The sequence below is a fragment of the Leptonotus elevatus genome, chromosome 16 (genome assembly GCF_054856555.1).
Source record: "Leptonotus elevatus isolate MCC_2025b chromosome 16, RoL_Lele_1.0, whole genome shotgun sequence".
In the NCBI taxonomy this organism is placed as follows: Eukaryota; Metazoa; Chordata; class Actinopteri; order Syngnathiformes; family Syngnathidae; genus Leptonotus; species Leptonotus elevatus.
The window spans coordinates 13809173-13949483 of NC_141254.1; the positions used below are offsets into that span (position 1 = coordinate 13809173).

The 140311-nt window shown below is 38.7% G+C and overlaps 7 protein-coding genes across 13 annotated transcripts; 3 read left to right on the plus strand and 4 right to left on the minus strand.

Annotated features, from left to right (window-relative positions):
- Positions 1-2815: 2815 nt before the first annotated feature.
- On the plus strand, positions 2816-18963 carry mpp1 (MAGUK p55 scaffold protein 1). 5 transcript variants are annotated; one of them, XM_086057597.1, is made up of 12 exons: positions 2816-2976; positions 13009-13140; positions 13260-13338; positions 13527-13612; positions 13707-13775; positions 14975-15171; positions 15508-15608; positions 15681-15761; positions 16960-17040; positions 17125-17327; positions 17410-17484; positions 17564-18963. In XM_086057597.1, exons 2-12 carry the CDS (start codon positions 13018-13020, stop codon positions 17738-17740), a joined length of 1272 nt encoding a protein of 423 aa, XP_085913723.1. In that variant the 5' UTR covers positions 2816-2976; positions 13009-13017; the 3' UTR covers positions 17741-18963. The 5 variants fall into 5 exon arrangements, with proteins under 5 accessions (XP_085913723.1, XP_085913725.1, XP_085913722.1 ...); XM_086057599.1 differs by having other exon boundaries at positions 2818-2976; positions 13012-13140; XM_086057596.1 differs by lacking the exon at positions 2816-2976 and adding an exon at positions 9693-10649 and having other exon boundaries at positions 13012-13140.
- Positions 4093-9211, minus strand: tmlhe (trimethyllysine hydroxylase, epsilon). The gene is made up of 8 exons (XM_086057600.1): positions 9094-9211; positions 8207-8365; positions 7948-8124; positions 5629-5908; positions 5416-5535; positions 5079-5315; positions 4800-4938; positions 4093-4727 (listed from the first exon to the last, which is right to left on the minus strand). The coding sequence occupies exons 2-8, from the start codon at positions 8355-8357 to the stop codon at positions 4596-4598; spliced, it is 1236 nt and encodes a 411-aa protein (XP_085913726.1). The 5' UTR covers positions 8358-8365; positions 9094-9211; the 3' UTR covers positions 4093-4595.
- Positions 18964-19896: 933 nt separating the features above from the next.
- Positions 19897-28307, plus strand: LOC147160884 (vesicle-associated membrane protein 2). Of its 2 annotated transcripts, XM_086057602.1 has the most exons (5): positions 19935-20371; positions 22911-23013; positions 23122-23280; positions 23369-23420; positions 24510-28307. In XM_086057602.1, coding segments are annotated over exons 1-5 (333 nt in total). In that variant the 5' UTR covers positions 19935-20369; the 3' UTR covers positions 24527-28307. The 2 variants fall into 2 exon arrangements, with proteins under 2 accessions (XP_085913727.1, XP_085913728.1); XM_086057601.1 differs by lacking the exon at positions 24510-28307 and having other exon boundaries at positions 19897-20371; positions 23369-23458.
- A 3184-nt stretch (positions 28308-31491) lies between these two features.
- Positions 31492-37147, plus strand: pcolcea (procollagen C-endopeptidase enhancer a). Its single transcript, XM_086099090.1, has 9 exons — positions 31492-31664; positions 33331-33439; positions 33526-33784; positions 34920-35044; positions 35121-35257; positions 35343-35683; positions 35786-35863; positions 36632-36802; positions 36876-37147. The coding sequence occupies exons 1-9, from the start codon at positions 31576-31578 to the stop codon at positions 37004-37006; spliced, it is 1440 nt and encodes a 479-aa protein (XP_085955216.1). The 5' UTR covers positions 31492-31575; the 3' UTR covers positions 37007-37147.
- Positions 37148-37318: 171 nt separating this feature from the next.
- Positions 37319-41521, minus strand: tmem88a (transmembrane protein 88 a). The gene is made up of 3 exons (XM_086099091.1): positions 41109-41521; positions 39844-40161; positions 37319-37838 (listed from the first exon to the last, which is right to left on the minus strand). Exons 2-3 carry the CDS (start codon positions 40144-40146, stop codon positions 37551-37553), a joined length of 591 nt encoding a protein of 196 aa, XP_085955217.1. The 5' UTR covers positions 40147-40161; positions 41109-41521; the 3' UTR covers positions 37319-37550.
- A 4178-nt stretch (positions 41522-45699) lies between these two features.
- kdm6bb (lysine (K)-specific demethylase 6B, b) lies at positions 45700-65175 on the minus strand. Of its 2 annotated transcripts, none has more exons than XM_086098998.1 (22): positions 65062-65175; positions 63299-63413; positions 59905-59941; positions 59416-59539; positions 58859-58921; positions 58461-58680; positions 58117-58362; positions 56936-57085; positions 56592-56873; positions 53749-55856; positions 53530-53656; positions 52672-52777; positions 51381-51586; positions 50557-50723; positions 50399-50467; positions 50175-50323; positions 49396-49510; positions 49128-49315; positions 48865-49006; positions 48566-48692; positions 48315-48485; positions 45700-46347 (listed from the first exon to the last, which is right to left on the minus strand). In XM_086098998.1, exons 4-22 carry the CDS (start codon positions 59532-59534, stop codon positions 46324-46326), a joined length of 4779 nt encoding a protein of 1592 aa, XP_085955124.1. In that variant the 5' UTR covers positions 59535-59539; positions 59905-59941; positions 63299-63413; positions 65062-65175; the 3' UTR covers positions 45700-46323. The 2 variants fall into 2 exon arrangements, with proteins under 2 accessions (XP_085955124.1, XP_085955125.1); XM_086098999.1 differs by lacking the exon at positions 65062-65175 and adding an exon at positions 63892-64005.
- Positions 65176-72882: 7707 nt separating this feature from the next.
- Positions 72883-133986, minus strand: LOC147160888 (neuroligin-2-like). The gene is made up of 9 exons (XM_086098331.1): positions 133413-133986; positions 112150-112883; positions 96928-96981; positions 92363-92512; positions 82896-83081; positions 80197-80462; positions 78763-78916; positions 76629-76995; positions 72883-74851 (listed from the first exon to the last, which is right to left on the minus strand). The coding sequence occupies exons 2-9, from the start codon at positions 112661-112663 to the stop codon at positions 73912-73914; spliced, it is 2631 nt and encodes an 876-aa protein (XP_085954457.1). The 5' UTR covers positions 112664-112883; positions 133413-133986; the 3' UTR covers positions 72883-73911.
- Between the last annotated feature and the right edge of the window lie 6325 nt (positions 133987-140311).

The window sequence follows — 140311 nt, forward strand, 5'->3', positions numbered from 1 at the left end:
TTTTTGACCCGGCATTCATAAGAGTGCACCCTTAAAACTGCTGTGTCAAAAATTAAACTGACCCACTAACAAATTGACCCAAGTTAGCCAATCCGCCCAATTTTGGACCCAAATTGGCTGTTTTTGATCCAGCGGTCAAGCTACTATCTAACTATTGCCTCATCATTTTAGTGTGCTGCATGCAACAACATAGTTAGCACAGAAGTCAGCTAAATCGACCACTTGGAAATGTTCAGCATGTGCCATTGAGGGACAATTATTTTGCGCTTTTATGCTTTATAACAGCAAGCAGTATAGGAAAGTTACAAATGCAATACTGATGCAACACAAAAGAACGTCCACTGTTCCTCCGCTCTCCTCCATACAATCCACTCTCTGTCACCTATAGCAACAGTGAACTGAATTTCTCACTTGACAAAAGAATCAGGAGATCTTGCGCTTAATTGCCAGTGTTCCACTTTTTTTTTTTAATGCGATTGAGTTGCACAATCGTGTCAGTCGTCAAGGAAGCAGCACTGCCTGCTTACGTTTTGACGCCGATGCAAGATGATAGTTCAGTGTCACTGTATTTGCTCACAGTAGGCAACCTTGCATCTGCGCAAGTCAGATGATGTCTCACGCCACCGCGTGCGGCTTTGTGATTTGCGCTTGAGGATTTGTGAAAGCTTTTTTTGCAGCTGTAGGAGTCACGCGGTCTTGTTCAGGGGGGCGACCTGTGTTTTCGGGGATCAGGAGTTTCAGCGTTTGTTCGTCAGCTGCCATCAGCACCCTCGCCTTATGTCTGACACTCGTGCACAGCCACGCGCACACTTCTCTAAATCTAAAAGCCTCTTCTGACATCTTCTGGCTTTCTTGTGAACTGCATCCTTTGTTCCTTAAAAGCATCTGTTTTACAGTCCAGCATCTGCCCAGAAAGGAGAAATTAGTAACTTACTTGACCATCAGCTATTGTGGAAGTTTATATTACAAATATTCTTTGTGAAATTGTATAAAGTAACCACCATGTGTCATCGCTCCTGCAGTGCCAACCAAAGTGCTGATTCACTCCTCCTCACAGGCTGCTGACTGGGAAACAACGCATGTGGTGGGTGGATGACTGAGTCTGTGTGGAGGAATTGCACTGAAAGCAGCACTCAGGGTTGAGAGGGAGACGGCTGCAGGCCCACCAGCTCTCACAGTCCACGTAGCAGACAGCCGAGCACACGCTGCAGGCCCAATTTATCATCGGCTCTCAACTCTGCCCGACAGTAGTAAGCCGAGAGACTGCTGTGGTCCAGCAGGGCATGCTGGGAGGCTTGAGGAAATCATTCATGCATGTATTCATTATTAACTCATTCACTGCTATTGACGGCTGTAGATGGCAAAAATTCATTTGAACTATTTCTATTAGTTTGACATTTGTTTCCAGTTTTGCTAACAAGAGTATGAAAACCTAGATTTTTTTATTGTACATTTAGACCAGATATAAAATGTGTGATTAATCGTGAGTTAACTATTGAAGTCATGCGATTAATTACAATTTAAAAAATTAATTGCCTGATCCCCCTAATTTTTAATAATCTTTTCTTTTTCTTTTTCTTTAATTTTTTTAAATTGTAATTATTCACATGACTTCACTAGTTAACCCATAATTAATCACACATTTTATATCTGTTCTAAATGTACAATAAAAAAAAATCTAGGTTTTCATACTCTTGTTAACAAAAGTGGAAAAAATTGTGAAACTTATAGAAATAGTTCAAATGAATTGTTGACGTCGATAGCCATCAATGGCAGTGAATGAGTTAAAGCTATCCATTGCACTGTATCGGTTAGTAGAAAACACAGCGATTCCAGTAACGTGTTTTCTCCGTCAAGTGTGCTTGCTGCTGAACCAAGGACACTGTCAGCCTTGCTCACCTATAATGCAGGTGAAGTGGTAACAAGCTATACAAGCCTCCCTGACACTTGTCCAGTCTCCCACTCTAGCCCCCCCCACTCACCTCTGATCAACATTTTTCACACCATTAATCACCTTTGTTACCCTTCTGCTAACTATAGACGATTCATCTTGTAGTGATTCGCCCCCTCCCACCCTCCATCAGCAGGCTTCGATGTGTGGTGAGTGAAAATGACAAAGGTGAAACTTAATTTATAAAGTATGCATCAACGGGGAGTGATTCCCTCCCTCGGCAGTAAGCGGCACGATGCAGTGCTTTAACTTTCAGGAGCTTGAGGCAAACTAATAAAGGCCAGGTGGAGATTAAATGACATTAATTCCTTTACCACCGGCCATGACCCGGACTGACAAGCAAGGTAGATTTATGAGCTGTTACTAAACAAAAATAGATTACATCTAAAGGTAATCAGTTTCAAAATGTTGTGGCCTTCACTTGCTGTGTTACATCTAAATTTACGTAAAAAATAAATAAAAATAAAATGAAATCATACCTTACCACTCACCATTGGTGGCTCTTGAACATGTTTCCATTTTCATTTGTCAGTGGACAATCTGTTAGATATTTAATGCAGGCTTTAATGTGTTTAAATTAAATGTACTTGCATGAAATAAATACATTGGAATGGAATGGACCTTTAAGGGGTGTATGCCACGGAGGAGGCGGGACTTCCGACTTCCTGGTTTTCCCACAGCAGCTTTGTTTCCGTTTCCTGTTTGCGACGTGTGGGCCGCGTCCCAGTTCTTGCGCTTCCGCCTTTGTGCACCTCAGTTGCGCGTTCCCGTCGACGGGTGCGAGTGTGTCTGTCTCAGTTGTCCTAAGCATTTCAGAGAGTTGAGACGCATCGGCGGGATCGCGCGGTTGGGGGGCGCAGGGGTGGGGGTGCGAGTGTTGGAACGCTGAAACGACGCTAATGTGTGAAACCCGGAAGTCGGAAGTCCGTGGCATCTACCCCATTGTCATTGCACGTGAAAGAACCGGGCTGAACGAGAAGTGTTGAACTGCAGACCATGGGCGAGTGGAGCTCTACCGGAAACACGTGAGCTCCATTTCTGTCTTTTTTTTTTTTTTTTAATTAAGCCTTAACGTAACTATAACACTAAGCTTAACCATAATAATTTTTTCGTCTGTAGAGTAATACCGACATACATATTTAAAATGAATGTTGAAAGCTCATGTATATTATTTGACAAAGATGAAAACGAAGGATATTTTCGCTGTAATTATAGTTTGTTTTTGTTTTTTAAATTTCATTAGTGAAACTTTTTTTTTTCAATTTCAGTTTTGGTTATTTGGCTAGTTTTACTATAAAAACAATGTTCTAGTGTTTGACTTGTTTTAGTAGTTTTAACAATGTTTTTGTTGTTTAATGGATATGTACAATTAATATTTATATGCATCAGCTGTTGTTTTTAGTGCTCTGTCAAGTTCAGTTAAGATGCTGAAACTACTCATAATTTACACGATAAATGTTATTCTATTATACTTTTGTATGAATGAACAAAATGACGCGACACCCATCATAATTGTGTTTTGAAGACCAAAAGTGAAGCATCCTGGAAATAGGAATTTGAAGCAATAAGTAAATCATTGTTCAGTCTATTTGAAATCTGAGTTGAATATTTACATATCTTGTCACTGTCAGTATTGTATTGTGTTTCCTCATTTACCCTTTCCACCTGACCCCAGTCATTGTGTGTGAAGTATTTTGAATTCCTTTGAATACCTTCTCTCACCAAAAGGCAACGTCATCACATGCAATTCTTATTGATCAAAATGGTCACCTTGTATGGCCTGAATATAGAAGTACATCCAGTCTGAATGCTTTCATTCACTGAGTTACCAGGACAACAATGCGGGCCTCAGTAGGCTCGGCTGTTTCCATGGTTACTGCAGCAGTCTCCTCATAGCCAATGATGGAAATAAGAGTTGGACTGTGACTGCATCTTTGTGCTCTCTTCTGCATGCAAATGGCTCATATGTCAATTGAAACGGTTTGTTAGTGGCAACACAAACATACACATCGGACACACATTTAGATTATATAACAGTATGTATATAAAAAATGTAATAATTATCAAAAAGTCAGTTTTCACAATATATAAATTATTAACATATGAATGTCAGGAAGGATTGCCCCCCCCCCCCCCCCTTAGACTTTGCAGATACAACAAATATTGTACAATAAAACGAGGAATATATATGACTGTTATTAAGAAGATTTTTCACTCCCTTACTTTCAAAAGGACACTTGTACGTTATAGGCCCCGATTAAAACCAGCAGGGGGCATCATTCGCCAACTCCATTCAGCTACCAACACATTATCTTCTACCAAGGCATCATGCAAAGAAAACAATCATGTAACAATCGATTCACCTTGTTTAAATCAAAATCAATTTTCACATTCAAATCATTTTTTGTTACAACCCTCTTATACAGCATACAAACCTACTGTATGTTACTGTATATCCTATCCATTATATATTGATCTCTAGTAATTTAGTGTTACATGTAACTATCAAATGTGTACAAATCAATTAGTTAATCAACATAAATGACTAAATGGAGTGGAATTAACTGATTTAACCCTAACCCAAGTTTTAAACCTAGTTTATGGGATGAAAAGTTCTTAAGTAAAAGGGCTCTCTTAGACAGGTTTATGCCTGAAGTCCAAAACCACGTGCATTGCTGAGAACATCATCTCTGCTCAGATAGCACCCACAGAGTTGCCTCGCGCCAGTGAAAGCCTCCCTGCCATGCATGACCCGCCAGTTGTCAATAAAGATGACCTGTAGTGAAAGGGATGAAAAAGTGACGATTGCGAAATATGTGAAACTGATGTTACTGGACAAATGATTTACTTTTCCTGGCGTGAGTTTGACCCACAGCTCGTTCTCTGGTCGTCTCAGTTCTTTGGTCAACTCTCGATGAGCCACATACCAGCGGCGGACAACATCGTGAGGGATTGTGTTTATCACTGATCGGTCGTAGTTGTTGTACCTGTTGTGAGGGAAAGCAACTTTTCAAATACAATTACATTTGTGTTTTAAAAAAAAAAAAAAGAGCATTCTGACTACCTTCATCTGACAATACATGGATCCATGATCAATTATATAACCAAAATGACATTGAAAACATACCGAATCAAGTAAACTTCATTATTCCAAGGATAGATATTCAGAATAGGGCCAATTCCTATCATGTGGTTTTGGTGTTTTCCAGAACTTTCAACATATTCGTGCCTGAGTGCAACACGCGAAAGCAGTTCAAAATGTTCTGGGAACTGCAGACGAACAGTTTCAGCTGCATAGAAACCATCCACAAGCAGATTCTTTCCTCCAGTACCCTCATGCTTGAGACAGTGAAAAACCTGAATTCTGTTGAGGAAAAAAAAAAAAAAAAAGATGTGACAAGCAGCACAAATTGACAATGTCACATAACTGCGCCTTTGGGAAGACATTTTCCCCTCCCACTTACCCACATGGTTCGTGAAAATAAGATGTGTCTGTGTGGCGGTCAAGAGCCAGTTGGCTGTAAGCAGTGTCTCCTCGAGAAAAATCTGAAGTGAAGCACCACATTCTTCCGTATGTCGTCTCCCTTTCGGATCAAGACAACAGATGCACCATATCGAGTGAAATTCCCGGGAGGAAACAGATGAAAGTTTAAAAAAAAAAATACAAGTTATTATACCTGATAAGACTAACTCTCTGAGTCACGGCTTCTGTGGCTTCAACTGTAGCAGGGACATCGTCTACAAAAGCGATGCCGTAGAGAAGATAGTTCTGCAGAAACTTCTTGAGTTCCTCGTCGCTGCTCATGAATGTGTCCCATTTGGAGGAGGGAACATGCGCGTTATTATAGGTATCTGCATTCCAAAGGATGCGTGGCTGTATGGTGCTCTGCTCCTTCCCCTCGTAGCTGTTGTCAGCTAGCCAGCTAAGGCTGTATTTAGATGTGTGACCACCAGGCCCTATAGGATTAAAAACAAAAAAGCAGAGGACATACCTGCTAATGCTGTGTAAAACAGACAGATGCTTTGAGACACTTAAAATTTTCACTTTCAAATTGTTCTGACTATTTTGAAGATGTAGCTCTGCTATAAGGTTTAAAGGAATTTCTCAAATGTACTGTGTATGTGTTGAAATTGCCTGTGCTAAATTGGCCAAAATCAGCATTTTATTTAAACTATTTCTATTAGTTTAAAATTGTTCCCACTTTTGTTACCAAGAATATGAAAACCTAGATTTTTTTTTATTGTACATTTAGAACAGATATAAAATTTGTGATTAATCGTGAGCTAACTAGTGAAGTCATGCGATTAATAACGATTACAAACTAATCGCCTGATGCCCCGATTTTTTTATATATATTTTTTTTTTAATTCATCCATTGCCATTGACGGCTATAAACGTAAAAAATCCCATTTAACTATTTCAATTAGTTGAAATTTTTTTCCCACTTTTGTTAACAAAAGTATGAAAACCTAGATTTTTTTATTGTACATTTAGAACAGATATAAAATTTGTGATTAATCTTGAGCTAACTAGTGAAGTCAGGCAATTAATTACAATAAAAAATTGTAATCGCCTCTTGCCCCTAATTTTTAAGATGTTTTTTTTAATGAATTTATGGCAGTGAATGAGTTAAAAACACAAAAAGTCAGAAAACTGATTGCCCCACCATTTTTAAGTCAAAGCACTGAGTTATAGATATACTTACATTTACCAATCTACACTTTTGATCTGTTACTTTTTAACAGTCATACATGTTTAGTATAATGGTATACAGTTTACACAATAAAGAGCAATACACCATTACGTAACAAAGGAGAAAGTCCACCTCACCTCATGAATAGTTAGTGAACTTGTAACAATCCATAGAATGGCACCGCGCCACATGGTGGTGCCGCTTACTCGTTTTGCCCAAAGCCATATTGTTTTGCCTGTTAGGTTATTTATGGACATGAGCAGTTGTATACAGAGCTGTTACCCATTATCGTGACGCGCAGCCATTTTGGCAGCATAGACAACTCCCCACAGGATTGGTGGAAGAAGACGGGCAGGGGTTTGTAGAGTCACGGAAGGATACTAGTGACTTGCTCGGGGGAAGGGCGTCACAGATGAGGGAGATCATGGCGGCGTTTGGCTGCGACCTCATGTGTCCATAAACTTATGAAAATAAATCCTAATTTCACCAATCTCATTGTCTTATTTTGATAATCAACATTATGAACACGGGAAAACAAAGAACGATTTTCCAACAGATGGCATTCTGACCACACATAAAGGGGAAATAAATCCGGATCCCTTTGTATGATCACATTTGAAAGCACTCACCGGTGTAAGAGAGGGGGTAATCAATATGTCCACCTCGCACATGTATATCATGTCCTTTTCATCAAAGTGATTGTCAATGCTCTTGGACGGAAAGTTGACCGATAATGCTAGTTTTAGCCCCCCTCGTCATTCTAGTCCATTAACACTGCTCCGCTACTTTCCTGCCACGCGGGCGTGTTCAGAGAAATAGTCACGTGACGTCCAGATCTCTATTAGCCATGATGCGGTTACACGAAAGTGGAGGCACATCAATTACCATGGAGGTTTATTTTGTGCAGCTAGCCTGCTCCCGGCTAGGCTAACAGGCAGGTTTTAGTAATCCTGCTGTTTAGTCAACAGACACGCGCTACTGAAACCAGAGTGTTTCCTCCAGTTATAATACATTTCAATTAAAAAACAACAACACTTTTCTAAGAACTCAAAGACACTTTACAATGAGAAAAATATAATCAAAACCATAAACCAAAAAGTCTGTATGGACTGGCTATACAGCTCAAAGCCTCGCTTTTGTCGCTTATCCTGGATGTCTCATTTGCACTTTTGTGAAATGTTCTTTTATACATCATCTGTTGTGATTTGACACTATGTTCATAAAGTTTAATTTATTGAATTATCTTTTATTTTTTTAATGCAGTTTGAATGCACTTGTTGCTTTATGTTTTAAGTGACTTACAAGTGATGATGAGGTGCTCATCTTCCACTTGGATGTGATCAGGGCGAATGTTGAGGTCAATACTTGCGGTGTCCAAGTTCCTCTGGTTTGTTTTGAAGTTAAACGACGAGCCAGAGCGGCAGTGATCCCTCAGCCACACGTAGTCCAAATGCATCTGAGTCCCTCTGTAATGGAGCTCTGGTAGACATGCATATGGAACAAGCGCATTAACAGCAGGTTTCGTCTATTCAAACGAGTGTTCCGATATCCCGCAACTCACCCAGACAGTTTTCAAGTAAGTGTAGAGTTGCTGGCGGATGAGCGTACCCGCGGACGTGCTTCCTGTGTCTCCACGCAATCCCATTTATAGCGGAGAGGCGCTGTGTGTGTGTGGCAACAGCTCGCACGTACCTGCTAAGCGTCCCGATCATGTCCAATGCTGTACCTCGCAAAAAACAAAACAAAAAAAAAGGACCTCTCTAGCTTTAAAGACAGCTAACTTTCAGGATTTCAGATGCGAGCGAAGCACTGTGGACAGCGCGGATTCACCAAGCAACGCTGATTACGTAACAGCATGTCTCCTCTCGTCGTTTATTATTCACGAGTGGATCTGCGTGTGACAGTGAAAGGATGAGCTAATTTAATTATTAACCACTTTTTCTTTTTACCTGTGAAGCGATAACTAGCGTTTCTCGTCGTGAATAGTAGCAGTGCGCATAAACACTAAACGGGAGTAAGTTGCGTAAATCAGTCGTCAGGGCAGAATTTAAACACACATATCTAATCTACTTTTTAAACGTTTTTTTACGACATAAAACAGTAGACTTTATGTTTATTCATTTTGCAAAGTAAACAGAGGCATATTTAATTTGACAACGTTGCAGTAGTTGTAATAATAATGCAGTAGTGCTCATGTTGACCACAAGATGTCCCTGTTTTGTATCAGTACTTAGGCCATTTTACTGTTTTTCCAATTACGTCCCCAATAGTGAAGTTTTTTTTCTTTTTTTCAACAAACAGTACCAAACGTCACATTTCGTACGTTCTATCAAATCAGCCTTTACTGTTGTTAATCCAAATCAATAGCGCATTCACGTCATTTTGATTTTTTTTAAATCAACCCCATCCGTGTTTGTATACATTCTGCAATATTGTTTGCTGTCGTACTGTATATCCTCGTCTTTGAAGTAGCATCCAGACAACGTTCCAAAATGGCCTGTCTTTGAGACTTTGTTGAACGTGATCACCGCCTGCATGTGTTCCCTTCCTGAAAAGGACCGCAGCGGCGTGCTGCCTTCAGGTTCTTTCCGATATTTGATATTCCTGTGTCGTGAGCGAAGATGGTGATGGGATCCCCACTCATTGGCCATTTCACTATGGAGGCCTACCCCTTTCAAGTTTTAGGAAATCGAATGCAGATTGTGTTTGTTTATGGTGGTGCAGGCTTGCACTGTATTAGGACTATATAGAATGCTCTGTTATAATGAAAATAATAATAATGATATAGACGCCACTCACTAGATTTTTTTTAATGGACTCTCACTATATGAAATGTATCACAGCAGCAAAATTCACACATCGTTTGGATTAGAAGTGTGTGCGTGTGTATATATATATATATATATATATATATATATATATATATATATCATACGGTGTAGTTAAAGCGCTATATAAAAAGCAGTCCATTTACCATTCTTTATTTTTTAATATGGAAAATTTACATTTTATGTTCATTATTATTAGTAGTAGTATTATTAATACTATTTTTTGCGGATATGAAATTACATACGTCACATAGTACCTCAATAATATACAAATTTAGAGTGTGTTGATTTTTGTGAAAAAAACGCACAAAATTCGTTCTGCTGTTCAGCAGCTTTGTTTTGTACCATTCTTTTATGATTTTTTTTTATGAAAGAGCCCTTTGCACCGGGTTATTTTGTTTAGTTTTTTCATTTTGATCTTTTATACATGTATTGACAAATGTATGTTGAAAATTTAAATACATTAAGGATATGTAAATGAACGAATATTGTCGATATTTCAAGTGGCGTGTTTGTTATACATCTATTCAAGACGTGTGTGGTGATCTGTGGCTCCAATTGCACTGAGGAAAAATGGTGCAATTATTCAAGTTTCCGATTCCTGTTCTCGATAAGATAAGATAAGAACATGACTAATACAAGCATGTGTAGCTATATATGCAAACACAGAACAGCCTTAATATGAAACATTAAAACACACTACCACAGATAAACGACTGTATAAGGACCATTTAACTTCAATTTCTTGAAATAAACCATTTTACGAGGGGTTTGAGTGAACACTCATATTTTGGATCTTGTGGTAGGCACGTGAAGGCAGCATGAGCCTGCCCCTGTTTACTTGCTCAGTCAGCGGTGTCCCCGCAGTGGATCTCATTTAGATCACCTGCAGCTGACCAGAACCTTGGACTTTTATCTCAGTGTCATTTTATCATCAGCACTTGTTATCAACAGTTTACTATCTTACAGCATTTTCTTTTTTCGAGTCAGCCTCTCGCGGACCTTGCACAGGGGGGCAAATCGGGTTCACTGTTTTTTTTTTCCACCGGAAAGATGACGCTAAAATCCAATAAAAATGAACCTGGTGTCATATTGGAGCCTGTGGACTCTGCCCGGACAGCCCTCTCCGATCTTTACCTAGAGCAGCTTCTCCAAAACAAACCAAAGCCTGACAAGGTAAGTTGTTGTTTTAATCTTTACATACTCGGATTTTTCCATTTGCTTCCGGGTACGCGAGGTAGCACATGACCGTTGTTTTGTCTTGAGGGGGGGAAAGGAGAGGAAACGGTTTTGTTTTCATGTATTTATTAGAAATGCAATAGTGTTATGTGCAGTAGAATTTAATCCTTAATGGCTCATTAAAGCCAAAGGGGACAATCCTGTTGTTGAAAGCTGAGTCACCTCATCGTGTTGCCCACTCAGCCTTGAATGGATCACATGGCTCAGGCTTTTCCGCTTCTGCATTCACTTCCCTAAAATATACATGGAAATCATGTGACAGCTGATGGGTAAACAAGATTCTTCCATGCGTAATTTGTTTTTATTTATTTGTGTGATCACATCACCTATTGCTTTTGTTGTTTGTTAAACGAAGTTTAGAATACAGCATTGCAGTGTTTTTGCACAGGAGTTTCTTGAGACTATTCTGGTTGTTACTGCATCACATAGTAGCTTTCTGTCCAAGACATGCTCCAACTTGATTTAAAAATAGATTATGTTGAAAAGTCTTGGAAGACTGGGAAATATTGTGATCAAATAGTTGAAAGATGTGTTAAAACTGATAGATTGAAACTGTCAAGTCAGCAGCGAAGGACGTGACAGAAACTGTCAACTCAGCAGCGAAGGACGTGACAAAGAAAGGAAACTTTTTTTTTTCCTGACCTCAGCACTTTGGCTGATTTAGTGAGTGAGGACTTCGCAGTGGAGACTGCTGAGTTTAATGTTGATCAAGGGTCACATTGGGAAAAACAGCAAAAAGTCAACTAAGCAATATTTCAAGACTTTGGCAAGTACATCTGAATGTAGGGAGATTAGTTGGAACATTAGGAGTACTGTTTTTCACAGGCACCACAAGTGCCCCCTTTAATGTGTAATTAAGGGGAAAGGTCATGCCATCTTAAATCTTAAAAGACCCAACCGCCCAAATATTGATTCTCAACTAGAAATCTGTAAAAAGACATGATTGAAAATGAGTTGGATCAATTTCAGAGATACCGCAGGCTCCCTATTCAGATGGGTAGTTGTTTGTCCTAAAGCTTTTTGCCACGCCCAACACCAAGACCTCTCTCACCCCACTCATAGCGCATTATCACATAACTGTGGATTGTGAGGGGCAGTTTCAATTTTGCTAAACCACACGTGGAGGAAAACAGTCACGTTTTTCTGGCTTCCGCGTGTTCTTGCGTATTCACACCACAGAAGTTGAGGATCAGTATCACGTTTGAGAACTCAACAGAGTGTCATTTAATCTCTTGGTGTGCTCAAATATTTTCCCTTGACGCCCTTCTGTTAAACCCAAATAGCACAAGGCTGGTAAATAAGTATCACGTTGCATGGAAGTACACTTCCACAACTCCCAACTCTCAAGTCAACTCTTGACTACCGGATTTAAGACAAAATATAAATGAGATCCCAGGCGTGGAGTTTGTCTGTATTTTTGTTTTGACTCAATAGCTCTTATGTAATCCCCTGTTCTGCTCAGCACCCCTCGGGGGCGTACTTGCATGGCAGGAAAAAGATGCATTTCTGTTCTTAAATAATAGATGATCATCATCTCAGTTATCTATTAACTCATTCACTGCCATAAATTCATAAAAAAAAAAAGGTTATTAAAAATTAGGGGGGAGAGGCGATGAATATTTTTAATTGTAATTAATCGCATGACCACTAGTTAACTCACGATAATCACAAATTTTATATCTGTTCTAAATGTACAATAAAAAAAATTGTAGGTTTTCATACTCTTGTTAACAAAAGTGGGGACAATTTTTTTGGTTAAACTAATAGAAATAATTTAAATGAATTTTTGACATCTATAGCAGTGAATGAGTTAACATACACAACTAATCTAGTTAGTGGAGATGTTTTTGGCCTTCATGTTTATCCTTTAAAAAAAAAAAAGGAATTTCCTGTTTGTAGTCCTCTTGACTTCCCTTTATTTCCTTGTCAAGCGCAGGTCATGAATTCATGTCTGCCCTCACTTTTGCAACCCACAATAGAAAGATGCCTTAAAGATGACTTATTTGAAATAGTCGTCCAAGACAGTTAATGTAATCTGGCTTTACTGCTGTTGCCTGACGGGATCCCTTGATGACATTGGTGGTATCCATGACCACACGAATCTGTTGGACCACATCGTTGGATGTGTTTAATGAGGTGTTATAATGCCGGGTTAATTTTTAACCGAGAGCATGTGTTGAAACCGCAAATGCAACGCTAGCAATTAGCAAAAGGCTTTTCCTGGCTATACATGTCACACGTGTCCTTAAATTGTGTTGACAATCAATAATATATTTCTCTCTTATTTTTGTTTTAGCAGGCAGCTATGCAAACGTTTGAGAATAAAGGTGCTGAGGTGTATACCAATGGAAGTACCAAATACTCGAATGGCACTGAGCTGACCAAAATGAAAGAAGTCGTGTTTGAAAAAAGTCCTTCAGAGCCGATGGTACGTTTGATATTTTCAACACATCTACGCTTTTTTTTAATGTGCAAATTTTCCATCTGGATTAATGTTGTTGTTTTTTTTCCCCTCATTCGTTCCTCAACATGATCTTTCGTCTGCAGGGCGTCACTCTGAAAATGAATGACAGGCAAAGGTGCACAGTGGCCAGAATATTGCACGGAGGATTTATACACAGACAAGGTAATAAATCAAACATTGACCCGATGGTGGGGTGTGGTTAAAACCGTGCTGAGAGGGGCTACAATGACATTTTGATACATGGTTGTCTTTTCCTCAACCTCACTTCAGGTTTCTGTACATTCGAATTACGATTGAAGAATATTTGATGCTATTATTACATTACATTTCTTCCTTTTTTTTCTCCCCAGGATCCTTGTATGAAGGGGATGAGATAGCAGAAATCAACGGGAAAAGTGTGACTAACCAAACAGTCGATCAGCTACAAAAGATTTTGGTATGTTAACACCACACAAAAACTCCCCCCAACCCCCCCCACTTAAAATGCACCAAGGCAGTTCAACTGTGCCATCTTTTTTTTTATCCTACAGAAAGAAACCAATGGAATAATCACAATGAAGATTGTTTCTAACCAAAAGAGTCGCTCCAAAGCCTGTGAGGTACGAGCAAACATATAAAGGCCTTCTCGGTGTGAAAAGTTGCTGAAAACAGTAGAGTGGGTAATATCCTAAAAGATTAATGCTTTGCTGTCTGTTAGACTATTATTTTTCTATACATTTTCCCTGCTAGGTGAATCTTCTCTTAATCGATGAAAATCCAAGGTGACTATAAAAGTAGTGGAGTGTTAGCTGTGTTAATTCGACTGTGAAACACAATAGTAGCCCTCTACGTAGTGTTAATAATCATATGTCATCCAGTGGACGCATTAATACACAATATTTCTGCAAATATAGTATTCATAGTAGTGCTTAAACAGGAGGTTTATTTCATGTCACTTTTTCTTTTTCTTTTTTTTTAGCACACTCAATTGTTTTTCCTCCATAATGGCAACCCCCCTTAACTCATTCACTGCCATTGACGGCTATAAACGTCAAAAATTCATTTGAACTATTTCTATTAGTTTAACATTTTTCCCCCCACTTTTGTTAACAAAAGTATGAAAACCCAGAATTTTTTACAATTGTACTTTTAGAACAGATATAACATTTGTGATTAATCGTGAGTTAGCTATTGAAGTCAAGCGATTAATTAATATTAAAAATTTTAATCGCTTATCGCGATTTTAAAAAAACAAAAGAAAAATATATAAAAAAATTAGGGGCATCAGGTGATTAAAATTTGTAATCGTAATTAATCGCATGACTTCACTAGTTAACTCACGATTAATCACAAATGTTATATCTGTTCTAAATGTACAATAAAACAATTTTAGGTTTTCATACTCTTGTTAAAAGTGGAAACAATGTTAAACTAATAGAAATAGTTCAAATGAATTTTTGACGTCTATAGCCGTCATTGGCAGTGAATGAGTTAATTAGATTTTAACTTGTTGCACTTGTTAAACATTTGTTTATACCACACCGCTCTGCGTTCCCCTCTCAGAGTGATTTGGATAGACCAAACGTTTATTCATCAATGACTATGACAAAGTAGCCTTCATTAACATGACCTTTGACAGTCTGCAGATTGTAATAATACCTATGTTGTATCAATGCATCACATTATGAAACGTTCCTAATAAATAACCTCATGAGATGGACAAAATATTAGATGTTCCATTATATGTATTACATATTCGCAATAAAAATGTATTCCTCTCAACTTACAAACTCAAGGTCTTACCCCTCTCCATTTGCAGACGTACATGAGAGCCCAGTTTAACTACGACCCCTCCGCGGATGAGCTCATCCCGTGCAAAGAGGCCGGCCTGCGTTTTCAAACTGGTGACATCATTCAAATCATCAACAAGCAGGACCCCAACTGGTGGCAGGGTACAGTAGAGAGCAGTGCTGCAAACTTCGCTGGACTAATACCGTCGCCAGAGCTCCAAGAATGGTTGTGTGATGATATGTTGCAGTACAGTATTGAGCATGACTTTTGACAGGTTTTAGTGGCACGTCAGTGTTCAACATGAATGAGTACACCTCATATTTTGCTGATGGCAACATTCAGCGGTGGTTAAAATCTTATGAATTGGAAAATCAAAAATGTTTTGCAAAGCTTTTATGGGTGTGTACTCATTTTTGCATTAGTTATAAAAAAATTTGTGTGTGCGCATTGATAGTATTATATGCGGTTAACACATTTGGTTCAGTCTCAGCCTTAACATGGTTATGTGCCCAGCACATTAGAAAACCGAACAAAATGTTAAAAACTGTTTTTTCTCTACAGGAGAGTGGCAAGTAAAAGTAAAGCCAAAGACAGTCAGTCCTGGAGCCCATTCGGAAAGAAAAAGAAGTGTAAAGACAAGTACCTGGCGAAACACAGCTCCAGTGAGTTTATCACTGAAATCCTGTTTTCTCCCTGACATTGTTTGGTTTTCATACAGCCAAATGTCCTTTCAGTTTTTGACCAATTGGATGTGATTTCATACGAGGAGGTTGTCCGTCTTCCTGCCTTCAAACGGAAAACTTTGGTGCTAATTGGTAAGTTTCACTCTCCTGGTACGTTGTACTTGGCTTTAATTGGAACGTTATAGTCCAGTGGTTCTTAATCCGGGTTGGGGTCCTGTGATTTGGTCTCAAGGGTTTGACTCATGGCTGTTGTGATATTTTTTTTTTATTGTAATCCTCTGCAATATTAACTCATTCACTGCCATTGACGGCTTTAGATGTCAAAAATTCATTTTAACTATTTCTGTTAGTTTAACATTTCCTTTCCACTTTTAACAAGAGTATGAAAACCTAGAAAAAAGTTTTTATTGTACATTTAGAACAGATATAAAATTTGTGATTAATTGTGAGTTATCTATCTATTGAAGTCATGTGATTAATTACAATAAAAATAATAATCGCCTGACAACCTAATTTATAATAATATTTTCTTTTTTTAAATATATTTTTCAAAAACCTCATTTTTAATAATCTTTTCTTTTTTGAATTTTCTTTTTTTCAAAAAAGAAAAGATTATTAAAATTAGGGTGTCAGGCGATTTAAATGTTTTATTTTTAGTTGTTTAGTGCTTTGACTTAAAAATGGTGAGTTCCAAAGTTCCAATCAGTTTTCTGACTTTTTTTCGTTTTTAACTTATTCACTGCCATAAATTCCTTTAAAAAAAATAATAATAAAGATTATTAAAAATTAGGGGCAAGAGGCGATTACATTTTTTTTATTGTAATTTATCGCATGACTTCAATAGTTAACTCATAATTAATCACAAATTTTATATCTGGTCTAAATGTACAATATTTTTTTTCATACTCTTGTTAACAAAAGTGGGAAAAAATGTTAATTAAGAGAAATAGTTAAAATGATTTTTTGACGTCTATAGCCGTCAATGGCAGTGAATGAGTTAATTTAGATGTAGAACGGAACGTATGGTGTTCCTCAGGGTTCAATTCTGGGACCTCTGCTGTTTTCACGGCGAAAAGACATATTCAATGAAAATGCTACTCTCCCTGTTCATTTTATTCACCAGTAAACCCTATACCTCTAAAGTATGTCATTAATTTTGGAGGGGGAAAAAAGTATTTTATTTTTCAATAAAGAAGGGTTGGGTGAATGTACACTGGAAACTGGAGGGGTTCAATATTAACTTAACGAGATTAAGAACCGCTGTCTCAGAATTAATACAATGCAACATTGTAGCACATGATTGAAATTTATTTTGAATGTGATCTTTTAGGTGCACCTGGTGTAGGGAGGAGTCACATTAAAAATTCATTGCTGACCAAATATCCGGAGAAATTTTCTTATCCTGTATCACGTAAGTAGTATAGGAGATCAAATCGTTTTAAACTACTCTGAAACAACAAGATTGATTTTGACATTTCTGACTTTACCTGTCCAGACACTACCAGATCACAACGTAAGGATGAGGAGAATGGGCAGGAATATTATTTCATCTCCAACGACGCCATGTCCAAATGCATCTCAGAAAATGAGCTGCTTGAGTACGGCAGCTTCCAGGGAAGTATGTTTGGCACCAAAATTGAGACCATCAAGAAGATCCACGAGCAGGGAAAAATTGCGCTGCTGGATGTAGAACCACAGGTTTGTATCGCACACCTCAGTTCCTCAGTTGTATGGGTCTTCTTCTTTTTTTTTTAACCATTTGCAGTCCATTTCTTCGCAGACGCTGAAGGTTTTGCGGACTGCTGATTTTGCTCCTCTTATGGTGTTCATCGCACCCACCAACACAGCTCCTCAGGTGAGACACCTTTTTGTTTGAATAACCAACAAGGATATTTGACTCCAGTAAGCTAATCTTCTGCATGTTATCATCCCAGACGGAAAACCTGACAATGATCCAGAAGGAGTCGGACGCCATCCTGATGGCCTACAGACATTTCTTTGATTTGATCATAGTCAACAATGATGTTGATGAGAGTGTGAAAAGTGTGGAAGAAGCGTTGGAGCAGGTGACCTCCACTCCACAGTGGGTGCCCGTCTCGTGGGTGTACTGATCGATGTAAGACTCCAGTGTGGTATCTTTTTTTTTTTTTTGGTTTTATTTTTAAAGCAGTGCAATATCACTCCTTACACAAAATCTCTGAGTTTGTGATGTCCTGAGCCTGAATGTTTTTGGGGGGTTTTTTTGGTAATGGTAATTGTCAAACATTTTGCATGTGTGCATTTAAAAAAAAAAAAAGCAATATATAGAAAGATTTATATCATAAAGCTCAGAATGTTTATTATTCAGTTAGTTAAGTATTTTTGTTTGAGGCTTTTGGATAGTTTCAGTGCCATACAAATTTTGAGTGTTGTATTGTGGGTAAATACAATATAGGACCGTAACTGTGAAAGAAATCCTCACTTCTTAGTCACTGGATTTTAGTAATACATTATAAGATCATAATTTCTTCCGTTATTAGAACAGGTCTTGAAAATGTTTGTCCACTCGCACATGTAACTTTCTACTCAAACCATTTCAGTTAACGAGAACTTCACCTGCCAAAACTGTCACATCAAAGTGTATACCTTGTAGGCAGTTAAGAGACACTTTTACAAATATTACATTTCTCAGCTGTGTTGGAACTGCTTCTTCGATTGTCTTTCATCTAAAATCCCTGATCAGGATACCAGATGTTGTACAGTTCATCCGTGATATGAGGCAACAAATATCAATCGTTTTAAGAGCACAGTTTAAAAGCATTCAGTTTGCAGAAGTCAGCATTTTCATGTGATTCAAAGCCTGTATGTCAAAGTTGTGAAACACAAAATGAGGTTCAAGTACTAAGTTCTAGTCCTCATATTTGTTTCTATCTGCTACACTTTCTGCTAATAATTGATATACCTCGTATTCAATGTCCAGTTTGTGTGATGTAGCTTGTTGTCCAATACTGTACTAGAAATTTGGCATCTGGTGTAATGCATTTAACATTAATTTGCTAAATGATTATTCATGACAAGCTGGGGTCAGTAATAAAACGAATCAAGAAAAAAAAAAAAAAAGCAAACAACTTAATCAAGAATAAGACCAGCAACACTGTGACTGATTGGTTTTCACGTCCGCCTCACTGTTCTGTGATTCCGCGTTCAAATCCAGGCTGTGCCCTTCTCGTGTGGCGTTTTTAATTTTCTCCTTGTGGGGTTTTCCAGATATTCAGGCGTCCTCTCACATTCCCCCAAATCGCATGTCAAGTTCACTAAAAACTCTTAAAAAAAATAAAAAATTATTTGGTATCAATGTCAGCATGAATAATTGTTTTTCCGCCCTGCAAATTGACTGACGACATTCTCGTCCAAAGTCATCTGGGTTGGGCTCCAGCTCACCTGCGACTCAAATGAGAATAAATAGTGTCGGAAAAAGAAGAAAAGGGTCATTGAAATTAGAGAGAGAGAAATGCCTCTTGGAGGAAAACAGAAATATGTACCTGCCTTGTGTTTGACTGTTTATCGCTTCAATAATTAGCACCAAATTTTCCTCACTGCAAATTAGAACTACAGTAGTTGTCATTAAAGGTTTGACTGTGTGATTAAAATGTGTACATTATTAACCCATCAATTTTCTATTCTACTGATCCTGTTCAGGGTGACAGCTGACTTTGGGCAAAAGGCAGACAGACTACACCCTGGACTGGTCACCAGTAAATGTCAGGGCACATGAGAAAATTGTGTACTAATAGTATACTAGCTTTAAAATGGGTACTGAATAAATACTCGTATGGCTTGCGGTTGTAAGGCGTGAGACATACAATATCTACTAGTTGGATAAAATAACGTTTAGAGCAACACTATAGTTTACTAGTAAAGGCCAAAAGTGGCACTAGTTGGGGGAGCAATACTAGCTACAGCCATTCTACAAGTGCAACCTGGTGTGACATGGACCTTATGCTGGATATCAATAATACATCATGTTCAAACGGGTTTTTGTACTTGCCTCCTAACCAAAGTTATGAATAAATGCAGCAAATGATGTTCCTAGTTAACTAGCTTTCAGGTGGGTTTCTCCTGGGTCCACTCCATGTTTGATCGAATCAACACTGAGCCATCATGGACACCCGCTGTGCTGCTGGCCACGCCTCCTCCCGAGGTACGCCATTTTGTTGACAAATCCTAAAACGATCAAAATAAGCTTTTTAATGTCAGCTTCCAACCCCGCTATAACTGTGACACTTACGTCGTCTAAGGGGAAAACACCACCTATCTTAATATGGACACATATAGGTTAAAACTTGCTTGTCGAGTGATAAAACCGCTTATTAAGAGGTCCCCGGCCACCCATTTTAACATGACACTCGCCTCGTTTGACGTCACCAAGCCATCTTTGTCCAGCTAATCCAAACTGGTTTGTTATACCTTCATTACGGCTCGGTCTCCTCACCTACAGTCACAGTCTTCTGGCACTGTCCACATACGAAGAGGAAAGGGGGTATTTTATTAGATAAGTGGACCTATCTCGACGGTAGACCCGAACCAGTGCCCCTCCTCGGCTATATAGGCAGGGAAACGCCAGGCGAAGCATCCAAAGGGTGCCAGAGGCTAGAGAGGAGCGCAGAAGGCAATCCACATCCATCTGCCAGCCACTTAGCACACGCTAACATTTCCAGCCCGGATTTCAGCACAGCTGTCTAGCCAACACTACCACAAAAAATGTAAGTAAACGTCGTTTTAGCTTATTTGTTTGTGCATTTTAGATACATGAATGGGGTTTCACGAAAAGATGCTGGCGAGCTCCTGGGTGGCTCATTTATCAGTCACTACTTCGTTTGTATTGTGCCTGCGTGTTTTATTTCCACAGCGGTCCGATAATGTCATTCGAATGGTAAAAAATAATAATAATGATAACCTTGGAGCCAACAGAAGCCTCGTTTGTTTTTTGTGATTTTTGGAGGTGTTAGAGGTGAAAAGACGAGCCATGTTTATCTCCTGCCTCTTTTCTCCCTCCGTCTCGTGCCGCTAGCTGCAGCCAGCACGCACGCATTTTGTTTCCAGTTTGGACCGGTTCTGTTTGAAAGGACATCGTCTGTATCATTAGACACACGCTAATTAATCTATTCACTGATGCCACGCTTAATACAAAAGATACCTTTTTGCCCGTGTCGGACATTTACCGCGGGGTAATTTTGCTCGTTGAGGCGCGGGTGACGATGGAGCTATTTGTAGAAAATCAAGGGCATATTGTGGAACTTGTCTTGTTTTTACGGTTGAAAGCACAATTTCGCGTGTAAACCGCGGAACGTTGTTTGGCAAATATAAACCACCCGTCATATATACTGTATTTTTATTAGCTGTGAATTAGGCCTAGGCCTAGTTTACGTGATATTTGCAACCTCCTGCAGCGGGGGGGTGGGGATAGCCTTTGCCTTTCTGTCGTCGATGGTAACGACAGGGTTGACAGCTAACTATTCTCATATATCACCATATTCCCCTTTAACCATTACAACGTCTCTCCTTTGGTGTTTTTAAAGTAGCAGCAAGTGTTTTTTGTTTTGTTTGTTATTGTTGAGATGACTGACTGAATGGAGGATGAAGAACAAGATGGCTAAATCAACCTTGGACGTTTGTATAAAGAGCAAAAGAACCCCCCCCCCCCCCAAATCCGAGAATTCATCGTGTCCTAACATAATTATATGTCCGTATGTGTTACTACATCCCGTTTATTGCCTTGAATCTCGATTTATAATCAAATCGCCATGTTTGCCTTGAATCAATTCTCCAGTTAAGGAACCTCCCCACTGCTGCTGTCGGTAGCCACATTATTTATAGGCCGTGAAACGTGATGTTTTACTGGCTGTCATGTGACCACGGTTCTGGTTGTATAGAATGTAAAGGTGTGAGGTCCTAGAGGTCACAATCGACTGGTGGGGAGTCGACTGATACTGGTCCGGACTGGAGTGGTGCTGTTCAGTGCTGAAATGTCTCTCTCCAGTGCTGAAAGTCACGCATCGTGCTAATGAGAGCGAGGATACAGAAATCGAGTTGGTTGTATACACTGCATTGCAAAAATGACATCTCGCTATAGTGTGTGTTTTCCAGCGCCATGAACTCAATAATACAAGATTATTTGGAAAAGTCCTAAAGAGGGCTGAATATGTTTAGCTTAACAACAACAACAAAAATGGACTGTACAAGAAGAATGTGGCCAGCTGTCCTTATTAGATCTGATCTTTCTGTTCATCAGGATCTGAACCATTGACAATTTGGGGAGATTTTGTGATTGGTACATTTACCAGATATCACTGATTGTCGCTGAAAATGTAACTAAACTGGTGAAATGTGTGGTAAAAATACAAAACAACTAATAATGAATGAAAAAATACTTTGGAAGGCTATTGTATTGTGTGGCATGATTATTTCACCTCTGTCAAGTAGTTTGATTAATAAACCCATCATCTGTTTTTATATCACTCCATAGCATTGCCAATAACATGCAAGGAATCACCAAACCTTTTGTCCAACTATCCAATAGGATTTGATGTTGTCGAAGGATTAGTAATGTGTGTTGGTGTTAAGATGACCTTTATACACAGTTTTGTCTCACAGTAGTGGAGTAGCTTTGTCACAACTCCTATTTGTGATGAGGCATCACTTTCTATTGCCTAGCATGCTAGATTTAGTGTGGTGAGTACATTCGGTTAAAATGAAGGATTTTTACATGCTGTTTTTTTTTATTTAATTTTTTTTTTTACATGCGCATTAGCTCAGGATTTGTATTTACCTATTGACGCCACAAGATGGCAGAAAAGCACTTTTTTGTTTTATTAGACATTGCTATGGCCTGACTGAAGGAATCTCTTTCGCTCAGTTCAACAAAGTTGCTTGGCACCAAATCATGCCAAAGCAATGTTTTTTTTAGTTTTTTTTAGTTATGGCTTTGGCCTCAGCATAAAAACAGCAAACAGCAAATACCAAATTATTTATTAATTATTATTATTTTTAATCATGATGGCAATATTGACTAATTTAACACATCACCAAACACCTTGCCCTTTGCAATGTGGTTAATTTGTAGTGTAGAAGGTCCAAAAAAATTATTTTATTGTTTTGACCCGAGCACAAAAACAGCAAACAAAACAAGCAAGAAACAGAGGTTAGGTTAGTTTTAAAAATCCACAAATAAATGAATTTGCAAATGCCGACCTGCAAATATGTGGGTGTTTCACCATACAATTCCTTTTTTTCCACAACCAGGTCTGCCCCAGCTGGAGCCCCCGCACCAGAGGGAGGGAGTCAGGGTCCTCCTAACCTCACCAGCAACCGCCGTCTGCAGCAGACACAGGCACAGGTGGACGAGGTGAGAACAAGTCGAGCTTTTGCCCAAAAAAATGTGTACGCTGCTACCTGCTGATCCAAACGGAAAATAACGTCAACTTTCAATCATGATGTTTGTGCCTCTCCCCAGGTGGTGGATATCATGCGCGTAAATGTGGACAAGGTTCTGGAGCGTGATCAGAAGCTGTCCGAACTGGACGACAGGGCTGATGCTCTGCAGGCTGGAGCCTCTCAGTTTGAGACCAGCGCTGCAAAACTGAAGAACAAGTACTGGTGGAAGAATGCTAAGGTTTGAGCACACAAATTATCCTGATAGCATGACATGTTATCATGTAACCATATGACAACTTTGTATTTTTTTTATCTTCTGACCACAGATGATGATTATCCTGGGTGTGATATGCGTGATTGTGCTCATTGTCATTATTGGTAAGATGTTTTTTTTCTTCTAATCTTTATCATTAGTAGGGTTGTCAAAATGAGTGTATTCATTTTGAATTGATTTAAAGTTCCTTTAACACCACTCATTTTTTTAAACGTGCGATTAATGACACCGCCCCTTACTTGGAAAGCCTTTACTGGGGGAATTCCAGTCGCAACGCAGCAGACACGGACACGTCAAAATTTTGCAGTAATACATTTAATAATAATACATATATTTGTGGAGACTGGGGTCAAGTTGTATTTTACAATTTTAAAAAATGGGTTACTTAACGTTAACTAATTCACTGCCATTGATGGTTATAGACGTCAAATATTCATTTTAACAATTTCTATTAGTTTAATAACACTTTTTTTCACTTTTGGTAACAAGAGTATGAGAAACTAGAATTGTTTTATTGTACATTTAGAACAGATATAAAATTTGTGATTAATCGTGAGTTAACTCGTGAAGTCATGCAATTAATTACGATAAAAAATGTAATGCCCTGGCGCTCCAAATTTTTAATAATCTTTTCTTTCTTTTTTTTAAATCACGTCAGGCGGTTAAATTTTTTAATTGTAATTAATCGCATGACTTCAATTGATAACTCACGCTTATTCATAATATTTTTCTGTTCTCAATGTACAATAAAAACAATTCAAGGTTTTCATACTCTTGTTAACAAAAGTGGAAAAAAATTTAAACTAATAGAAATAGTTCAAATGAATTTTTGACGTCAGAAAAATGCACTGAGCTGTCACCAACGTCTTACAAATGCAATTATGCCATCTAGTGGCAGAAAATGACCTCAACCCAAATCAATATGACACTCATTTTTTACTTCAATGTTATGAAATTACTGTATCAATGGCTAAAATATGCAGCCATATTTCTAGTAGTTTAACATTTGTTTCCACTTTTATGTTAACAAAAGTATAAAAATATTTTTATTGTACATTGCATCGTGTATTGAAGTCATGTGATTAATAACGATTACAAATTTTCATCACCTCACACCCCTAAATTAGTTATTGCTCATATTAGAGTAAATGACAGACTTTGCCACCATTCATCACTTTGTTTGCTTTCTGCAGTGTACTTCAGCACCTAAGAAGAGTCACTTCCTACCCCAGTCTAATCCCAACGTCCTTGCTTCAGAAGGAACCCTGAAATTTCATGACAAAAAGGAATCACAGCTAATGAGTTAATGTATCTTCCCCGATTGGCTTCAATAGAACACCCCTCAACCCTTCAGGGCCGTGTGGCTCAATCATTTCCACCACCTCGCCTCTGGACCCCTGTCAAATATTTGTCCCGTGAGTGTGCGGCCCTGCGTCCGTTCTGGGTCCTCTCGGCTTCTCTAACCTGCCATAAAGAGAGCCAAACACTTGTGATGATGCAACAACAGAAAAGGAAACAATGATTGGCAATGATAATTGTTACATGACTGATCTATATCTAGTCATTTGTAGAGTTTTATTCTGATATATACTGTTTTGTAGGTGTGCGTGCGAGTGTGTGCATTTTGTATTTTTTAATTTTTTGTATTAATTTTTCTGTATGCTTCAGCGTCGACTACTGCCTAATAATCGAAGTATGTATCTTGCATGTTCTAATCATCCGTCCATTCCCCCCCGCTTGCTCGAGTGGCAACAATCGGAGTCGGCCACAGAAGTGAATTTTCTGTTGGAATTTTTGCAGTCACAATCTCCAGGTTGAAATTATGTCCGATTTCATTCAGGTCAAAGTTATAGCTCACGGGTATTGATCAAGTAATGCATGAATTGTTCAGCTATCCCTTTGTAATGGTTCCCAGTCGCGTCTCCCTTCCCACGTTTCTCTTGAATATCCGTTGTGTCCTCAGCTTCTCCGGCCGTCTCCCTCGTGTCTTGCAGCATGCTTGAATTGAATTCACAAATCGTTTTAAAACTGCCATAGTACCGTTGGACCAATATGTCTGTAGATGTTTTTTTCTTCTTTTTCTTTTTTTATTACGTAGTGTCTTATTTCGATAACATTCCTTCATTGCAGTCTAGTGCAAATGCTCTTGCTGTAGCACATGTAATTGTTAGCATACTTCGGTGCGCAATGAAAAAAAAAAAACTGGAGTCAGTCATACAAACAACAGGAAAAAAATGAGGTCTAAGGATAAATTTGGTGAGAGGCAGGAATAGGATGCCGTTTTGTGGTATCAATCATTAACGTTAGCTACTACAAATAAACGATTGTTCAGGTTGTAATTGGAGTTTATGTGACGCAATCGCAGATATGAATTCATATCTTAATTTCAAAAGTCAAACCTGCCTGTTAATAAAAATAAAAATAAAAAGCCTTACTAGGAGTATCTACAAAATGCACTAAACAAACTTGTTTTTGATGGCGCTGTCACGCTGGGCGATAACCAGACCCTGAAGTGTGCTGCCAAACCTCACCATACGAAGAGCACACCAAACAGTTCAGCCTTATTTGCATTTTAAAAAAGGCCCAGCAATTCACAGTCAAAGATTTGTTGAAACAAAAAAGGGGGGGGGGGATCAAAGCATTCCTTGGCAGTGTTTAAATGGTTCTCCCTATAGGTATGCATCATTAAATGTAATAGATTCTATTTTTATTATAGTGTATTTTTGTGTGAAACAGACAGGTGAAGAGGAAGTTCCTCTACTTCTGTCTGGTGTGTGTGTTTCCGTTTTTATAATTCAGCTGTGTGTATTATACACTGCCAAGCAACAAGCGGAGGGGGGGGGGGGGGGGTGAAGCTTCTCTTGTTCATTGCAGTCGTCTGCCATGGCACAGTTGTAAAACTTTTGTGGTTTGGGATGGTGCATAAGGCCCCTTTGGCTACTTGATAAGTAACAGAGCAATAGGTGCACTTGCTGTATTTAGCCTACTAGCTCCAGATTAATAGGAAACAAGCTTTAGCGTTAGCATTCATAACCCGCAACCGTTCAATTTAAGTGTATTAAGTGTACTTAGTAGCCTTGGGGTTTTTTTTTTTTTGTTAGCATCAAGCTAGGTAGATCAACCACCTGTACTTCGTGACCGATTCGGAATCGTACCGTGTGTGAGCGTGTGCGCAGGTGCATCAATGTGGTGTGTGTTAGAATAGCTCTACCCCAGGAATATCCCCAGTTTATCCCGACAGATTAGGCCGCTTAAATCTCTTGAGTGAAGGCACGTTTGTTTGCTTGGCCACAAGGAGAAGAGGTGACAGATCTGAAGACCATTGAGCCCCCACCTCAAAAAAAAAAGAAAAGATTACCAAAGACCTTATGTGTGGGCTTGTGCTGACGATTGCCATCAAAAACAAGTGGAGAGGAGCAGGTTTAATCCTATTACGTTGAAATATCTGAAATGATAGGACTTTTTACTGCCAACACCGCAGAGTGTTAGTTAGGCTTGTAGTGCGCCGTGTACTTTATGCAAGTTGAACCAAAACTTAAGGACCGCATGCATCAATTGTCCCACACCTTGTGTCTTCAAGTAAAATTTAATCTGTCGTCAGTTTCAGATACAGGATCCTTTAACTAATAATAGCACAACCTCGTTTTCTTACCCGTTTCTGCCAATTTTCATAGTACAAAACATTTAGCTAGCTATCGGACAAAAACTAGCATTGAGTGTTATAATATGAACATAATTTGAGGGCTGGGGGACCTATATTTTGTTTTCAACGTACCAAGATTTACAGTCAAAGGGAATAAAAAATAATAAAAAAAAAAAGTTGGGAATAATGTGGCTCTTTTAGCCGTCCTGCTGAGTGAGGTGACATGGCACTACTGATTGGGGTAGGACACGTGTTATTCCATAAATCCAGCTGTCGTCCTGTGATTTCGCAACCAATTTGATCACAAAAGGAGAAGATGAAGCGAGTGCTGTCTCTTCACGTTGCTTTGCTGTATTGTGTGAAAAGGCGTGCATCTTTATTTGAACAGCTTGGCACTTTCTGTTTCTTGTTGTCGTCATTCTTTCGGGGAGCACATCCGTCCGGTGTGAGAATATTGCCCGATGCCGTCCTTGTGAAATGTTCAGTTATCTCAAATTGACGCTGCGCTCGGCCCATTTGTGGGTGATCCGAAACTTTGCAGCAAGCGGAGTGGGTTTTTTTTTTTTTCTGCTTTGAATCATTTGTGATCTTGTGATTCAAATATGAGTATATGTGCTCTATTGTTAAGCAAACCTAAACATCTAACATGGAGGGAATGTCGCCCCAAATGGGATGAGCGCAGTATTAGGAGGGAACCTATTGAGTTTCTGCACGGTCACTGGACGGCTTACGATATTCCACACCAAAAAAAATATATATATATGGAAAGATGTTTTGTTTTGTATGCCCACCTTTTTTTTATTATTTTGCATTCATTTAAAAAAAAAAAACCTCTGAATTTTGTGTAAGCACTGATTGGTAGAGGTAAAGATTGCTGAAGTCAACAGGGAGGGAACATATTTTTACCTTCAATTGTCCAGAAAATTTAAGACAAATTCTGCTGTTTACATCAGATTGCTGTTTGTACCCACACAATGCTGTATATTTGTTTTGTTTAAATATATTTATTTATGAGGAAAGATTTTAATTTCTCGATGGGACTGAGGCTTCTGGCAAGAAGGGTGTGTGTGTATATTGCCCCTGTTTGTCTGGTTTTATTGGAGGGACCCGACTGGAGGATCATGGGCAATGTGCTCAGTTCTTATTTTATTCTTACTTTTTCTTTTATTTATTGATAGATTTGTTGTGCTGTCGTTTAATATGGGATTAGACACTAAACAATGTTGGCTCAATGTAAAGGAGAGGAAACTGAATGGAAAACTAAATTGTATAATATAATTGTAGTGTAAATCTATCAATGTCTTATTATATTGATGAACATCATAAAATATATGTATATTGGAAAACAGTGCCTTGTGGACCATGGTGCTTACGTTGTGTGTGTGTATGCAAAATACAGTCATAAACATACATGTCATATTGTGCAAACACAACGAGGGGCAAACGTGTTCAACTGGAGTTATCCAAGTGAACTGTACAAGACACACACGCACTGTTTAAATACACAGATTGCTCAACACAAGTTACTTCCGTCCATATATCAGCAATAAACCCAGTTCCCCGATTGTGGAGACAACACAAGGTGGTGTACGATAACACTGAAAGCAACGTATGAAAACTAAATAGCACCGATGATAATAGCCCTATTCACGGTCCTTGTGTGTGGTGTGCGTCACGTGACCTAAGACACGATCCTGAAATAGAAACGCACTGCGAGGCCGCGACACTATGACCACTTGCATATTCTGGCGAAAACCGAGACAACCTACGCGAGTTCGTACGAAACACTTACAAACTCCATACCAAGGTTTTCTAAGATGAGATTCCAAGAGGATTCGAAGAACCAGGCTCCTGTCAGAAAAAAAAAAAAAAAACTACACTGCCAGGTTGTAGTTCTGCATTTTAACCACCAGATGTCAGTAAATGACAAAGACGGCCACGTCACAGTTCTGGTTGAGGTTCTGGGTTTTAATCTATTAGGCCTTTGATGAATGGCTACGACTCTAAATTGCCCATAGGTTAGTATTGTGTGGACGTCACATGACCAAAACCAGAAAACAGGTGAGCCGTGATGGCACGGACTTGAATGAACTGTCAATAGGACCACCGCAGCTGAAGCCAGGGAGCTTGAATGTTGATGGCTCTGACAACATGATGTAGGCAAATCTTTGAGCAACTGTGATGTCATAATTTTGGATGATAATATACACGATATCAATCATTGTAATGTTTAGTCAAGTGAGGGCGCATAGAACAAATTGCAGAGAACATTTTTGACTTGACTTCTTCTTTAATGGTGATATCAGATGATCAGCATCACGCTTCTTGGCACACTGTCAGGAAAAAGTTTTTTTTCCCCCCCTCTTCGGATTCTAGTTAGACGTGCTTGATTTTTCTCCAGCTGTTTCCTAGAAGTGTGAGTTTATTTGTTATTACTTTTCGTGACATCTTAAACTGTCATCTCACAGTTGTCACTTGAATAATAGATTGAAAACATTGAAATTTGTGCACATGTTTCTAATTATTAAAATAGTGGAAACTAGCCTACCATAATGTGCTGCATAAATGCAAGACCTTTTTTTTTTTCATCTCCAAGAATTTGAGTGGAACCAAACTGACAGAGACCAGATGGGATTCTCAGACAATTAGTTGTCTTTATTTTCCTTTTTTTTTAATGTGAAAATTTGATGATTGAACAAATTGAGGGGAAACACTTACAAATGCATCACAAGCAACATGACTGACTTTCCTCGTGTTGCTGAGTCAGATCTTTCGTCTCCCAGTTTTGTTTTTCTCTGAATTCTTTTTCACTCCTCCCCTCGCCCCCATTGCGATTCCATGCGACTCTTGGCAAAATGAAAGCATGTCAATCATTCCGAACTGTCTGGCGCTATTGCAGAACCTCCTTGCCTTGGGCTATTGGCCAAGGGTAAAGGTCACTCCGGCTCCCCCGTACACATGCACACTGTGTTGCCATCATAGCTGCATTCCTGCCTCCGCTGCCTCTTATCAGGCCTTCACTTTGAAGACAAACAGCGCAGCAGTGACCAGCACGTACTTGTGTCTCCAACTGACCTCCTTCGTCTTTGTTTTGGCAGCAGAAATTATTTCACGCTGGTTGTAAAGTGAAACACTAAATCAAAGGAAAACAGAAAGAAAAAAAAAAAGTGCTTTTAAGTCATATGCCACATGTCGTTGAAGACTTGTGGAAACTGTGCCTTGTGTTTTTTGTTGGCTGGCCGCCTTGGTTGTTCCAGACTCTGATCAAGCAGTTGTAGGTCAGCAATGCATGAAAGTGTCTGCTTTTACAACATTTACTGGACCAGCGTCACTGCTCCAGGCCTCAGCAGTGAGTTGACTCATCCACGAGAACTCCTCCACATTGTCGGGGGTGGGGGGATGGGGGGGCAGACGTCCTCTGGCTCAGATTATGTATGGAGCATAAGGACATTCTGGGGTTTGGGGACATACAATGCAAAGATACTTCATTAGATACTTCATGAGTTTTAAGATCCAACAGGAGCTTATTAAGTACTAACTAAGTGGTGGTTGCTATTTTTTTATAGTGTAACATAAATTATTATTAATTTATTTAAACGTCATTTAACTGAGGACAGATTATCATTTAGAATGTCAACTGCAGACAGAGTAAAATTAGGCTAAAATAAAGTAAAAATAAATTATGAATCATATACTGTACACAAAACATAAAATATTAAAGTTTTATTATTAGTATGTACTGTATAAATTAATTTTATTTATTAATATTACCTTTTTTGAAACAATAGACACAAGATTTGATCACAAAATAACTACATTTTATTAAGTTACAGCTAATTTATGTTTTTAAGTTATCATACGCAAAAACAGAGTAAAATTAGGCTAAAATAAAGTAAAAATAAATTATGAATCATATGCTGTACACAAAACATGAAATATTACATTCCATACAATACGTTTTATTATTAGTATGTACTATATAAATTAATTTTATTTATTAATATTACCTTTTTTGAAACAATAGACACAAGATTTGATCACAAAATAACTACAGTTTATTAAATTACAACTAATTTATGTTTTTAAGTGATCATACGCAAAAACTAGTATAGTTCAATTTAATAAAAAATTATTAGTACAAACTACTAAGTTACACCAACTTAAAAAAGTTAGTAGTAGGTTTTATAAAACAAAATGTATTTGATTATTTTGAACGTTTGGGTTTACAGTGCAAGGTAACCGCCATCAACAGAAATCACGAAACTTCTAAAATGCCCCCCACTAAGCTCCCTCCCACTAAGCTCCCCCCCTTATTCTACCCAAACCTGTGTTTTTATGGAGAAAACATCTGTCTCTAATTAAAGCCTTCGACTCCCTCTTTCCCTCTTCTTATCGCCCCCCTCTGGGCTCTTTCTCGCAATCCTTGTCCTTTTAGCATCTCTCTTCTGCTCTTTATCCCTTCTAGAACTATCTACCCCCTGCCCCCCGCCCCCCCCAATCCTTAAATCGCTCCACCCACCCTCCTCCTCTTCCTCCTCCTTCAGCCCTGCTCCTGAACCTCTCGCCTCATGCTGCAAACTCCCCCTCTCTTCCAATAGTGTCTGGGTGAGTGCATCATGTTGTACGCAGGCCATATGCGGGGCATCTCCTTGCTCCTGTCACTGATTTTGGGATGGACCGAGGCCCAGGAGACAAACTACACCAGGTGAGGTCACACGGTGTGGATGAAGGTTTGAAATGAAGATGAATGATCCGATGTTGTAAGTGGTTGATTTGACAAAACTTCCAGTCTACGTCTGAATTCTTTCCCATCTCTGCGGATGAAATCTTTCCACTTGGTTTGTTTGAATAGGCGCAGGGTTATTGTTGTTGTTTTTTTGCGTCTACAATGGCAGAGCCACCAGATGTTCATGTTTTCGCTTCTACCCGTGGGGTCCAATCTGAGCAACTTGGCTCCAGCTCTGGACATTTTGGCTGTAATCACCAAGCGTATGACTTTTTTGGGGGGGAGTTCTACTGTCTTGCTTCATACCGTTAAGACCAAAATGATTTACAGTGGGTGTGTTTTTGCTGGGAATGACCCAAGAATTGGCACATAAGTGTAAAAAGTTGTGTTCATTATTTGTCACCATTTTGAGGGAATGCAACCTTTTGCAGCAGGAACCTCTAACAAAAGCTAGACTGTAAAACATTTTTAACACAACACCACTTTCTTGTGTATTTTTTTTTTGTATGTATTAACTCATTCACTGCCATTGACGGCTATAGATGTCAAAAATTCACTTTATTTCTATGAGTAATTTTTTTTTTTATACTTTTGTTAACAAAAGTATGAAAACCTAGAAAAAAATATTTATTGTACGTTAAGAACAGATATAAAGTTTGTGATTAACCGTGAGTTAACTAGAGAAGTCATCCATGATAATGTCATGATTAAAAAAAATAATCGCCGAACGCTCCAAATTTTTAATAATGTTTTTTTTAAGAAAAGATTATTAAAAATTAAAATATATATATATATATATATTATTTTTTTAAATAGAAAAGATTATTGAATTAAAAACAATTTTTTTTAAAGAAAAGGTTATTTAAAAAATAAAATAATAAAATAAAATAAATGTAATTTTTTTTTTAAATAGAAAAGATTATTAAAAATTAGGGGCGTCAGGCAATTAAAATTTGTAATCGTAATTAATTGCATGATTACACTAGTTAACTCACGATTAATCGCATGACTTCACTAGTTAACTCACTACTAATCACAAATTTTATATCTGTTCTAAATTTTCAATAAAAATTTTTTTTTCTAGGTTTTCATACTCTTGTTAACAAAAGTGGAAACAAATTGTAGGAAATAGTTAAAATGAATTTTGACGTCTATAACCGTCAAAGGCAGTGAATGAGTTACTCATCTAGCCACAAAACAAAAAAGTTGCTGGAAATCAGATCTAAGTATCCTTAACAAGGTCAGAAACATGCCCTTGCTGACTCTGCTACTACAAATCTATACACGTGTTTACAAGAGCTGCTCCTTTCTGTGTAATTATCTCTGACACCCACAGAGCGCTTTAAGAATTTTATGACACAATAACGACAAGGTTGAAAGACTCGGCTGAAGAAGATGAGTTCAATTCCATTTGTTTCTTTCCAGTTACAATTCTTGGAATTCATTGGAATTTCAAGCAGAAGTACTTGGCTTACAAAGAGTAGTCCATTTTTTAAACTCCAGTAATTGGCAAAGGCGGTTTACAGTTTGAGACTCCCATTGGAAGTTTCTGTAAACATTGGCCGAGTTTATGCATTCATGCCATTCTTGTGTATTTGCCAAAGCTTGTTAATACTGTACAGTCTGCTCATGGCCGTTATCACAGGCCCGTCTTCCACTGTGGAGGATCACTTGTTGCGGGGTCGGGATTTGTCGGCAGTGAGGGCTTCCCGAGCCATTACAAACCAAACAGCAAATGCACCTGGATCATTACAGTGAGTCGACCTGCAACAAGTTAAAACATCAGACCAACTGCCTCCCATTCATTGTCTGACCCTTTTGGTCTCTCTTTGGTTGCCAGGTCCCGGAAGATAAAGTGGTCATGCTCACCTTCCGCATTTTTGACCTGGAGGCGGACTCGCAATGTCGCTATGACTACCTGGATGTGTACAACGGCAAATCCAACACGGTGCAAAAACTGGGACGTTTCTGCGGAACCTTCCGGCCTGGTGCTCTTATTTCCACCACCAACGTTATGATGTTGGAGTTGGTGACCGATGAAGAGACCCATGGAAGAGGTTTTGTGGCCTACTTCAGTGGTGCCACGCCATATGCTGAGGGTAGGTGATTTTTTTTTAATATTCTTTTTTTTTTTACCACACTTCATTTTCTTGTTACTGAATGAGAAGGTCAAAATAGAAGAGAAAGTCGAAACATCCCCTTCTTGGGGGTTCAGTGCTACAACACTTATTGTATCTACAAATAACTCAAAATACAGCCATTCATAGCTAAACATCTTGCAACAAACGTGAGTACACCCCTAGGTGAAAGTTATGTGTGTAGTGAGTCCCATTAAACATGGGTTTGGATGTGATTTGTTCATTCTAAACACAGCCACACCCCCAATTATAAAAAGGTGTGCCATATTGTTCAAACACATCAAGGGACCCGCAAGTGCCCCAAAATAACAGGAAGTGCCCTAAAATCAACAGAAAGTTGACCTGGAAGTGTGGCAAAAACAATAGGAAATGCCCCAAAATCAACAGGAAATGCCCTAAAATCAACAGGAAGTGACTGGGAACAGCCCACACGCAATCGAAAGTGCCCCAAAATGAACAGGATGTGAAGCGCCCCAAAACAACAGGAAGTTGAGCTGGAAGTCTGGTAAAAACAATAGAAAGTGCCCCAAAATCAACAGCAAATGCCCTAAAATCAACGGGAAGCTGACCTGGATGTGTTTGTGGCAAAAACAATAGGAAGTGCCCACAAATCAACAGGAAATGTCCCAAAATCTACAGGAAGTGAGCAGGAAGTGAGCAGGAAGTGCCCAAAAAGCAACAAGAAGTGCCCATAAATCAACAGGAAGAATCTCAATTGCTAATTTTTTGCTTTTAAGATCGAAAAGATTTCTTTCACTCCTTCTTCCTTCCTTCCTTTATTCCTTTCTTTCTTTCTTTAATTCTTTCTTTTTTCAATCAAAATTATTTATCTTGGTGTCATTTTGTTCACACATCACAGAAACCAGGCATTTTCACAGGGGTGTGTAGACTTTTTTTTGGTATCTGTCTTTGTGCTATGATGCAGCAAAGTTTTTGTTTTGCTAGTGGAGAAAGTGCAGGACTCGAGCCCGTGGGGTTATAAAATGACTGTTATGTAGATAATAATACAGTGTGCTTTTCCAGTTTCAGCCATCTTGGACTGCAAATCTGTTGTTATCTTCCTTAAAAATCCTCGTGGTTGTGCGGATTGTTTTAGATGAGCAGTTCTGTGGGGGAAAGACAACAAAATCCCAGGGAGAGATCATGACGCCAAACTGGCCCAACAAGAAGTATCCACCAGGAACCAGCTGCTCTTGGCTCATCACTGTGGAACCCGATAAGGTGTTGCAAAAGAACCTGCATGAAGTCATTCCAAATGTTTGTGTTTTGTTTTTAATAGTTTCTGTTTGCATACCAGGTCATTCAGGTTAAATTTGGTAAGTTTGTCTTGGAGGCGGATACCTATTGCCGCTTCGACTATGTGGCCTTCTTTAATGGCGGAGAGAAAGATGACTCGCGCCTGATTGGAAAATATTGTGGAGATAAAGCCCCACAGTAAGAATAACAGAATTGGTTGAAAAATACAATATTATGCTTAACCGCTGCTAAATTCCTGCTCATGTTGTTTTTTTCTGTCCAGGCCCATCATTACCAGCGGCAACGTGCTCCTGGTCCAGTTTGTGTCTGACCTCAGTGTGACGTCTGATGGCTTTCTGGCTACTTACACGAGCGTCCCCCGTGGTGCTGACCCAGCTGTAGCCCACGGTTCTGATACTAGGTCCATTCCAGCGAGACCTGCTGTACGTGTGGTCCCTACTACTAAAGCACCGCCACCTGTCGCCACGGTCAAATATGTGCCCCCTCCTGCACCGGAACCAACTGAGCAACCCAAACCCGTCAGGCCTCCTAATGGACGTGGGGCCAGTACCACGGGTCAGGACAGGAGAGTGGTTGACTCCAGACCAAATGGAGGACGACCTGGTAAGTGAAGCGACATCTTGTGCTACTTTGGAATGCACATACTGTATATGCATACTATACTGTTGTTTAATTTAATTTAATTTTATTTTATTTTTTTAACAGTTGCTCAGAATCCACTGTGTGCCAAAGTGTGTAAAAGAGACGGGACTATCAAGCCCAGTTTCTGTGCCAGTGAATTTGGTAAGTGAACCTGTTCAGTGTTAAACCAGGAGTGTGCTCAAGGTCCACATTGTATATTTAAATCTAACAAATTGGTAATTATTTTAATAACAGCAATAATAACAATGTAATAACATTTCTAAATATAGCTAATAGCAATTTAATCACATTGCATCAAATGTTCAATTGATTTGTAAACACTTGTTTGTAGAATGTGTATGTAGAATAGTTTTATTTTAATAGCAATAATTATAACAATATAATAACAATGTAATAACAGTGCAATTATAAATATTAATGATTTAATCGTTTATTCATTTTTTATTTATTACAATTCATTAGTGTTTTAAAAAATATATAGTTTAATAAAATGTATAATTATGTAAAAGTGTTTATTGTATTAGGATTTTTAATTTATTCACCCCCCAAATTATTATTTTTTTTTACTAGTTATTTACAAAAACTAGTTAATTAACTAATTATTCAATGAAATAAATTACATTATAAAATCCTACACTTCACTAGTAGTTCTAGTACATTGTACATGTCAACTAGTGTACAGTTTAGACTCCTGGATCCTACTAGCGGGAGAAAAATGCCCACTAGTAGATTTGTATCACTAGGAACGTTACAGTAGTGAAAGGCTAACCTAGTGCACCTTACTAGTGAGGATCATACTAGCGCATTGATCTTAACTGCAACAAGATATCAAATAAACGCTCTAACAACTTGAACATAGAAAAAAAAAACCATTTGGCTGCATTCTTACCACGCCCACTTTGTCTGCAGTGATAACCGGGAAGGTGACCTCTCTGGCCCCCGGACCTCGAGGTACCCTTCTCATTGGGGTATCTGTCATTAAGACTTACAAAGCAGGGCGGCTGACGATCACGCAAGTCGGAGAGACCATGTCGGTTCGATTGGTGTCACAATGCAGGAAGTGCCCATTGCTTCGCAGAGGTACACACACACACAAAATTGTACATTTAGTGTACATCACACTCATCCGGTCTTTATTCTTTTTCCCCCGCAGGCGCTAACTACATCATCATGGGCCAAGTGGACGAAACCGGCCGTGGCAGCCTGCAACCTGGCGCCTTCACAGCTCCTTACAAAGCCCCACATCACAAATTATTGACAAACATCAACAACCAGCCATGTTAACTCAACCACATCTGCCCTTAGAATGTGACAATGTGAAATCTCGGTAAAATATCACAGTCATTTTATAACTCCATTAAAGTACTAAAGTAACATTGTCTGTAATTTATGTATGAATAAAGGATTTTTATATCTCTATCGTCACTCCTGTCTCAGAGTATTTACACAAAATAGTTTTGGGAGTCCATCTAGTGGCCGTAAATGGTAATAGCACCCAGATTTTGAATCATAACTTGCCTTTTTTTTTCCAATGACAATGTGAGATTTTTAACTAATAATATATACACTGCCTACTCAATATGTATTAAGAAAAAGTCAATTTTGGAGTAAGGTTTTATTGGAAAAAAATATCTTATAAAATACAGGAATAGTATACAAAACTATTAGCTAAACATCCATTTGCAATGATGGACTGGTGGATTGATTTTTTACAACGGATTAAAAATGACCACCCACTTCACCAAGCAGGGATACATTAAAACAAAAATAATAATTAAACAAAACAAAAAAAACCACTCTGCCTTCTAATGTTAGAATCAACCTCTCCTCACACCCAAACACTGCCCTTGCCCTCCCTCTCAGAAACTTCCGGCATGCCACAGCAGCCGGCCACCCCGGCCTCCCTGCTGCGAGCGGCGGGCAGGTTCTTGTACACGGCCCTGCTGTAAGGGATGAAGCACAGGCCCAGTTGCAGGTGGCGAGCCAGGCGGCAGAAGGCAGCCAGCGCCAGGACCAGCAGGGGCGTGAGCAGCAGAAAGCCGACCACCAGCAGCGCGATGCAGCCGGCGTCATCCAGCAGGTCTGAACAGTACACGGAGGTACCGTGGGGCTGCACCTGAAACGGTCAAATGCGTGAGCACAGGTCACAGGTCAGGTCGTACCATAAGTAACGTTAACAACTGTTTTTAAGTACAGTATGGACTTGACGTACAGGTCAATAACCCATGGAGCATGGCATTATGGGAAAAAAATGCTACGTTTGTAGCATTTAGCGCAAAAAGTACATTTGAACGTATTTTCAAATAGGTTGAACTTTAAATGTATTTGCAAGTACATTCGAAAGTTTAAATACGTTTGATTGATCACGTTTGTATGTGGAAAATGTTGAAAAGTTGAAATTTACATGACCGTAGTACATACAAACATTGTACGCAAATATATTTGAATACATAAAAACTCACAAGCATAAAGTATGTGATAAAAAGTATGTAATAATAATCCCCTACCACCACCACAAGTTACTCTTTCCACGTGCTGAGCATATTTCAACCAAATAAAACAAGTTTTACAGAAATTCATGAACTCGTAGGAGAGCAACAGGTGAACCGTGATATAGCGGGGGATTACTGTAATTGTGATATGTTTTTTTTTGTATTTCAGCAAACATTTCTTGCTCATTGGCTGGGAGAAATCATGTGACTATATTGATGCCTTGTATTGAAGCATCAGTTAAACTTTCAGGGCCAAGAAAGGGTTGCACCTAATCAATATTCTTACTCATTAGGCACACATACAAAATGAACGTCTGCATATTCGCAAATTCACTTATTTATGGATTTTGTTTTTCAATACTTAATATCATACTTAAATGCATTTTCAATTAAGTATTGGCGTGCATTCACTCAAAAAAAAAAAAAAAAAAAACTGGGTCGAAAATGGACCGACCCAAGTTTTTGAGTTATTTAACCCCAAAAAGTTGGGTCAAATTAAATCAATAACCCACAAAACAACCACATTTTGGGGCTGTTTTGTGGGTTATTCATTGGATGCAACTTTTTGGGTGAATGAAATTACCCGATTGAATTAGGTGGAAAATGAAGACCCAACTTCTTGAGTTATTTAACCCAAAACATTGGGTCAATTAAATAAATAACCCACAATGCAACCCAATTTTTGTGGGTTGTACATTTGATCCAAATGTTTGGGTTAACAGAATAACCAAAATTAATTTGGTGGAAAACAAACGGACCTAACTTTTTAGTTAATTAACCCAAAACGTTGGGTTGAACTAAATAACAACCCACAAAGCTGCCCAATTCCTCGGGATGTTTTGAATTATTCACTAGATCCAAGTTTTTGAAGAGCCCAACTGAATTGGGTAAAACATTAACCGACCCAACTTTTTGAGACATTTAATCTGCTAATATTCCAATTTACCGCATATATAAAAAAAAGTTAGGTCAAATTAAATTAATACTCCACAAACCGACCCAACTTTTTGAGGTATTTAAACCAAAAAGTTGGGTAAAATTAAATAATAACTCACAAAGCGACCCCATTTTCAGGGTTGTCTTGAATAACTGGTCGGCCCCTTTTTGACCCAATTTGGGTTCATTCTAACTGTTTTCGAGTGTTATATGATGAATTTGATCACTATACGTTATTGGCAAATGTTTACTTCTGTATACAATTCTTGTATTGTCTCTTTATAAATCATATTTTGCACGTGTATAGTACCTAATAAACTATCTGGTGTTGAGAGTATTCAATCTCTTCTAAAATTTGGTCTGCTATCCACTGCACAAAGTAATCAAAGCTATGAGTCACAGCTGCAAAAGATTAAAACTTAATCTCCAGGAAGTCTCGGGAAAACTTAGAAAAACAGTATCAAGTCAATGAGGGAAATATACTGGACGTCACCAACCGTTCAACGTGGAGGTGTGGTGTTTAATAGCGATTCCTAACCCGAGTGCCATGAGACATAAACTGTAGAATATTTACTACGAATAAATGTATCCTTCTTCGTCTATCTATACCAGTGACAGGCAGAACAACATCAGAACTTGCTGTGTGTGACATTTTTGTTTGTTTGTTGTAAGATTTTTGTTTTCAAGACTGACCGTGGAATGGCAGAGGAAGCCGAATATGATCATAACGAGCGCCGGGGTGAGGATGGTGCCAAACACGATGCCAGCCAACAAGCCGTTTATCGTGGCGATCACCAGATTCTGAGCTGTGACCAGGACGGAGCAGGCCCAGCAGTCCAGAGACCCCCTCAACTCCAGCGGGGGGTCGGGGGCGTCGCTCCCACCCGTGGAGTACGGTGGAGGCACCACCACACTGGCCCCTCTCGAGGGGGAGCCGGGTTCGGAGTGGGGCAGCTCCGAGGTCTTCTCTAATGTGCCGTTCCGTGACAGACTCATTTTGCTGGTGGAGAACTGAAAGAAAGAAAAGATGTTGAATATATATATATATATATATATATATATATATATATATATATAGTAAGTTTTCATAATCTTGTTAAAATAAAAGTGGAACATTTTTTAAACTAATAGTAATATGGCTGCATATTTTAGTCATTGATACAGTTATTTTATAAGAATTCATAAAATTTAGTTAAAATTAAAAATGTGTACTCTACTGTAAAAACGAGTGTGACATCGATTTGTTTTGAGGTCATTTTTCTGCCACTAGATGGCATAATTGCGTTTGTAAGCTGTTGGTGACAGCTCAGCGCATTTTTCTTTTCCTATTCGGAGCCATCGAATCTTTAATATGAAGTCACTTGTGAAATTCTGCACTTTTATAAAATTGCAAAATACAACTTGACCCCAGTTTACACCAATATATGCATTATTATTATTACATTTATTACTGCTAAATGACAGTGGACGTGTTTAACTCAAGTTGAACACACTCATTTTAAGTTAATGTGTATATATATATATATATACACACATAGGGGTGTTTTTCTGTGCAGTCAGTGAAAATAGTAGTAAACTACACCAACTGGGAAAGGAAATGGGCTCCCGCCGACCCCGCCTCCACACTGCAGGATAACCGAGAACAATGAGTCCAAGCAGGAGCCGAAAAATTCCTCTAATCACTAATCAGTCAGAACAATGTTATTGCGTTGGTGACTGCTTTTTGTTTTGTTTTGTTTTTTAACACACCTTTGTATTGCCATATCCCTCATTTAACAAGCACTGGGAAATACATTAGTGACTACATATGAAAATGTTCCAAATTATCAATGCGCAGTGTACTTGATTTTAAAACCCACTTTTTAGAAACAAATTTTCAAAAACGTGCGTAGTAGTGTTCCAAAAATCATTTAGTTGTGTTTTTAAAGTTGAGTTTAAAAGTGTTTAATTGTACTCACCGTGGGTTTGAACCCGCTGGTCCCGCTGCACTTTGATGCCACAAAAACGGCCGTTGTCGAGGTGCTAAGTCAAAAGATGAGGAGAATGTCAAGAATTGCCTTCTGATGAACGTCTTGTGTGGAATTCCACCTCCAGTGGTTGGCGCGTTTGCTTAATTAAAACGAAAATATTCTTCTTCTTCTTTTTTTTTCTATCTTGTCGGTGTCGCAACTCTGAAGACGTCTTTTCCGCTCAGAGAAAAAGGAACCGTGTCGACTTGAGGAGAAATATGCTTTCCCGCTGACTTCAACGTTTCCTTCCCTGGCATTCTGTTTCCTCAGTCTGACTCCAGCTTGAGATAGGATTTGAGTGCGTGTGCGCGTGCGCGTGCGCGCGTGCACGTATCCTGAGCAGCAGAGAAGCCGACTGACTGGGCAGCGGAGGCTTTTTTGTGTGATAACCCAGATGCGATTCCAGGAGGGGGGGGGGGGGGGAGTGTTTATTTGGATAGATTAGACGAGAGGAGTCCCGGTATGTTGCCCCCACGCACATCATTTGACACTTCTTTCACCTTCATTTTCATGATGAATAGCAGCTGAACTTGTTTGACAATATTTGTCGTTGAAGATGAAAGCAACTTATAAAAAGTTTTTTTTCTTTTTTTTTTAATTCCCACAGAAGCCTGAGGTGTAAAACAAAAGTGGCACCAAGAGCTGGGTTTGTTTCCGGGCAGCAGGAATGGCAAAGCGGTGACCTTTGACCCCTTTGATGAAAAACAGATCTGTGGGTGAGGAAATGAGGTTGGGGGTAGAGCTCGACTAATTTGCTGGAGAAAAAAGGCCCGATAAGAAGCCGTCGGGGGCTCAGTTCAAAGGCGGGAATTACTTTTATGATATCGAGCCTCATTTTCGACCGTTATCGCTTATTTGTTTACATGTTCACAGGGCCCGATGCGCTGTACGTACTGTACAGTGTTTACTTTGAAGAGAAGATGGGACTTTTAACAGTTTGAAAAAGTGTAGACACCCTGAGGCAATGTTGGCCGCTATGGATGGTTTTGCAATTAACAACGAGTGAGTTGTTTGTTGTGTATGTGATGTTTTAGTGCCCCTGTCAAGGGCTGCGCTTGTTAGAGGAAAACCAGTTTTCCTGTCCTTGGAACCAGGATATCCCTTGCTGCATCCGCAGCCAGTCCAGATGTGCAGCTCCTGCCGTTTTGTTTGCTTCAAGCCCCAGGATGGACGTAAACGTTAAAAATAGAACAAAATTAAGTTAACAATAGATGACAGGGTACTGAGTGTGCGTGTGCGGTGACAGTCGATGACCTCATACATAGATTAAGCCGTGGGTTGTATTTTTTTATTTTTTTTTGTCTTGAGGCATTTGAGCCCAAAATGGGCTTTGCTCTTAAATTGTGATAAGTCACACTTGAACTACTCAAAATGTTCAATGGCATCAGGTGTATCCATACATATATATTATATATATACTGTGTAATGCCTTCGATGGACAATAAAAGCATATATAATTTTTTTTTTCTTTCAAATTTGAATATTTCATATCGCATAATTAGAACCTTGAAAACGCCAATACATCATAACAGCATGCCATTTTGACAATGGTTTTGCAGTAAGTAAAAAATTATGATTTATACTGGGAGTCGATGTCACCAAAAACAGGCATTTTATAAAGAAACATGGTACAAATCTGTCTCCCCCCCATTTGTATTAATAAAAAAAACTATTTTGAACCTCTGCATGTCATAACAATCCGCTGAAATGTTTTACTTCCTAGTGTTTTAATGTGTTAATTTTGACAAGACATTTTAATTTAGTTTTAGTTCTAGTCTTTTGACTAAAATCAATTAAAGTTTTAGTCCCAATTTAGTCAATTGATTGTATTTTAGTATGAATCCATTTTAGTCGGACAAAAAAAAGAGCAATTTTAGTCGACTAAATTGACAGTTTAGTCGATATTTTCCTTCAGCATTTATTTGAACTTTTATACAGAAAATCATAACACACCTATTTGTAACTGTAGTTAAGACGCAAGACAAATTCAATACATTTTAATAATTGTTTTAATGAAACATGTTGAACTGACAATAATAGCCTATTTTGTAACTTAGTTTTCACCTAAAAAAAAAAAAAAAAGTGCATAATTGCTTGAGATTAATCTTAATGTTTGAACATTAAATAAAGTGCAGTGAACACTGAACAGTCTCTGAGAGGTTATTTTCTCCCACTCTCGTTTCATTCCTTCTGATTGGATTGTGTGAATTTTCATCACTGTGTTTTCATTTTCGTTTCAGCCATTGACGAAATTGTCAGTCAATTTTATCGTTATCCTCTCAATGAATGGCTTCTATTTTAGTTCATTTTCGTCAGATTTTTTTTTTTCGTTAACGAAATTATCAGTTTTTCATATTGTTCTTTGAAATTACACATTAAAATTTTTTTTTTTTAAAGCACAAAATCGGACAAATACCACCCAGGGGTTTTAATATTATTTTCCAGACATCCATTTTCTGTATTCTCTTTATTAAGGGTAGCAGGGTGCTGTGGCCCCCCACATTCACACCTGTGGAAAATTGTCTTCATTATTGTTTAGGAAATGTGGGATCAAGCTGGGAAAACATATTTTATGCACATTATCTATACAAGAAAATAAGTCATTAGTAGGCTACAGCTAGTAAGTGTATATGTGCATGGATGGATTATCGCGGCAAAGTAGAAGTGCTCACCCACACAGATTTATCCAGAAATACAACTCATCCAGAATAAATTTTTTGAATAATTTATCAAAACATTTTATTGTCTTGAACAATACAATACAATATGTCACAGAAATATCACAGAGGGATTTAAGACAGGTCTGGCTCAGGTTTTCGTCTACATATCCTATTTGAAACTATAAGTGCAGCAAAAATGAACATCAAAATGAGAGAAAAAACAAAACATGACATCTGTCAAATAAAAAAAACCCAGAATGAGGACAAGACGCACACACAGAAAACAAAACCTTGGCCATTAAAAGTCACATCTTTTTAAGTCTCTGCAAAATGTGTCAAAAGTTACAACTACAGCTACCAATGCTCAAAAAGTCACCAATATCCACACGAGATTATGAAGTTCACACAATTGAAAAAGTAAAAAACAAAGAGTATTAATGAGTTAAATACAGTACAAAGATTTGATTTTAGTTACAGTAAAGTGTGTTGTAATGTTTGTAAGCACCAGCAGGTTGGCTCGAGTTGTATCGCTGCGTATTCATCATCGTGTCGTGACGGGACGGGAAAGGGAAGAGGGCACGGAGACAAAGAGGGCTCGAAGCACCAAGGGGATTACACTGGACCCTCGATGCACGTCCCCCCCAACCCCCCAACGTCGTCGCCCCATACTACATCTTGAAAATACCTTGTAGCCCCATCAGCGAGTACCATTTCATATGCAATAAATATTTCAGAAAATCATGTTGCATGTACAGTATAAATAATGTCACAATTTACAATTTTTCTCTGCAATCCCCCACAAAACAAACCAGAACAAAAAAAGAGGTATAAAAGTAGGAAGAAATTCCCAGTGCAGTAATTAAAATGAGTGATTTAGGATACTTCAGGATTGTTTCTTCTTCTTTTTTTTTTCAAACAACAAAACAAGAGACCGAGGATGACAAATTTGAACAATTACAAATTAAGATTCAAAAGAGAACTAGAAAACAGATATATTATATACATGATATGGTGTGCATAGAGAAATAATAGCAGGGGGTAAATCCGATTTGACTTTTTATGTTTACATAACAGACCTTTCCCAAATTCTCCTCATAAAAGGAATAAAACCTTTCAAAATTGCATACGTTACTTCAAATCTCGTTATATTTTATTACGTAGTACACTGTGTGTACTTAAGGGGTTTCATCAGCTTTACCAGCAAATTAAATGTTGAGTTGGGTCCTTTTAAACATTGGACCAAGTTAAGTGGTCTATTATACACAAAAAATGAGATTAAAAAAAAAAAAAAAAAAAAAGAAAAAAAAAAAAAAAGAGTATAAAATTTGAGAACTTATAGTGAGACATCAATTTACTCCTTGTTACATATCCAGTGATATCTGCTGGTATAACATGTACGCAAGAGGAGCAAAAGTGAAGTTCTGTACTCGCGCGGATTCGTAGCTTCTTGTCTCGAGGCAGCAAAAATTGGCCATTCCCGTTTTACTTCGTCTATGCACAGCACCTTTCTTTTTTTTTTATCCCATAAAGTCATTCACAATGTACAGTTATTTATGTTCATGTCATCTAAAAACAAGCAACACAAAAGAGGTATAAAAATTGAGATTCTGTTCCCATAGCAAACAAACACAATAGAAAATCCACACATTTGCTTTTCGGTGTATCATAGATTATATATTGACTGTTTGATCCCCCAACTAAGAACAAAGCCATATTAGTTCTCTAACAAATCCCTTATTTTAAGAGATTATTTTTTTTTTTAGTTAAACAAAAAGCATATTGGCATAGTTTTTACACTCCAATTACAACTTCTCATAATACAGTTTACAAGGCCAATGTGGTGCATTTCCAAGCTGGTGGAAATATTTTTTTTTTGGGGGGGGGGGGGGGACTGATCTGACAATAATAAATACGACCGGAGTAGATAGCACCTCAGAGAGTTCACAGGCAATGAGTAACATGTTGTTAAGTTTACCTGAAGATCAACGCAAACCGCGATCAATATCAATCAATAGGATGCAAATGTGACGACAATCAGCTACCTCTCCCGTGCGAAGCGGTTTCCTCTGCTGGTACAATAGAATCACAGCAAATTCGTGGACATATAGAATAACTAGATTGGTGTAAAAACACGGAATTTGCATAAAAGTACCTGAATTGATACATAAAATTGGCTACTTGACGCTTTTGAATCACAGCAGAGTCCGTTGAATGTAAATAACCTGATTTTTACAGCAGTGCTCACTTTTGTTCTTTTTTTTTCTTCTTTTTTTTTTTCCCATCCATGACAATTACCATTCTAGTCATTCTATTTCAACGCGCACGTCCAATCAGCAGCTGGTATGGGGAAGACAGTGAGCTGTACTTATCGTGAGATGTAAACAACAGAGTAAACGTCGATCGGCTGATTCACAACGTGCTTGCGGGAAAACAGATTGCCTTCAAGGCAACGTTTGTGCTGCCCTTGGTTTTGGTTATGGCTGAAAGACGCCATGGCGACATCCTCATTTTGAGATGGGCGATGGAGCCTGACGGGGAGAAGACAAACGAGGTTAAGTTCAGCGGTGACACATATTCCACTCATCAGGTCAAATCGCAAGTCACTGTTAACATGAGTTACGGAGGAATCGCAGTGCTCAGGGCGACGGGCGGCAATGTTTAGACGCTTTGGCCACGGCTGCCCAATAATAAAAAAATAAGAAAAAAAGACAAAATAAGGTAACAACAATAGTTAAAATCAGCCTCATGTCTCACATTGCAGGAGGCTTACATGCTTTCTGCTACAGATTCCCCCCCAAAGGAGAAGAACTTTGCAAATGTTCTATTCGGAAGGCTTAATTAAACATGATCAAAAAAGCCTTGACATCAATTTAAAACATTGCATACATTTGTAAAATAATGGATTTCCAACAAATCTTTTGTCACAATTTCATAGTGAGTCTTGGCTGCGCAGTCATTTGTGAGTTATATATATATAATTTTTTATATTTTTAGATATATTTTTTTTGTCCCCACTGACTTCAGACTCAATATAATAATAATAATAATAATAATATATAGAATATATATATATTTTTAAATCTGAACCAATCAGATTACAAGTTGAATATACAGAAAATATACCTAAAATCCCTTGGGGGACGTCAGAATTTTTCCATGGTTCAGCACTACTCGAGTGGGATTTCATCTCATACATAGATTAAGCCGTGGGTTGTGTTTTATTTTTATTTTTATTTGACTTGTGGCATTTGAGCCCAAAATGGGCTTTGCTCTTGAAGTGTGATAACTAAGTCACACTTGAACTACTATCCGTATCCATACATATATATTATATATATACTTTGTAATGCCCTCAATGGACAATAAAAGCAATATTGTACTATATATATAAAATTTTCAAATTGGAATATTTCATACGACATAATTAGAATCTTGAAAAAGCCAATACATCATAACCGCATGCCATTTTGACAATGGTTTGCAGTATATCAAAAATTATGATTTATACTGGGAGTCAATGTGACCAAAAACGGGCATTTTATAAAGAAACATGGTATAAATCTGCCTCCCCCATTTGTATTAATTAAAAAAAATTGTGCACGGTGCCATTTTGAACCTCTGCATGTCATAACAATCTGCTGAAGTGTTTTACTCAGCAGTGTTAATTTTGACAAGGAATTTCTATTTAGTTTTAGTTCTCGTCTTTTGACTAAAATCAATTAAAGTTCTAGTCCCATTCTAGTCATCTGATTGTATTTTAGTATGAATCCATTTTAGCCGGACGAAAAAAAAGAGGAATTTTAGTCGACCAAATTGCCAGGGTAAGGTAGATAAGGGTGATGGATTTCATTAGAGTACATGAAGCCGAGAGTGAACATTGAACAGTACATGAGTGAAAATGCATTTTTCAAGGTGGAATCAACCAAAAAGAAAAATTCTGGACATTGTGAGGACTAGTTGGACAATGAAGGATTTATTCGCCACTTTCACAGTGGCAGCAGCTACATACTGTAACTCTCTGACCAAATGAACATTACGTGAAGGCCTAGTTCTGAAACCCAATGCGCCCCCTCTGCACGCTTCACTTCTTGTGCTTTAACTCATACTATTCTGGTACTCTTACTGTTAGATATACCGGGAATTGTAAATGTGAAATTTTTCAATAAATTGTGAAGGTGTAAGATTTGATCTTATTTTCGCCCCCATCCTCATGTTTTCTTATTTTTTCATCAAAAAAAAAACCCTGGGGCGCTAATTTAGTGACCCACCAGGCTTCCCATTCATAATGTTAATTTTTGTGTTTCTTGGACAGAATGTGACTGAGAAGACAAATTCCTTGTCTTTTTACATATTTGGTCAATAAATCAGATTCGGAGTAGAGCACAGAGGAGTACTGACATGCTTTTCCAACGCAAACTTTAGCCATTAGCGCTTCTGAGAATGGTGGACGCATGTTATAGAAAATGGATGCAACCGGAATGGAGCTGAGACGAACCAGTGTGAAGCTGTCGTAAATTTTCATCAACTCCTCTGTTCGATACTGTTCCAGCACCACCACGCCAGTCAACGACGGGCTCTCAGCCCGGGCGCAGTCCTCGCAGTGCACCACGTAGGTCTTCTTCATGCTGTGTTCGCTGGTCACAAACAGCATGTTGAACACCTCCAACTGCACATACCGAAAAGTGCATGACACACAACTAGACAGCTGAAAACGTGAAAGGAAAAGGACGAGTTGGGGAAACTGACGTCACACTCGTTGCAGTAGTAAGCCGGCTCCTCCTTCAAACGGCTCTGATAACAGATTTTCTTTCCTGAGGCCACCAATTGTTCCCTCAAAATTTGGATATGCTTGATGGACTGCAGGAGGCAGTGTCTGACGGAGCAGGGACACAAACGCGGGTCATTTAAAAATGTGTGCGGTCATTTTGAGTTCATTTAAAGTACATATGAGGGATCATTTGGTACAGCTAATCTCAGTGCAATGGGACAGACTTGTAAAATGATAATAATAATAATAATAATATCACCAACAACAAACATCTTACTTAATCATCTTGTAGGTCTCATGATCTGTGATTTTGATGGTGCGAGCCACATTCCAGGAAACGTGGATCATGGGAACAATTGACTTAACCTTCTTCAGCTCATTCCACTCGTATCGTTCCAGGGCGAGTTGATACTGGTATGCTAACGCCGGAAACACAGGTTATGTGAAACTGAACATGAAAATGTCTTAATCCAGACAAAGAGATGGCTAGCAGGCAGCTTTGTCGTCATTTTCTCCAAAGTGTTGCTTCCCGTGACTCACAGTTTAAAGGTCCCACATTCCAGGCGATGTTGTTGCACCAGCCCACTGCTTGCACCCAATGCACAGTCCCTGCATTGATCCACACCAAGTCGCCCGGCCTCTGGATGAAACGGTACACGGGGATGTTGGAGCTGTAGAGGTCTTCCAGAACTGGCCACCAGGACCCTGTGAGGTAGTCTACTCCATGCCTGCGATAGAAACAGAACTAAGAAAACCGTACAGTGGAACGGCTTTCTACTATTGTTAAAAATCAAGCCTCCTCACTCACTTCTCACAGAATTTGTTGATAGACTCCCAGTAGTGCTCATGGACAGCAAACCACTCGCAGTCACCTGGTCCAATATTTATGTTGACTGAGCAGAAGTTGTTGTTCTCCTGGTGACCTGAGGACAAAACAATGCATCTGAAACTTGTAATTGTTAATTACACATTTGTCAAATTGCTTTGAGTAGCATAAAATTATTATGGTTATTTTTTTAATTCTCTCAGCTAAGTGGTTCAGAATGTTGTTGTTGGCCCACCAGTTTTCTATGTGCATTCATCTTTATTAAAAAAACAAAATATATTATTTTTTTTCAAGAGTGGATTCACTGGTGAACCAAATGAACAGGGAAAGTAGCATTTTCATAGAATCTGGCTCTCTTCACCATATACAATGAAAACAGCAGAGGCCCCAGAATTGAACCCTGTGGAACACCACAACAGCCACAAGTCGACTACCGAGTGCACCAAATTCCCTGCAGCACTGATAGGCCAGGAAATGTAGCGTGATCACCTGCAGCCAATGATGGCGAGACATATCATCATGAATTATTTGAGTTGTGTGTTTGTCTTGATCTTCGCCAAACCCCTGAGACCGACTCACCTAACTTCTAGGGTTTGATCGAACCCAGGTTAAGAACCACTGTCTGACCTGAATGAGAAACTTTTGTCCAGTAAAAAAAAAAAAGGGGACTTAAATGCAGCCCCCATTTTAGCAATCATTGTTGGAAAAACTCCCCAAAAATCTAATGTTGGCCCCTAACAGTATATCAAAGGTCAACTGACCTGGTGTCCGGCTGCCCGGAACTTTCATGTAGAGCTGGACAGTGTTCATGCCCAGGATGGTGTGACCGACATGACTGAGCATGTTGTTGACCGACTCCACTCGCATGAACGCTGGCAGCTTGAGCAGCTCCTGCAGCTGAGGTTTCCACCTTCGAGAAGTACGGCAGATCGTGTGAAACAACTACCTTTTCATTATTTGACCGGCGAGAATTTATGAAACTCACCGTTTCGGGTCTGAGAGATCTATATTGGTCCCGAATTTGATTATCTTTCCAACAGACTTCATTTCCGAGCTGGGAAGGAATGGGAACGTTTGAGTTGAGTATCAGAACACTCCAAATGTGAATCCCTTCTAAATGCAGATGCCGTCTTTTGCGCTAACCTGGGTGCGTTGGCGGCGGTGTTCTTGCTGGAGGCGAGCGCAGAGGTGGCTTTAATGTCAGTCGAGGCGTTATTGCTGGCTGATGTCACACCTGCTTTAGCAGTGGATGACGAATTTGAGGAGTCAGCTTGCTCGTCTTCCTCTTCGTTCTCACTCTCCTTCTCCTCCTATAAAGCGTCTACATGAGCTTAGCTGGTAGGTTGGCTAACGGCAACAAGTCTGTCCATTAACTTATTCACTGCCATTGACGGCTACAGACGTCAAAAATGCATTTGAACTATTTCTATTAGTTTAACATTTTTTTTCCACTTTTGTTATCAAGAGTATGAAAACCTAGAATTTTTTTTAGTGTACATTTAAAACAGATATGAAATGTGTTGACTATTGAAGTCATGCGATTAATTACAATTAAAAATTTTAACTGACTGAACTTTTTATTATCTTTAAGTCGCGTAATTAAATCGCATGACTTCACTAGTTAACTCACAATTAATCACACATTTTATATCGGTTCAAAATGTACAATAAAAAAATCTAGGTTTTCATACTCTTGTTAACAAAAGTAGATTTTTTTTTAAACTAATAGAAATAGTTAAAATAAATTTTTGGCATTTATAGCCGTCAATGGCAGTGAATGAGTTAATTACATCGCACTTCACAACTTCAAGGTGAAAGGCATATATGAAGTATTACTATTTTCATACTTCATTTTTTTATGGCTACATTATGCACTGAATTCTCAGTTTGCATTTATTTGTACACCAATGTTAAACATTGCATGCTTGATGAGCACACGTGTGGGTGCCCCGAGGAAAAAGGTCTACCTGCAGGCTCTCCTGGAAGCTGGAGGCCTGGTACTGAGCGTATTTGGCAATGGTGGTATGTGAGCGGCTGCTATCGCAGGGCCACGTCTGACTGGAGCCACGGGTATCCCAGTTTTCATCAGCGGGCTGCTGGACCTGAGTCCTCACCTCCACAGCATGCTCCGCATTGGCTTCCACCAGAGATTTGGTGGAAAACAAGCCAAGGTCTCACATAGAAAAAAAGAAAACATTTTTATCAGATGTTTCTTGACCAGTTTTAAATTCTGCCTGCGGGCGCAAAGTGTAAAAGTGAATGTTGCTTAAACAATTTTCCCAAAATGGTGACAAGGTTTCCTTCTTGAAAACTGAGTGTAACCCTATTGACAAATTGTGTTTTTAAGTTAAGATGGCTAGAGTCATACATGTCAGCTTGAATGAAGAGTAACACTTTTTTTTTTATTGAAAGATATTAGCGGTGTCAGGTGATCACAATTTTTTAAATCGTAATTAAATCGCAGGGCTTCAATAGTTAACTCACGATGAATCGCAAATTCTATATCTGTTCTAAATGTACAACAAAATGTACAATAATATATAAGTTTTCATACTCTTGCTAACATAAAGGTGGAAAAAAATGTTAAAGTAATAGAAATATGGTTGCATCTTTTAGTCATTGATACAATAATTTCATAATAATTCATAAAATTGAGTTAAAATTAAAAAAAGATGTACTGTAATGTAAAAAACGAGTGTGATATTGATTTGTGTTGTGGTCATTTTTAGATGGCATAATTGCATTTGTAAGACACAGGTAACAGCTCAGTGCATTTTTCTTTTCATATTAAAATCTAATCTTTAACATGAAATTGTGCACAATTTTAAAATGATTAAATACAACCTGACCCCGTCTCCACAAATATATGCATTATTATTAAATTCATTACTGCTAAATTTTGACGTGGACGTGTCTGCTGCGTTGCGACAGGAATTCCCCCCAGTACAGGCTTTCCAAGTAAAGGGCTGTCATTAACCATGCGTAAAAAAAAAAGAGTGGTGTTAAAGGAGCTTTAATTCCACTCAAAATGAACACAGTCATTTTAACACCCCAAAAAATATACAAAACGCATACAACTTAAATATCATGATTGTGTAGACCTGCACAAGATGACTAAATGGCACAAATATTGCCCCTTTGTCTTCAGTGATTGCATGTATCGCATTGTGGGTTTACCAGTTTCACACACCGATGACAAAGAATAAAGAGCAATTATTGGTTCAGCAGCCTCAGAATTTGTGTTGTGTATAAACTCACTGAGGCGGAGAGAGCCAGCAAGGCCCCTGATGACAGTAACCGCATTTTTGGGATCGGTGCAGAACTGAAGCAGGACCGGTGAGAAGGCGTCCCTCCTGCTCTCCAACTGCAAACAATAACAATGCAATTGATGTGCTGTATTCTCTATCCACAACACTGCACAATCAATCCAACACAAATGCCGCATCCAAAATGTTGCCTTTACCAAGATAATTTTGCTCAGAAATTGTTGGAGCGGTAGTCAAATATCTTTATAATTGTAGAATAGGACTGCATTATGTTGACAGATGTTTCAGATATTTTGAGACTCGTGCTCAAGCGATGCTGGTAACATACTCAAAAATTTGCTAATTTTGCCTTTATTTTCGATTTAATTTTAAAACATGCTAGTCTTATTATCATTATTATTATTTATTTTAATTAAAACTAGTAGCCAATATAATTTAAGTGAAATCCGTAAAAATTATGTGAAGTCAAAAAGGTTGTGTTCATTTTATTTTTAATTTAAAAAAAAATCTTAAATGTCACTGTTAAAAATGCACTTCCGATTAGGTGGCAAACCCGGGTGTCATTTTTATGTTACGCAGGGTTGTTGGTATTTGCTGGATATCACAATTAAAGTAATTTAAAATCAAGTAATATGTAATCTGTAAACTACTTTTTTTGGGGTAATTATGCTTGTGGGTTATTAAATTACCCAAATTATTCAGGATTTTAGTCTTTTTTAAATCATTTGAATGCACTAATAATCAAAATCAAGAACACACACACGACTTCCAGGAGTCAAATATCAACACTATTATTGAGGTTTAACAGCGAAATAAAATATTAAATTGTTTTATATTTGCATAGACTTACATAGATGCTTGGCGTGGGAGGGTTGCGCTTTTCTCGAGGAATAGGAATCTGGACGGAAAGTTGAGGTTTCACAGAAAGGGAAGCAAGCAGGTACGACTCCGTGAACTTCTCCTTAACCTTTGCCATCCTGTGAAAAAAAAAAAAAACACAAAACAAAGACTGCATTGAAGTATTCTTTCAGATCAAACGAAAAGTAACAATCTTTGGGCGACTACTTACTTGCAAGCTCCCACAATTTCGGCTCCTGTGTTTTGGATGCTAATCTGACCGAGTGGGATTTTTTGCTCTTCTGTTTCTGCTTTGTTGATTGCGTGTTTGCCATCAATCTTCATTTTCACCAAGAGCACCTTCAGCTCCTTGGTAAAGCCCATGGACAACATTTTGAGCTTGAGCGGGTCAACAGAAGCTGGGGTACAAAGAGGTTTAGTGGCTGGTGTGGCGGCGTTCAATTTGGATGCATTCATAGTTGACGTTTTAGTATCAGAGGTTGCAGGTCCTGATGAAACAACAGTTCCAAGCACGCTGACATCACCTTTAATCTTTGTCATGATGTTTGCTTTTGCTTTTTCATGTTTCGCTCTCTTTTTCGGCACATCATTGACAGGAGGGGATTTTTGTTTTTTATGTCTTCGTTTGGATTTGTGGATAAGCGTGCTTTTCTCTTTCTTTATCTTAATTCTACTTCGGGCCTGGTGATCTCTGTCCTCGCTCTTTAGCCTCTCGTCTTTGCTCGAGACAAGGAGGTGGTTCAAAGAGGTGGTGTGGGTGGTGGTCAGTCGCAGCTCTGCGCTGAGCGAGTGGTCCAAAAGAGAGACCCCTTTTTCGCTTTGGATGCCTTCATCCTTGCCCTTTTGTCTCTCTTTGATATCAACATCCGGCTCCGCTATTTTGCTGGTGGACTCGCGGTGATCTGCCTCACTGCGCTTTTCTAAAAGCGAATCCGGCGGATTCTTCGTTTCCTTGGATGATGCCGGACGCGACTTGAGGGCTGAATCTTGATTCTGGTGACAGTTAATATCTGGCTCACGGGCAAGAGAGGAAGCAACTTTAACCCCACTAGCGGTCAAAGCAGGAGAACCCCCAAATGGACCCCCTCGACACGCAGTCCTCTGGCCGCTGAGAAAAGTGGCCAGACTCTTGAAGACATCATCCAGACCTGCTTTATGGTGAAGCTCATGATGTAGAGAGCTGGACTTGACTGGAGTTTCTTTCTTTGCCTCATCTTCAAGAACATGATTAGTTGTACTTGACGCATGGTGGGGTTCTGAACAATCTGCCAGTTTACTCTCAACATTAACCACAACATCAATATTCTCGTCTTCCAAGGGCGGAGGAGAAAGACACTGAGTGGGGCTGGGCTGGAGGACGGGTCTGCTTAGCATTCCCTTTTCCATGTCGTCGTCATCCTCTCCCACATCTGACACGGGTGAGCCCTGCCAGCTGAGGACAGGAGGAGTGTTGGCAAGGTTGTCTCCCACTTCTCTATTTCCAATCACGGCCACGGGTTGGAGATCCGGGGCGTGGAGAAGCCCTCCTTGCCCTGTCTGCTCGACGCTCACAGAACACGCTGCGCTGAGAGGTTCTAAGGCTTTATGCAAAAGGGAAGGCAGTGCATTTTTAGGTTTTGGTCCTTGTTCTGATCGGGATGAGACTGTGGTCGGGTTGGAGCTGTTTTTTGCGGGGAGTGTAAGTCCTTGAGGAAAAGTGGAAAGATGCGCCTCTGCTGAAGAGTTAGAAATAAGAGAGGAGCCGTAACATTCCTTCTCTGTGTTTTTTGCTTTCAGGGTTATTTTCTTTTCTTTCTTCCCGTCCTTATCCCTTTTCTTTTTTTTCTCAATTAATTTCCGTTCTTTTTTCTTCCGTTTCTTTCTGTCTTCAGCCTTTTTATTTGCCTTTGCCACATCATCCCTTCTCTCTCTCTTCCCCAGTTTGTCATTTTGTATGCATCCAACCATTCTTCGGGCTTCTGATTCCTTTTCTGGCTTGTTTATTCTTGAGCTGCCGTGTGGAGACGAGCAAAGAAGCTGTGAGGTCTTCTTGTGTTTGACATCTGAAAACCTGGATTTTGGGCCAGCTGGAGATGTATGAGATGGGATCGACGTTGAGCAGAATCTTGCTCTGTGAGTTGGGCTTCCCTGGATTTTTGGTTGCCCACTGAGGCCAGGGCTACATTGTTGACGGTTAGCTGCTTTGTGTAATGGAGGGCTAACACGTGAAATGTGAGCAGAATCTTTTGAATGAAGGGAGGAATAGTTAGGAGATTCTTCTGCAGAATTCTTGAAGGTGGCTGGCTCTCTTGAAATGTCTCTTATGTTACGGTGGATTTCCTGTAGAGTAAATACATATGTTAGGGGTGTCAAAAATAGTGCGTTAATTTTGAGTTAAAGTTAAATTAACACCACAAATTATTATTATTATTTTTTTTTTTAGCAGTAATAAATTTAATAATAATGCAAATATTTGTGGAGACTGGGATCGAATTGTATTTTAACATTTTTAAAATGTACAGATTTTCTCAAGTTACTTCATGTTAAAGATTAGATAGCTCTTAAATGAAAAAAATAAAATAAAATGCATTGAGCTGTCACCACCATCTTACAAATGCAATTATTCCATCTACTGGCAGAAAAATGACCAGAAATCAATATCACACAAATTTTTTACAGTACAGTACATCTTTTTAATTTTAACTAAATATTATGAAATTACTCTATCAATGACTAAAAGATGCAGCCATTTTTCTATTAGTTTAAAATTGTTTCCCACTTTTGTTAGCAAGAGTATGAAATCTTAGAAAACATATTTAATTATATTTTATTGTACATTCAGAACAGATATAAAACTAAATTTATATTAAATTCATTAAATTAAAATTAATCACCTGACACTAATATATACATAAAGAATACTTAGCAGCTTGACACAGACACATTATGGACTTATTATGGGTGCGGGAACAAAAAAAATAAAGCCTCAAAATGTGCCCAAACAAATGTACACAGAATGGTGGGTAGCAAAATTAAAACATTTACATATATTATTACAAATGAACAATTTCTTACTGTGCTTTGCTTGCGGAGATGATTCCTCAAGTTCTCCTCTTCCTCAAGGCGGTGTGTCAGAGGTTTGTGCTGTTCATCTCTGAGGTGGCGAGTGTGCCGCTGTTGGTGGTAATGAGGATTTTGGTGGCTGTAAGGCATACGAGTGTGTTCTGCTGGTGAAGACATTTTTCGGTAACCGTTCCCAAGATGTGAAGCTCTGCTGCTGCTGCTGCAACCCTGGTTTTGGACTGTTGGGTCACTGTTGCAAAAGCTATGTCCTCCAGCGCGTGATTTTGAGGTCTCCTAAATAAAGAAGGAATGAAATCAGAAATGAAGTACAATTTTAAATGAGTAAGCGAGCGTACCTGTTGATGTGTTGTTGAGGTCCTGTGGTCAGAGGGGTGGTTCGGACCCGCCCGGTCGTGAGGTGGCTTCCAGTCATCTTGGTTACAACGGTGGTGGCGAGGTGAGGATGGTGGGTGGGCAACTAAATGTCTTGATCCTGGATGAGATGACTAAAGAGAGAAACGCAAAAAAAAAATAAAGTAAAATGAGAAAATTATTACTTAATTTAAGCAAAATTATCTGCCAACAGAACAAGACATTTTTACTTAAATTTACCTGTAATATTTTGAAAATTAAGAAAATAATACTAGGTCCATATCAACCACAGCGGTTTTGAAAATAGTATTTTTACACTAAAAACCAGTAATACTGACTTTTTTCAAGCTGTAATATATAAAACTATGTTCCTAAAATACATGCATATTCGTTTACGGTTGGCCATCTTAGTTTCAAGCAGGGAGATAACCGGTCCCATTTTTAATTGTCTTTGATATGACCCAGCGAGGGAAATGAACCCACAACCTCCCAGTCTGAGGGTAGACACTGCGCAGGTATTGCATTTACTGACAAGAAGAAAAATGAGCTTAGTAAATAACTAAACCCCGGACTTATTTTTACAAGACAAAAAATGCTTATAATAAAGAGCTATACTGTATTGCACTTTTGTCTGATCGTTTTCTGACTTGTGGTTTTTTTTTCATTTACCTCATTACTAGATTCTACAAAATCTTAAAATAAGAAAATTCAAATTATGAAACCCCAGTTGGTTAGTTATCTTAAAATGTGGACATTTTTTGTTTTAAGCCTCGCAGTACTTAACACTCAATGCCAAGACTGCTTGATCAAATAAGTAATAAGTATCTTAAAATAAGTATAAATAACCAGAAATAGACAGACAGTAAGAGTCCATATCTATCCACATTTAAAAGCGTTTAAGAGGGATAAAAGGTCTAGGTTGAAAAAAAAAAATTGGACCCCCTGAAAAAGGTACATTAAAATAAAATCACTTTTTTTCCCCTGATGGTGTACAATGCACGGTAAACTACCAGCGGGTGGTACTATAGCACACATTTTCTACTTCACCATACCCGCCGCCTTTCATTCAACAATCCTCGCTTGAACACGCGCCTTTTGGTATTCTTGCTCAAGGGCATAGACTGAGAAATGCAACTACCAAGCTAGTGATTGTTGAACCATATACCTGATCAGGACCAGAGTCCCGGCTCCTCTTGGCTGGACACTCATCCCTGGTGGCTGTCGGGTGCAGTGGGGGTGGACTATGCTGGTGCATTTGGTCTTGGCGCTGGTGAGAGGCTGGCCGTTTCCAAGGCCCGGGTCTGTCATTAATCATCCGACCAGGGAAGCTCCTGCGAAAATCCGAGGGAGCCCATCTTTCTGGGGGGGACTGGAGCTCTCTGTTGTGACGGTGCAGGCGAGGACTCCCATGCTAGAGCCAAAATTTAGAAACAAAATGTTAAGTACTAACAACATTTACTCCTTTGAAAAGATACTTTCCTCACAAGCCCCTTCTTCTAAAGGCCTCACCAAAGAGTTGCTGACATTGCTGTCCCAGTTTGTGTAGCGTTGTCCCGGTCTTGTTAGATAACCATTGTTGGTGCCAGCTCGGTTGTGGAAAGAGCGTGCAGAGTTGTGATGCCAGTTCTGGGCCTCAAATGGATGTTCTTTACCATCCCAAACGTTCAGGGACTGCCTGTGCCCCTTAGAGGAACCCTTGTCTTGGGCACAGTGGACTGTGCGTTCCCCCCTTGGCAAACAAACAAACATCATGGTGGATGAGATCATCACTGTGAAAACAACAAGCATGCTTGAAAAGGGCCTTTTTACACACAAATTAGCATATTGCGCAATAGAATGCACTCTCAAAATGCTTCTGGAGATTTGAGTTTTTCCACAAACTACTTTGACTATTTTTTACTCTTCACCTGTTTAACTGACGACTTGACGGTGAGATGGGACGATCGGGTGGAACGCGCCCTCCGCTGCATCTGCATTGGCAACAGATAAAACGGTTTTGTATTCAAGAAATAATGCTACATTCATCCGGCGGGTTAGCACAAACGACATGGATTGTCTGTCGTGCACTTCCTCTATTTACTGATTCAAATACAAATAAAGTCGTATTATTTTGTTAACAGTATCTCTCGTGACGTATTGGTGAATCTTCCGTCAGCGGAGATGCTGTGGGCTCGTTCACTCGCGTTTAAAACCGCACACTCTCAACTGCAGCCTAGCCTAAGTGCTTTTTCTTGAATGTGCTCATCACAGTTAATCAGCCTGTGTCGCTGCCACACTCCACAGAAACTGCCGTCGCACCTGCCGCTAGCTAACAGGCGATCGCGTGAGAGCAAAAATGATGTCAAAAGCATTTTCATATTCATATAACAAAACCAAAAGCGAAATGAACTATTTCTTCAAATTCAGATTGAAACGTCCATTAAATGATTCAATGTCTGTTTGTCTTGTCATGGCTGCTGCTGACCTTTGCGTTTGGCTCCAGGGCCGACAGTTTACCGGGGCCCATTGTCCTCTGTTTGGTCCTCCATCTGGATAGGAGTGCCATGTTTTACGGCCAGAGTACAGCTCTGCCGGGTGATACATGCAGCCTGCAAAAGACATGTTGAATGTTGGTTTTTTTTCACTTGTATAGCATTTTGGCTTTCTTATGTTGCTCTCAAATATATTGCAGTACAACTCTAAACTTTGCAAGCTCAATAAAATACAAACAGCATTGTTAAAGTTCTACCACTATGACATTGCCAATCAAAACCAATAATTTCTCTGTAAAAGGGAACATTTTTGACGCAACTCTTTGCTGGATCTAGTTACAGTATATGAATTTCTAACGTACATATTGAAATTTCTAGCTGATATACCGGTAATATAAGTAGCAATTTTGATTAGAACATCTATATAACGTACGATTGGCACACGCAAAAAACTTGAATAAAAACAAATACTCTGTGATTACCAGTCTGTCTGTGTTCGGGAGGCTTTCCACTTCTCACCTGAAAAAGACAAGACACATGATTTAGTGATTTATGGAGTTTTTTATTTTTTTGCTTGATTATTGGATATCTGCATTTTTTGTTTTGTTTTACTTTTGTTTCTAACGTTAAACATTTTTGCTGCACTTTATCATAGTTAGCATTCATCCAACAATAAAACACATGGCACTGATAGTAAAGAAGTTAACTTTCAGAACAAAGAAAAAGCAAATGAGATGTGTTGTTTTAATAAGTCTGATCTCTAAGCTACAGCCCCCATCTTCCAAATGATATCCATCCAACCACCTCTCATCAGCCTCTAGCTTTAGAGAGAACCATACTTATGAAAATTTGAATTTTAAAAACGCTTTATAAGACCTTAACCAATAGCTTTTTTTTAAAGCATCTCCATTTGGGGCTGACTTTTGTTATTGCGCGCAGCATCACAGGTAAATGCTTATTCACTATGTTTGCTTGGAACTCTGGGCTACAAAAATAATTGACCCGAGAAAATTTGGGAGCTAGTAGTGTAAAGCCTTTGGGACAAAAAGTAATTTCAGCCCTCAGCCAAGGAGGTTTTAAAAGGCATGTTTTCTTTGTGTTTTGCGACCCGTTTTCATTTACAAATGGGCAAATCATTACAAAATAAAAATAAAAAAACAAGTCTAAAAATCTTATTTAATTTTAACAATGTTTAATGTCGGCCCGATAATTTTATATAAAACGACCCACATTTTTTTTTTTTTACTTTGGGGGGGGGGGGGTTATTTTATATAAAATGACCCAGTTTTGGGGGGTTGTCTTGTCCAAAACAAATCTTTGAGGTTGATTTATATAAAATTACCAATTTTTTTTGCCAAATAACAGAAAGTTGCATCAAATATAAACCTAGCAGATCAGTCCAATGTTTTTTTTTTTAACCCCAAATTGGGTTATTTTTCACCTTACTGTTTCTGCACTGCTTTATCAATGAAGATCAAAACAGACCGGGATTTTGCATAATTGTAAGTTAGAAATCCTTGGTCTAGGACTTCACTTTGTTTTTTGTTTTTAACAAAATTGTTTCCGATTATTATTATTGCCTACATAGGTGATGCAATCTTTGTTGCGGGAAAAAAGAAGAAGCTGCACCAGATGTGGTTGCTTGCGAATATGCTTTCATACCCAGCTGTGTAACTTGTAGGCAATTCCTTGAGTGGTTAAGGTTTTTTCCATCCACATTTGCGTATAGTGCGCTTATAGAATGTTGTGCAGCCATGCATTGAAAGCCTCACTGTGTATAGTGAATGAGGTAAGTGAGGAAGCTCTTCACGAGTCAATTTCTACCCAGTTGCTACAGCAACTGAAAGCCAGACATCTTTTACTGCTTTGGCTTTAGGCCATGTAAAGACCATTTCATTTAGATTTATTTTTGGAGAAGAAAGAGGGCACAACATGCATTCATAAATCAGCAATATATTACCATGCACATGTAATTATGACTCCACGACATTCAGTGTGTACTTTATATAAGATTGATTGCTGTATAAAATAAAAAAAAGCTGCGACATGCTGACTAAACATGCCTGTTTAAAGTCCTTGTAATCCTCTCTAATTTAAAGAACATAAGCTTCCTGAAAATTAGCTGTTCATCACTTTGACCTTGCTTGAACTTGATTTTTTTGGCACAAAGTGTAACTAACTAAAAATGGCAAAAATAATTGTATTCAAGTATTTCTTTGCAATGCCTTCAAAATGAAATACTGCAATCGTACTTTAAAAGATGTCTGGCCTTAATTCATGACAACCTTTGTTTTCAATTTTTCTGTAATGTTTTGGTTCCCAGAGAAGCAAAAAAAAAAAAAACATCTTACAGCTCTTTAAACTTGAAAGGATTTATAGACCATTACACCGACTACAGATACCCCCCATCTGTTTTGAAGCCTCACTATTGCAGAGTGGAATGCACACTCTTGTTACAGAGATGCGGGGGGAGTTGACCGTCAGCTCCAGTTTGGCTCAACAACAACAGCGTTGTGTGCACGGCCAACATTAAACCCATCTGTGCAGGGTTAACTCATACATCTGGAGTTGAGCTCCGAAGCCCAAATGACGTCACGTGCGGCGAAGGGTTATGTTAGGAAAGTGTAGAATACCCCGCGGTAGGAAAAACACATTCAAAACAGTAGAGTCAGCACTGTGTAACATTTCGAAATCTATGAGCGGACAATATTGTTGCTTGCAAGCGACACCAACTCTTTGGACAATTCTGCCGTCTGTTCCGGCTGAAATGTGTATTTACCTAACAACTTGACGATTATTATCATATGTTTTTACCTGCTTGAGGGGGCGGCCATTTTGCTACTTGCTGTTGAATGAAAAAATGACATCACCGTTTTTCAGGGCTCAAGTAACAACCAATCATGACTCGGCTTCAGAAAACAGGTCAGCGGTGTTTGGTTGTTACCCGAGCACCCGTGATGTCATTTTCAGTCGACAGCAAGTGAAAGAATGCCGCCTCCTGAGATGGACAAAAAACGGGTGGATTTTGCTGCGTAACTCATATTCCAATAACACAATATTAATCAGAAGGCCGTGTTAGTGGAGGGCACATGCAAGGTATTATTGCAAAGAAAATGTATAGGTTGACTTCCCCTTTAACTCATTCACTGCCATTGACGGCTATAAACGTCAAAAATTAATTTGAACTATTTCTATTAGTTTAACATTTTTTCCCCACTTTTGTTAACAAGAGTATGAAAACATAGATTTTTTTTTTTTTGTACATTTAGAACAGATATAACATTTGTGATTAATCGTGAGTTAGCTATTGAAGTCATGCGATTAATTACAATTAAAAATTTTAACTGACTGAATTTTTTATTATCTTTAAGTCGCGTAATTAATCGCATGACTTCACTAGTTAACTCACAATTAATCACACATTTTATATCTGTTCAAAATGTACAATAAAAAAAATCTAGGTTTTCATACTCTTGTTAAAAAGTAGATTTTTTTTAAACTAATAGAAATAGTTAAAATGAATTTTGAAAAAAAAAATTAAAAAATGAAGTCAAGCGATTAAAAATTGTAATCGCCTGACGCAATTTAAAAAAAACAAAAGAAAAAATTATTAAAAATGAGGGGCATCAGGCGATTAAAATTTGTAATCGTAATTGATCGCATGACTTCAGTAGTTAACTCACGATTAATCACAAATGTTATATCTGTTCTAAATGCACAATAAAAAATTCTAGGTTTTCATACACTTGTTGACAAAAGTGGGACTTTTTTTTTTTTTAAACTAATAGAAATAGTTCAAATGAATTTTTGACGTCGATAGCCGTCATTGGCAGTGAATGAGTCAATGTTGAAGCCATTCTTTTAAAGCACCCTTACCTTACAGTGAAAGACGAGTCAAAAAGGGGAGATGGGCTCTCAGTCAGTCAGTCCAAAATAGCAAATACAGCAGACCCGTACAGTCTTTAAATAGACATGCTCGCCCCTCCACTATCTGGCAAAGACACACAGAGCAGACAGAGTGAGGAAATACCATTGTCAGTTGCTGGTTTATTGTGTCAAATAAAGCTTAGTGTTTTGTTTTTTTCCTGCATCCACAATGATCTGCATTGTTAGTTGTTTTTTTTTTCAAACATAGAATGAGAGATAAGGGCAGAAGAAGGATGGTGGATAAACATCCTCTTTCCTCCACGTGACTCTGCCTTTATTACCTTTGCTGTAATCATAACTTGATTTAGGGCGATTACTTTTCGTGTCAGGATACCAACAAACACTGCCCATTACAATTCCTCTTTATGGCTATCTTGATTCCGCACACCCTCCTCTTCCTCCTGCACAGTGTGTCCTTGTAACCCTGGCAACCAGTGATAATTTAGCCCAGAGTTGATAGTAAGGCCTAAACTAGGAGGGGAGACCGTGCGATTTTCGACAGAGAGGTGGGTAATGGCGGTGTGCTGACGGGAGAACATTACCGTCGGTTTCTGTCTTTGTTCATCCCTTCCTGGCGGAACATTTCCAGCAAGCATCTCCCAATCTGACAGTGAAATACTGCAAACGTGCATCTCTTACTGCAACCGTGCATGTGTGTGCACGCAGGGGTGGCAAACTGTGATCCGATACCATAAAAGGAAGGATGGGCTGCACCAGACTCTGACCGTCTCCTGTGACTTCCAGGCTCGCTAACACAAGAAGCAGACACGGAGAGAACAGATGGAGACGAGGCGACAAGCTGCAACAGTCAGCACTGACATGGACGAGACAGACAGCCTGCCCCAGATATCACACACTGTGTATGATTATATTGCGTGTCTGACAAAAAAAAAAGAAAAAAAAGAAGCATGGCAGCCAAGAGGGAGAATGTACAGTAGGAGCCGAATATCAATGCCATTTCTAAAAATAACCAGCAGGCTTGCTTTCCTCCCCTCTGCTGTATCCCCCCTTCTATAATGGCAGCCTCTCCCGGCGTATGCTCCATAACGCACGTCTCTCCGAGGGGTACTGGAATGTACCAAGGCAAGGTCAAGAGCGAGAAGGAGGGTTTTTTTCTTTTGCTAACAGTGCAAAAGTGTATTTAGAGTAGACAATGATACATGCAGGTTGACGGGTTCATTGCAGGGTGCACGTGCATGTGTTTGTGTGCACATCAGAATGCTGGCATGCGAGGAGGCATATTAGGTTGATGGGATGGTGAGGGATTGACAGGGGTGCAAGGAGGCGATAGATAGATAGATAGATAGATAGATAGATAGATAGACATGTGGCTTTTTACTGCTGCACTCCACACATTCAACAGTTTTAAGCTGAACGGTTTAAAGCTGCAATAGTTGAGAACCCAACCACCCACCCCACCAACAGCTTGAAAAATTCACCCTGGGTTCTAGAAAATGTGCACGTGAGAATGCATTGTAAGTGTGTGTCGAATGTGCAGCACGCTGCAGTGTCAGCTGCAGGACAAAACACACACACACACACAAAAGACAGATAAGAAACTGGTCCGAATGCAAGCGGGTCAATCGAAATGCAGTTACACTTGTATGCAGGCGCCAGTAGCTCTACTACAATGCACAATGTGAGATGTGTATTTCGAGAAGGGAAAGGCAAATCGAACACGTTGAAGTTGCCGGTGTGCAGTCGACTTTTACCTCTTATTTGTCTTCCGTCTTTTGGTCCACACTCCCCCCTCTGCACCCCTTTTCCTCCCTTTCACTCCTCTCCACCTTTTCTCACCCGATCCTGTCCACCGTGTATTTTCTCCCCCCTCTAGTCCTCTTCCTGTTTCCAATCCGATATTCGACGTTCGGGCTCACCGTGCAAGCCGAAGAAGGCGGGCCAACTCGCTGTCAATCACAAGACACAAGCCAATCAGAGGGTAGAAATGTGTGATCCAGCGTAGTGTGAGGGGAACGGAGGAGGGGCATGGATGGGGCCCTTTAATTTCTGTGTGTGTTTTAGAGTTGGACCACAGCCAGCTTAGAGAAATAGATATGCCATACAGTATATTCCACATCCGCCTAAAAAAAAGCTCGTCACATTTATGTATCTTTATTATACAGCTACAGGTAGATAATGTGCTAACACTTTTTTTTTTTTTTTTTAAATCAGGACACAAATGGAATCTTAATTAATCTCCATGTTTATTTGTTAACATCATTCTAAACCGGGTGAGATAGGGACACCACATACTATACTTGGGTTGGAGTCTGCCATTCAATATTAATTCATGAGTAGCTTTCATTCTCGTGTGTTCGTAATGTAGTATTCATGCATCCGGCCATTTTCTTCGGACCGCCTCAACAGATGGGAAGGGCTGCGCGTGCTTTCCTGAGCCCACATCAAGGGGAGGGGGGAATAGGGGGTGGTACTTAGCTCCGTGGATTATGTGTAAAAGGACCCCCCCGTCACCACCCGCTCTCATTTCACCCACCTGGAGTCGTAAAATTGTCAGGGCGTCTATCGAAAGTGCTCGGTAAGAGAGGGGTGGGGGGTGAAATGCAGAGAGGGGAGCTCAGCTAACTGCTAGCAGCTGTCTCAGAAATGCCATAGCAACAACCTGGATCCGCTCAATCTCTATTGGGTGTTACTAGAAGTCATGTGGTTATTTGGACCAATCAGCAATCTTTGGTGCAGACTGCTACTCAGGCCAAAATATGTGTTTATGTTGCCCCCTGCTGGGTAGGTGTGCGCCTCGACGCTGTATTTGTGTAGTAACCTGTCTGGGGTAGGGGGGGGGGGGGGTTGCGTAATTAATATAGATCTAATCGTGTAAACATTCTTTCATTCGCCATCCAATAATCCAGATTTTATTATTAGAAGATTATTGAAGAATGAATTCATGACGGCCTGGCAGCAAAAAAGCCACTGCAATACATTTATTAACGAATGTCTCCGAAATTACAGTTGACTATGGTCATCCATCCATATAATATTACGTTGCAGAGAAACTATTGAGTATTTTCCCACAGCATACACTCATCAAGCGAACCTGCATTGCCACCAAGTGGGTAATATAAACTACTGCAGGATGCGTTAACGACCCCTTTACAATGTCTTTCCAGAATATAGCAATTTTTAGTCAATTTCCCACGAGTCGTTTTGTGCTACTTTGCTGTGTAAAAGCGGAGACTTTATTGATGTGTGAAGTGCTGTTAATGAAGATCATAAAATAAACACATAACCCAAAAGACATTATAAAACACAAGGGATGGATTTGGTGAACCCTAATTGTCTCCTAAACACTGATTCATAATCTTTGTTAGATTTAAAACAATTAAATGTTGTTGTCACTATCGTTTCGAGCGCCCCCCACCTCTCTTCTCATGAAATAAAGTATTCCATCTTACTGCGCATGTGTAAACGTGATTCAGGAAGAAGGTAGCACCTTTTTTTTTTTTTTAATAAAAACTGCAGGGACTTCTCAGGCTCAATAGCGTCTTTTAGAAAGTTAAGTAAATAAATATATAAATACATTTTATTTATTTATTATTAGTATTATTATTATTATCTGAGGTCAACCCAATGTTATGATGATGTCTAATTGACCACCAGATAAAAAAAAGAAAAGTGCGAGGGGATACGTCAGTTCAGTATCATATTTCGAATCCTGTTGGCCTCCAGGATTCCAACGGACTGTGAAAGGCTACACAAATAATTCGCCATAGGTGTTCTGCACTCTGCAACAGGCATGTGCAAAATTCCACATGCTCAAAATGCTGGCAGTTGAAAACGCCCGTTCAGATAATTGCATCGCTGGGTTTGCTATATTAGTTGTGATTGCCGCAATTCCAGATTAGATTCGAAAGGCAATATGGTTGATAGTTGGATGAATGGAAGGCTTAGTCACTATAAATGATTTACCATTAGGGCATTGAAGGATTGTTGCTCCCCCTCATCTGACAAACAGTTTCGAATTGACATGCAGGCTGCAGCGGAGGGCAGCAAAGGACAGCTACTATAGCACGTTTGATTTCTATTACCGGTGCAATACATTTTGGATATCATCCACAGCATGCCTGATCATATAAAGGACATTTTTTTAAAGGGCATGTAACTTTCCATACATCAATTATTTTCCTCTTATCCAAATGGGACTCAACTTCTCAGTTCTCAATCTATCTCTAAGGACACTCTGTGGGCGAAACTCATTTTGACTGCTTGTATCCGCCATCTTGTTCTTTTGGTCACAACATAAAACTTGTTACCAAAGGTGAGGGTGGAAACGTGGACTGAACAAGGCACTCTAGAAAGATAGAAAGATAGAAAGATAGAAAGATAGACAGATAGATAGACAGATAGATAGATACAAGTAAATGTCAATCTCAAGTTTTAAGTCAAGGTTAAAAACTATGCAGAGGGAAAACATGGTAATATAATTTACAGTAATACATATTATAGATATTTTTACTTTTACTTTATTTTTTATTTTTTTAGAGAAATCTCACATCTCTTGCCCACTGACTGTATAAGCGAACAATTAAATCAAAATAAAACATTGTTAGCAACAAAATTAATCAATTAAATTTTAAAATCAACCGTTTTACTTTAAAGACTACTTTTATTTTATTTGTATTTTTTAATGTAATACATTTCTGCATTTCTTTCGTTCTTAAGCAACTAAAAAGAAGCAAAAGTACCTTGAATTATGCTGTAGGTGTACATTGCCATCTAGTGATGAACGAGCAGTACTTCCGGAGTGTTGCATTATTATCTTCCCAAGTAATTGGGTTGACACAAGAGAAAAATGATGCCAATAAAGTCTGCATCAGTCATCTGAACAATGTAATCTATTTATGATTAATGTTCTGAAGTTTAGACAAAGGAGATGAATGCAGTGTACATCATCCATAAATTAGGAGTCATTCTACCCCGGGGGGGATTAATTAAAGTGCTTATTGCAACAATATTTCAAGACGGTTATTTCAAACTCAAATTATTTCAAATTCAAGAAAAAACTGGAGACCGAGACACAGGTGGAAAGCATTTAGAACATAATTCTGTGTGTAATTTAAATGGCGAGGGGGTGAAAATAACTACAAATAACGCTCACCTAAAGACAACCATTCACACCAAAAGACAATTTAGTAAAAAATAAATACATAAAAAATGTTTACTTAATTTTCTAACATATTTTTGTAATGTAGGCAAATGCAAAAATAAGAAACCCCCCTTAACCCCCCCCCCTTTTTTTTTAACTTGCACATGCGCAAACCAATACCCCGCGGCATTTTGGGCAAAATGCTATGTTTTTAGCATTTAGCCTAACATACGTTGCCAGTCAAAAATGTTTACTCCACAATCCACATTGGCAAGTCCACGCTTTCATACAGCAATTTTTTTTTTCTTAACAATGTCACAAAAAGGATGATGGCAAATAATTTGTTTAACAATGTTTTTAATGTTTTCCAGTTCAGATACACAACATACAGTGTGTAATAGCCTCTATTTGAAATAGAAATATTAACTTTTAATTATTTCAACCCCTGTGTGGTCATGATGCTCTCTCACAGTATCTGGAGCTTCAAGCATGTTTTTGAATCAGACTAAATGAACGAGACAAACAGGTGCAAACCTTCTTTTTTTTCTTTTCTTTTTTTTTTTTAAACCAATCTAGCAACAAATATTATAGGCTACGAATAATAAATTGCCATATTTTCAATACTACCCCCCCCCCCCCCCCTTCTTATAACCAAATGCCAACATCAAAACTTTTTAGTGTAAACTTGGTGAGTGTGCTTCCATTTCCCGTTGACTTTTCCAGACGTTCCTTATGTTGTTTTAGAACTTATGAGCATCTTTTAAACCAACCTTCAAACCTTGTGCAGACAAAATTGCAAAAGATAAGCAAACCAATCATAGACCAAGAGAGCATAGAAGATGTTCAACCTCCAAATGACAGCTTATAGCGTATGACAATTCAAGACAATGTGAGACACTAACAATTAAACCCAACAGCATCACAGGTAATATTCTATGGTTGGTTTGGAGCACATTTCAAATATCCGTCTTCTTCGGATTCATTTCCTTCATCTGTTCTTTGGCTTTGCAACCAATGAAAGGACTTATTTGAGTCAAATTATTTTTATTCTATATAATTTCTTGGATAATCATATGCAGTTTTATTACCACAATACGAAAGCATACCTGAGCTCCTTCTTCCGCTTATACTGACCTGAACTTTTGTCTTTTTTTTTTTTTTTTCATTAGGTAGATCATGTGCCCGTAACCTTTGGGAATTTGCTCAGGAGCGCTAGAAGAAAAGACAAATTAAACAATACACAAGAGCTAAAATCAAGTAAATCATCTAAACTTTGCACCTGTTGTCACAAACAGAAAGTTCGGCCAGTCAATCAAAACCAAACGACAAATAATATTTACAAATCCCAGTTTGTCCTCTTACATTTAAAAAAATGTACAGTTTTGTCCGTGTGTTGGTTTTTGTATCTTTTTTTTTCTCCTCTTTTTTTTCTCACAAGTCCTGTAAGGAATGGCAGTCCTGGGCTTCCGTGTGTTGTTCTCCTCAGCACACAGGACGCAGAACATTTACAGTGAGACAATCCCACTCCCTTTTGATTTTGTACTGAGTAATGCCTAACATTAAAGTTTTTTTTTTTTTTTTAATAATGTTTTAAAAATGCATCCTCTGTGCATTGATTGCTGTGACAAGCTAATTCAACATCACGTCACTGAATCGCTATTGAGTCCAGTCTCAAGGTCACTGGGATTTCTTCAGAACTGTCCATATTCAGTTGTGCAAGTGATGTGAAATGCACTTTTGCGAGGTTCTCGCCATCATAAATAGATCTCATTCTCCCGCTTGGTTGAGGAAAGCAACGAAAGAGGTGGGACGATTGGCGTTAGGCAGTCTTCAAACACGCAAAGCATGTGGCTAATGCTGGTCACATACACAAACCCTAATGTAGCCTACAGCCATGTCAAGTTTCTTTTCTTTTTTTTTTACTTCCTGTAACAGAAATGTATTCTTCTTGTCATTCCAGTGACGGCGGCTGAGCAAACATCACCGTTGGCAAAAGATAAGAGCAAAAACAAAGAAAAAAGAGGCTTGAGGAGTCTTATGGGGGCGGAGCCTCTTGTGTTATAGGATTTGAAAAAAATAAAGAGGAAATATTTACTCTCCGTTATAGTTTTACACAATATTCATCTCTTAATACTTTAATATAAGTACCACAAAGTGCAGCTGATTTTGAAGTAAGAAAATTGCCAAACTCATTTAAAAAAAAAAAAGAAATATTTCTGTCCACACTCTTAAGGGAAAACATATCATGCAACGTAGTTAAGAAAACTCCATGTTATTTTCTTAAATTAGGATATATCTAATCTATGTTCTCTAAAAAAAAAAAAAAAAAAAAAAAAAAAAAAAAAAAAAAGAGAGACCAGCCACAGTGGAACAGTTGTTTGTGTGTGTTTGTTAAAAACAAAAATGAAAAGGTTGGCACTTTTATGATGGTAATTCCTTCAGTTACGATACAGTCAGCGTGGACCTCTCCAGGCAGTCCACGGGATGCCAGCGAGAGAGCAACTTTATCACAGTACTTGGCACCAAGAATGCTGGTAAAAATGAGATATCAGAATATCTTTTTCCCCCCATTCATATCCTTACAATTTATTAATAATACATCATTTACATTTTTGTGATTTTGTATAAAAGACTCCAAAAGGGAAACCGAGTCTTGATGGGATCGCATGAAAGAGGAAAGAGCCATTATGTTAATGGCTTAATGAAATGAAAGAGGGTCCAGATGCGATGAGGCGGCAAAGAAACGGAAAAGAGTGAAATGGGTTGGAGGTGTGTGTGTGTGTGTTGAGTGTACAGACACACATAATTAGAGAGGAACAAATAAACAAATGGGCACGAGCAGAGCCACTGCGCATGAGCCACAATGAGTGGAATGGGAAGCATGAATTCCGGACTGAATATGCCCAAAAGTTGAAGCCCAAATCTGGAAATATCAAAATGACATCAACCTAAAACATTTCTTTGAAATCCCTCCAACCTATCCAAGGTTTCATACTAAAATACAGTAGCAGCTGTTTGCGTCTTGTTCAACACACATGATCAAGTCTCACTTCCAGATTGGGCTTTAAAGCTGCAATTTGTAAATTTCAAGGAACCACTGGCTCGTGACAAAACAAAATGTTTGCAAAGCTAAGTGTTTTGTTCTTCGTAAATGAATGAATTCTTTTGAGTGACCTTTCATAACCCCATGAAGACTTGTGTTAGCCAACCAAACATTATGCACAATGCGTCACAGATTATATTTAGCTGAGTGCTCCTCTGAAAAAAAATAGTCACAAGTCTGAATGGAGCTTTTAAAAGACAAAAATTAAATTGCATGTCATTGAGATGCTGCCGTATGGAGGAGACGATGACATCAGAGGAATCTGATTGGACGTTCAGTAAGTGCTATGATCTCACAGCGAAACCAAGACAACCTTGTCACGTCAGGACTTTTCTGGACCACAATATCACATTTGAAACTATTGCAGAAAAAAAAAGATTATATTGAGGAAAATCATCTCTCATACACCCTCATGTGTTTTTTTTTGTGCATTGGAAAATGGCTACGCTATTACTGATTTTTTCAGCATAGCGGAATAAAATAAAAATAAAAGTTAAAATGTACAATATAAATGCTGAGCTGAATTTACAAAGAATTTAATGAATTAAAGACTGAATTGAGCATAAAATAAATCGAACTTCCTATTGTGTTCTTTGATTCAATTCGAATGTGATGGGAAATGGCTATGCTATTAGCTATGTTTGAAATTAGCAGAAGAACATGCTGCAAACTGTGACGCACTCATAAATTCCATGTAAATTCGGAGTTGATATGCCGATAAAAGGAATGAATTGAAGTCTGTAAGGCGAGTTGATATATCACTGCACATCCTAATAATCCCCAAATACCATGAAAATATGCCCCCAAATATGGGGAAAGATTTGTCTCCAAAATCTTCACCCAATACATACGTGAATGTCACGTTTGTCATTTGTAAACATTTAATTCTGCTTGCGAATTGTTGACCATGGGGACAAACGTCACACATTTGGAATTTGTTCACACAGATTCCAAACGTTCACGTGTGGAAAGGCCAGTTCATCCTCCGTCCGCTAGGAGGCAGTGTTGCTGCCTCTATTGAATGGGAATAAGTAATCTCGTTTTTCGTTTAAAAATTGGAAATTGAAAAACCGGAAAACAAAATGCAACCATTTTTGTGTGTCATGAGATTGCTTTGACATTTTGGTTGTTTTGAAAGTTGAGCTGTTGAGTTGAAGGTTTTCTTCTTTTGCTGCTACTTTTTTGGTCGGAGGAGCAGAGGAAGAACAGTATCAAAGCAAAGCAATCTCGAGGTAAAAAAATTAAAATAAATAAATACAATCGTATCTTGCTTCTCAACTTGTGTTCAAGGGGAAGTCAACCCCCCCAATTTTTTTCACAATAATATGATCTATGCAGCCCCACTATTCTAAACGGTATTTTGATTAACTCTTTTACCGGCAAAAACGTTTAATGACATATACTGAAATCCAAATGAATGCCGCCAAAAACGTTAATTGATGTGTGTTTTTTCTCAATGAGCAGTGCCAAGTCAATCCATATCAGGGTTGCTCAGGGTTCAGGTTAACGACCAATCACGGCTCATGTGTTGTCTGAAGCTGAGCCGTGATTGGTTGTTACCTGAGTCCTGAGCAAATGTGATGTCATTTTTAGTCGACAGGATTAGTAAAATGGCCGCCCTCTGAGATGGATAAAAACGGGATTGTTTTGCTTTTCGTATTGAGCAATGGCGAATGCGTGTGAATACTTTGAAACTGTGTGACATTTGTTACGAAAATAAATGTGTGTCCCTGCCGATCCACAAGCAGAATTAAATATTTACAAGAGATAAGTCATGAGAACTGCACACATATTAAAAAAATGTGAAAACTGCGAATGTATTTTTGTGAATAATTTTGAGACAAATCTCTCCCGATATATACTCAGTTAACTTTGAGCGGTGCAGGGTTGACATCAGACCAATCGGGTGCCTACTAAGCGCTTAAATGCAAATCCATAGCAACGTCATCACTTTTCATGTCTTTAGTTCACCTTTGATTGTTCTAACAAAACAGAACTTGGAACATCTGTGACCAAATTAAGAAAAAAAAAATCAGCCAAACATTTTGTACCTTGATGGAGCTTGAGTTCTTGAGTGCTGGCAGGGTTATTACAGGTGAGTAAAGCAAGCGGAAGAATAAGACTTGGCTGCACACAATGCTATTTGTAATTGCTTGTCTTTCAGCAATCAGAGTCAACCCAACCTTGACCAGTGATTACGTTTATAGAGGTATTTGTCACTGCTTAAAATCTTACAAACTGCAGCTTTATTTAAGGGCTTCATGAAAAATACCTAGTAAAGAAGAGTAGAGGGTGATGAGGGTGACGATGTATGCTGCGTGCGCGCCCACAACGGCGCTGAGGAGCTTGTGCCGGTTCCTATACGCGAGTAGTGGAGTGTTGGTGTGGCAAGGCATTGTTGCTGTGGCTGGGGACGGGTGTCGTGGAGGGGGCGGGGACGGGAGGGTACGTGTTGAACGGATGGAGGGGCTGCATACTGCTAATGGTGCTGGGGATCATGGTGATGGTGTTGGCCGTCATGAGCGGCACATCCTCCGGCGCCCGCCGCAGCGCCAGCGTGTAGTCAGGCGGGCACACCGGGGGCCGCAAAGGTTCCAGGTCGCCAAGGATGCCGCGGGAAGGGAGGGGCGTGCCGTGCTCCAGCTCCACTCTTTGCTGCTTCATCTGCAGTGACATCAGCTCCTCTTCCTGGCTCAGGGCCAGGTCGTTGTGCGGCGGGGCCCCGACCACTCCGAGGCCGACGCCCATGCCCATGCCCATGCCCATGGTTGCGCCGCGCTGCGGGGACAGGCGGCGGTGACGCCTCTGCATGAGTTCGTGGCGCTTGTCTCGCTTGTAGTAAAGTGCAGCAAAGGCCAACACGTTGAGGAAAAGGAGAGACGCGCCCACGGCCACCGTCACGCTGAGCTCCGTGGAATAGTCCCTCGTCTCTGGAGGGAAGGGAGTGTTGCGGGGCCTCTCCGAGCCGTCCGGCTCAGGTGGATAGGTGGAGATTCCGGGGTGCCTTGTGGAGCGGGTGTCACTGTTGTGTTTGATCTTACCGCGGTTGTTGCCTCCAGGCGGCAGTGGCGTCGTGATGGAGTTGATTATTTGCTTGTGGAGGCTGTGGAGGTGCGGGACCAACTCCAGCCAGAAGGCGACCTTGTTGGCCCGGTAGTTGTCTCTGACGCGCGGCTTGAGGCCGATATGCAAGTACTGCTTGTCTTTGGAGCTGAACTTGGTCCAGATGACTTCCTCGAAACGGTTGGGCTTGGTGTGGATGAACGTGGTGTCCTGAGGAACTGGGAGGTTTGGATCACTGCAAAAAATATGGAGAAAAAAAAATGGTTAGGCGATTAAAATTTGTAGGCGTAATTAATGACATGACTTTAATAGTTAACTCATGCACATTTTATATCTGTTCAAACTGTACAATAACGTACTAATAAATGTACAATGAAATAGTTTTCATACTCTTGTTAACATAAAAGTGGAAACAAAATGTTAAACTAATATAAATATGGCTGCATCTCTTAGTCATTGATACAGTAATTGTGATATTGATTTGTGTTGTGGTAATTTTTCTGCCACTAGATGGCATAATTGCATTTGTAAGACGGTGACAGCTCGGTGCATGTTCCTTTTCATATTAAACATGAAGTAACTTGTGAAAAAAAAAAATATATATATATATACTTCACTAGTCTAAACATGACATTCTTATTAATATTACATTTGTGTAATATGAGTTATGAAGCAAATCCAGCGAATTGCCGCGAGCACTCGGTGTGTTAAAGCCTTTCCAGCTAACTTAGCGTAGCATAGCTTGCTGCCTGGGTCTCATCGCTATGCGCTGAGCATGGACGAGTGTGAGTGTAAGGTGACGTGATTATTGTGGGAAATATAAAAGGGGTTACTGACGATGAAATAATCAATACGCTCCGCAGAGATGTTACAACCAATCTATCAAGTGACGAGTATCAGCAAGCAAAAACAGTCACCAAGTTTTATTCAGATAAGAACATGCAGGAGCCCTCAATCATGCAATATTAATTTGATTACACATTTACTATTATTATTTAATCTGCCTCTAGTCTATCATCCAACTATTATAACATTAATTTCCACTGTAGCCACAAAGCATAAGCCAGATAAGTAACATAATAAGATACGTGTGACTTATATTCCTGCAAACATGCTTTGTCATCGGCCGCCATAGTAACTATTAAATACGCATAGATAGCGATCCAATGGCAATGTCTCCACACTCACATGACATATATTAGGCACACTGACAATATGATTTATCACACTGCATTATTGTGGTTGTCATATGCCAGCTGTTAAACTGCACTTGATCAACTCAGATGAGTTTATAATATACAATGAAATACAACTAAATAACATTATTTCTGCTAATATAAACAAAATCTTCTTCTCCATCATACTTAATGCTTTACCAAGATAGTTTATCACGTAAAATGTGAAATAACGCTAAATAACTTGCCTCTCATTAGTTGATTTTTTTTGTGCGCATGTGATTAAATACGCAGGATCCTCACAAAAATCAGAAAACCCAATAACTAGCGCTGTGTTCAGTCTGCTGTTGAAAATGTTGCAATGATATTTGTCATCAGGTTTTATTGCTGCGGATGAGTCATCAGGACTGTGCGTGATGTAGAACATGGATAAAGAAAGTTGGAACTGAACTTTTTTTTTGTCTATTTAAAACGTTCATTCTAGAGCTCTAAATAAAATGGCTCCTCTGAATACACGTTGTATATTTAGACTATTTAGAATCTGCATTACAGTGGTACTCTCCTTATTTAGTATGTGCATCCCCCCCCCCCCCCCCCCCCCAATTTAAAACATTTCTCATTACGGCACACTGTAACATTCTAATTCTCCAGACGAACGGGCTTTCATTAAAATGGCGGCCAGATGTCGAGGTCAGAACATTGTGATTAGGCAAGGGGAACCTTTAATCCAAATCAATTCAAATTCCACCAGATTGGAACAGATCCGGTTTGACCTGGATTTCCTTTACTTCATAGAAGATGCATGCAGGTGTTTGGTTAATATTGCACTGTACCTACCCCGTCTTTGCAAAGTTGGTCCAGTACGTCATGACCACAGCGCTGAGCATCACATCGTTCTTGGAGAAGTTACATGGGAATAAGTCATTGGCTCCAACCATGGGAATGCCGAACACATAAGGGATCTCGTCTCCGTGGGCTGCGTCAGCCCAGTCAGGCCTGGCCTCAGTCTGACAGTGGTGGTGGAAAGTGTAGAAGAAGACGGGAGACTGGAACTCGGCGTGCAATTTGGCGGTGGCCACAGCCGGCGCCACCCACTGGTGGTCTGTGAAGAGAGCCAAGAGGGTCTTCCTTCGCATGTCACTGTTGTCCCGGTCAGCCCAATCTGTATACATGAACTTTATGGTTTCCCTCAGGATATCTTTACCTGGGAGAAAACAAAACAATGCTAATTAACATGGACAAAGTGGGGAATAATGGATAACGGCGTGTGACGTTCAGTTCAGCAAATATGGTATAGGCGTATATGGTTTTATGGAAACAATACAATCATGTTCAATTCGAGTCAAAGTCATGAATAATGAGCATAAATTATACTTTAAAAGAAATGTTATGCACAGTACAATACTTTAAACAGTAGAAACCAGGAATTTTTTCCATGAGTACATTTTATGACAATACGATCTAATTACCTAACCACCTGAGCTATAATTATGCTAGAAATATTGCATTTTTAACACAGGATGCACAATGTTCGCGTGTTGTTCCATTAGTGTGTTCATCGAAGGCCAGCGACGCTCATGTTACTGAACAAGAGACCACTTATGAAACTAATATATTGGCACCTCAAAGTTGAACCGCAATCTGTTCTGTAATGTTTAACTAACTTTTGACTGACTCTCAAAACAGAACTTACCATTTAGATTAATTCGATTTGGGATATTTGAAAAGGAAGCAATAGTAATACAAGTATAAGCAGATGGTAAGCAATATTACTCTTTTTGTTTTTTTGCACAAAAATAAATAAATCCCAAATTGAAGTATTAAACAGAGGGATTAATAAAATAAATAAATAAAATAAATAATAATAATACAAATTATTATATATTTTTAAAATAATAAAAAAATAATAATAATAAATCATTATGTTTATGCAAAATAGTTTTGCCAGTACCTAGGCAGTAAATTGGGGTTGTAATTTATTTTTATTTTTATGGAATCGCTGATTTATAGTGCATGTCATACACAATGTAACTCAATATGCTTCATGCTTCAAAGTACAACATTTGAAAGAAGTTACAAAGAGAATTAAAGATTTAAAAGCCAAAAAAAAAAAAAAGCTTACTAAAATAACTAAAGGAGTATACAGTGCAAGAACAGGATTTTCCAAAACATGATTTTAAAAATGCTTCAAAATGTCTCGATTTTTTTTAAATCATAGGTATGAGAAAAGAGCATAGTTTTAAACCTGGATTTTTAAAGCATTTACACTTGAATCTTTACTTATTCACTCTGATAATAAAGGTAAAAAAAAAAAGTCAATCAGTGTACTTTAACATTATACACATGTACAGAAAAAGAACTGCTTTTTAGTGTGATTTTTGAGGGGCGACGTAATATACATGGGTGCGTGTTATCCACATGATTTTATGGTAATCCATATTCTACGCTTCTTAACCTTATCTGGAGAGTTTAAGCCTATGCCAGCAGTTAACACCCTGGACTGGTCACCAGCTAATCAGAGGTCACATGTAAATATAGACAACCATTCATACTCAATGAGTAGTAACAGAATGGAGTTAGGTGATACCACACCATCAGTGAGAGAAATAAGGTCCACAAGCAATCAAATAGTCAATATGGTATGAGAAATTTAATGTGTGCAAACAGTTGAGTTCGTTCTTTAGAAAGATCTACACAAACTGAAACCAGCTCTTTTGTTGGGTTTGTTTCGACCAGCTCAGCAGAACAAATATTTAATATTTTAATGCCATGTCTCAAGAGCGAGACAGCGGCGGCTGGTGTCAGTCTGAGGTTAGTGAGAGAATTGTGACATTTACCTGTTAAAATGACTTTATATATATTTAAAAACAATATATAGATAACATGTAAATTTGACTTTGTTTTTTTTTTTATGTGTCCCTAAAACTATAAATGTAAATTACGGTTTGATTTGTTACTTAGTGAAGCTGACCGTCAGGGTATCCGTAAAGATTGTCGACAAAGTTGGAGATGGTGTAGTCAAAGGAGGGTGCAGAAATTCCATCTTCTCCTTCACTGTCATCCACAAACTTCAGGCCTTCTCCTTGATTTACGCCCAGCAATATGTCGTAATTCAGGAACTCACCCTGGTGTGAAAATTCACAACACGCAATTCATACGCTGGATACGATCAAAAGAACAACATATACTAAATCGACAAAAAATATGTTGCCGCATGTTCACTGCACCTACAAAAAGAGAAAACACATTAAACAAAATTGAGTTGGTCGCCCATCGCAGCTGTAAAAGATTCCTATCTTCTTGTCAGGCTTGGGGAGTAACGGAATACATGTACCGCCGTTTCGTAATCAGATTACAATTTTTTTTAAAAACTGTATTCCATTACAGTTACAGGAAAAAACATGTAGTCAGATTACAGGTACATTTATTAAAAATGGGGATTACTTCGAGGGATTACAATTACGATGAGCGAGAGTGTGAAAAGGGGCGAGAGAGAGAGCGAAAAAGAGCGCGTTCACGCCCGCGCGAGTGGGACCGTTGCTACATGTCGGGGAGGTGGGAACGAACGAACGAATGGACTAGTCGTGTCCTCCCCACGCGGGCAGTTTGAAAAAGCTTCGTGGACGGGAGGAGGAATTTACTCGGAGCGAAAGTTTGAGCTGAAAGTCCAGCGCCATGCCACGCGCTGTAGCTTCTTGCTAGCTAGCCCGCTAGCCTACAACCATAATGTGAGTTACACCTTCCAAACAAATAAATCTTCCTCCCACCAATTCACTTTTTAAACATTATACACAACATATACACGGCTAAACTTGAGACAGGGATAAAAGTTCATCTTGCAGTTGATGTCTCTATCTATCTATCTATCTATCTATCTATCTATCTATCTATCTATCTATCTATCTATCTATCTATCTATCTATCTATCTATCTATCTATCTATCTATCTATCTATCTATCTATTTATCTATCTATCTATCTATCTATCTATCTATCTATCTATCTATCTATCTATCTATCTATCTATCTATCTATCTATCTATTTTGCTATTTTTAGGCTGCCCGGGTCCCTATCACCCGCAAATAGCAGGGGCACATTTTATAGAATATATATTGTGGTGATATTTATTTTTATTTTGTCTTCATGAGTATACTCAATATTGGAGTAATCCAAAAGTAATCTAGTTACAATACTTTAATATTACGGTACTTGGATTACGTTACTAACTACATTTTTTAGCAGGTCACTTGTAACTGTAATGCATTACATTTTAAAAGTAACCCTCCCCACAACCCTGCTTCTTGTTATGACTGTGTTTTGGGTTCGGTCATCAGGTCATATATGCATATTGTATATCGAGTACAGTTCAAAGCAAGGTGCAAACAGAAGGTCTACCACACTGACCTGCTGCATTAGAATCTCAGGGTCATCAGGCACCACGTCACCATCTACAACAGGTCCGAAGGCAATGTGGTAGCGCGCAGGCTGTATGTCCTGGTCCACCAGCTCCCGGAAACTCTTCTTCCTCAGGCAGTCCACCAACTCCGTCATATCCCCCAGAGTGCAACCAACCTTCTTAGCGAGAATCTTGGTGTACATGACCGGTCGGTAGTTAACTGACCAGCTGGAAATGGCGGAGCCGCTCTGAGCGATGGCCCTCTGAAACAAACCTACGCACAAGGTAGGGGAACATAAAGAATGGTGAACCGAAACATAATTATGAACATATTTTCGTTTTTTTTTCTCCCAGTGACACACTTTTTGCTAGCAGCGGAAGATGCATTCAATGCCTTACAGTGGGCCTAAATAATGCATCGTTTGGAGGAAGAGCATTTATAGAGCACTGTATTGAAGCTACTTTCATTGCAAGGAGCAAAGAATACTTATGCACATTCGGGTTGAAAGACAAAGTATGACACACGAGAAGAGACAGGCAAGGTAATTGGCGACCAGCCTGCGCACAGTCACAGTGAAGGCTGCAGAAGAGATGACGAAGAGAGAGAAAAATACATGCACTGTTGCGCTGCTGCAGTTATGTAAAGTGGCTTGCTGTCCCTCTTTTTTATCTGCAGATTCTATCATTAATAATTAACCCCGCACACATACACACAGCAAATTCTGCTCGTGCCCCACCCCCGCTCCTTTCCCTGTGAAATCAATTAAGCAGCCTCTCTCAGCTTGGTTCATCTCTCTTCTGCTGCACACAGTGCCTTTAAAACATCCTCCAACTTTGCATTCACTCAGAATTATAGCCCAGTTTCAAAGCGCGTGAAAGCGGCTTTTGTTGGAACCATAAAGGTGATATACTTACCGGGTTTACATATGCACTCGCATTAGGTACACCAGCACACTTTAATGAGATTTCATGCAAAAGAATTGTAACGATCACAATAATAATGCACCTATGGAGTGTGATTAAAAATGTGGCCCCGGGTTTGAACATGAATATGTGCCCTTTTCATGTAATTGAACAAAAATATTAGACATAGATGGTTATCGGCCGAGCTGATTATCGTTGCCGATATTGAGCATTTTGATGAACATTTGCATCGGCCTTTTTGAAAAATCATACGGTCGATAATAGATTCATTAAAAACTGTGTTAACTTCAGGGAAACATTCATTTACATTTTTAGTTATTTATAAGAGACGCTGGGAACTCTTGCTTAAATTTAAAATTAAGGTAACATTTTAATATTTCAGATATTTTGGAACACTTTATTTACTGTAGAAAACAACAATTTAGTAAGTGTTTATTTAACTTTTTGTTAGAATTTTAACAAGTTAGTACATTTTCAAAGTTGTTCAATAAAATTATGCTTAACAAAATTCAACAAAGTTAATTGTTGGAGTTTGTATTTATTTTATTTTTTTGACGGCAATATTTGTATGTATAACGAATGTCGGCTCCAAATATTGGTTAATGGCCTCCTTGACTACCAATAATCGGCATAGGCCCTAAAAAAATCATATCTGTCTCTATCTCGGCAGAGTATCGGCCTCTAGTATTTTCATAAATTTTTCAGTGTCAAGTGTCAAACAAACTGAACTTTAATACTTTGTTAATGCGACACGCTTAAGATCGCTTCGCTGTAGCTAATAAAGTGTCTAGGATTGATTATGTTGTACATATGGCAAATTGAAGAAGGATTCATTTGATAAACATGTAAATCGTTTTAAATTCAATACCAAACATCAGCTGTCTGTCTCCGTTTTCCGAGTCAGGGTTATCTCACCCATTCACAGAGACAAAAAATAAAAAATAATTCAAGGTCACCTTGCCACCGCAAAGGCCGACAGTTTGCTATGAACTTAATCAGATTTCTGGGTATAATAAGTATAGGGTGCGAGTTCCATTCATCAGCGGATTTAGGGATCAAACATCTGGTGTGCGATTTGGATTCCTGCCATTCAGAAACAAATATTGAAGGATTAGTCTGTACAGTCAATTATTCCGATTCAGACTTTAGACCAATAGAAGGCAGTGCAATTGTGCAAACCCCTGCAGTTGACAAAAAAAACACACACACACACACACACACACACACACACACACACACACACACACACACACTCCACGAGAATGCGGTTCTTTCTCGATGTCAAGTATACTGACGTGGGCAACGTACTATATCTTTTTGTAAATTTGACAAGTACAGCCAGTGTAGCTCTGTGATCTTACGCCTACATGGGATTGCAGTGTTTGGAATGATTACCAGGCGTGTGCCCGAAGGTGAGTATTGTGTTTCGTGCACCCACTGATAGAAAGCCATCTGTCAAGTCAAGCACCGGCTGAACTGATATTGTGATCCTTTATTAATGTAAACAACTGAGGTTGCCATGTCTGATTAATGCGTCCCCTCACTTTGGATGACATAAGCAAGATCATTTAACAACGAGCCTCGCATGTAAAACAGTGATTCTTAACCTTGTTGGAGGAACTGATTTTTTTTCTTCTTCTCACTTTCAAGACTCAAATGAACTTCTATTGGGCATTGTCAGGTTTGCACATGAAAACAAATGCCTGTTGATTCAGTTCCTACTGTGTGTTTTCTCTTATGCATCAGCTCCAATGTGGTTGTGTGTCCCAAGTCAGATTCTTACCTTCGGAGTGGTGAGAGAGGATAAGAAGGTTGACGCAGGTCGCACCAGCTCCCGAGCCAAAGATGGTGATTCTCTCCGGGTCTCCTCCAAAGTGGCCGATATTTTCATTGAGCCAGCGCAGTGCTTGGATCTGATCCAGCAAACCATAGTTCCCTTTGGCAGACTGGTTCCCTGTGCTCAAAAAGCCTGTAAAGTGAATGAAAACAAACATGGGAAAAATAAGTGGGGGAGAATGACACAGTTAAAAAAAAAAGATTGTGTACAAAACAGTGGGGCATAAATTCAGAAGCACAATATGAAATGATTATGGAGGCTTGACTGTGTTGGAAACTGACGCTACAACTCAAGTTTAGGTCTGGTGGGATTTGATACAAATAAAATCACTCCAACCTGAGTCGTGTCCGCATATCAATGAGCAACAATTCTGCACTGATATTCAATCTCGTTTACATATAGGCAGAAATAGATGTTATGATGTTATTATGTATGCATTTATCTCACAATAAGCACCCGAGACTTTGCGAGGCTCAATTAGTTTTGCCTGTTCAAAACAAACATAATAATAATTGTTTTGACACCCTACAACCTCTACCCTAGAACCAAACATGCTCTGTGACAGCCTTGAAAATGAGGCAATGAAAAAAAAGAAGCACTTACTACCTTGTTTCCAATTCCAACATGTAATCTTTATGAAGCAGGATTTCCAGCAATAATAGTGACCAAAACAACAACAACAAAAAATACAGAGTAGACTGGACAAAAGTAGCACACTTTTGGTGTAATTGTCTCCCGTGACCCAGAGATGGGAACGGCGAGTTACAACAACTTTCTCCAGTGCAATGGTGAGTTGTATTTTTAATCATGTTTTTATTTTGTTTCCGTCAAATGATTTCATGTGATACTGGTTTGTGGCGAAAACAATGGTTTGGCACTTTTACTCGAAGGCACCATTATCTGCCTCAGAACTCCCACTTAAATTGCAAGTCAAGTCCTTGTTTTCCATTTTGAGTCGTAGATGTAACATCTGTGTCCCAAAATTCTGTCCGTATAGGATATGATGTGCCCGTGCATTATGATTTGGAGAAAAAGAAAAAAAGCCGCCACCTCCACTAAGCATTGTTTAGATCTTGGATCCTGGTTTGTCAGTACAAATGCTCAGCTTCATTTTTGATGCAATTAGGGTGGCAGTGTGAACTGCAGGGAGTACAAAGAAGCAGTTGATAGAGTACAAAATTGCAGCGTGCTTGCAAGTGTCTGAAAGTTGACAATTATATGCAAGTGATGGCGGCAATGAGTGGCGATGACTATCTACCAAATTGACCTCTCGATAACAATCAGAGCAACATTCACATCAGAGTCCACACTCTTCAGCGTACTTACACGACAGTTAACAGCACTTTAAACCTGGAGTGATGTTGTTGCCCTAACCTGGTGATTGTGATTCAGAATACAGTAGTGCATTATTACACATGCATCAGCTGGAGCCAGTCCCAACAGACATTTAGCAAAGGGTGGCTATATCAATTTAAGATTTATGTAATTTATGACAAATTCCTATTCCCATTTTTTTTAAAAAATTTTTATAGATAATTTTAACACAAACCTACCAAATATATGATACATACTAATTAGTCTAATAAAGCCTATTTATTTGAAATGCATAATCCTCAGGTTTATGTATTTAGTATTAATAAAGTATAATTACTTTTTTTTTTTAAACACGTTTTTGGGATGTCTGCATTCAGTATCACCCCCCCCCCCAAAAAAAGCAAAAAAATGAAAGAAGAAAATAACAGTGTACATTATAGGTAACCTGATAATTATGCAATTCAAACAATATACTTTATGTATTTTAAACAAATACTCTCATTATTATTAATTTAGGTCAATTGATCTTTATTAATACTAACTACATAATGCATTTCAAATAAATAGGATTTATTAGTCTAATGAATATGTATCATATAAAGTTTATTTGGTAGGTTTGTGTTAAAATTATCTGAAAAAAAAAAGTAAAAGGGAATTTGTCATGTAAAAAAATTACATAAATCTTAAGTTTGGCTTGAAATATTTCTGTGAGTGCCCGCGTTCCGTCAATATTGATGTCAGGTCTGTCGATCCGTCAAATTACGACGCCCGTTTCTTTGACGATTAACGAATGACGGGAAACTTCGACAAATTTAACTGAGCATTGCTTGAAGGGGATTTTCATCCATCATTATAATCGTCAATCCGTCAATCTAATATTCAAAACCTGAGAACTCTGAGGCCGATATGCTAATCATGACACTACTATACAGCACGTATATGTATCTAAATATCGCCTTGCAAACAAGTGGTGGTCATTCCAATAACACAGGGATCACAAGAAACTGAAGCATGGCTACAAAGTCGTAGCGTTAATTGGATTACAAATGTAAGTTGTACAGTAATTAACTCATTCACTGCCATTGACGGCTGTTGACGTAAAAAAATAATTTGAACTATTTCTATTAGTATACATTTTTTCCCCACTTTTGTTAACAAGAGTATGAAAACCCATAATTTTTTTTATTGTACATTTAGAACAGATGTAATTAATCAAGAGTTAACTAGTGAAGTCATGCGATTAATAACGTTTTTTTTTTTTAAACTGTAATTAATCGCATGACTTTAATAGTTAACTCACGATTAATCACACATTTTATATCTGTTCTAAATGTACAATATTTTTTTCTAGGTTTTCATACTCTTGTTAACAAAAGTGGAAAAAATGTTAAACGAATAGAAATAGTTAAAATGATTTTTTGACATTTATAGCCGTCAATGGCAGTGAATGAATTAAAAAGAAAAAGAAATCAGGCGATTCAAATTTTAATCGTAATTAATCGCATGACTTAATAGTTAACTCACGATTAATCAAAACATTTTATATCTGTTCTAAAAGTACAATATTTTTTTCTAGGTTTTCATACTCTTGTTAACAAAAGTGGAACCTTTTTTAAACTACTAGAAATAGTTGAAATTAATTTTTGACGTCTATTACCGTCAATGGCAGTCAATAAGTTAAAGTACAACGTGTGGTAACAGAACCAAAGTGTTATCCTCAGATCATCCCTGCAATTGACTAACTTTCAACCCGAATGCGACCCTGACCTGAAGAAGTATCGTTGCTGACCTTTGCCTCTTGTCAAAACCAGAGTCATGTGGAAGTGTCTGCTCTGTGGCTGAGTGCTGAGCTTCCTGCCACCGTTGCCTGGCAACTGTCCAGCGCTTCAGGCTAAATGATATGGGCAGATACTCGCTAAAGCACTTGCACACAGACATGCACGCACTTACACTATCAAGCATAGAAACCGCTCAATGCAGACACACACACACACACACACACAAGTAGCGGGTGAATTTGCATGCAATCATGGCTACTCTGTCGTTGTCTTTTCAAGGGTAACATGACAGCGGATGTAACGTTTGCCGCCCACCATTGAAGTACAAACAACTACGTTTTCTCATTCGCTAAGTTTGCTTTCTATCTACCCATTTGCTGAGTTGGGCTTCTGGCTTAAGTGCTGAGAGCAGCAGTTAACGCTTCTGAACTTATGCATATTCAACACTTGCTTTTGGTATAACGGCCTGCGAAGTGTGGGGAGAGTTGTTAACCTTTAAATAACGGCGGAGGACCGGAAAACTAATGGGGGAATGAAAGCACGGTGCTAAATAATTGATGGGGAAATTACAAATTAAATAATAGAAAGAATACAATTTTTAAATTTTTTTTTTTAGGTCTGGGAATGGTCACCGCAATCACACACAAAAATAAATCTAGTCTGCTGCATGTTGCGTTTTTCTGTAAAAAAAACATGCAGGAAATAAATGATTATTTAAAAAACTAAACAAACACAAAGCGATGTATTACGAAAATTCTGCCTATGCTTGAGTACAACAAGTCCATTTAAGCAAGGGGAAAATATGCCAATGTCACACAGAAAGTGCTGAAGGTAAGAAACCTAAAACTAAAACATTAGTAAAAATAACGGCGCTGTGAAAAAAAAGTAATTAAATGAGCAAAGCAAGTAAGTGGCTAAGGGGCTGATTAGGCGACACTGTTTTTAACTGAAAGGAGATGAAAAGTAGTGTCACTCATTGGCAGCATTTTGGAACCTAGTAACATTTCTCCAACAGCAAAGATATTTAGAAACGACAACAGTTAAAAAGAGTCGTTTGCATGCGCCAAATACTTTGTTGCTAAAACAAAAATGGCAGACCCTGTTTTTCCTCTTTTCTCACAAACATACACAATGAAGGGTCTTATTTTTTGACACGAGCCAAGTAGAAGTACAGTATAGAATTAATTCTCATTATTGTAATTGAGGATTTTTTTTTTTTTTACCAAATATCAGCAACTACTGAAATGACATTTTTGCAGACTGACTGCTTTTGACAGTGCTGCTACTGTACATGTGGTGAAAAGTTAAATTCCAAAGTTCAGAAGGGCTGCTAAATCGCCCCTCCACTACATGTGGCAGAGTGATGGCTAACTTTGAGGCCATTGGATGCATGCCCAGTGATGGGCCCCTGGGGTAGGTGACCCCTGTGAACGGGACTCCAGAGACACGGGGGGGAAGCGGCGACAATATTCATGCATTCTGACTACAATATCAACAAGCTCTTTGAAATTTTGTTTCGTTTTTTTTCTACACAACAAATGCTCATTTATTACTCATATTTGTGATTTAACATTCCCACCCTCCATTATTAACGAGCTACACTAGAAGGCTAAATTACAAAAAAAAAGAGCTTTAGAATGTTTTAAAGTTTCATGCACAAAACAAGATAGTAAACCTTATTGTTTTTGAAAATAATCCAATGTTGTTTTAAAAAACAACTGGTGGTTTGGATTCACCATACTCACTAATCATGTTTGCTGTTACATGTATCCACTCAACTGCATGCGCTTATGAATGAGTCATAATGTAATTTTATATTCATCACCACACATTAGTGGTCCAATTATTCTGATGTGAATACAACATTAGGAGTTCGCGCTCACGGCTCCCATCAGAGGTTAATGGCGAGTCCTGTTTTTTTTTTTTTTTGTATTAAAGAACGTCCAATTTCCTGTAGCAAGCAAACAGACTTCAGCATGAATCAGCATAACATTGGGTGTAAGAGTTCCATCCTAATATGTATCCTAATGCTAAGTTGTTGTTTTTTTATGTGGCAGATTTGATCAAACCAGAACTCTTAAATGTGACAGTTATTTGCTTAAAAAACATGCAGGAATATAGAAAGTTTGTAAATTTGTATTTTTATCTACGTTTAAATAAAAGTGAATGTTTTTGTAGCTTTTCAAAATCTTGATTTGCCCGTGTTTTTATACTTACAATCAGAAAACCTTATAACAAAAATGGTTGCGGTTCTGTGAATGGCCTGTCTGGGAAATGAGAGTGTGTCCACCATTTCGTGGAGAGTGGGATAATTGCAGCTCCATTTGTAGAGCAACATTTGAGTTGTCGAAGAGCAGAATTGTGAAAAGGCCGCAGATTGAAATTGATTGAAAGCAACATTTGTGCAAAAACAAACCTGCTGATTGTTTTTAAATACATTTAATTGAGGAGTGACGACTACTGAGGCCATGCTAGGTGAAGGTTCAAAATTGCTTGTAGGTGTAAAGGCGACGAGTCCAGGGTGTACCCAGCCTCTTGCTCAAAGTCACCTGGGATTGGCTCCGGTTACCCGTGACCTCGAGGAGGACAAAAACGTTACAGAAAATAGCATCAGTGAGACTTTAAGATGACGATGTCGATTATTTACACACCTATAGGACAATCTTACAAGACATAAAATAGTCTGTGTTTTTGACGTCCTTGGTCAGGATGGGGCAAAATAAGACTTTATGTGTGTGCCTGGCCTTAGTTTCAAACTGTACTTCTAAAATGTGTGCTATCCATTGAAGAATACCTCAAGACAGGTGCAGCCAACCAGCTGAAATTTGGCAGCATCCAGAAGAAGAAATACATCTCTTCTTCCTGAGGTGAAAAATGTGCTCACTCTCGGAACCCGGGATGGTGGGCCTTTTCTCCGGAGTTCATTAATTAGTTAATTAGTTAATTAGTGTGAACAGATGGCTGTGCAGCACAAATCAGAAGGCTCTCTGAGCCTGGAGCAGGAGGAAGGCAGGAGAAGGTGAGGAAGGATCTCAACCATCACCAGACCTCTGATCCTGGCGATGTGTCAGCAAACATATTTTTACTCCAGTAATTAATATTTCATAGCAAAATGTCGCGTTCCATAGTCAATGTGGAGGTGCAGTTGGAGCTACTAGTTTGCATTGCTGCAAATTGAAAAGGCACTTCAGAAGGTTTATTTTTAGACCTTTCCCATCTCCCCCTTCTGTTTCTCTCACTGTCTCGCTATGATTCTCCCCTTTGCTCATCCGCCTCCATTCCCCTGCTCTGTCTTCCTTCCTTATTCCTGATCCACTATCAGCCTCTTAAAGGTGCAGGCGTCGCATGAAATGAAGATGGCACAAAACAAGTTTGCTGCCATGGTAAGTACAGGATAACACCAAAGATTAGAGCATAAAACTATTGAAATACAGTACGGCTAGTGTTTTTCAGACTCAAATTCGGAGTGTCAGAGAGGAACTCCATTAAAAAATTTGATGGATGGTGCATTATTCATATATATATATATTTCATACATGGCACGCAAACTGAATAATCCTCAAACACACACTAAATGACATGCACATAGGGCAGGGGTCCGCAACCTTTACTCTCAAAAGAGCCATTTTAGGTTAAATAAATAAGAAAAAATGAGTCTGGAGCCACAAATCGTTGAAGAAAATAGTGTGTTAGTGTTCGTGTAATGTACTGAGGGCCCAAAAGCAAATTAGAACTGCACCACAACACAATAATATGACAGCAGCATCCAATACATACACATTAATTTTCTTCTATCTTTCATCTTCCGTTTTTACATATACCTATATATAATAATAATAATAACAATAATAATAATAATAATAATAATAATAATAATAATAATAATAATAATAATAACAATAATAATGAATCCGATTTATATAGCGCTTTTCTAGACATTCAAAGACGCTTTACAATGGAATGGATACATTATTCATGCACTTACACAGCCATACTGTGGTTCACATTTTTAGACTTTTCTGCCTTTTCTTGACATTTTTGTGGACATTTAATGGTAATGTGGGGGATTTCTTCTCTTGTTTTTGGACATTTTATGGTTATTTCTTGAACATTTTCTTTATTGACTTTTCTTAAATCAATTTTCTGACATTTTTTGTCAATTTGGTGAACATTTTATGGTAATTTTAGGAATTCGTTTTTTTCTTCTGCCTTTTTTAAAATCAATTTTTCTTTTTTTTTCCTTTTTGTTAGTTTTTGCAATGCCACAGACATTTTATGGTAATTTTCAGATTTTCTAATATTTAATCTAAAAAATAAATATGTAAAAGAGTATTATTTTCTACTAATTTCTTAAGAGCTCAAAAGGGACCCCCAGGAGAGGGACTAAAGAGCACCAAGTGGCTCCAGAGCCGCAGGTTGCAGACCCCTGCCATAGGGAAATTGGCAAAACACATACATGTATGCACATGCACATACACACAAAAAGGATAATCAGCTTAGTGCAGTAACCTATTTAAAGCATATATGTGAGAATGAGATAGAGGACAATATAACCACATTACAACAATCGCAAAAGAATAAAGGGCTCTGTCATGCCTCAGAATCACTCAAGCAGAATTGCTCCCTACCTATTTAAATACATGTTTTGTCGGCATCTTAATGGAATGGTTGTAGAGCGGTAAACTTAACTCAACTTCATTTATAGAGCACTTTAAAACCGCTACATACAAAGTGCTGTACATGGAGCAAAAATTAGTCATACAACAAGACGGTTAAAACAAGAAGTTTAGTACCAATAGGCTTTGATTTCCTCTAGACAGGACAAACGTGGCCATCTTTTTTTGCTCGGAGGGACATAGAGGTGACAGTCATCCGCATATCAGTGCAAGGAAATACCATGTTTTCTTAAGATGGAAGAAGATTCAATGAAAACAGCAGAGGCCCCAGAAGTGAACCTTGTGGAACACCATGCGACAGCAGGGCAGTGCGGGACTCAGAGCAACCGAGGCTAACACAAAATGTCCTCCAGCTCAACAAATCTGCACATATTGTTGAACGCATGAGCGCGTATCGAACAGCACCGCAAGACGTCTTGATTTGATTACATTGTGCAACAAACAACGCTTTGGCACATCTTGTAGCAAAACAAACACGCCACTGAAGGCATCTCTGTCAAAATGACAGTTAGGAGAACTTCTCATGTCGAAAGTTGTGAACATAATCACATGCTCAACTCGCTAATGGTTCTGACTTTGTGCGACAGCATGTTTAAAGGATCATACTTATGAACTGAGCCGGATACAGCTGCAGGTTGCAGTCATCAAACTCACTTTGTCCTTGTCCCCGGGCCTCTTCCCCAATGGCCTGGATCATGTTACCCTGTGTTAATATGCAATGCCATTCTTGGACGGCATCCTAAACTACTCTCATCCCCGTGTTTGTCATTGTTCAGAAGTGTTGAAACAGGCAGGATGCACCAAACAAGATCTGATTACCCAACTGGGAAGCCGCGCCAGAGAATGTGTGCAAAAGATGATGGTGAATGTAAACACGGGAGTCCACTGTATTTGTGGCTTGTGCAGCAAAACTGTGACAGAGAGGACACATTTACCACTTTATCCTAAAATACACCGATTATAAAAGACGCACATTTGTCTCTAGGTTTCACTGGCGGAATGTACGCCAAAGGCACTTTGTGGTTCTGAATTCGTATAAGGCGGGCGCTGGATGAATTGATTTTTCAAGTTTAATTTTCAGCTTAGATGAGCACCAGTTATTGTGAAATCTATTCCGTGTAAGAATAAGTAACAATCAGCACTATAGCTGGTGAAGTCTGAAGAACTTAACAGCAAAAATGATCCTCGTCGTGTGAACTTTGATTATGATAAGCAAAAAAAAAACAGACGCTACATTTGATAATTATCAAACTGATTCTACAAAATGTGATAAGAAATGTCACATGTAACTAAGATGTTGAAATTCTTCCCTCTTGCCCAGGTGTCTCTTGAATTTTTGTTATTTTTTTTCCTAAGTTAAAGAAAGGATAATAAGTTCTCATTGAAACTCATTTTCAAATTATTATGAACAAAGGTTATGAAAATAAAGACAATTGTGACATCTTGGGTCCATTTTATAGTACAAATGGAACAATGACAATTGACTCCGAAATTAATGAGAAGTCGTTGCCAATCCAAATTCCACACTTAATAGTATTAGACAGAAACTTCTGGAAGACATGGATCTCTAGGCCAAGGTGAAATGGCTCGTGTCAAAAGGACAAAAGCGTCTCGCACCAAATATAACGTGTAACACCACACTTACCGAGCACGCCCAGTCGATAGTTCATGGTGACCACAATGACATTTCCATAGGCTGCAAGGACGCTGCCGTCAAACATGTTCCCCGAGCCTTCCATGTAGGAGCCGCCGTGGATGAACAGCATCACTGGCTTCTTACGTCGATCACGAATATCTGTGGACGACACGCACAAAAATTTATAAAATTATAAATTACGCAAACACGTTCAACACTCTAATCTCTGCAATTCAAATGATGGCTTTGTTTGGATGGCTATGTTTTTTTTTGTTACCTTGATTTTCACGCATGCACAAACGTAATGCTCACTTCGCTTATTGTCACAGTGGTCGCCTAGATTTCTGATTAATGATATGATATGTACAGTACTTATTGTATTGGAGAATCTCTTAAAAAAAAAAAAAATAGACACAAAAAATCGATGTCCTCTCCCTGCGGCAGCAAGATATTGTGTCTGCAGCTGGAAGTTCCGCCTACACGCACACTTTCTTACTTACAATCACAATTCTAACATTTCCCGCCTTAATGTTATTAACATGACAAAAAGGCAAGTTCCCTGGATCATGCTTTGTGTAAAAAAATTAATTAATAATAAAAAATAGAAAAAGGAAAACATTTTAATAAGATATTTTCACTTATTTTTACGATGCACTGTATTTATTTTCAACCAGAAAATCATTGAAATTAGAAAAAAAATCATAACATGTAAACAACATAATTTGGTGTTTGGAACAGATTAATTGCATTTCCATTTATTTCAATAGAAACATATACCTCAACTTATGAATGTTTTGAGGTAAAAACAGGCTCACGGAACAAATTCAGTTTGTGCGTTGATTTACTTTTTTTTTTTATTACTAATTGTTTCCGCACAAAAGCACATTACCATTAAACCATTAAAGAATAACTCAACAAGAAGTCAGACTGTTGCTCACACCCCTCACTAAGATTTGAAATTGACGCTCAAACGGGGTGTTGCCTGGAGGCCCGTTGGGTTGCGAATGGGGAGAGGGTTGGGCGTGGTCTGGCTGTGATTGACAGCAGCATCTCGCTAAGAAAGCGTTTAAGGAGGCGTGCACGGGAATGAGCCGATGGGTGGCGGGGGCGACTACGTCATGCGGAACAAGTGACATCGTCTGTAACTTCTCGTGTAATGAGACGACAATCCCAGTGTGCAATCTTAAGATGGCGCCAAACACACGATTCTTTACCCAAATTCAAGCTTTCAACAAACATGCACTAAAAAGTCAAAAATAATAACCAGGACATGTAGACAGCATGTGTGGACACCAGTTTATACAGTTTATTAGCAAAAAAAAAGTTGATTTAGTGTTGAGTTGCAAAATATGAACACATCTATGTCACAGGGCAGTTATGCTTCAATGCAAAAAAAAAAAGTGTCAAATTTTGACATCCACGCATCCCCCTTCCTGTCCCAAACACGGATGGCACCTTCCGAATTCATAATCACTCCCCCTCACGTGTTGGTGCAGCCAGCTCGGATGCACTCTCTTATTTGTGGTGTCTTTGAGTCCACCCGGTGTGCCAGCCTCGCCTTTCAAATACACAACCCCTCTCACTGCGTCGTCGGTGCGGTCTCAGAATCCGAGCTCTGGCAGCTCTGCCGGTGCAGCTCTGTTAAAATGAGCGTCTGCACTGTGCAGGCCGTGTGTATAATTTGTATGAAAGGCAGACCAAGTGGAAACATAAATAACAGCCACAGCATCTGTTTACCCCGATGAGCCAAAGCGCTCTGTGATGGGGCCGGGACGATAGCAGGAGAGGAAGCGAGATAAAGAGGTATAAGACAGAGAGGAAGAGGATGAAAATAGGACAGCGTGACAGAGCCTAAGTGTGTGCGTGCGTGCGTTCGTATGTGTATGAGTACCGGGGTCGGGTGTGGGGGAGGGTGGGGTGGGGGGGCGCTAACAACGTGGATGGAAGGTTCACACCAGAAAAAACAACAACAACATGATAGCGAGGATGAAAAAAACATGAGATGCTAAAAAGCCAGTCATACACAGCGGGATACGCTAATGAACACGCACATTCACACCGTGGTCATAGACGCGCACACACAAAGACACACACATGCACAATGCTTGCATCGGCAGCTGCGATGCTGAGTCGCTATGGAAACTGCCTCTCGCTAATAGAACTGCACCAGCCATTCCATTGCACCGACTCGCTGAATGCCTGTTGCCGTGGTAACAGATTCAACTCACGTCTTCGCACAGCCGTCTGCATCACCACCTGAATCTCAGGTTGCACATAGTCTCGGGTGCGACACTGGCGGTCGCGCGCTGCGCGCGCACGCACACACAAATGCAGAACACTAAGAGATGCAACGTTTTAAGGATTACACCAGTGACTAAAGCAGACAGCTACAAAAAAAAAATTAAAAAAAAATTCTGTCCCAACACTCCGACGCGCCGCTCTTCTACAATTCTGGTGATTTCCCAGAGGATCTGTAAACAAATTCAATTATGCTTGCATTACCAGGACAGTATAGAAGAGCCACACGCCTGCATGAAGGCATCATCTGAAAATTAAATTCTTAGGCAAACACAAACTAATCACTTGAACATGGAGCTGCCATGTCAAGGTCTAAACTGTTTTTGTAAAAATGACATTACAAAGTGAATGAATAAGTACACATAACACTTCCATGCTAGCAGCTGGTTGGGATTGCTTGCGTCAGTTAGTTTCCAAACAATTAACAATAGTTTGTAATTGTATATATCATATATCATATTATCATTTTATTTTACCATCATTGTGTTTTTTTCTCTTTCAATGCAGCAGTCATATTCTGAGTGGGAAGTACTCCAAAAATACATCTGAAACTAAATGGCAGTAAAAATCCATTCAGTGAAGCTAAAAAAAATATATACAAAAAAAATTAAAACTCATGTATACGTACAATACCGTCATGAAAAGTGGATAAGAAAGAAAGTGGACTTCAACCTCAAAACCATATTGCCTAGCATAAACTAGCATAATAGCATTAAATCTCTCAAATAAACATACAGTACAATTATAATAAACTATTTAGCATACAATGCTTCACAAAAATAATGCGCCTTATTATCCGGAGCACCTTAAGCATGAAAATAATTTAAAAAAAAAAACATTAATTGATATTGGGCCTAATAATGGTCACGAAAATACGGTAAATTAAAACTAATGGGCTTTTTGGAGTACAATTCCCACTCCAACCCGAAGCAATTAACTGAGGAGTTGTGGCCTTCGCAACTCCTTCTGATCCATCCAATGTGTTGACATAAATGTCAAGCTTTGCCATCTCAAGCTCATCTAGCTTCTCCCCTCTTTCTCTACATCTCCATCACGTCCATAGCGCTATAAATGTCATCTCATCATTATTACTCTTTTTTTTTCCCCCACTCTCCCTTTCATTTGCCCTGCCATTGTGCTCATGGTGTTTTTTTTTCTTTCTTTCCTTTCCTTGTTTCCAGTTTTTCCTCCTCCTGCTTTTGTAATCCTGTATGGATCTGTTTCTTTCTTTACTGCGCAAATACACACGTTGGAGCAAATGAGAGCAAATGCGCTGAGGCGTAGCCGTGCCCATGCAAAGTGCTAAAGCAAGCACGCATGTATAAATGGAAATGGAAAGAGCTTCATGTGTGCATAATACTTTGTTGTGTACAGTATGTCTGGGCACACGACTGTGAACAGATGCACACTCTGCCTGCACTGCATCATTAAACTAGTAAGGGCTTCTTTCCTTTGGAAGTAAACATCACACAGTATTTAGTAGTAGTTGACGATATTTGGAAAAAGGACAGTGTTGCATAAATGAAATGGCTAAGGATGACTAAATATTGATTTGAACAAATACATCACACATTAGAAGCAATTAGCATGGAGTGGATCTTTTCAAGAAATGAAGAAAAAAAAAAAGTGCAACAACGGCAACATTTGGCTAAATCGAGCATAACAGATGTCGGTGGAAAATGTGTATTCCCTCATTTGTATACATGAAGGGATCATTTGAAAATTAAAAACCGCAACACAATGTCGCTGAAAATGAAATATACAATAAATTCTCACCATTTAAAACATTTCATCGCTAGTCTATCTGGTGACCGGTGCTTATCTTATTACTTTAGCTCATGCTAAATGCTATCTTGGTCAACAGCGCTAAACAAGGCAATACACTCACCATTATCCAACTTTTTTTTGATCGGTCCCGGCAGCTATTGACTGCGGCATTAGGCTAGTAGGATTACATTTCCCATGATTCTTTGCCATAGAAGCAGGAAGTAGTTCTAGTTCGGTTATGATGAAAACACGCCCGCTAGGCGCTATAGCGGTTAGATGCGGATGACAATGACAATGCAAACGGCAATGTGAAAGTAAATAGGAAGAAATGAAGACTGTGATTGACATACATACTCTATGCCCAAACAATTGGCTTGCTGAACTGGACTAAAACAATAATAATAATAATAATAATAATAATTGGGAGACAAAAAAAATGGGGACTCAGGACACAAGGATCTACATAACATGCACGAAGGAGTTTGGAAAATATCATGCAAATAAAATACCTTCATCCCTTGGTCTGTTCATTGTCGATTCATCCTGTTTTTTCGTGAGTGGACCTGAAACAGGGACAAAAGAAAATTCTAAAAGATTGCAGCAACACAAAAACTCAAAGACAAGCCGGAAAAAAAGATGAGAAAAATAGCATAATGGCAAACTTTGTTTTCCCCCCACACAGCTAATGATACACTTGTTACTAAGGATTACACAGTTTTTATGAGAGGATAACCAAAAAGTCAACTGTTCAAACTGCTTAGTATCTTGTCACGGACTGCCTCGTGAATGACTCCCGAGGGCTGCTTCTCCTCCGTCGTTCCACTAATCGTTCCTGACACCGTACTGCTTTGTGAAGAAAAATGCGAAGAATCAAATAATCACTCTTTTCATTCAGAAAAGCAAGTCGATCCATGACTGTGACAGGCGGCCAAAATAAGTGTGCAACAATATACTGTTTCCACATAAATAAAATGGCTGCAGTTCTATTTAGTAAGTATATCATTTATTATACTGAAAGGGCAAAAACAGGACAAGCGGAGCTTATCTTTCCAGCAACACAATCCGACTCCTGTAAAACTCAGCGTGAACAAAAGTAAAGCAGCAAACAGGAACACTGGGGAAAAACCAAACTTCGTATCAGAAAGATTTATTTGGAAACTGCAAAACAAAACAGATAATGAAGGGCCAGTGAAGAAAATACACTAGTGGCTATTTAGGTTGCAACTCTCCCTCCCACCACCAGGAGCCTCCGGACTTTGTTATTATTTTCTATGATATTTTTGCCTGTAAATGCTTCTTACATTGTCAAATTGATTTCAATTCTATATGTAATTTGTGTATTCATAGTGCAGACTTAATCAGCCATACTATCCTTTTCTCTTAGATGAGGTATGTTACTCAGTGGGCTGCTTTGTTGCCTGTAGCTAAGAAAGTCCCACTGTGGATGTCCTCTGCATGACTTCCCACGGTGAGTGCTTCAGAACTAGAGGTTTGGTCATTTTCTGAAAATTTTAATGATCTACTTCACTTTCACGTATCTTCAAATGGGTGTGCTGTACTCCAGATATACATTTTCTATCTCTCCCATGATGCAACACCTCTGAGTGATTGATTTCTGTGATTTGTGGTCGGGTGCTAACAAACAGCACATAAATGTTGCAGTTTGTCATATACTTTGCCAGACTGTTTTATTTAAAAACTAACCAGGATTCTATGTGATGGGAATGTCTGACTTCCTGCCCCGCAATAAAACTGTATGCAATCCCATGCATCATATTGGCTGCAGACTGTAAAGTTTTACCCTCAAATTCTCTGCCGGCCCGAGTGACTATTCGCCGAACGAAAGCTGCGGCATTAAAGTTCACCTAAGGATGCTGTTGCAGGGCTATCAAAGTCTCCGCATGATGCATGAGACGCCACTGACGAACGCAACGCTGAAGACAAACATCCAAATGAGCTCATTCCTGATGTCATGTGACCAGTGTTGTCACAGTTGCATTGAAACGTAAATAAGTTGCCTTACAGATTACTTGCTTTAAAAAGTAACTTAGTTACTTTGCTGATTACCAGATTTTAAAAGTAACTCTATTGGATTACACGTTACTTTTGTTACATCCAGCAAGTAATGACAACCCTGCTTAACGTTAAACTGAACAGTAACATTTAAGAAAAACATAAAATTATATTAAAAATAAATAAATAAATAAATAATCTTTTTTCTGTCTTTTCTGGATTTCCCTTACATTGAAACGTAAATAAATTGCCTTACAGATTACTTGCTTTAAAAAGTAACTTAGTTACTTTGCTGATTACCAGATTTTAAAAGTAACTATATTAGATTACACGTTACTTTTGTTACATCCAGCAAGTAATGGCAACCCTGCTTAACGTTAAACTGAACAGCAACATTTAAGAAAAACGTAAAATAAATTAAAAAATAAATAAATAATGAGTCTTGTCTGGATTTCACTTAAAATAAACATATTTTTAAATAAAACCTAAAATAAAGGCAGTGTTTTTTTGCTTGGCATATTCGTAATGGCAAAACTCAACATGTATAATGTATATTGTTTATAAATACAACAATTACTTTTGGGGACCTCCTGCAGTCACTATGTTCGAGCTCTAAATACCAGAGTTTCACTTTCTTGCGTGTTCCATAAGGTACAATTTTTTGTTGAGTGCCTTTACTGAATGCTATGGTGTCAGGTGTCCTCCTGCATTTCATTATTCAGGAACTATTCATTCTGTTGTATGCACAGTACGTGCGTGTGGGATCACCGTGGCTGAAGAGTATCTGCTGTTTATTTCAGTTTTGTCGATTCTTTCTCACTGCTGCAATCTGGAGGTGGTTTGCTGTAACTGCCCGTGACGGGGAAAGGTATGCTCTTTTAAATACCGATGATACCATCAAGGCAAGTCGAAGCAGTTTTATTTCTATAGCAGATTTCATAAGTAAGTAACTCAATGTGCCAAGGACACCCACAAGCATCGGAATACACAACAGTTAACGGCATTCAGGAGCAAAGCAAAGAAAGCAAAAGTAGCTTACAAAAATTACTAAAAGAACATGCATTAAAACACATAACAAAATGTTTTAAAAACATTTGAGGGTAACGAAATAAGACCAGTTCTCTAAAATCATTAAAAGATAAGCTTGATATAGTGTGCAGCATAACAGCTAAATGCAGCTTCACCATGTTTACTTTGAACTCTGAGTCCTACTAATTGACCCTATTCTGCAGCTCTCAGAGCCTTTGTTGGCTTATATTCAATCAGCATTCATTTAATGTATTCAGGACCCAAACCATTCAGCGATTTATAGACAGTAGCAGCATTTTCAAATTTGTCAAGTTTAAATAATATACACTCTAAAAACAGTTGGGTCAAAAATAACCCAACTATGGGTAAAAAATAGACCGTCAATTTGACCCAACTTTGAGTCAGGAAATGGGTCTTTTAGTGTAAAACAACTCATAAATATTGGTTAGATCCTTTACTTGGGTCATTTTGCATAAAACAACCCAGAAAGTTGGGTCAATTTGACCCATAAAGTGGATCGGCCCATTTTTTAAAATCCATGATGGGGTTTCTTTTCACCCACTTGTTTTTAGAGTGTACTCTGCACACGAATGATTTACAATACTTGCGACTGTAGTCTGATTACTTGAGTGGAAAAAGTAACTTGTTAGATTAGTCCTTACTGGAAGATATGCACACATTGGAGTGACGTGTTACTTAGGAACACATTACTGGACACCACTGCATGTGAATCATGTATGTATGCACAGTTGCAGACTGTGTACAAATAAACAGACCAACAAATGAACTGCGGCCATTGTAGGTATTTATTTTCAGATACAGAATCTGTCACCGAGGTCAAAAAGAGGATCCTCACATTAAGCTGCAATGGTAATAACAGACGTTTATCAATGTGACCAACCAACACCTTACCCTGTCAACCCCCCTGTAAGTCCTCCCTGATAAGGATCCCACTAATGTGCTTTTTCTTTTGTTCTGTCAATAGAGAGTTCTCCACATCTGCCCTCAGCTACAGCTGTGTCTGCTGTTGTTTTGGAGCCGCTATCTGTACAGTCAAGTCTTCAAGGAAGCCATTAAAGGACTCTCTCTAATTCACAAACCCGCACTCATTAAATTCACACATGCTGCACAAAGCATGTTAACAAGGTCCTAAACATCTGTTGCTGCGCTACTCCTACCTGCCCAGCAGCACTATTGCGCCATTCTCCTGTCTTAACTGTTTGATTCATAGCGTGCTGACGTGTTTGACAAGAGTAAACTGAGATTTAAGGTTGAATCGGTGCGAAATAAATGATCAAAATAAAGGCTTCTGGTTATCAACTGAATAAAGGCACGACGACAACACATTGCCGTAGCAATGCCGCATTTTCAACCCATACGTCTATATGAATCCAACTTCCTGACATAAAATGTTTATCTTCTTTCTAAATGGAAAAGAGATCAATGCAGAATGGATTTCCTGCATCCTCCCCTAAACCACCAAGAAGACGCTTGATCCAGATAGTACTTAGCGCAATAGAGAGAAAAGGCACAGTTGGTCCTGAGCTGCGCTGCTAATAGAGAACAGCCAGGTAGGCAGACCGGTAATGGATAGACAGGCACATTAGTCCTCCATCTTGTCAGCAATTTTCCACTACTTAGCACCACTCTAAGACCACACCTCTCTTCTTAATGGCAATGACTCTGATTTCATTCATTTTCTAATGCCTATGAAGAAAAGCATTGGATGTGAGGATAGGCTCCACTCAAAAACAACTGTATCCGCGTTTTTAGACAAAGCAGGCGAGAGAGTTGATCATGTAAGAAAAACATTGTTCTGAGGTAATGAGCTACATTCCGTGCCTTTTGAAATGTTGGTTGCATAAGCATTACAAGACTTTCCACAACTGAATCCGAAATATACTTCATTACCTCGAAATGATAAGAAGTACTTGACTGCAATTAGTAAAACGCCCTTACACTTTCATTGATTTATTTATTATTTTTTATTTTTTTTTGTTTCCAAAGACAATCTAATGGGTGCCAGTGGACTATGTGCACGAACACCCGGGAGCACTTCTGCCCGTGATCGTCAAATTCGCTTCCGGTTAGCTTCCTGCTCTATTCAAAATGAACTGACGGAAAAACTTCAGCGATTCAACTGCCAGTAAAATGTAACGTGAGGGATACTTCAAAGTTCCAGAAAATGGTGGGTGGCTCAAATGAAGCGTTCGTGCGCCTTTTGTCCTGCATCCACCGTTTTTCTTAAGACCCCCGACCTTCGAGCGCAGTGGATAAACAGAATACAAAGCGAGGGAGTTTGTAGTTACTCACAGTCGTTGTCATCACACGGAGGTATGTAGCAGACAAGCAATGAATTTGATTCTTGCAAAAATGTCTGCTCCATACATTTGTGTGCCTAGTAACAACGCAATCCCTGCTTTGTATTTTACTTCTCAATAGGTGCAGAGGATTGAGTCTTTAGAAGAATGAATAAATGCTGTTTCTGCTTTATGCCATACAATTGTGTACAGCGATCCAGCCCGCTATGCTGTCGTAGCATCGTGGGCCAGAGGGCTACATTGGCCCATAGAGCAGAAAAACGGCGTGTTGAGAAACTATAAGACAGAAGCATAATAGCGATGCTCCGTGACTGACTGACTAGCAACCAGTCAAGGTTAAGTCTGCCTTTCGCCCCAAAGTCGGTTGGGGAAGGCTGAACAGATAATTGGCACAGAAAATGAATGAACGGATGGATGGAATATAAAGTGCCATGCTAGCTACACATGACTGCACTTCATGGTTAACCAGGCTTTGGTTGATTGCGACATACTGTGTGAATGATGAAGCACTTGTGCTGGAGGCAATTATTAATGTTGTGGCAGTATCACGTTCTGTCAAAACTGAAGACGCACTAGAAGAAATTCTTACCCTGTGAGACTATAGAAAGCAGTGTGATGATTAGGGATGGCAATTCAAAGGAATTTGGTGATTTGGATTTCATTATCTTTTTGATTCGCTTAGCAATGGCAATTGAGTGAAGAAATGAAATAACACCGTATATACACCGTATCGTTATATGGTATGACAACGGTAAATATGTTTATAGGAAATATTCCCACATTTTGACCAAATTAGAGTACTTCTGCCTTGACGGCATGTTCAAAAAGTCAAGAACCATCTATCAATTATTGAAAGTCTATCAGAGGGCAAATAACGACAAACAGCCGCGTGAGGAAACCAGAACACATGCAAACAGCACACGCAGATATTTAAAAATGAAGATAAATCCTTATCTGCTGACATTATAACCACTAATACGCCTTGCTGCACCATCTTCAAAATTCGTCAATACTTTCACCTCTATTGTATATTGTGAGCAGCGAAAATCAGAAAAGGACCGCAATAATCTGTTGATGTTGAACACGGAGGTCTACACGAGTAAGACGTGATTACTTTAGACTGCTACAAAACATTCTTCATGTTGTAAGAGAAAGACCCTGCTGGATCAATACATTCTATGAGAATGACTTCAATGATATTCCAGCAAATAAATCTTTTGTTTCAGTTATTCGGTACTCATGCAAGGTTTTGCCAAGGAAAAAAATTGCTCAGCCTGGTGGGGGCGAGGGATGAAGAACAACAAACATGAAGCATTATAAATGATAATATTAATAATAAATTATAATTGTTAAATGGGGGGAAACCACACTCATGTGTATATATAGTATTGCGTACATGCTGTAAAAAAAAATTGGGGGATTTTTAAAATGTTTTCCAAATGATTATACATCAATCAATCTAGGATTTAATATATTATTTAATATAGGATTTAAGTTAAATAAACATTTGAGTTTGAGTTTTTCTAGAAATATGTTAGCATGATGTTTCACTTATATGTTTACAGTATACCGTACATTAGTATATAATATTTTCAGATTTTGTTGTTGCTCTATCTAGTCACAAATCGAACTTTCAAAATGACCCCGATTTTCCGCCAGCAAGACACATTTTGTTTCCACTTTACAGATTTGGACTCCATTGAGGAACATTGATGCTCCCTTTTCAATCCGCCATCATTAAAACGTCAAACATTTAGCACTTTTTGTTGCAAAATATCATTACCGTGATGTGGATAGTCAACGCTCTCAGTATTCAGACAATAACAGACGGCTGCACAGAGATAATTGGCCAATACAAAAATAAATGACACAAAGATATGCTCAAGGGAATTTCTTTTTTTCTTCTTTTCTTGAATTAAATACAATTGTTCTTTTGAGAAGGGGGCCACTGGTGAATGAACACAAACTGAACGCATGAGCAGATAATAAGAACAAACATATTTTTTTGGGTCATAAGCATCTCGCCCCGCGTGCCCCGGAAGGAGGGCCTGCTGGTAGGCCGACATGTGTCACATGATGTAGTAGCCAGTGGTCAGCGAATGCGCCGGCCAATACACGAGCATTTAGCCGGGCTTTTTCCCTCGCGCTGTTTGACCTAAAGTGTCTCCATCTCTCATTCGGTAGCGTTTCTGTTCGGTTCAGTGAGCTAGTGGCCGCAGTGCAAGCTGTCTTCTGTCTCTCTCCATTTCCTCTCTGCAGTAAATGGGATGAAGCTGCGGTATGTCATGTCTGCGGTGGCCTGTCTGCTTGACAAGGTGTGTGACACAGCAAAACCCCCTGCATCTAGCCGCTGCTAGCGCATGGAGGCCTACACACACCGCTCCGGATCTCCATTTCGCCTACTGAAGCCCCCCCCCCCCCCCCAGCCTCCTGCACCCTCCTCACTTCTACCATTCCACCCTTGAAATATGGTTTTAATAAAGAGCACAGCACTATAAACGACTGCTCTAGCAGCAATAAAAATGAAGGATCTCAGGCCTTCTAGTTGAGGTGTGTCTTGAGGAAATGGGAAGACGGCGCTAGCTGGTTGTGCAAGACACTGCGGAAGAACGTCATAGAGGCAGAGAGAGAAAAAAAAAAAAACCCTCACCAATGAGAAGTGGATTTCAGTGCTCTGTTTGTGAGTATGCTCAACGTGTGCAGTGGCACCACTAAAGTGTCCCTGAAGTCACACAATTTGAAAGCTGACTAAAACTCTCCTTTCATACACCATTGTGATCATTCTAAAGGATTAACTCCTCAAGTGCGTTTTGCTTTTCAATGGCTTGTTGAGATTTTATTGTGATGCCACCACAGAAGGGTACTAGGATTGGCAGGAAGGTACTCACACCGCTCTGTCCTTGCTTTTCACTAGAACATAGCACAATCTACTAACGGGAAAGTCAAACCAAGGGTTTTCTTTACAGGTTACAACAATATGTTGTATGTGCCCCCACTAGTCTAAACACAACATTCTGATAGATATTGCGATTGTGGAATATGAGTTACTTGGAAGCAAAATCCACCTGTTTCGGCCATTTTGTTACTTGTTGCAGGTAACAACCAATCACGGCTCAGCATCAGAAAACAAGGTGAGCCGTGATTGGTCGTTATACCTAAGATGAGAGTGATGTAATTTTCAGTCGACAGCAAGTAACAAAATGGCTGCCCTTCAAGATGGATACAAACATAGATTTTTATAAGAACACAAGGTGCCTCAAGGCGGAGTCAGCAGCGTCGTCACTGGTCGGCCATTTTAGGACAGGGGATGACTAATCCGCTTAAATACTCCTAACTTGCTGAATTCTTGATGGATTTAGAAACGGATTGGTTTATTACAAACCTTATTAAGGTGGCTATGATGCAGGCTAAATTTTTAAATCACAGATTTTTTTATATTTTTTACGCAGCATAGTTGTTTGTGTCATATCTAACAACAAAAATGAAAGTCAGTTGAGAATTTGGAAGAGTTGAGGCAATCTACCACTATTTCAAAGTCCATGCTGCATTGTAATGTTATGAGGGCTCGAGCAGCACTGTCCCAAGATGGCCGCCCTGTGATTACGTTACTTCTTATTGTCTCACAGCGCGTACAAGCCAGTGTTCGGATTAAAACGAGTGGATTTTACGCAAATGATGTGTTCTTTACTAATTTGTGAATTAAAATTTTAGAAATAGGTTTCAATTGAAATTTTTCATTTTCTTTGTTTCCTACCGGATTACATTCACTGTATCCATTTTTGGACAAGGGAGCAATATTCTTAGTTTCCATCATCTGAACTGCTTATCCTCATGAGGGTCACAGGCATGCTGGAGCCTGTCTCAGCTGTCTTCAAACATACAATCCACTATTAGCAATGTGTGAAAAAAGGTGTTACTGAGAATTTCATTTTCAAGTTGTTCTCTAAGTATGTTCTCTAATAATCACCGGCAGTTCCTGGTACGTGTGATGTACTGCCACGCAGGGCGACAACGCGACCACAAATGGCTTCCTTTTACAGAAAGGCATAACCTGATAAACATTGACGTTTACATGGAGAAATTCTCTGTAAGAGCATTTGGAGAGATGAAAAGTGGCATACTGGTACAGAATGCGCACATGTTCAGAGCCAATGCTAAACCTAGGACCGGCATTGAGTCGCAGATCATTTCTGTGCACAAATACTGACGGCTTATAATCTTGTACAGCCACAAACATTGTTGTTTTTTCCTCCCAACCTTGCAGCAAAATCAAACTAACTTGTCACTCAACAAAACACAAACTCCACGCGGTCCCCCAAAAATGACACTACAACACAAAAGTATGCAATAATAATAATAATAATACATTTAATTTATATTTAAAATAAATATCAAAGTGCTGAAAACATAACTGCTGCTGTGGGGGAAACCCAAGAAACATCAACCTTTACACTAAATACTAGTAAATGCAGTTTCAGCTGCTGCTGTAGCGTTGGGGAATTATATATTTGAATACATAGTGTACTTCGTTTTAGAAACATTGCTAGCTTATTGCTAGCAGTCACTGGAAAACCCTAATGATGTGCTAGTAAGAATTAGCATTAGAACTTATGAGAGGGAGGTTTCAAATAAAAAATAACACACAAGTTCAATAACACCTTTCTTCATCTACTCTTTTTATCTTAACGTAAATTGTATCTCCATGTTTGATGTTTGCACCGCACCACACTGCCCCTTAGAGGCAAAGACGTGCACGGCAGGTATTTTTTATTTATTTATCCGACCCTTGTGAGGAAAAAGCGGTTAAGGAAATGGATGGATGTTTTTATTTTTAATATACCGTTATTTTACTTGTTACCAATTTAATTTATGGTCATTATTTCAAGTTGTATTTAAAGTAACATTTTGGTAGTTCAATAAATACTGAGTTTTGAACTCAAATATATATTTTTTCTATGACCAGCCACTCCACACATCTTAAAAAAAATAAAAAATGTTTATTATATATTTTAGAGTTGAAAAGGAAACTGGCAGATGTAGAGGAGCATCAAATGGATGGAGTCATAATTATCTTTTTGCGTGTGCTCCCACTGCAATCAAACAGCAAATATCTCGTCTCTCCTGAAGACTTGATGCCCTTTGCGGGGCAATCTTCTCAAATACACACATTCTTCTTCATCTTCTTCTAATGAATTTCCGGCCAGCTGCTCTCCTGCTCTGATGTCCCACTTCAGTCATAACAGCCTGTCATAAAAGATTAGAACTGTGACCAATTATAATCAGGAACATCACAGCGGCTGGGTCCGCCCAGTTACTGCTCACAAGAGTAAAAAAATAATAATAATAATCCTAGCAAGCGAATCAGGTAGATGTTCGCAGAGCGTTCAGGTGTGCTTCCAGAATGTGGGCATGGCACAAATATACTACATCTTCACATTCTTTGCTCATGGCTATTGGCAGCTCAATACAGCTATAGGCCAGCCGGAGAAGGGCATTGGGTTCATTTGCATTCCGAACAGTGACCCATTCTGCCGCCATCTGCATAAAGATGGAGGAGAGATGAGGGGTTGGTTCCAGATCAGGGGGAGGGAGGGGGTGGGTGGGGGGGCAGATGCAGAAAGAAAAGAGACTTATTTTGTGCAAAGAATAGCACAAAGAATGCGATCAGTGAGTGTATTTCGGGGTATGAAAACTAAAGAGCTGATTGTTGTATGATTGGACACGTGCCCTCTTTTTCTGGAAATGAAACAAGCCATGCAGGCCCGATTTGGAAGTCAATTTGATTCAAGTAGCATATGGATTTTAAAACACAAGTTATGAGTTGGATTAGGACTTTTGGAACTCCCACACGGAACAATCACGCAGCATGAAATCCACTGCTCACTACTAGTGCTACATTAGTGACAAGTGACCTAATACAATTTCTAGAAGGCTGTCGGAAAAAAAAAAGAAGTCTGTTTCCTATTGGTTCGTGGAAGATGATACAAAATGTTGCAAATTACATTTTGGGACGGGCAAAATGGAGTCGGTTTTCCCGCAACCAGCAGTGATTCTGTTGATTCAATCGATACTAGTTTGTGGCCTGTAAAACAACATGACGTCATCACATCCGCACCCATTTTCACCATGGCTCAACTCCTCGAGGCTAAGGGAAGGATTTATTATTTAGCAAAAATAGCAAAAGGAGGACATCCTTCAATCAGCACCCTTATCTGTACTTCTGGAACCCGTATTCATGATTTCTCTGTAATCCAGATATGAACCAACGAGTTAGTCACAATTAACAGAATCGGGATTTCCAATATAGCTCAGGGTGTGTGCGCATGAATGTACGTCTTGGCAAGTTCCGTCCAACCGAACCCAAGGCCAAATCCCGCCGTTCAACCTGTTCACTTTCCACAAATTTAAATAAATAAACCTTAAAAAGGACGACATATGGTACGGCGTAATTAATGACCAACTGTTCCGTGGCGTCATCAGTTACACCTCGAGTGAGAGGCGTGTGATGAGCTTCCCGAGCGGTTCCAGGCAGCATTCATGTGTCAGAGTCGCACATGCACGGAAGGATTCGCAACAAATCGGTACAGCTAAAGACATGTCTGCCACGGGCAACGTAAACAAATGGAGGGATCGTGACAGTTACATACGGAGGGAGGGAAACACGTTTGAATGATTTGCCTCTAAGCTCTGTTTCTCTTCTGCACACATCCTCGGGGACCGCATCAGCTTCAGTAAGTAGTGACCCCTGACTGTAAGTGACAGATCCTGACAAGCAGAAGGGCCGCATGTAAAAATTGTCTCCCCTCAATTGTACGTCTATTCTGCTGGGAATAGCGTCGTGCGTTAAGCGTCGTCTGTTATGGTTTGCTGTGAGAAGGTGCACAAAATACAGCCTAATGAGATCCATTCAATTGCTCGATCAACATTTTGCCAATTCGATTTGAAAATGGAACAATTACAATTCGATGCGATATATGGTGCGGCTCAGTCGGAGAAGGTACGATGCAATGGCACTTTGACACACTTGAATGAACTTGTCAGTACTGTAAATTTCCTTAAAATGGAAGTCAACCTGAAACATTTCTTGACAATAAATATGGTATTCTGGTTAATACCGTATTCCATTCGTGGAATATGAGTTAAACAGCAAAATCTAGCCGTTTTTTTCCATTTCAGGGGCGGCCATTTTGCCACTTCTCTGTCGACTGAAGATGACATCACAGTTGCTCAGGGCTCAGGCATACCAATCACAGCTCACCTGTTTTCTGAAGCTTCACTGTGATTGGTCGTTACCTGAGACCTGAGCAGCATTCATGTCATCTTCAGTCGACAGCAAATGCAAAAATGGCCGCCCCCTTAAATGGATAAAACCGGCTGGATTTTCCTGCTTAACTCAAATTCAACTAATGAAATATTAACCAGAATATCATATTTAGACCAGTGGGGCTGCATATAACATATTATTGTCAAAATATTTTTGGGGGTTGACTTACCCGTTAAAAAAACAATTCGACACATATCTCAATATATTTTTGAAGTGGAAAGTACAAATCTCTTGAAATTCCAATCAATACTTATAATAACATAATATGTTTCTGAACACAAGTATTATATAACCTAATGTCACTTGTGAATGTACGTCCCGTTCATTCGGTAAGTGTAGCTTAAACCCCAGAGTTATTTTACACTTCAATAACATACATTTGTACTGAAACAGTAACAATGGGACCTCTAGACTAAGTCATCGTCCTAGTTAATTGGTAGCCGACATAAAACTGTGTAGGTGGAGCTAAGGTGAGGTAGAATTGTTTTTGGTTGTTGCTTTTTTTAAAACATTTTATCATTAGTCCAGCACACTCATTAGCGCTGCTTCTAAAGTTAGACTTTGATCATGTTTTCTTTTACCTGCCAATTAATTAAAAAACAAACAATGAGCCCATTAAGACAACCAGGTTTTGCATGATGCTCTATATTCATTTTTTTTTGTCTAATTTTACCCCGAGAGGCCGAAACAAAGTTGTGTTTGGTGGTATATTCTATTTGCATTCTCCACTCACCTAGCTCACACTAATCTTAGCAGCCTTAATTACCTCTTCCTTTTGACCTTATTAAGAACTAATATGCAGGAAAGTACTGACGTGGTAACCCTTCAGTCAAGCAGAGTTATTACATTGAATACAATTTAAATATATTTGTTAGGAGTGCTACTCAGCGGAAAAGAAAATTCAAATTAAGAAGTTGAGATTCCTCCGAGACATAGCTGAGCTCAACCTGACGTCAATAAGAGATCAATAAGATTTGGTCCATTTTTCTTCTTGATTTGGACGAATGACTAATATGTAAAGAAGGTTTTCCCCATTTTTCATTTTTTTTCAATCAAAAAATACATTGATTCTGTGATTCACTTTGCACGAAGCGTGATCGTGCCTTTGCCTTTATTCAAAGCTGCTCCTAATGCTCTTTCGGAATACATGTTTGAATTAATTCAACTGAACAGTACAAGTCAAACGTAGTTTAGTGCTGAGTAGCGCATTAGCACAGTGCAGATTCAGCCTGTGCTTAAGAATGTAAAAAGACATTCATCTCATTGACTAATGGTGATTGGCAATAACATAGCACAGGGGATTACAGTAACATCCTGGGGTTTATTTGGGCCACAAAATAGATATATTTTCCCCTGAAAATAAAATCCTGACTAACTTATCAAAATGACATTTCTCCAAGGGCATACTGGAGTATTAATACAAATGTGACATTTAAGAACAGCTAAGAAAGTGCAGACTTTTCTTGTGCACTGAAAGGGCTGACTGAGTCTCTACAAACGTCGCAAAGAGCCACCATCGATTGACTAAAAGAGACAGAGGCGTTCACGCTTACTCTCAAATTTTTTATTTTATTTTTTTCCAAATGCAAATAAGAATTTGACTGGCTCGGGCTTATTTCATATCTTTTTTTTTGCCTGCATAAAAAAAAAAAAAGGAGATAACTTAACTGCGGGTGATGCAGTGATACATTTTGACACCTGACACTTAACTACAGCTTGGGAAAATTTGTGCACTATTTGGCACTGAAAAAGGCACACATAATTGAATAATTAGATCCATTAGTGTGTATTTGACTTTGAGTGGCAGTAATGGACTCCAACTGTGACAATATTTATAAAACAACAAAGCATTGGGTCTATTTGTGTAGACACTGCATCCGCACCGTGGCTTAAATGTCGGCGGATCCTGATTTTCATCATGCAAAGTTTGCTGAGCGTGTCAGCCAATTTGGCTATCTGGCACAGCAGAAGTGACAATCTGGTGGCAGGAAATCGATCTCAGACCAGGTCTAAGTGGTCAATGCAGGGTCGACAGCTGGTCTAAAAAGTCGACCAAGTCGGATAAGTCGACTTTAAAATGAGTTTGACTAAAATTTTCTGCCTCGAAGCTCCGCCGGAACCATGTTTTTTTTTTTTTTGCAGACGCACGCAGTATAGCAATGGTGGCTGTGATATGATCTTTATTTCTTCTGTTAGTGCATCATCTAGTGGCTTTTTTGTCTGCTTAAAATTTTTCACTGACTTGTAATGTGTAATTTTATTAAAGACAATGCAGCACATTGAGCTTCCCCAAAAACACAGGAAAGGGAAATCTGGACATCCTAAAAAGCACTTTGGCTGTAATTTTTCCAAAATATAACCTGCCACTCGGATTTAGGTGTTCATCACTTAACCAGCAGAGGACAGTCATGCACTAAACGTTTATTGATCTCGTGTAGCTAACAGCTAACTCTACCCTTGTTTACTCATGAAATAATAACGCATCATCGATAAGTGACTTTTTTAGACACTATTAAATGTGTATTATGTAGCTATAATGATGTATGTGCGAACTAAATGGTACCTGCAGTTTGTTTACCTTAAGTGTTAATGGCTAGTGGAGTGCACTAATGCTAATCATGATTGCTAACCGTTTAGCATACGCATATTTTGTTGGTGTTTAATATTGCATATGTATAGAAGATAATAAATTACGAGTACTTATATACAGTTCTTATGTCTCAGTTTCATTTACGGCCAACCTTATTGGATTAACAGAAAAAATAAAATAAATAAAAATAAAATAATAATAATAAAAAAAATAAAAAAATATATATATATTTTTTAAATACTACTACTACTACTACTACTACTACTAGTAGTAATAATGATAATAATAATAATTTTTTTTGATTATTCAATGGAATAATCGATTAAATAATTGATTTAAAAAAAAAATGATAGTGACAGCACTACATATTTCATTCATAAATACAGTATGTGAACAGTGCATGTCAAACTCTCTGAATCATTGTTATATATATATATTTTTTGTTCTCACTCACCATCCTCCGTAGGTACGTAGATGTTGAGGTAAAGGCAGTCCTCGCTCTGGTTCTGAACATAGGTGGCGGCAGCGTCCAGATTGTCTGTGAACCACACAGGTAGCATGATCTCAGGTAGCACTCCGTGCACGTTTTGAGGACACACAGGCGCAAATTGGGTGGCGTTACGGATCTCCTGCCAGGAGCCCGGAGCCTCGGGAGGCTGGAAGCGGCGTTCGCCGATGGGTGCAGTGGCGTAAGGTACTCCCAAGAATTGTTCCACAGGGCCCAAGATCTCATTGTTGAGCTCCTTTCTGACGCCGCGTATCTTTCCATAGCCTGTGGATACTATTGGGTTTTTGTCAACTCGTTGACATGCGGAGAGGGTCAGGTGTAGTACGAGCCCCAAGAGCCAAACCAGACAGGGGTTCGCATTCCTTTGAGGCGTATGTTGACATTTCCCACCAAAGCCTCGGTGGCTGGCAGCATTGAGTGGAAAAAACAACATGTCCAAAATAAAAGCTCCTTTAGTCATCTTAATAAGACATCAGCTTGATGATCACAGATTCACAGTCATAGAGGAGAGCGAAGGGAAAAAGAGGATTTTTGTAAGGGGACGTGTTAATCGTTTTCCTTGGGTGACATGGTGCTGTGGTGGCTTTGGTGGCATTCTCAGTTTGAACCTGCAGGCTCATCTGTCTTCCTCTTTGGCTCTCTTGATGGCTCCAAAGCTGCAGTCAGGAAGACAATTACACCTACAAGACAATAAGGGTTAAAGAAGTCAGCGGATGTGAGTAGGCGGCTAACACGCAAACATCTGGAAAATGTGTGGACATCATCCAAAACGATTCGCACAATTGAACCAGTTTTATTCTACTTCCTTTTTTTTTCTAATTGATTTGTTGGCTGACAGCATCCCAGTAAATGTTCTTTAACGTTAGACAAGCTGACAGTCAAAGGTTCCAATGTACTAAAAATACCCTTGCAGGTTCCAGTGTGCTAATGAGACAAGATGAAAAGCACAGGATCCACATTGCTAATGAAGATGAATACTAATATTGTTTTTTTTTCTGCACAATGATGAGGGGAAAATGACCAATTGAAGACTTGTTAAATAACCTGATCAGTCGCACTACAATTAACATCTTAATGATGCCATTCTTCAGAACTGTTTAGAAACTTCAATCCGCAGAAAATAAATATCCTTCGATCCATCTTGGATACTGATTATCCTTACTTGGGTCGCGGTTGTGCTGGAGCCCGGGAGAGAGAGAGAGGGTACACCTTAGGACTGGTTGCCAGCCAATCACAAAGAAAAATAAATAGGATACATAAATAAAATACAGTCTTTTAAAGCACCCTTTCATGGATCGGGCCCATGTCAGTGCCTTTAGCTCACAACTCCGTTCCGTTGGTTCTTGCTCCCACATTATTACAGACGAATGGGCAATGCTTATCTCGCTCTGGCTTTGGAGACAGAGCCGTTTAGGTGTGATAAAGGCTTTATGTGGTACTCACATTTGGTTGAATGCCACATCATACCTCCATCCTGTTCTCCCCCACAATATCCACTCTTCCCCCGCCATGCCGCACACTGGGGATGGCAGTGAAATAAAGCAGAAAGATGCTGTGCAGCACTACAGGAGGTTCGGATTTGTGATGTGACTGCAAATCTGTCTCATTAGGAAACCCAAAACTAAACTGTCTGGAAAATGTTTAGTTAACTAACATCGACGTGAGTGACTATGTTGTGTCACAGGCACAAGGTCGTAAACGACCAGAAACCCTTTCTTTTTTTTTTGTACGAAGCTAATCAAATTTGACAACGGCAACATATACCACTGAATTTTTTTTTTTTAATAAATAAATACATAAATACATAAACAAATTAATTAATTAAGTCATTTACTTCCAACAACGTATAAAAAAGTTATATTTAAAATATTGCCATGGTCCCAAATACATATTTAGACGTTTTTTGGTATATGCTAGAGCATACAAAAGGCTTTGATGCAGCCTATGACCTGAAGAGGTCTCTTAAAGCAATGGTAGTTATTACAAAAAACGGCCAGCAGGTGGCAGCGAGTATAAGAGATCAGCCAGGGCCATGTTGCAAAAAGGCTCTTTTCACCAGTCTTTTCAAGAAGTTTGTGAATAATGATGAAACTTTGCTATTTTCTGATGCTAATTGCTGCAAAATGGAAACAGATACAAATATACTTTTTGTCCCTGGTTATTTTGGTAGGTTTCATGTTTTTATAGCAATAGAACACAACATTCTGTGGGCCTTGCAATACCAATCAAAATCCAGTAAAACAGCCGGCAGCGAGGGGGGTTGCTTCAGTGAAAGTGGCTGTGAGTGAATGAGTTAATAAATAAATCAAAAAGCACAAATTGTTTGGTTTTTTGTAAATGTTTAGTAAATGTGACTTTACCCTGTTGTGTTCGCTTCTAGCAATGATAGATGCACACATTTTGATGTGGCCTCGATGTTACATGTTGCCAAAGTCTATTACCATCGCAAATTGGTGTATTCGCAGGCGACGACTTTGAACGGTAGTCACCTTACATTGCTAACATCTGTTCACGTCAACCATCCGTGGGCTGAACTGCCACTTAAACTTCCATCTTTGCACATTAAATGGAATAAGCGGACACCCAAATCACCTGGCTGATGTAAGATGCGCTGGTCCTGCTTTATATAATGGTGGTGCTGTCAGCTGAGCTGCATGGGAGGGTAATATCTCCCAGTGACTGGGACGATTTTATGGTTGTGTTGAAATGGAACAGTTTGGAAAAACTTCACAGAATGGGGAGTGTCACGTGAAAATGCTTGCCTCGGGAGTCTTGATTGCTTTGTTTCTTCACGGAATGCTTCAGTTTTGGATGACAAACAGCTTCGCAAGCCACGAAAAATGCCCAAGTTACGCTGCCGACTACAGTTTCCTTGTGCTGATAATTTGGCATATTTGAATATGATGAAGTCAAATCAATATTGAAGATGGAAATGATTTCACTCATGTAGCATCAAATGAAGAATGGAAGATTGTCCGAGTGAGATTAAAAAGTCATCTTGCTGAGGAACTGAGAGGCTAACAAGTTAGCATCTACTGAAATGAGGCTAAGATTAGACTTACAACCTTAACCTCTACGTATACCGTATGTCACCTCAGCCACAGGGATTCATCCTTCTCAATACAAGCTACGTTCAGGATATGCTGGGAGCTACAAAAATAAAAAAAGATGGGAAAAAAATGGCTGCTTCGAAAACTGCGGCGTGACCTAATATTTTATATTCTCCAAGGTTACATCTTAAAGTTTCTCTGTTGTCCAACTGCGCCGCATCGGTGAAGCAACAGGAAATGCAGTGCTAATATTTTACAGTCCTACTTGACTTGAAATAGTGCTTTTAAAATTGACAACATCGTAAAGTGACCTCATGTTTGAAGAAGCTTTTAGGGCAGGTGCAAGACCAGCACGACTTCAGGAGAGTGGTGGCTGAATAGCTTACTTTTGATAAATATGTCAGATGCAGTCTCTCTCTAGTGTTACATGCTTTCTAAAAATAAGGTGCTTCCAACTGGTTTTAACCAGCTCTTGTCATTTTAAATCACGTTTAGCAGTTTGCCTATCTCCAATAGCCAACATTTTGTTTTCAGTTCAAAAACACGTGAATGATTCAGAAGCGTTTTTCTGTGCCAAAAGCATTCAAACTAGATGTTAAGTGTGGTTTATGTCTGCAGTGTATAGTCATCTACATCAGGTTGTATTGGTTAAGCCATGTGATTTTTTTTTTTATTTACGACAATATGACAATTTCCTATTAGATTTTTTTTTTTAAAGCCTACATACACAAGTTCTGGCATCATTCCTGTCGTAAATTATGCAGCGTGTTACTTAAATGGAGACTGAAGTCCTTGAAGACAAGGGGAGTGCTGCAGGGGCTAATAGGCAAAGATTTGGCAGACTTGATTAATTTTGCTTTTAAACATATCTTAATTTGATCCCTGCTGAACCCTGCTGAGAGGATACTGGAGTTATACGGTAATATTTTCTTTCAAGCTGAGGTTATGAAAACAATGAGTCAACAGTGTGATTAAGGTCGTTGCGTACAGAAAGACTTCAAAAGCGACTGGGAGTCCTATTTGAAAGCTTTAAATGTAGGAGATGGGATTTAAAAGGGGAAAAAAAGTGGCGTACGCGTTACATACAAAAGCTCTGACACGCAACTCTCGAGAGATGCATTTCCCACTGAATTATTCAGAATAGCAACACAACAGTAGCTTTGCACTTTGGTAAAATAAAGTCTATGAAGACAAGAACTTGAAAACCCTGACTTCAACCCCACCAAACAAACTGTAATTAATGTAGTTTTAATTGTATAATTTGTAAATCTTCTTACATGAACGTGCAAGTTATTTTAACGACAAATGCGGAAAAAAAAATCTGAAATAATACCAGTTGGATTCTGTTTACACAAAAGGCCGAGTCCTCTCAAATATAATAATGAGAAATAATAATAATACATTCAATTTGCAGTGTACTTTTCATCAACATGATCTGGGTGGCCCTCAACTGGGTTGGAACTTGTTCCAGAGTTGCGGCGCGGCTCCCATGGTGGAGAGCCTGGTAATGGGGACTCGGAGGAGCAACATGTTTGAAGATCTGAGGGTGCGGGTGCAAGATTGTAGCGTAATGAGGTAGGTCGGTGCGAATCCATGTTTGCATTTATGAGTAAGTAGCAGAATTTTGTAATTGAAACAAGGAGCCGGTGCAGTGATTTGACAATGGGGGTGATGTGTTGGTATTTATTAAATGTAATTAATTAAAATATAATTAATTATTAAATATTGTTCATAAATCTGTGTCAGTGAACACTTCTCCTTGGCCGAGATAATCCATCCACCTCACAGGTGTGGTATATCAAGATGCTGATTAGACAGCATGATGTGCCTCAGGCTGTCCCCAATAAAAGGCTACTCTATAATCTACACTTCTACTTTGTGGCCTGTCATCGAGGGCAGCCAAAGGCAAACCTGTGCAATAGTCAGTGCTGTCTAATCAGCATCTTAATATGTAACACCTGTGAGGTGGATGGAATATTTTGCCATAGGAGATCGGGGTCTTCAAATTACCCATGTCACATGTGCGGGCAACTACATCATCCATCAATGGAGATCTTCTTGCAGTTCCTTTTACCGTAAATACACGTTGCGTGTAGATCGTGCGTCTGCACTGAATAAAAATGGATTAATGAGGGGAGCCGCTTCGATTGAATGTAAGTCGGCTGTGTTCCCTCCCCCAATGGCACGAATGTCGTCTGTCTATGCTAGTCTAGCAAAATAGGGTAAGGTGTTGCACTTATTGTATTTTTTTTGTTCAGTACAATCAGCTGACTTGTAAACCACTGAGCCCTCCTTGTTATTACGACAACCAAGCATGTAAACAGTGTTTTTATCTTCCAGCAAAATGCATTTCACAAACCCCTAAAGAGGCACACTCCAAAAATTGGTCCAAAAGTTAGATGCTGTATTTTATTTTTAAGTATGGCGAAAATGTCCTGTGACTGACCGGCAACAAGTCTAGGTTGTAGTCTGCCTTTTATCAGAGTCAACAACTCATTTTCCCATTCTTTAAATGTAAATACATGTAAATACATTCCAATACTTACTTCAACAGACTAAACACTCGCTTTCTGTTTTTGTTTGTTTACTAAATATAAATGATAAAATTTTGATGCAATACAAGCACATTATTGGAAGAGCAGGTTACAAGTTACCCTAATAAAAAACTAGCAACAGAAAAATAATTTTAATTTACCCACAGCCTTTGGCAATGCCTTTAATGCGAGTGATGTTCAGAACAGAAACATTCACAAAAATTATGAAAAAACAAACACATTGTTGCTGTCCAATGAAAAAAACTGTAAGCCTTCCTCCAAACGATGGAGGTATTTTTCTTTTAAATTTTAAATGAGAAGTCAAACCAAAAATTGGCTTTATATGTATATGTTGTATGAGCCCCCTTAGTCTAAACACAACATTCTGATTAATCTATTATTTGTGGAATATGAGTTAAGCAGCAACTCCACCAATTTTTTATCCATATAGGGAGTGGTCATTTTGTCACTTTCTGTCAAGTGAAAATGACACAATCAGTTGCTCAGGGCTCAGGTAACAACCAATCACAGCTTAGCTTAGGGCTGCTCGATTATGAAGAAAATATTAATCACAATTATTTTGGTCATAATTGAAATCACAATTAGGACGATCATTTATTTTTGGGTACAAAACAAGAAATTAAAAAAAACATTAAGACAAATACAATTTGTTGAAATGCTATCAATATGCAAGTTGCTTTTGCATGAAACAATATTTATTAAATTTGTTATTTAAAAATTCAAAAATGTATACATTTAAACAACTCAAACGACTAAAAAAAATGGTATTAATTTATTTTATCTTTTTTAACAATTATGCTGATTTTGTAAAGGTGTGTAATAATTGAAATGTAATTGAATTTCAATTAATGGCACAGCCCTAGCTCAGATTCAGAAAAAAAGGTGAGCTGTGATTGGTCATTGCCGGAGCCCTAAGCAACTGTGAAGTCATTTTTAATCGACAGCAGGTGGCAAAATGGACATCCATAAGATGGATAAAAACGGGTACATTTAGACTCGTGGAGCTACATACAACATATTATTTTTAAAAACATTTTTGGGTTGACTGACTTTAACTCATTCACTGGCATTAATGGCTTTAGACGTCAAAAATTCATTTTAATTATTTCTATTAGTTTCACATTTTTTTCACTTTGTTAACAAGAGTATGAAAACCTAGAACAAATGTTTATTGTACATTTAGTACAGATATAAAATGTGTGATTAATCGTGAGTTGACTATTTAAGTCATGCGATTAATTACATTAAAAAAAAATTATCGCCTGATGCCCCTAATTAAAAAAAGAAAAGATTATTAAAAATTAAGGATGTCAGACGATAATTTTTTTTTATTGTAATTAATCACATGACTTCTATAGTTAACTCACGATTAATCACAAATTTTATATCTGTTCTAAATGTACAATAAAAAAAATCTAGGTTTTCATACTCTTGAGAACAAATGTGAAACTAATAGAAATAGTTAAATTGAATTTTTGACGTCTATAGCCGCCAATAGCAATGAATGAGTTAATAAAAAATTTAAAAAACGTATTTTTGGATAAAAGCAATAAGAAAATGTTCTTCGTACATTTCATTGGCCAGTGATGGTATTTATTTGGCCAGTTAAACTTAAATGCGATGGGATCTGAGTGGCTAATCCATTTTGCAGTGGAAGCTGGAGGTGAGTTGGAAGTAAGAATGTGCTCATTAGATACAGGAATCACTCCAGGATCATTTATGTAAATAGTCACTTCTGAGAAGCCTCAAGTCAGGCACACTCACACAGTCGGACACATAATTATCCCTATCTTTTGGCGTGGGGCTAGCATTAATGTGATAATGAGAATGGTTTATAGTGATGGAGATGAATGTGTGCGCATGTGCGTATAGTGGCATGTCCAACTAATTAGTCGTATAAAACTTGTCCGTTGTGTTGCTTGTCTGTCACAACACACAGCTTGAGTGACCAGCCTGATAGCGTCATCGCAAGCTCGAAGGCATTTTGATAACACGATAACACAGCCCAGCCATGATGACGACGATGTTTGAGTCTCACTGCTGTTCCTTATTTGGAATAATGATCATGATGGAGATGGTAATCTTTTTTTCACACTTGGCACAAAAATGTAGACGGAAAAATGTAGAAACATAGTGAGGAGATAAAGGCGGTCTATAACGGCATGTCTAGAGGGGTGCAATTTAAAAGAAGATTTACAGGATGACATTGAATTAACTAGCTTACGTTCCTCAGGCAGGCATGTTCAATGCTAAGCCCCCCGAGCAAAACTGCAATCAGCTTTTATTCTCCAGTGAAGACTAAAGAAAAGTCAAAAAGAGTCTTAGGATCTCAGGCTGATTGGAAATTGAGAAGTCTGCATGTAGCGATGCGCCTTGACGCTGCTTTGGCCTACTTTACGCGTGACCATTGTAATGTGGCAACACCGAGAGAGAGCCCCACAATCACCTCTCAAAATTGCACCACACTTTATCTAATCTCTGGATTGAGGCACAGAGATGCATTGACATACTCGGTGCAGTCTTTTTCCATTGGACCAAGGTCTTGGGGGTCAAATAGGACACGGAACATTCAGTGTTTGCAACATTATGTGAATCTATTGCGACCCAGTAGAGAAGCTAAGTCAAATAAGTCTGCCTTTTACAAACGAGAAGAACCCAGAACTTCACCTAAGCTTAAACTGTTAAGTAAAGTGAAAACAATCGTCGAGCGTGTTGTAGCTAAAGGCAATTTCTGTAAGCAGAAGCAATTAAAATAAAATAAAATAAAAATTGATATAAAATATAATTCAAAAATTTAATCTAAAAAATGTTATAAATGGAAATGACAATAAAATATATATTTAAACATAAACACATAAATAAAAGTAAAAATAAATACAAAAATAAAAATGTAAATAGAAATAAATATCAATCAAAAAATAAAAGCGCTCTGCTCGCCTATTTGTTTATATATTTATTTCATGCTGCAGACGCTGTCAGCATGAAATGCGTCATGAAATGTTATTCAAATGGGGGAGGGGGGGCTTCCTACCCGTGTTTTGGATTGGACTATTCGCGTTGCAAGCTTCCTTTCGACAGTGGAGTGTTCTCTCACTCGCACCAAGTGAACAAGGAGGTCTCACCGGCGTGCATGGAGAGCTCCAGCAATGGACGGCCAACTCTGGCATGTCAATCAACCAATAAACGAATAGTTTAACCCAAAACACTCGTAGGACCGCCCTCTCACTTGAATAACATTTCATGATGCATTTCATGCTGACAGCAACTGCAGCATAAAATAAAAAAATATGAGAGCATTTTTTTTTATTTATTGTTTGATATTTAATTCTATTTATATATTTATTTTGCATGTATTTTCACATTTTTATATTTATTTTTTTAATCTTGTTTTATTTTTTATTTTTGAATTATTACTTTTATTTATTTATTTATAGGTATTTAGCGAAAATAAAAACAAAAATGTATTGTTTTTATTTTCGCTTTTATTTATTTATATATTTTTTATTTGGCCATTTTTGGCTCCATATCATTGTGGCTCAAACCATAAAAATAGGGGCGGGGGGGGGGGGGGGGTCACTATGTTTCTCACTATGTTTGAATGTTTCTCTAATTCTTGCCCAACTCATGTCTTATCCCCAACGCTTCATGGAATAGTAGAATAGAGCTCCATGCCAAACAAAAAACAAAGACACAGGCATTGTGTTGGAATTGATGACATTGCGCAGGTGTACCTAAATTTTGTGTCTAGAGCGTACATTTTTCACGTCATTGACGTCAGTGTGACCTGTGGCTATAAATCCAACTGAGGATCAGACTGCGTAAAAGTATGCCGCTGCTCAGGAAGGGTCAGGGACCACAGCAAATGAGCAAAACTCTCATTTGCATTTTGTGTCAGTGAAGTCAACTGTTCTTTGTGAAAAGGAAACTAGATAACATCGCTAAGAACTTGACATGCACCATTTTACGTATAATGCCGATGAAACACTATTCATAATTGCAAACGAGTGAATATACACAGTAAGAGGAAAAACATCTAACAATGTAATGATGTTTATTTAAAAAATCCGTTTTGGCAAAGTAAATAAATAATGCTAATCATTTTAATCATAGCCAGGCATCGATAACAAATGATTTGGTCACGGTACTGCTCTAAACAGGCTCACATTTAAACTGACTTTGTCCTCAAAAAGAAACTTACAGTTGTGATGTCAGAGGAAAAGAAATACGGTGTGAGTGTGAGGTTAAATGAGGAAAGAGACGAGGGCAGCTTCAAAAAGATGAGGAGGAGCAGATGTCAGAAGAAAAGAGAGTGAGGAAAAACAGGATAAATGGAGGTGGGTGCAGGAATGAGTTTGGCACGCATGGTTAAGTGCTTTGCTGAACGTCAAGTTGCAGCTCTGCTGCCCCCCCCCCCCCCCGCCCCCCACACACACACACCATACTAATGCTCTTTGCAAAAACAGCAGATTCAAAAAAGTCTATACAACCCCTGATCCAACGGCAGGTTTTTGTGATATACATCTAAAAAAAATTAACAAGAAAATTAATTTAGATACTTTTACCACGGATATATATATATATATGTACACACTTAATTAAAAACTAACACATCTAAGTAGCAATTAAGATGACAAGAAGAGTCGTGTTTTTTGCATCAAAAATCTATTTCAACCAAAAACAAAAAAACACTCTGAATCCCTTTATAAACCAAACCTGTCAGTCACATTTTTTTTTCCAGACCTAAAAATGTACCTCCTTTGTATGCTTTCTTATTCTATATTTTCATCTCCTTCGTCACACATCAAGGTGCCCAAATGACTCATGGCGAATTATTTATTTATATGTTAAGATAAGGTGCACCTCAATAATATGGCTGCCAATTTGTTGTGCATGTTAATATTTCTGTAATAACAAAAAAAGGAAGCTCATAAAAATAAATAAATTAACGCGGGTATGTGTCTATGCTACCGTGGTGTAATATTGTTTAAATATGGAAAGCGATTCCCTTGTGTACTTGTTAGACATGAGCCATTCAGACACTCTCTCACGATATTTGCCAGCAAGTCCCACAGGCTCAGCAAAAGCGTTAAATAAATAGCAGAAATACTGTAAGCTAACTTGAAATGTTTGTCGCATCATTTTTAGGGATCATTTACATTTGGTTTCACGACGCTATTTTTTTTTTTATATTCATTGAAATGTACAAGTTGTATCATTTATCTGCACAATATAGGAGAATAGAAAAAGCCTGTGCAGAAATGTTGGTTGGTGTCTTGTTCATCATGCATACAGATGTAGGATGCTTTGTTTTGTCAGTCAGACAGATGATTATATCATTGTTTAATGTCTGTAGAGCCTACAGTGCTCTTATCATTTATAAAATTGTGTCACCTCTAATTTTAATGAAACTCATTGTATCTCGTATTACAAGTCAAATTGGCAGTTAAGGAACTGATGCTTGGTGTGGCGCAGTCACAATTTTAAGACGCTACACATTGAAACAACTTAGACTTAGACATAGGACTTAAAATTTATGCACCGGTTTGTCCCGTTCTCCAAGCATTAATATTTAATAGACCATTTATAAAAGATATCATGCATGACAAAATTAAAATGCATAACGGTTGGGTTGAACAAATTGTGAGGGGGAGTGGAAAGCTTCATGTGATTTGGGGCTGACATTTTAAATCTGTGTATCATTTGTTCTTTCCATTTTCAATTGGTAATAAAAAAAAGTGAATGACTATTTTGTTTCTTTTTTTAAACTCATTCACTCGCAGCCATTTTCACTGAAGCAAGCCCCTTTGCTCCCGGCTGTTTTACTAGATTTTGACGGATTTTGCAAGGCCCACAGAACATTATGTTCTATGGCTATAAAAACATGGAACCTATATTGATTGTATTTATCTATGTATATTTGTACCTGTTTCCGTTTTGCCGCAATTAGCATTAGAATATATCAAAGTTTCATCATTATTCACAAATTTGTTTAAAACACTGTGGAAAAAAAGCTTTTTTTGCAATATGGCTCTGGCCGATCTCTTATACTCTGCTGCTACCTGCTGGCCGTTTTTGTAATACGTACCTTTGCTTTAAGCTTTCGCTTCAGTTCAGAGGCTGCATCAAAGCCTTCTGTATGCTCTAGAAAAACATAAAAAACGTATAAACACGTTTTGGGACCATGGCAATATTTAAAATAGAACATATTTATACGTTTTGGGGAGCAAATTAGTTTAATGTAACACCCAAAAAGTTTTTAAAAATGACACATTTTCATCATTCAATTTTAGGTTCAGATAAAAAAAAAAACACTGAACAAAGCAAATGCAGCAGGATCTCTTATGTGACGCCAGTCCTGAAACTTCTCTGACACCCCTTGGTAGGCATGAAGCCAATTACAATGGCTGATTTGATCATCATTTAATGGATTGTTGTCCAACTCAAACCCATTTTCCACAGCATGTATGCTCAGCATATTTGATGATGTCATTGTGAAAACAAATCACCTCTGCAAATCAGTGGTTTCATTGTTGGAAGGAATCTGGAATGTAATTCAGCACAACTTTCTCATTGAGATCAGCCTCAACTTTTTAATATGCGCTCCGCAGCTATATCAGTGTCATCGCGAATGTAAATCAAACATTGCGCTCAGACCAATGAAACGCCAACTTTAATTGGGAAGAAAGCGGCACGCACAATGTAGTTGTCCCGTGTTTACTAAGCCTGCAAATGCAAATGAGCACATCTGCAGATATGGCGTGCATTGAGCACTTATTTACTGTTTTTTCAATGCAATTATATTTTCTTGTAGTTATAACTGTGCTGTGACAATGAGTGCGGCATAACAAGTGAAGTCCGCAATGCTTTCTGAACCCTAATAAAATGTTTTCATCCCTGACAGTAATGGGAAATTCAATTATTGTGTTCTGGCCCTGTTATTTATTTAACAATGATCAACAACATCAGGCTATGATTTATTGATTTTGTGTTGTAATAACAAGATAAATACAACAAATCATAATTAAAACTGCATCTTTGACTGAGGGGGCATTTTATCTGTATAGTCTGTGCGGTAGTTGCACTTTAACAATTAATTACTGTCCTAAAGCTCCTCATTTTTCATCTACTGTTATTAAATGATTACATAATAAAGGATTTAACTGAAATAAACACAATTTTATCTCTTTTTTTTGTTGCATATGTTGTTTCTCGTGTCTGTTTAGGTCACTGATAGAAATCCCAGCCTTGATAATGAGTTTCCCCGGTGGACGTTCACATTATTTATAAAGTAGCATTTTTTATGCATAAGGCTCTTTCTCATGAAAAAGCACAGAAATAGCCCAATGCTTTGCAAAAGGAATTTAAACACTGGACATTTCGAGGTAATCATTGCACCGTTAAATAATTTGTGCGAGAGAGCAAACAGGTTTGTTCCTATAAAGGTGTATTAAGGAATGCTTCTGCGAGGCTAATGCATCATATTAAGAGAGCAAATGTTTCAAAGCTGCTAATGAACAGCAAGCAGGTACTTGAAGAATAACCTCTCGATTCAGGATCCACCAAAAGGCTTGCAGTCAGGCATAAATGTTACAATTTCGGTCACCTATAACCAATCTCATAAGGAGAAATGATTGCAGTGGGCTCGGAAATGCATGTCGATTTTTTTTTATGTTTTATGTTTCAGACGGATGGAGTTCTGGATGGTTGGCAGATGGCCGCCATGTCCCAAATTGTTGGCCATCTCTAAATGGGAAATGGACTTTTGATTTTATGGAGCAAAAAAACCCACATTTGTCAAAGTGGAGAATTAATTCTTACATATTACTGTGGACGCACCAAATGATGGGCTAAAAGATGCTAAGCAGTTAGCTCATTGTTGATCAGATACATGTACGGTACTCTATATGCAATTATTCACACTGTTTTTCCTATTATCTATTATCTTTTAGCTTGATCTCGAACCTGTTTTAGTGAGTGTGCAGCACATTTGCACATCAATCCTATTATCCAACAACAAAAGTGTGGCTAATAATTCTAAGAAACCATAAGCCACAGTGACTGGTGAGCAAAAAACCTCAAGTCAAGTCCTGCGTGGGCCTCTGAAGAATGGACGTGAGCCACAAATGGCCCCCAAGCCGTTGTTTGGCCACCACTGACCTATGAGAACACCAGTGTATATCCAATCAGCAACTCTGGGAGCTGGGAGGAACTATTTCTATGAGTTTAACATTTTTCCCACTTTTGTTAAAAAGAGTATGAATACCTAGAATATTTTTTTTTACTGTATTAGAACAGATATAAAATTTGTGATTAATCGTGAGTTAACTAGTGCAGTCATGCGATTAATTACGATTAAAAATTGTAATCGCCTGATGCCCCTAATTTTTAATAATAGTTTCTTAAATTAAAAAAAAGAAGAAAAAAAAGATTATTAAAACTTTTTTTTTATTAAAGAAAAGATTATTAAAATCAGGGGCATCAGGCGATTACAATTTTTAAGCGTAATTAATCGCATGACTGCACTAGTTAACTCACGATTAATCACAAATCTGTTCTAAATGTACAAAAAATAAATTCTAGGCTTTCATACTCGTTAACAAAAATGGAAAAAAAATGTTCAACTAATTCAGTTCAAATACATTTTTTACGTCTATTGCTGTCAGTGAATGAGTTAAAGTGATATCATAAACACTGCTTTTTTTTTATGTAACTTGATCGGCCTTGAGCTTTTGATTTTTGTTTTTAAGATGATCTCTTAATGACAGAAGTATGATACGATTTTTCAGATTTTTTTTTAAACTGTTGTACATAATGATTTGGAACACTGTATTCTGACAAATTTTGCACAAAAACATAATATTATAAAAGCTAATATAACTACTGATGCATTCACTCTAAATCACGCTAACCCCCAAAATCACCAAACCCAGCATGCGCCCAATACTTTGGAACACATGTAAGAAGATTGGAAGCAGCTTTTTATTACCAAGAAGATGCCAGTCACAAGCATGAACCAGCTTGACTGTGTCATAACGAAGCACTTATGACCGACATTACATTTCCGACGATGCATCTTATTTTGCAACACTGTTCCAGCAGCCACGCACACAAACAAGCAGCTGCTGAAATTTAAATGTCGCCTTAAAAGGCCTGTCATGTTGAACTGAGTGCATACCTTGAAAGATGGGATGAGCTTGCTGCATTGCTGATGAGTTCGTAGAAGTAGAGCACTAAGACTTGTGTGATGTATTCTGCTTAGATGATTTGTATACCAAAATGTGGCAAGAGTGGCCTTCCGCTCTGAGGGGAGTTGAATAAGATGGCATGATATTTGAATAAGGCTTTGGGTGCCATAGCTTTAAAAACATACAGTATATTAATAATGTAAAAGAAGCCAAGCATCTTGGATCAGGCAATCCAAAAAGACTCATTTGAACTTCCACCTGAGTCATCAACGCATGAAATATCGTTTAGAATATATAGAACTGTTGTTCTGACAAAAAAAAAAAAAACTGGGAAAAAAATTGACAATTTGCTCAGCGGTGCACACAAAACAATACCACTGTGTTCCATCATACATGAATGACTGTAACATTCTCATGAATCCACACATCTGTTTTTTATAAGACACATCTGGCAGTGATTAGTCGGTTAAAATTCCACTTTGAAAACAAAAACAATGCCGGAAATGTATGGGGGGGGAAAAAAACAGAACTCTCTTAATACTATCAGGAATCAATAAAATTGCATGTATGTATACTCTGTACATTATGCTCAAATATGACAAAATTTCAAAATCAATTACCGGTAGTTAAGATATTGTGTGTGTTTTGTCAACATATGCTTAGCATGAAAAAGCCAAATTTGCCGGGATTTGTACAAATAATGGATTATTCCTTGGAAACTAACTATGGCAGTTTGATAGAGAAATGTAAACCAATTACTGCAATACCTCTCACAGTCACAAACCTGTTGCTACCTGTATTTTTCTTATTATTGTTTTCATAACTTTATTTGTAAGCTCTTTTAATATCATCAGTCTTAACAATTACACTAATTGCATTTGCTGAGTTGCCTTCGCTATACTGCAACTGATTCCGTCTTTATACTGTAGCTGACGCACCAATCATTCAAGGCCCCGAATTACACTCAGCAAATCCCACGCTGCCTCTCTAATATAATCATCTATAACACATTTCACCCCTAATTAGAAGAAATTGATTTTGCTAAGCAGATCAGAGGTAATATTGTAAAAGTGCCCGGTTGTCTGTGAGAGGAATATTTCTTTATTTTTTTAACAAGATATGGGACCATGTGTTTCACTTCAATTATGGTGTGGTTAAACCACTTTCAGGTGGCTCGGCGTCAATGTGATCTCGCTTTACATTTCGCACACACTCATCTACCGCATTTGCACAACTCGGGAGACGAGATTCATTTGGAGCGCTTGCTGTACAATCAACATAAGAACACACAATTAAGGCAAACTATTATACTGAATAGCACAATGGTACAGACTACAATTAAATATGTATTTGAAATGATTTAATTCATAATGATTCGCACTCCCTGAATGACAATTCAAATATTCAAAATAATCAATCATGTGTGTGTATTGGGCACGGGCATAAGCATCAATTATTTAATTTATCACATAGAAATGAGAATGTGGAATTGATTGTGACTAATCATGTCTTAAAGCAATTGAGGCAAAATTGAGTTCAGCTCATTTGTAGTCTAATTGTTAAAATAATTGCCGCAAACAAGATTAATCTAAAAAAATAATAATAATAATAAAAATAATTGAAATAAAACACGGGGGAAATGCACCTCCTTTCTTATTTCTGTTTGAATAAAACGTAATGATTATTTGATCCCATTTTTTGAAACATACTGTTTATAAATATATCATGTAGTCGTACATTTTTGTCTGTGTCCAAGCCTCACTGAAAAAAATCCAGTCTACTTTAATTTTCTATTTAATAATGAATTATGAGTAACACACCAAACAGACTATCAGAAGAAATTATTTTTTGCATTGTCCCACCAGATCCAGCAAATGGCCCTGTGTATTTCTTCCTCTCTACTATTACTTTATATTTAATGAAGAGTAGTGTAAGTGTTAGTGACTGGCATATGAAATCAGTTCATTATTTGACCAATTTAAATTTTACTCAAATATTTTTACTTAAAATGCATTTCAACTGTAACATTGTATAATGAGTTAAAAAAATATATATATATTGTTCAGTGCTACATAGTCTACCTAACTACAGGCTACATCTGCTTTTGTCGAAATACATCAATCAATCACCGAATCAAAAAAACATCTGCTGAATGAATCACGTCTGATAATTTGAGAGCAAAGCTTGATTTTTGTTTTGTTTCGTAGGCGTTTCGTGCAATATTCTTCCCAAGGCATGACTTATTCTGGCTCATCTCATGGAAGCTTGTTTTTGTGATATTGTTCACAACAGGTTACGCAACATGGTTACCATGGTGTTTGCACCTGTGTTTCTCCAGCGTCACTTTGCTCGCAGATGAGAGGTCAGGTCAAGTTCTCTTACTTGTTCTTCTCCTTGGTCATTACTTGACTGACAGCTGGGTCATTCTAACCTCCTCTATTTTCTTTGTCTCACACAAATGTACATTTCCAAATCCCCATGACAGAGCTCGCGCTATTAACTCAGCATATTTTTTGCTTTTAAAAAGATCACGGGGAGATGATGCATCATCAACATCTACGAGCGAGACAAATGTATGGAAACGTGAAAGGAACTTATTTTGGCATTCATTGATAATTGAGTAAACGCAATAGGAGCGTACTATTTTCAAGAATGTTCTTGACATCCCAACGAGCAGTCATATGAGGACGCTTCCTCAATTCGTGATATACAGTATCCTAGCGTCATGCCATTGAGTGACTGGCCCACAACTCATCGTGATGTGACATTTACTTCGGAGACGATGGGAGGAGGTGGATACGGACGCGCATATAAAAATAGGATTACTATCATACAAATAGACAACATGCCATCTCTCAGTTGCTCTATTAGAAAACTAGACAAGACAGGAACAATTATGCATGCAACCTGTTATTCTTAGAGAATTCACAGAAACCCTCATTGTTGTCACTATCACCTGGATCTCCCCCCACTGTTACTGTGGTCAAACTAACCACTGTCAAAAAAAAAAAAAAAAGCAATCAAAACAGAAAATTCAGAAGAAAATCCTGCACAGTAATAAATTATGACATACCGGCGGGAATCTATCTAAATAAGAAATATTTTATATGAAATGTATAATTAGCATTAGCAAGTTAGCAAGCAGGAACTCTGACTTTGAGTGTAACAAAGTATTTTCTTAAATAAGGTTTGTGTACATTTTCAACTTCCCAGTATACCTGAAGGCAAATATAACTTTATGGGAATGTTGCTAAAAAAAAACCATATATATATCATTTAAATATAGTGTAGTACCACTACTTGATGGAGATACCTGATGTCACTTAACAATATGGCGAAGCACTAAAAATAATCAAAATAATTTAAACCAGTGGTTCTTTAACCTTTTGACACCAAACACCATCTCAAAAAATACTTAGCTTTCCAAATACAAATGCTATGACCAATATTTATAGTAACGTTTACAGTAATTTTTCATCAAAAAACGATGCAGAGGTTTTACTCTTGAAAAGTATGTTCACTTTTATAAACCACGGCAACTTTATGCGCATTTTGGCTATTAAAACTGCACTTTAAAAGGGAAGTCAAAAATGTTCTTTACACTAATGTTTTATGCGCCCTCACTAGTCTAAACACGACATTCTGAATATGAATTAAGCAGCAAAATTCGCTCGTTTTGATCCATCTCAGGGGGGCGGCCATTTTGTTACTTGCTATCGACTGAAAATGACATCAGAGTTACTCAGGGCTCAGCTCAACGTCCGTCACATGGCCAATTCAGAAAACAGGTTATTTACCTAGTGTAAAAAAAAATGTTGATTAAAAAAAAATATATATATATAATAAAATAAAAATTACATCTTTAAAAACTGTTCTTAAAAAGAGTACTCTACTGCACTGTACTTGTAAACAGGCTGTATGCATAACTACAGGCTTTACTATAAAGTTTAATTATAATTCACGTTTTAGATGATGTAACATTTATTTGTAAATAATTGAGTGATTCCTTAACCTACCACTAGAGAGAGCCCGTGTCTACCACTAGTGGCAATTGTGAGAATCACATTCATCTGTGTGTATTGGTAACACGATCACTTCCACACGTTTGTTGTGAAAATGAGGTGTGGGAATTATAGAGCTTTAGGTTTCTTGGTAAAATTGATTGTTAAAGAAGACTCAAAAGAAAGCAAATATGAGATTATTGTGGTGGTTAGCCATATGTTTTGAGATCACACTGTTTAGCGTTGATAAGGATTTCCAACCTCCAAATGCATAAACTACATACTTTATCATAATTTAGGAAAACCTAGTTTATGACATCCTGTTTAGAACCATATGCTACAAGGTTAACATTTCATTTTCCCTCTCATACTTCAACCATTCAAACAAATAAACATATAAATGAATGGACAAGTGCTTAATGCAGGTGGTTTATGGACATTCGGCGCATAACAGCCAGCAGTGCAAGCAGCTAAGACAGTATATTTTTTTTTGTACTGGTACATTTTTTGTCTCATAACAAGGCTCATTGGTCCTAAAATTGAAATTTTCCATTAAACCACACAGTAATGCAGCATCAGAGAGCCGATAAAGGGCCCATTTCATCTACGACCAAATCTATGATCTGTGCCTTGTTTTTAAAATTCATGGCCTTCCACAATCAATAGAAGTGCGGGACAAAAGTATTCAGCACGGAGCAAGCATGCTGATGAAAATTTCACGTAGGTGTCTTGTTGTTTAAGTGGTTTGTTTTGTATGTTTAAATACACTGTACGGTACATCGCCATGGAAACGGAATAAATACTGACATCTGACAAGGTTGCTCTCTCGTCTGTGGAAATAATCACAGTCAATCAATAATACAGGAAGCTCTGAATTTGTGATGTGGGAGGGCATATCACAAACAAGTCGTTTGCAGGCACTTCACACATATCAACCAAATCAATGTCATTTTGGGTTACATGGCTTCATGTTATCATGCTGTACTTTTTCTCCCTATGGTGTACTCTATCCATTTATGGGAAAAGGACACTGTTCTAACAATATTAGCTGGATTTTAAGTAAATGTTTACTCTAAATAGAGTCTATTTGGTCACAGTCTAAACAGAGTAAAATTTAAACTTGAAAGAGAGTAAAATATTTTTATTCAACGTATTTTTAGTGTGTGCGAGATAATTTGTCTATTCCGTGAAAAAACAACTATTAAATATGTTTCACTCAGAAATTCTAAGTACATTTTGCAAAGAGAGATTTTGACTAAATCTTACTAGCTTAAGTTACACAAGGGTTGAGGAATGAACACATGACCTTCAGCTTGGGAGACCACCTGAGCTATGCCACTCCTACCGTTTACTTATATCCAAAAAGATCTTGGAGTTATGAATATTCCAGCTGACGAGCAATATACTAACACACAGTAGGAGCTGCATAGCTCAGGGAGTCAGTAGATTGGCTGAAGTTGTGGTTTTGTTCCTCAACCCTTGAGTGACTTTTTTTTAACTCTCTTCCAAGTGTAAATTTTGCTCTGTTTAGAGTGGGACCAAATAGACTCTGTTTAAAGTAGAAAACAAATGCTGCTTTCAAAACATGGAGATCCTAATTGCATTGGTTAAGTCTTGGTCATACTGTATACAGAATTTGTAGTCATTAAAGGTGCTGAATCTGGACCCATAAAATAAGTTGACAAAATGAAATGAATGGGGGGAAAACAACAACTTTTATCGTCTGAAATCTGATATATACCATTTTCATCAATGACCTGTCAGAACAGAGGTCTTGTTGTCTACCATTAACCAAGCCCTGGCCAACCACCACTGAATATTAATGGAGCCCTCCCTGGATCATCAGCGACTGTGCATTTAATTCCCCGTCTGGATCTTGTAGGACACTGGCTTTGTGTGTCTGTGCCAATGTGTGTTTCCACTGTTTATGATGTTTTCCACCAGGGGAGGACATCAACATCAAGTATAAGGTCTGACAGATTCTGATTGAGATGATTGCTATTCATATTAAAACAACTGAGCTGTCACTATACGTGGGCTAAAAGCATAATGATAATAACCCCTGCACAATGAGGTAGTAAAGCATTAAAACCCAAAGAACATGCATCGCCATTTAGTGACAGCGACTGGGCTGTTCTTAAGATGTGCCACTTTATCAACAGGCAAGGCCGAGCCGAGCTCCCCGCGGGGGGAAAAAAAGACACGACTCGATCGGCGCTATGTGACAACAAAGTGATTCGCGCTCAAATTCCCAACGCCCCCAACGGTGACAGTGCGTCAAGATGGACTATACGTGCGCAATGTGCCAAGTCACCAGCAGAGCAGTGCGGATTGCGCACACATGAACATCCAAAATAGTCCGCAAACGTCTCACCGGGGGGGGAAGGGGGGGTTGACGGTGCTCAACATATGTCTTACCTTCAGAAAACAGCGGCGCATTGCCGGGGGGGATGACAGCGCTCGTAACCGAGTTAAAGTCCTTTTAGTATCCTCTGGTGTTTGTAACTAGGCCATTTCTTGCGCGGACGTGGTTATTTCTCAGGAGGCATTCGCACATCAGCACACCTTCCCGGGTTCCGTCCGGCGTTTCCACCCCCCAAAAAGAACAGCAGCCCCTTCTTCCTCCTCCTCCTCCTCCTCCTCTTCCTCCACCTCCTCTCATTCCGCTCAGGCGGCACGCGGATATGTTTAAAGATGGCACTTTTTTTTTTTTAAATGTTGAAATTCGGACGAGGGAAATGATTCGCACCGGGAGGGGGTGGGAAAAACAAACACAAACAAATGGACGCGCAATGCAATGGCGTCAAAATTGCGCGTTGTATGGCAGTCAACGCGGGGTTCTGGGTGTCCTCTCTGATCCGATCATTATCCAGAATAGCGACAGGTCCCCTTAAAAAATACTCACATCAGTCTGGCTTCATATGTGAAATAGACACCCCACAAAAAAAAGCTCCAAGCTCCTTTTTTTTTTACGCGCTTGCGTGTGTGGGGGTCTCTCTCTCTCTCTCTCTCTCTCTCTCTCTCTCTCTCTCTCTCTCTCTCTCTCTCTCTCTCTCTCTCTCCGCCTCTCTCTATGGCACCGGATTTTCTAAACTACTGGATCACTGACAATGTCCATGCCTTTATAATGCACATATAAGGATGCTGTGACTATAGATGCTGCAACGAAAACGGCTCTCAATCAACGTTGCCCCCCCCCCCCCCCCCCCCCACACCCCCTTCTCTCGCTCTCATAGGACACTGCTTCAATATTTCAAGCTCGTTGTCATGACGAGGAGGTCCGACGCATAACTCAGTGACACTCTACTGACGTCATCATGTGGAAAACAGAAGTCATCATCGCATGCTTAGGCCATGGAGGTGGGATAGTTACAGTATCATTGCTTTAATTCAGCAACCAGGGGGGGTTCAAGCATGAATGGTCTTTTTAAGGTCATGCCACATGCATGGAACTTGACACTCCAAAATCTTCCGCCAACCACCTCAAAGTCATTCATTCTGGTGCCGCTTGAAATCACAAACTGAGTATTTTGACTCAGGATTGATGGAGACAATTTCATGGTTCACAGCAAGTCGTACAGGTCCTGAAGTAACAAAGCAACCCCAGACCATGTATTACTTGACTGTTGGTATGATGTCCTTTTTCTGAAATGTTGTTAGATTTACACTACAAATACAGCCGCGGAAAACTTCAACTTTTGCGTCGTCTGTCCAAAGAATGTTCTCCCAAAAGTCCTATATAACAATTCAGATGGGTTTTTTTTATCTTGTTTTTTTTTTTTTTTTTTTCAAAAGACGAGCCTTTATATTATTTCTATTCAGCATTATTTTTTGTCTTGGAACTCCTCCATGGATGCCATTTTTGCTTCGTCTCTACCTTATTGTTGAGTCATGAACACTACTGTAATGTACTGAGGCGAGGGAGACCTGCAGTTCTTTAGATGCTGGATGAGACGTCGCTGTGTTCTTGACGTACTATTCCACGTTGTCTCAATTTGTGGATAATGGCCCTCACCATGGTTTGCTCTAAAGCATTAGGAATGATTTTGTAACCCTTTCCTTTCTCTTCTTTTATTGGATTTCTTTGGATCTTTGCATTTTGTTGCAGCTTTTTCAGATCTAATGGCCAACTTAATTTTGCTGAACTTAGTGTTCCAAAAAATGTGATCGGTCACATTTAATTCATAATTTAACAAGGGGTGCGAGTACCTTTTCACACAGGTCCAGGAATTTTGTTCCCCTTTTCCCCTAGGCAAAGCGACAAAGCTCTATGTTGAAAGCTTGTCGTGCATAGCAACAGGCTGCCTTACATCCATCTTCTGACATCTGTAATTTATTTTTTCAAGTCGTTTTTAATTGTATTATTTATTTGTCATCCTTTATATTTTACGGAAAAGTATTAGAGCCAGTGAAGAGAGAGAATATTTTTTTGGCAGGATTCTGACTTTATTCTCAGAATTCTCACTTTAAAGTCAGAATTTTCACTTTAATCTCAGAATTCTGACTTTAAACTCAGAATTTTGACTTTATCCTCAGCATTCTGACTTTATTCTCAGAATTACAATTGTTACTATTATTTTCACTTTAAAGTCAGAATTCTGAGAATAAAGTCACTGCCTGCTACATCTTTTGCAGAGATGAGGCCGTTTTGGAACTTTGCAGATTTTTAACTCTTGCTCCATCCAATTAGTATATGACTGTCACTTGCAATTAACTTTAAATTATACAATTTAGGAAATCTAAAGATGGGTCATGGATGGATCTTTCACCCAAAAGCATACTGGCAGGGCAAAAAAAAAAAAAAAGGAGTGGCTCAAGAGGAAGCATACTATGGTCATGGAGTGGCCTAGCCAGTCTCTTGACCTCAAACCATTAGAAAACATGTGGAGGGACATGAATCTTCGAGTTTCTAAGCAGCAGCCAAAAAGCATGAAGGATTCTGAGAGTTTCTGTATAAGAAGGTCATAACCCCACCTGAGCTGTGTGTAAACCTGGCGACTACAAAGAGCATCTCATCGCTGCCCTTGCCAAAAAGAGTTCCCCATCAACTGACATTTTGCTTGGAGGTCAAACATGGCTTTTTCTTTTTAATACTACGTCTTTAAAGTTCTAAAAAAATATATATTTAGTTTTCAACAAACATGTCTATTACCTTAAACAATACTAATGTATTTGTAAGTAAGCAAATACAAATCAGACAATCACAAATGAATACATTTCGTAGCATGTTTTTAAAAAATCCTAACCGTTGCTCAACTTACTCTTACTGGATGTGACGCGTGTCCTCAACAAAAACAAAAAAACAAAGTGTGGCTAGCACATGTGAAGAGAGGCTGGATGAACTATTGCTTTTCAAGTGTCATTTATACTCCAAAATAACAGTATGATTACTCTTCCCTTTTTCCTTCCACTTCAACGCAACAGTGCCTGTTGTTGCAATCACAGCTTGGGAAGAGAATATAAATTACAGGCTGGTGATAATGCACAAGTAAATCTCAGTAACAATTAAAAAAAAAAAAGTGGGATATACAAAAGTTTATCTGTAAAAATAAAACGTGTTCTTAGGCCACAAGGTACATAAAATAAAATAAAAAGTAGTCATAGAAGCTGCCGGCAACTAAAGCCTTAAAAAATAATTACACTGGTTTGTTTTATTTTTCAACCTGTCAAAGTGAATACTTGTTCAATTTGAATATAAGGTGGTTGTTACAATTTGGTTACATCTTTTTTCAGCAGCTTCTACATTTGCTCTGTAATAAACTTGAATAGATTGTTTATTTAAAAAAAAATACATTTGTTTGTATCCAGACTGAATTTAACCTAAATTATCAACAAAATCTTAACTTAAATTGCAAGTCATTATATAAATTTATCAATTTATATTGTAATTGATTTTTTGCCCTTGTAAATTTTACCTTAGTTTTTTACTTATATTTACTTATTTTTTTTCCAGTTATTCACATTTACTTAAAAACATTAGGTATCAATGTGCAATGTGTTTTTTCATGTAATATTTGTTGTCTTTTTTTCCCCCTGCACTTTGGTTAATATAATATAAATGAATCCTAAATTTAGGGTAAATTGTAATTTATTTTGTTATTTTGTTGTTTTTTTACAGTGTACTAGGATTGCATGCTCTTCACAGCATTTGTAGCCTTTACAGACCACGAAGGTCGGATGGTACACTGATAAAATGGCATAGCAGTTAGCCTATGGATGTTTTCTTATCTCTGTCCCCACCTGTTCCCACCCAGTTTCGTGTGGGAGTTTAATTGAGAAAATGTAATTTCCAGGGGTGTTTGCTTTACCTTCTCTGAAGAGTTGGAAGTCCCCAAGGCACAATAAACTGAACCCCAGAAATGTTGAGTGATGTAAGCCAGTTAGCTTGGGAATGCCAGAGGATGAATTGGGACATGGATGAGATGAGTAGGAAGACAATATGTTCATTTTCTTCTGTAATATGGTGCCACGTTTCACCATGTACACTATTTGTGCTACCCATCATAGAGTACATTGTATGGTTGTAGTTTTGTAACACGATCTCATATCTCTTGCTATTGTCTCATAGGTCCTATAATTAGTGACATATTTTTTTCAATTTTAAGTCGTTTTATTCTTCTAGCATCCCTGTTCAAAAGATGAACCCCCTTCCCATTGCTTAAATTGCATAGCCTTGTCTTGTGAATATTCCTACTGCTTCTGCTCAGTCAATCGTATTTGTCATTCCTTTTACACTCGTCATGACCTCACTTAAGAGGTTTAAAATGGCACAGATCATTCTTCCAAACAGATGATGAATTTTTCGAAAGTCAATCATTTAAGCCATTCAAACACTTTCAACACAAAAACACAGTCTCTTAAAAAAATAAATAAATCATGTATAAAGTTTTTACCACAGCCATGGACTACTCAAAATTCCTTCATTATTCAATTATTATTTGCCTGGTGTCCCAGAACTTTTGTCTACCTGGTGCATCTTGTTTAAAAAGCTTGAAACTCAACATTGAGATGAACCTCGCCAGACAGATTGATAATCGTGATTCACTATCATATTATCAATCTGATACTTCACGAGGCAGACCCGTTCGGGAAAGGCGGGACTTGCTGAGCTAATTGGACTATGTGGCATCTTTGGACATTTGTTTTGACCAATCAAGGCAACGGATGAAAATCTCGTCTTCCGTATCATCTTAAAGGCGTGAACGTCTTTACCAGATACAATGCACGAAACGCCTCTCGCTGTTCAAATTCATTTCAGTTCAATTAATTGCAACATCCATTCGTCTGCCATCGTTTCGTCCTGCCTAAACGACGCCTGATTGGTCCGACCTTAAAAAAAGGTCGGCTGCTAAGGTATCAGCGGGAGCGGTACAAGATGTATTCTCCAGAGTTTGCAAACTCACAAATACCGCGAGAATTCATCTTGCTGGCAAGGTTACATTAAAGTACTGTATTTTAAAATGAGCTGCAAGACTGTCGAGGGTTGAAAATTCCACATGCGCAGCCCCAGTTTGAACGCCAAGCTTCATCGTAGATGTGATGAGAAATAGATGTGGTAACCATGGGCACAAGGCCCTTGTGACAAGGACTTCAGTCACTAGTCAGCAAAAACCATACAGTACAAAAAAAAAAAAAGCACATCATTACTGTTTTGTGAACCCAGCAAATGAGTCCAAAGAACATTGAGAGGACACGGATGCCGTTGAAAGCGGAAGAGGCTAATTTATGCAACATGGCCGCAACACAGGAGACTTAAGATGAGCCTCGAGATCCAGTTCAGAGATGCACTTGTGAGGTCGTAATGGCTTCCTCGACACAGTTGCAGGGAAACAGCTCACTCTGCTGCACACAATTGCTACTGCAACATTGACCAATCAAGCGCGGCTTGTGCAAATACTACCTGAAAAGCACTGAAAATTCTCAGTCTTCGTTGCATTTGGTATCAAACAATACTAAGAAATTTTGGGCATGGTGCAAAATTCTGATATCATTAAATTGTTAACCATAACCTAAAATTGACAAGCTGAAAAAAAAAACAAGTTGCATCATTAACTCATCATTTATACGGAGCAGCCAACACACTCACACAATGCATCTTATTATACATCGATAGAGATTTTACCCAATATTTAACACAATCATTTATTCTATTGGTACAATCATCATAGGCAGCGTATCATCATGACACGATTAGAAAACGACATCAATTACAATAACCTGCATAATGATGATCATGAATAAATACATACAAAGTGCAAAGTGCAACTGGACGTGATTCTGCTGCTCAATCTCCTTTCGAGACCATTCTGCAAAACCATGTTCCGTCGGTTGCCGTGCCGCTTGCAAACTACAGCGTTCTGCAGCCTTTCGAGGGTCGATCGAGTAAATGAACTGATTTGCAACTGTCTGCAAGAGTGAGACTTAAATAAATTAGAGGCACTGCGGCAGAGACGTTATCAGACAACCCTATCGCAGGAGATGGCTCGAGTAATTGAGAAATGATCTCCTCCGCCGAAAATCAGAGGACATTTCGCATCATGGGGTATTCCATGTTGGTACTGTGCCACTTGTCTTGTGCGTTGCTGATTCATGAACGGCCCAACATGACATAATAATTCCACACAAACACAATGGGGAAAGATTCACCATGATGACACATGCATCAGGAGCAAAGGGGAGTCCGTATCTTTCTCAAGGGTAACTACACTGTTTTGGGTTGCTAGGGAAACAACAAGAGCAAGAGATTAACGGGTATGATTGCGAGACGACCGCACTCAGTCATGCTACCCTGGAAAAAAAAGAATGATGCGTTCGCCGGTCACGACAATATGGACAGCTCAAATCGAAGGGAGCTAAGACAAGAGGCGTATCAAATAACTGCATTTGCCAAGGGTTTGATTCTCACTGACACAATGTTGAAGGTAAACAAGGTTTATTGTTATTCAGTTGTAGTTTGCAGATGTTCCCTAATTTAATTGTATGAGGATACATGTTTTGTTTACTCTTATGGACATTGTAAAGAGAGAGAGAGAGAGAGAAAGATATTTACTTGTAAAAACTTGAGTTTTTGAATTTCTGAGTGAAAAAACTCATTTTTTTCAAGTAAATATTACTCTTTTTTTTTTCTTTTTTTTTTACAGTGAATAGTTAAAGGCAATTTCTGAAAAAAATGCTATTATCCACACTATGGAGCCTATTTTCATGTCCAGCGCACCAAGTTTAGTCTTTGGGTATTTTGCTTGACAAGCGCAGATACAATGAGGGTGTTTTGCTCTGTTGTGCGCCATTGCGAGATGGAACGCAGCCGATTCACAGTC

Excerpts from the sequence above, each read along its gene's own strand:
- tmlhe (XM_086057600.1), bottom strand. The coding sequence starts at position 8,357 with ATGATCGGGACGCTTAGCAGGTACGTGCGAGCTGTTGCCACACACACA. Across the intron at positions 5,909-7,947 it reads TGAGCACCTCATCATCACTT|GGCCTGGTGGTCACACATCT; the intron begins GTAAGTCACTTA and ends TTAATCCTATAG. Across the intron at positions 5,536-5,628 it reads CAGAGAGTTAGTCTTATCAG|GGAGACGACATACGGAAGAA; the intron begins GTATAATAACTT and ends TTGATCCGAAAG.
- mpp1 (XM_086057595.1), top strand. The coding sequence starts at position 10,527 with ATGACGCTAAAATCCAATAAAAATGAACCTGGTGTCATATTGGAGCCT. Across the intron at positions 17,328-17,409 it reads TGCTGGATGTAGAACCACAG|ACGCTGAAGGTTTTGCGGAC; the intron begins GTTTGTATCGCA and ends ATTTCTTCGCAG. Across the intron at positions 17,485-17,563 it reads CCACCAACACAGCTCCTCAG|ACGGAAAACCTGACAATGAT; the intron begins GTGAGACACCTT and ends TTATCATCCCAG.
- LOC147160884 (XM_086057601.1), top strand. Across the intron at positions 23,014-23,121 it reads CACAGGCACAGGTGGACGAG|GTGGTGGATATCATGCGCGT; the intron begins GTGAGAACAAGT and ends GCCTCTCCCCAG. Across the intron at positions 23,281-23,368 it reads ACTGGTGGAAGAATGCTAAG|ATGATGATTATCCTGGGTGT; the intron begins GTTTGAGCACAC and ends TTCTGACCACAG.
- pcolcea (XM_086099090.1), top strand. The coding sequence starts at position 31,576 with ATGTTGTACGCAGGCCATATGCGGGGCATCTCCTTGCTCCTGTCACTG. Across the intron at positions 35,045-35,120 it reads TCACTGTGGAACCCGATAAG|GTCATTCAGGTTAAATTTGG; the intron begins GTGTTGCAAAAG and ends TTTGCATACCAG. Across the intron at positions 35,864-36,631 it reads TTTCTGTGCCAGTGAATTTG|TGATAACCGGGAAGGTGACC; the intron begins GTAAGTGAACCT and ends CTTTGTCTGCAG.
- tmem88a (XM_086099091.1), bottom strand. The coding sequence starts at position 40,146 with ATGAGTCTGTCACGGAACGGCACATTAGAGAAGACCTCGGAGCTGCCC. Across the intron at positions 37,839-39,843 it reads GCTTCCTCTGCCATTCCACG|GTGCAGCCCCACGGTACCTC; the intron begins GTCAGTCTTGAA and ends TGACCGTTTCAG.
- kdm6bb (XM_086098998.1), bottom strand. The coding sequence starts at position 59,534 with ATGTATCACCCGGCAGAGCTGTACTCTGGCCGTAAAACATGGCACTCC. Across the intron at positions 50,468-50,556 it reads ACCGCCGCCAACGCACCCAG|CTCGGAAATGAAGTCTGTTG; the intron begins GTTAGCGCAAAA and ends ATTCCTTCCCAG. Across the intron at positions 49,007-49,127 it reads GAATGTGGGACCTTTAAACT|CATACCAGTATCAACTCGCC; the intron begins GTGAGTCACGGG and ends TTCCGGCGTTAG.
- LOC147160888 (XM_086098331.1), bottom strand. The coding sequence starts at position 112,663 with ATGACTAAAGGAGCTTTTATTTTGGACATGTTGTTTTTTCCACTCAAT. Across the intron at positions 92,513-96,927 it reads GAACAGACCAAGGGATGAAG|ATATTCGTGATCGACGTAAG; the intron begins GTATTTTATTTG and ends TGTCGTCCACAG. Across the intron at positions 83,082-92,362 it reads CTATCGACTGGGCGTGCTCG|GCTTTTTGAGCACAGGGAAC; the intron begins GTAAGTGTGGTG and ends TTCACTTTACAG.